This window comes from Empidonax traillii, unplaced genomic scaffold (assembly GCF_003031625.1).
Source record: "Empidonax traillii isolate 1590-97213 ecotype Southwest subspecies unplaced genomic scaffold, ASM303162v1 scaffold422:size936756, whole genome shotgun sequence".
NCBI lineage: Eukaryota > Metazoa > Chordata > Aves > Passeriformes > Tyrannidae > Empidonax > Empidonax traillii.
In genome coordinates this window covers 146001-290179 of record NW_020955615.1, presented here as the reverse complement: position 1 = coordinate 290179, position 144179 = coordinate 146001, and the positions used below count along the sequence as shown (strand labels likewise).

The following is a 144179-nucleotide window of genomic DNA, read 5'->3' as shown; positions in this document are numbered from 1 at the left end:
TGAACTGCAGTGGAAGTTCTGCAGTACTTGCCTACCTATTGCAGGCTCTCCTTTGGGTCTGATGCAGGAAAATAAAATGTGCCATGTCTTCATCATGGAGAGCTTGTCCTACCTTTAAGAATTTCCATGTTTCTCCAGTGAATTTATGGTTATGAGTCAAGACCTTTGTATTGCTCACACAGTCTTGACATTGCCCCTCATAAGGAAAGAATTCTGGGTGGCCTCTCCTAAGCAGTGAGCAGGTTTTTCACATTGTAGATTTTACTGCAACTTACAGTAAAATGTGCAAGCTCGCCATGGTGACCCAGATGTGACTTCTGTGCCATCACACTACCCATGGCAGGAGTAAAAAGTTACTGTTTAAGTTATTTTTACTACTTCAGGCTGTTCAGAGTGGAAAGAAAGCTGGAGCGTTACATAATGTTGTAATGTAATAATGTAATGTCCCCATTCTCTACTTCTTGCAAGAATTTGGCCGAAGTGGGAATGGAGGAGGGACAGACAGGACAAGTTTCTGCCTTGCCTTTCTGCTGCATATCCTCATCTTTTGAGAAGAGGCACAGGGACTTCTTCCCTGACTTCAGCTGTGAGAGGAGAGTTGGGAGCAGCAGTGAAGAATGAGTGGTAGGCTTGACCAGCCATCCCTCAGCAACTTGGCTGAAAAGCAGAGCTTTGTCCTTCTCTTCACAGTAATTTTTCTGTGTTCACTGTGAAGAGCTGCAGCTCAGATGGTGCAAGTCACCGTCCTCCTCATAGTTGTAGGCTCATCTGGAGGCACAAGAAAGAGCCACCAAAGGACCTCTTCTGAACTCAGGAGAAGGTGCTGCCTGTTCCCCAGGCTCCTGGTGGGGAGCTCTCTGTCATTTGTCCAGCTTCAGTGTTTCTCCTCATTTCCTTATTATTCTGGGAGAAAGAGTGAGGACACAACTTTGAATTTGAACATGGGTCCCCTTTATGCATAGAGAAACAATTGTGTCTTGGACTTTCTAAGTCTTTCTCAGATATTTCTGATTGAAGATGATCAGATGGCTTGTCATCACTGCAGTTACTATGTTTGATATGTTTCCATCTGGGCCAGAAAGCAATCATTACTCTCATTTTGACACTTGTCTTTCTCATATTCATTTTCCGATTTTTAAATCTGATGTCTTCTTGTCAAAACTGGAAATTTTTGTCCTCCCCTGATAGTTTTTGAGACCTGCCAACGTTGGTAGACCTGAAAGTTGTGGCTCTATCATCTCCAGCAAAACTAGATGGAGTTTATCTTGACTATTTGGTTTTGGAGTGAGGAGATGGGGGAGGGGAAGACAGCTTAATTTTTTGATAGAATTTAAATTTTTAGCCGTAGGCAATTCTGGTCACTAGAGCATACTTAGACAAAGATCTGTATGTTTTTGAAGAAACCCAGGCTTTATTTTTTAAAATGTGCTTATATAAGCACACGTTTTCTGCTAAATGTGCACGGGTATATACAATTAGTTTTTGAAACTCAGTGCAAAGTGAAAGCTGGTTTGAACTCAACTCCAGGAGCTTTTAATGTGCTTTTTGTTTGTTTGTTTGTTTTTTGGTTTTGGGGGGTTTTTTGAGTCTTACATGGGATATAAAAATGTTAATATTTCAATAAAGTGGATTTTTTCATGTTGACCAGGTCACTAGAACTACTGTAAGCAGTAGGGCTGTTGCAGGAAGCTTTTATATCTCAAGATAAAGATCCTCTTTGTAATTAGTTATTTTGATATTTTGTAGCTTTCCTTCTTGGAACTCAGAATATACAAATATTCAGCCTTACAAACTTGTTTACTAGAGGAAAAGAAAAAAAAACAACTTTGTGAATGAGGGGGAGCTTAAAAAGCAAATTGACTTTGAGACCTCTTTNCCTTCCCCCCAAACCAGAGAGGGAAGAAAAATGTTGACTTTGGAAAGTAAGACCTCTCTGCACAGGAGAGGCACTGATGTGCGGTTGGCTGCTTTGGATTCTTTGCTGGGGTTTTTGTGGGTCTTTCCCCACCCCCCCCCCTCCACCAGCAAAAGGCAATTCATTAGGAAAACATTAGAACAGTCTGTAGAACATGAGTGAACTGCAGTGGAAGTTCTGCAGTACCTATTGCAGGCTCTCCTTTGGGTCTGATGCAGGAAAATAAAATGTGCTATGTCTTCATCATGGAGAGCTTGTCCTACCTTTAAGAATTTCCATGTTTCTCCAGTGAATTTATGGTTATGAGTCAAGACCTTTGTATTGCTCACACAGTCTTGACATTGCCCCTCATAAGGAAAAGAATTCTGGGTGGCCTCTCCTAAGCAGTGAGCAGGTTTTTCACATTGTAGATTTTACTGCAACTTACAGTAAAATGTGCAAGCTCGCCATGGTGACCCAGATGTGACTTCTGTGCCATCACACTACCCATGGCAGGAGTAAAAAGTTACTGTTTAAGTTATTTTTACTACTTCAGGCTGTTCAGAGTGGAAAGAAAGCTGGAGCGTTACATAATGTTGTAATGTAATAATGTAATGTCCCCATTCTCTACTTCTTGCAAAAATTTGGCCGAAGTGGGAATGGAGGAGGGACAGACAGGACAAGTTTCTGCCTTGCCTTTCTGCTGCATATCCTCATCTTTTGAGAAGAGGCACAGGGACTTCTTCCCTGACTTCAGCTGTGAGAGGAGAGTTGGGAGCAGCAGTGAAGAATGAGTGGTAGGCTTGACCAGCCACCCCTCAGCAACTTGGCTGAAAAGCAGAGCTTTGTCCTTCTCTTCACAGTAATTTTTCTGTGTTCACTGTGAAGAGCTGCAGCTCAGATGGTGCAAGTCACCGTCCTCCTCATAGTTGTAGGCTCATCTGGAGGCACAAGAAAGAGCCACCAAAGGACCTCTTCTAAACTCAGGAGAAGGTGCTGCCCGTTCCCCAGGCTCCTGGTGGGGAGCTCTCTGTCATTTGTCCAGCTTCAGTGTTTCTCCTCATTTCCTTATTATTCTGGGAGAAAGAGTGAGGACACAACTTTGAATTTGAACATGGGTCCCCTTTATGCATAGAGAAACAATTGTGTCTTGGACTTTCTAAGTCTTTCTCAGATATTTCTGATTGAAGATGATCAGATGGCTTGTCATCACTGCAGTAACTATGTTTGATATGTTTCCATCTGGGCCAGAAAGCAATCATTACTCTCATTTTGACACTTGTCTTTCTCATATTCATTTTCCGATTTTTAAATCTGATGTCTTCTTGTCAAAACTGGAAATTTTTGTCCTCCCCTGATAGTTTTTGAGACCTGCCAACGTTGGTAGACCTGAAAGTTGTGGCTCTATCATCTCCAGCAAAACTAGATGGAGTTTATCTTGACTATTTGGTTTTGGAGTGAGGAGATGGGGGAGGGGAAGACAGCTAATTTTTTGATAGAATTTAAATTTTTAGCCGTAGGCAATTCTGGTCACTAGAGCATACTTAGACAAAGATCTGTATGTTTTTGAAGAAGCCCAGGCTTTATTTTTTAAAATGTGCTTATATAAGCACACGTTTTCTGCTAAATGTGCACGGGTATATACAATTAGTTTTTGAAACTCAGTACAAAGTGAAAGCTGGTTTGAACTCAACTCCAGGAGCTTTTAATGTGCTTTTTGTTTGTTTGTTTGTTTTTTGGTTTTGGGGGTTTTTTTGAGTCTTACATGGGATATAAAAATGTTAATATTTCAATAAAGTGGATTTTTTCATGTTGACCAGGTCACTAGAGGATGACATTCGTCATCCCGACAACGTCCTTCGAAAATATAGAGTTCTATTTCTAGGAGAAACATTAATCAATAAAACTATAAAACATCGAAAGGAAGAACCTTGAGTCTTATATGTTTATAAGTCGGAATGTTTGAACAAATGATCTCCTTTTCTTTTTTTTTGTTGAAACACTTACTCCCCCTCGAATTTTTCGTTTATGACTTTGAGACCTCTTTTGTTTTTACAGTCCCTAGGAACTCAGCTAATTACCTCTGTACCAGTTGGACTTCAGTGTTCATTCCCTCTGTCTTTACCCCGACCTGAGCACAAACATCAACATCCTCCATTAAATTAGACATCTGATAAAGCAGCAGCCTAAAATGCAAGTGCCTATTCATCCTTGTCCAGGCTGCATTGGAATGCTACTTCTTGGTTTTTTTTGGTTTTTTTTTTTTTTTTTTTTTTTTTTTTTTTAATTTCCACCAAAGTAAAGTAAATTACATAGAAGCAGCAGTTACTAAATAACAGTGCATGTCAAATAAACCCATCTGAAAAAACAGTATTGAAAGCTCAAGTTTGCAAATCGTTAGGTTAAAGAACAAGGTCCCAGGAAAATAGATTGTTAGCAAAGCAATATTGATCTTCAATGAAAAATGCATTTAGAAACTAGGAGAGGTGTTTAACCTTTTTTTTTGTCTTCCTTCATCAATGCAGCATGTGGTTACCCAAATTTATGATTGAAGGGTTGCTTTGTTCTTTCAGTTAGAGACTAATGTTTTGACTGAATAAGGTAAATGGAACTTGTCTTGTGTAACTGAAAAAAATAAATAAATCTGAACCTAAAATGATTTTTTTGATTATACTTTAACAAGACAGTTTCAGAGCCTGTTCACACTAGATGATTTCACTTGCTGCATCTTTTAAATATTCATGAAACTTGAAACAGAAATGAAAGCAGGTCTCACTTTTCTGACTATATACCTCATAAAATTCCACTGAAAAACATTGTTAAAGGATTTATTGAGCTTTCAAAAATAAGAAGGCTTAAAATTATGGTAGTGTGTGTGTGCTTGACTAGCCTACATCCCATTATCCCCTTCATGTTCACCTCATGTCCTAAACCTTTAAAGTAATATGGATCTCCCACGCATCTCTGCAAATTTCTTTTCCTATGGGTTCCTTGATCCAGTCACTGCACAGAGCAAACCTGTGCTGGGTGTAAATCTGTGCTCTCCACTGAGGGAAGCAGTGTTTTCTTAGATCACATTTTTGAGGATGCCAGAATGTGTTTAGAGAATGAGTCAGGAGACTGCAGAAGGAAAAATTTCAGGGTTTAAGACAGGTGAATGATGCCCTAGAGTGCTGACTTTTTGTGCAGTACTAGGCAATTTGTTTAAAATCCAGGTTCTTATGAGTGAGTTCCTGTTTTTATGACTGCTGGAGTCCTTATCTTATTTACTGAATGCTTCCAGAGATCAATGGGCACTCTTTTGAATATGGAAAGTATTATATAATAAGAAAAATTCTCAGAAATAGTCTCAGTTTTCTCATACTGTACCTTTCAAATTAGTAGATAGATTTGACCTGACACTCTTTGTCTTAGCTCTCTCTTCCTTAAGGAAGTTTTATTCAAATAAATATTTCTGAAGCTTTCAGATACTATGGTGATGAATGTTAAAAGCTCCCAGAAAGTAAAGGAACAGACTGGAGAATTTCCATAGCTTGCAGTTAAGAAATTTTAGTGCTAAATATACTGAAGAAAATGCAGCAGCTCATTCAAAAGCATTTGTAGGCAGCAGCCATTCTGTTTGCCAAATGAGATAGGACCCTGCAGTGAAATACTGTGTGGCCACTCCATTGAGCTTCATGCTGTGCAATGGAAGAAAGAGTGAAGTAAAATTGGAGTTTTGAATTAAAGATCTTGTGGGTTTTTGTTTATTTGCAGGCTTTAATTTTTTTCTTCCCCATTCCTAATGCTTTCATTATTCAGGTGAACTAGTAATTCAGAGGGATTGGATTTCTGGCTGCCTCTGGCCATAATAGGGTCATGTGTCTTAGCCCAAGGTTGAAATGTGCCAGTGCTCTGTTGGGTGGATGCTTTGGCACAGTTCTCCCTACTCTCATGCCCTTGACTCATCTTAGAAGTCTTTTCCCTGGCTCATATTTTCTAGTCTTTGTTTGTGGTCCTCAGCCTGTTCTCACCATTAAGGAGTTCCTGGGTCTCGTGTTTTTTTGAAGATCCCAGTCTACATGTCCCTACTCCTCCCAGTTGTACCACACTGGCTCCCCATCTCTTTTGCTCCATTGGTTTCTACTGTGACGTGACTGATCCCAACTCCATGTCTCCTGGACAAGGGCGAATGGTTTCAAAATGAGAGAGAGCAGGTTTAGATTGGATATTAGGAAGAAATTCTTTACTGTGAGGGTGGTGAGGCACTGGCACAGGTTGACCAGAGAAGTTCTGGATGCCCCATCCCTGTTCAAGGCCGGGTTGGATGGAGCTCTGAGCAACCTGGTGTAGTGGGAGGTGTCCCTGTGCGTGGCAGGGGAGTTGGAACCGAGTGATCTTTTAGGTCCCTTCCAAACCAGGCAGTTCTATGATCCTATAATTATATGGTTCTGTTCTTGCCAAATCTTACCGTGAATCCCTAACTCCCCAATGCCTCTTTTGTTGTTACTGCAGGCTTCTTCCCAGGAGTGTCCCCGCCTGTCCCCTCCAGTTCCTCATGACCTTATCACTTTGCAGTCACTTGGGGTGGATGTAGCATGACTGGAGCTGAGCCACTCAGGCTTTTTTCTTGGCAAAGACTCTCAGCTTTCACAGCAGAAGACAATGGGACTTTTTACCCCTCTATTTCCTTATTTTACCAAGGAGATAAGGCTGTTTAGTCTCCTTCTCAAATGTATTTTAAAAATCAGTGAAGAAGCAGTTCAGCAGTCTGTAAGCACAAAGCAGCACTGTTAATGAATGAAATGAGATAAAGCTGGAGTTGGTGATAGTAGATTGAGCCAAATGCCTGGGCAGTTTTCCTCCGAGATGCAGGAAACCTTTCAAGCCATTGTAGTGCTGAGCATCGCTGCAGAAATCTAGCAGTTATTTTCTTTGAAGTGTTGGTCCCCAAAAATAAACAGCAGAGGCTTTGAGGAAGTCAGATCAGCCTCAGTTTAGTGTCTCCCAACATTTGTTTTCCTCGCTGGAAGATGCAGGACTGTGAGTTCCCAGCTCTGCAGAACCTGTGTGCGGTGCCATCTGCCTCTGCTGCCATCTGCTCCCCTGAGCTGGCTGCAGCCGGAGACTGTGCCTGCCCTTCCCGGCAGCAACAGGAAGGTCAGTTGTCCTGATACCAGGGAGGCATTTCTCTGGAGGAGCAGGGGGAGGGTGGAGGTTTGCTGGATTTAGCCTAGTTGTATGCCTGTTGGCACTCGCAGTGTTTGAGGGCAAGCTTCCTGCAGCTTGGCTGCCTTGCACGCCGCGTGGAAAAGGCCTTGTGGCAGAGACAGCAGGTGCTGCATGAGCAAGGTGATTCTTGCTTTTTCTTACTGGCATACCTTAAATTCAACAGGTCTTCTTTTTCCAGTGGATCAGAGAGATTACTTGACATCCAGCTATGTAACCCCCCTTGATTACATAGCAGCAATTCTTCAGAAGAAAGAAGAAATTTTTTACAGAGAGGGTAACCAGGCATTGGAATGGGCTGCCCAGAGAGGTGATGGATTCTCCGTCCCTGGAGGTATTTAAGAAGAGACTGGATGTCTAGTAGCTGTGGTAGTAGTGGATCAAGGGTTGGACTTGATGATCTCAGAGGTCCTTTCCAACTCATCTGATTCTGATTCTATGAAAAGAGGTGGGGTTTTTACTTTGCGCACAGACCTATATGATGTCACACCCCTTTTTTCTCCAGGTCTTTATTTTTACCTTGATAAATAATATATAAATAGACTTTGGAGGTAAACAGGCAAGAGTGCGTACCCACAATTTCTTAGGGTTATCATTTGCTTATTATGTGTGGGTTCCTGTATATATATATGAATATATATATCTGCTTTATATATATATATCCTTCACCTACATACTGTGAAATCCTTGAAGAATTCTCTTCAAAAACAGTGCTAGGCAGTTCTTGGTGCAAGAGTTAAACATTTGAAGAGTAAAGTCCCATGCATGGTTCTCATGGGCCTATTTTTAGTTTCTCTTACGGGAAGAATGGCAAAAAATAGACCAGGACCGTGACTTTGGATTTAGTGCACACAGTGTTTATAGGTTGGTTGACAGGAGCGTGTGCGTGTGTCTGTGCCACAGGACTTCAGTACTACACTTCCTGTACATTCATTAACAGGACTCCCAGCAGAGCTACTGGAGTTTCAACACTCATAACACTAATTTTAACGCGCCGCTATAAAGTGCGTCACAGCTCTGAAGTGCTATTTTCAGCCTTGATTAGGGATTACTGACCTGAAAGATCTATGTTTCTCCAGTGAGAGGCTTTCTTGGATTCATAAATGTTCCTCTGGATTTTGCTTTGCTTTGCTCCTCCACCTCTCTCCCTTCCTACAGAAGCTGCGGATGGGGAGGATGCACAGGGGTTTGTTGCGCTTACGCAGATGGTGCATTTATAGTCTGTAAGTGTCAGTGCTGCATCTTTCAGATGTGCATCATTTTGAACAGAGAATATTTAAAAAGGTTCAGATGCTTTACTTCTTTGGTTATTGCTTTCACTTCTTGATGATTTCCACTGCCCTTGGTGATTTTCTAAGTGTTGTTTGGTGTGTGTTGCACAGTCTGGAAGGCCAGTATTTCGAAAGTGTGAAGTGCAGTTCTCCTGTGGCTATGTGACTCCAAGGCTCTTAAACCAGACTATATTCTGATAGGCATTTTCAAATCATGACTGCGTAGGAATCAGGTAAGAGACAGGGACATAGACGTCTGATGTCTTTGGTCTGAAAAAAACCCCCCAAACTAACACCGAAAACATTTAAACTTTTAAAATTTTAACAAAATAACTCTTGTAGCTTTTAAACTTTCCATGGAAATACCTGCCTCATATTTTCCAAGTCACTTTCCATGTCAGCTGTTTCCTTACTAAAAAAAAGGTTCTGCCTCGTAAGTGACTTCTTAGAGTTTAAAACAAAACAAAACCCAACAAGAAAAGGAAAAGGTGAGCATTTGAGTGAGCAAACTTTGTCTTCCTGTGGACTTCACACTTGTGCAGTGTTTGAAACCTTTAAAAGGATGGGTTAATACTGAAGTAAAAAGCTTCCTATCCCCTGAGACTGACAGAAAGGAAAACAAAAGCCCCGAGTTCCCCAAAGTGGAGCAAGAATTGAAAACTGTTCAAGAGTGTCCCCTCCCCTTTCCGTTTGGCACCTACAGAATACCTGCACTTAAAACCAAAAATTAAAATATTGATTTGACTGGAAATTAGCATTAAAAGCTCTGGCCTTTGCTGACTACTTATTGGGCAATTGCATGGCAACTTAGTTGCATACAGTGCACAAATTTGTTGGCGTGGCTCTGAATTGGGTGTGCAGGACCAAATTGTTCAACGAGCAGTTCACTGGCCATTAAATGAGCGAATTATTCCAGTAGCAAAAGGAGCAAATTTTTACCTTGCCCTTCTTTTTCTACCCATCTCTGTCATTCTCTGTTTATGTGAAAGGGAGTGAAGAGGAAATGCAAATATTTCCCTGCCTCCAGGACTGCAGGCTGTTGGAAGAGACGCTCTGGTCACTCCAGTCACAGCTCCAGATTTGGTCCTTTGCCTTTTTAGATTTCACTGTAGTGTGTGTATCTCTCCTTCGTGGTCCCAGTACCATAATAACGTACAGATTTGAAAGGCCATTTTCCCTACAATTAGTGGATACTGATTCAAAACCAAAACAAAAACACTGTAGAGAGCCAGATCAGGGTGATAAATTGTGAGGGTGGGGTAGCAGTTTTTCTTTTGAAAAGCTGACTTCATCAGGCAGCCAGCTCCATTTCTGCTCAGACGAATGCTCACACACGCTGCACGTCACGTGTGGCACACCTTTCCATTTGCATTTTATAAATGCACTTATATATTCCAAATAGGTTACAAAAATTGACAGCTGACCTCTTAGAACTGCAGTGAATAATGAGGCGCGGAACAAGAGCAGGGGGAATAAAATCTTTCAGCAGCCTTCACCAAAATATGCGTATTTAATTTCCACTCTTCTCCTAAGTGTAAAAACAGCAGGAATGTCCCCCAGCCCCCTGGAGCAGAAAGGCCAGCTTTCGGCGTGCTGGGGAGGAGATGAAATCACAGAGCTCCAAGCCTGATGTGCTGTTTCCCCTCGCCCTCCCTCCCCTCCCCTCCACCAGCCCACATTTCTTGGCTCCCGCCAGCTCCAAGGCTGTTGGGGTTGTGACGTAAATGACTCACAGCGAGTGACCCCCGTGGCAAACCTGTAAAACATTATACAGCGTGAATAAGAAGCCTCTTATTAGGTTTGCAGCTGGCGAGATGCAGACATATGGCAGCAAGGATGTTTTGGAAGAAAGGCACGGCTTGACAAAGAACCCAGTCTCCCGATAAAGGTTTATACTGGCACTTTCCTGTGTTTATAATACCATATGCCAGGGCCGTGGCCTCTTTTTTCATCATATTGTTGTTTAAATTTTTTTCTAAACCTAATCAGCCCTTAGGTTGAGGAGTCGAAGAAGCAGAAACTTGATATCGATATTATTTTTTCCTTGGAGTTCTTTGACTGGAGTTACCCTGTTGTAACTGCCTAAGCTCAAATCTGCTCCATATATAAAGTGAAATGAGTTTGTCAGGACCAATTGTTTCCATTATGAGAAGAAAGCTTTATTTTTGAGAAATTCTCAGAGTAGATTCAGTATCACCCACTTTTTTTGGGTGGTTTTTGTTTCCCATGTAGATATTCAAGCTTGTTTGCTTGCTTGTTTTTCCCCTGTGTTAGTTTATTATTACAGGATAGTATAAGCATGGCTGTTTTGCTATTTGCGTGTGTTTTTAAAACCTCTTTCCCTTGCAGCCTCACAATAATAAGCTTTTCTTAGATCTAGGCATCTGGTCTCTGGCTTAAGAGCTGCACAGTCATGCTATTCCTCTATCAGTTACTGTGATAACTGGTACTTTAAATGACTATCCTTGACCCTTATTAGTCTTTCAGGCTGACTGATTAGTTAAATCCTATTTACAATGGTAGCCAGAAAGGTTTTTATTCAAGTATAACTACTGCTTTGTGGTTCTGTTATTCACAGGACAGTAGCTGTACCACTTCCAGTTGCAGATCCAGCCTCATTGTTCTAGAAGCTGCCTAGAACCAGGACAGAAAGACACTTTCTTCTGCCCCAGAAAACTTTCAGTCAAACTGAGTTTTGGCTGGAGGAAAGTTTTACCTTGAACAGTTTCAATACCACCTGTCCCCACCCTGTGATATCCAGAATATAAGAGCATAGGCCTTGTGTTGGGGAATTCACATTCTAAAATGCAGTGAGTTGTTTTTCTGGCTCTTTGCAACTGCATTTAGTGACAAAGCAACTCTGCTGAAGGCTGAATTGTTGGACCTGTACTGACTGTGTCCTCTTAGGGCTATAAAAATTCTGACTGTTTAGCAGTCAGAAGTTTGTTGGGCAATGCACTGTGTGAGGTAAATAATGAAAATAAATAGTTATATATATATATATATAGGACATAAGCTAATAAAATTAAAAACCAACAAGAACTAAAAAGAAGTCTAGGTTTTTCTTTTTCACTTTTTTCCTTGATGACTGAAGATAGGAGTTAACCTTTTGTCTCATGCCTCATCCATATCTTAGGATCCCGAGGTTAAATCTACATTTGTCTGAAATACATACAAAACGTTTGTGTGCAGAAAAATCCTTGGCAGTAAAAAAAAAAAAAAAAAAATTAAAAAAAATCTTTTTTTTTTTTGTTTTCTTAGCTTTATCTGCCCTGTGGTAGAAACAGCCTGCATACTGATAAAGGACTTAATAATACTTCTCAAGTTGCATTAAAACTACTTTGTTCTTCTGTGCTTGCTGATGAAATTTCTGAGTTATTGTGGATATTCTTCAAATCCTGGTGACGTGCAAGGTGCTTCTTATCTTTGTTTTAACGAAGGAAGTAGGGCACCCTGTGCCAGCAGTTGGAGCAGTGAAGCACCAGAGTTAAAGGAAGAACAGCTGGGTGGGCGATGCCTCACGCTGCCCATGAGCTGAACTGTACTGCTGAATCACTGTGCAGTTGTTTCGTGGCATTTTTCAGAACAGAGTCATTTTTACGTCATTGAGTTAAGGAGCCATTACTGTTTCGAACCTGGTTTCTGTCCTGTCAGCAGGACAGGCTTTTCCTTCAGGTTTTGGCCAGAACCTGACAAAAATCATGAATTAGCTCCACCCTGGTAAAGCTACTCCTGGGGCCTGTTCTCCTCTACACTGAAGTTACTGCTTTCTGTTGTTCCCACAGGAACTTGGAGACAATTAGACTGGATTGGTGAAGAAGATTGGTGCAGCTAAATTGGCCAATTCATCACTGTCTCTCACTTGCTTGATTTAGGGATGGGTTTAGCATCCCTTGGTAGCAGAGTGGCCTTTATAAAAACCCAAAACAATGAACACTTTTCTGTTCACTGAGCATTTAGGCACATCAGCTAGACAAAATGGTAAGCTGTATGTCCTACCTTTCCTCGTATTTACTTGACTTCTTTGGAGCAAAAGTTAAAGGTTTACCATGGCCTGGAATACTCAGTATTATCGCAGTTGGATCACGGAGATTTGGTTGAGCCTGAGCTTTTCCCTAAGTATTACTTAGTAGCCATCTCTTTCTGCAGCAATGCCCTCCATGGTAAAATTGGTTCCATAAGAAACGCATGAATAGTCTGAGAGTCAGAAGATTCTCTACGCTCTTCTCAAGAGCTGAAGAGGGAACGTTTCCTCCCTGGTGAGTCTGCCTCCCTGCCCAAATACTTCATCCCACTGCCCCACCTTAGTCAGAGAGAGAGTCTGTGCTTTTATGTTGGACAAGCCTTTACAACACAGCACTGGTCTGTGTGTGCTAGAGCTGATGATTTGCCCAACCAGGCACAGTGGGCACAGCTGCACAGGGTGGGCTGGCACTGAGCACAGCACCCAGGGTGTCAGTAGCATGCAATGTGCACAGGATGTGTTTGGCTCCAAGGCAATACATAGGCAGCATTAGAAAGGCTTTCTGCTGATATCTGTAAAAGTGAAATTCCTCCCTTGTATGGAATCCTGGACCTATGACTCCCCCACACGCAGCAAAACAAAAACAGCCATCTGCTTGCCGCGTTCTTAGCACATTTCTGCTTTGGATTTGTTGTTTGGTTGGAATTTTTTCCCCTTCTTTCTTCCAAGAAAGTTGACATCCTGCTTCCAACCTCCTCCTACTAGGAAATTAACTCAGACGCTAATGAAAATTGAAGGTTCCTCCAGGAATAAACACAGCTATATTCTGCCCCATCCCAGCTGTGAAGAAGAAAGGGAAGGAAACTATTTTAGACCTGGATTACCCAAGCAGAGGGTGAGTCTGTGCACAGGAGGATGTGCAGCTGGTGCTGTCCTGGCAGAGCCATTTTGCACCACGTCATTGCTGTGTGACCAGCAGTGCCAGCCAGAGAGCTGAAGCGCTTATGCTGTGGTTCAGAGTGGTTTAAATTTGTCGCCTGCTCTAGCCTGGTGATAAGCGCAGATTTCTTGGTGGTTGAGGATATTCCTTCTTCTCCCTCTGCCTCCCATTCAATAACAGGATTGCAGCAAATTGTTGGCCTAGATTGCTGTGCTCCCGGGGTTGTAGATCAGGCTCTGTGACCTCATTTTGTCTTTGCTCTCTGACGTTTACATCCTGTGAAATCCCCTGGGTCCTTCGTCTCTACGGCTTTGCTCTTTAGAACTGTTTCTTTACTGTTCTGCACCCAGGGAGCCGTTTTGCTGGGCAGGAGCAGTGGCATAAGCACAGCTCTCAAGCAGCTGGAAGGGAGCTTGAATTGCTCCTGTGCACCAGGCCACCAGGATGTCTGGACTACTCTGGGGTGATCCAGACCTGAAAGGAGGAAGAGGAAGGAAACCAGGCTTCAGTGTTGTGAGTTTTCCTAGAGCACAGTGTTTGCAGGCTTGTGGGACATCCCCTAGTGGGGCATCAGGCTACCTGGTGAGCTGCTGTCAGCTCCTGCTCCTGAGCCTCTCCTGGCTGCCTCTCCCTGGCCTTCTCCCATCTGTGCATCTTGTGTCTCTTGACCAGACTAACTGGCCTATAAGTTCTGAAAATTTGGCCACTCTTTCTAAATCAAGAGCTACCCAGCAAACAGAGTTACAGCCTAGCGACCAGATTTGCAGGGAGGACTGTGGAGGCATTTCAGGAAATACAGCCTGAATATTTTGAGAAACTCTGTGAATGAAGTTTCTGTATGACATCAGCATAAAAGCTCATTTGAGTCAGTAAATCCTTTACAGCTTGAAGCAATTGTGGGAACTTTTTCTCTGGGTTCTGGGGCTTTTTTCCTTTCAAATTTTAATTTCAACACTCTGGAGTAAAAGCTGAAATGCTGTTGACTTTAGGAACTGAAAAAGAGGCCTTGGTGTCTCATAAATACTCTCTTTCTCCCTTCCAGTACTTGCATCCAAAGCAAAATCTTTAGCTAATTCAATATGTAAAGCATTTTAGTCTTGAAGAAACCCACTTTTAATTCTTGTGATCAAGTCAACTGGTTGTGTTATTTGCTTATGTGCAGGTGCTCTTTGCAGTCTGGGGACAAGGAATTACTCTGTACCTCAACAAGACACTTCATATTAATTGCAAAGCATTTTTTAATTAAGTAATCAGAAGGCTATTGCCATTAAAAAAAAAAAAACAACCAAAAATCTTGTGTATTAGTATGTGAAGGACATTAAAGTGTGGAATCCCCATAGTGCATTTCTAACTCATGCTCTTCACTAAAGACTTGGTGTATATTTCTGCAGTAAGACAGTAGGCATTTTCATGCTATTCTGTGCTGTTGCAATAGCAGATATTTAGGCAGTGGATAAGCTACTGGGTAAATTTTCAGATGCTTTCTGACCTTTCTGATGCTGGCATTGCCTAGTCTTCTCAAGTAGCAACTGAGATAATTTGGCCCTTGAGATAAAGAAGGAGAGATAAAGTTATTTTTAGCACTAGCTTGCTTTAGCTCTGGCATTTTTTTCTGTCCTGCCCATCCTCCCTACAGAGTGGAAGGATGCAGCTTGTGTATTATGTTTTACCATATCTACTGTTCTGGCTTTTGATACAAGGCAGAGCTGAGGTTTACCTTTCATCAGGTTTCCCACTAGTGTTGGTGGGGAAGCCCTTTGTGTTCTGGAGATCACAGATCAGCCATGAATCCTCAGTTTTCAATCCTTGTATTTATTTTTTTTTTCTCCCCTTCGCAGTCCTGGTAGTTGAAAACCTCCTTTGTCTCTCAGAGGAAATGTATTTTCTTTTTAATTAAAAAAAAAAAATTAAAATTTTATTTTATTTTTCTGCAATTCAGACTCCAGGAAGTGAAATTTCTTAGCAAACTTGAAATGTGAGAAATATTGTCGCTTCAGATATAATCTTTACAGCTGCAGAAAATTACCAGGTGTGCCTTCTGTAAGTTACAATGAGTGTATTTAGTGCTGTCATCTTAAGAGATTCCAAATATTTCGAGCTCATCAGTACTTCTGTGTGTGGGCACTGCCTGTATTTCCACAGACTCTCTTCTTGATTTGTGTATTTAATGTTGTGGAAAATGTTGGTAGCATTATGCATGTGGAGGCTGAACCCCACGTTTTTAGTCACAGGGCCGACGAAATGTGGCCCGACAGGCAATAGGGAACCCCTGTTCCCCTTGTTGATCATCTCTTTCTCAACCTCACACTCCAGGCTGCCACTGAGAAGTCTCCACCGCGAATACTGGCTTTTGTGTGGCTCCTTGGTGAGAGCTGAATGTCCTCCCATCAGACTGGCTGCACTCAGGCAGCTCCTTGATCCACCCTGAACTTCCTGATTTCTCGTTAACCGGTGCGGGTGTTTGAACACAAACTGTCTTTCCCTGAAAACAAATGAAAATGCTGGTTCCAGGACCACACTCTGTGTGCTGGGGGGAGCAGGGCGGATGTGTGGGAAGAAAAGTATTAGGGGAGGAAAACTATTTAGGATATATACATTTTTATTTATGTTCTATATTTGGATATGAGAAGGTAAGTTGTTTTTTTTCCTCTTCTGTAGTTCTGTCAAGCTCATAAAGGATCTGTTTCTCAGCCTCTGTTGCCCTTGCCTGAACTGAGGTTGTTGGTGGCCCTGGTTCCCCTTCAAGGAGGCTTTGTCCTAATAAAGGGACCCATTGAGAGGGCCAACGACACACAGGCATAGACACCTGTGTTCAGAATCCAGCTGCTTATCTCCTGGCAACAGACTTGTGGAATATGGGTCTTGGTATTAATAAAATAGGTAAATTGCCATTACTTATGATTTCTCTTTCTGAAAAAAAACCCAACAAAACTCTATGGAAAAATGCGAAGCGAAGGAGAGAAAATACTCTCCTCTTCATGGAACTCTTGTGATGAACACTTTCATGTCAGAGATACCTCATGCACCTCAGTAATAATAAATCAGAAAGCTTTGTGAGAATGCTTTTTCTACTGGCATTTTGGCTCCTTATCCGCTCCTCTCACTGCTCATCTCTGCATCCGTGTGCAGAGCTGAAGTGGACTCAATGTATTTAAAACCTGGGGGGAGGTTCAGCCCAGGTCTGGGGCACAGCTCTTAGTCTTTCACTTTGTTCAAGGCATCTTGTCTAGCTGAAGATCTTCTAACTGAGGAAAGAGGATTGTAGGATGCCACAGATATAGGGGAAAAACTTTGCCTGTTTTTTATCCTTTGAGTTTTTCTATTTTTCCTGTTTCACTTTAGCACTTTCTTGAAAAGGGAGGTTGTTGGTATGTGAAGCCTGTCCTCTTTCTGATATTTAGAGGGCTGAACAGTTCATTTTCTGAAAGAGTGATAAGATCTCCTGGCAGCCAAAACCAAGAATAATTCTGTTCCCTGGTGTATGCCCTCAACTTCCCCAAAAAAGAACTTGGACATAAATAGTTGAAGAAAACAAAGCCTATGGTCTGATCACATGAACTGAAGATATTTAGTTTCTATTCCCAGTTTTGCCGTACTGTGCTGGGTAAATGCCTCACCTATCCATCTGTGAAATGGAGATAAATCAATTTTTTTTTTTCTCAGAAAGGTTCTGTCTAACAATTTTGTATGGTGGCCTGGAAGTAAGTGCTTTAGAGGTGATTGCTACTAAGATTTCTCTGATTTGCACCTGGTAGATAATAGGAGGGAGAGACTCAAAACCATACCACAAAGACTCAGACTAAATGTGTTTAAGTGTCTGTCCCAGAAGACCAGGCTGGCTCCCAGGCATAATAAGGAGAACAAAGGACAACATCCAGCTTGAACTGATGAAAATGTTGTTAGCACTGGGGGCTCAAGATTGAATCTGTAATCAACACAGGTCTGGAGATCTCCTTTTTCATAGTCAGAAAGCCAGAACCGTACAGACAGCTAGCACTTAGCAGTGTCTTTTTTTATTATTATTTCCTCTTTTTGTTGGTTTGTTTATTTTGGTATTTAGAAATATAAGCACTTTTCAATTTGGACCCCCCTGTTTAGGGTAAAGGGATGTATTTCTAGCATCTACTAAAACAGCATTTCTGCTGAACCAAAATAGCATTTTTGCTCAAGTTGAAAATAAGATGAAAGAAAAAGTATTTGGGACACAGGAAAAAGGAACTTAAATTACTTTTTCAGAAAAAAAAAAGTAAGGAACTGAAGACATTGTAATGAAATTAATAGAAGGGTAAGCTGTTATTTCTGATGGAGTGCTGAATAGCTTGTCAAGAAGAGGAAATATTGCACTTTTTTGATCAAATTTACTTTAGAAGTATATTTCAGCAGCATGCAAAGTTAGATCATGCAAGGCATAAAATTCTGGGGGAAAACAGGACCAGCGGTGGAGGGGGAAGTACTTGTTCATATAAAAGAAAGCAAATTTCTGAATTTTATAACAACTTTTTTCTTTTTTTTTTTTCTTTTTTAACCACGGAAATGCTACTTAATTTTATTGGAGCTGGTTTCTGAAAGGCAGATTAGTCCAAATGATATTTTCAATGGGATATTGTTCCACCAAAGAACATTTCAGCAGTTTTCATGTGACTCAATGTAACTGAACCAAAATTGGGGACTTAAAGCAGAGGGACTGGGGCAGCTCCTTCAAGGTCAGCCCTTCCAGAGAGGGCTCTTTTCCCTTCTGTCCTGCTCTGCCTTTCTCCTTCTCACTCCAAAATGCCTCCTGGTATATCCATTTGCACCGTGACGCCCCTGAATAGCATATATTTTGTGCATCCTTTACACCATGGTAGAGACTTGCACATTTTGTGGGCTCTGGTTTTGCTGTTAGCAGTGCCGTGACACTATGGAAATATGACTTGGGTGACCACGTGGAATTAAACGTTGGCAGACAGTGTTGCAGGGGAATGTATTTTATGATATCCCTCTAAGACAACATGCGTGGTTTTATTACTTTAAAAATAAAATCTGAGATGCAAAGCTTATAAAGAGTCAGGCTGGTTTGTAAGGCAGGATTTCAAATCATGGAAGGACCTGCAGCCATCATGAAAAATCTGTCTTTACTCTGACTTCCAGAAACCTCCACTGAAATCACTTCTGTTAGGGTGGTGAAGGTGACTGACGATTTCCCCCCCGTACAGCACAAGCCCAGTATTCATCTTCCTGGCTTTTGCCTGCTTATATCCAGCATCCCTGCTGGATGGGGAATCCAGATGGGGAAAAGCACATGTGACAGCATGTGTGTGTGATTTGGAGCAGCAGATGGGTGCGAATGACAAACTGTTGCCTGTGTAGGCACCTATCTAGAGATTACTCAGAGTCCTGCCCCTGTGTGTGCTGTTGTGCTGTTCCCCTGATCCTTTGTGGAAAAGGGAACTGTCCTGTGTCTGAAGCTTTACCTGACTTGACAGGGATCCTGTGCAGACATCCAGATTTCTGTACCTTTCAGTACTGATGTCTGTTTGTGATGTGCCTCCTGTCTAAGAAAGCACAGATCATATTAAAAATCATATATGGAGAAAAGCAAGGTGGGATTGACTTTATTCTCAAACTCCCTGGCAAAGGGAGATCTTGCTTTGATGTCTTTTTTGTTTCCCAAGTGGGGCTGTCACCTGGCATTTCTTGCTCTATTTGAGTTGCCTTTGCCTTTTCTGCTCTTGCTCTGAATGTGTTCTGTAAAAAAGAGCAGAGAGATGGAAAATGAAGTGCATGGAAAGAGCGGAGGTTGGTGTTTTCGTTGTGGTCCTACACCCAGAGCTTTCAGTATTCTCACTGCAGAGGCTCGATGTGATCAGCTGGTACAGAGTGTCATGCCATGTCTGACAGCATGACCGCAAGGACATTGATGCCATTTCCAGCAATGGGAAAATTCATGGCCCAAATGTATTTTTGCATGCAATTCAGCTGGTGCAGTGGCTAAACAACAGCGTTGTCAACGCTGAGATCTGGGTTCGATTCCCAGTTAGGACACTCCCCGGGCAGATGGAGCTCGCTAGCCCTGTAAGGCAATCCATCTACGTCCTGAGGACCTCGCTGCCACCGTCCAAGCTCGCTTGGCCCCGGCAGATGAACCTCAGGATTAAAGGGTGGGCTCAGTTCCGCGCACACTGTGTCTCACCTAAAAAAATCCAATGCGCAGGCTGGAAGGTGTAAAGACCTTCCCCGGTTCTTCGTTCGCGAAGAGACTGGCCATTTTCATTTCATCTAAAATTGCAGGACAGGGAAGCCTAAAATGCGTATGTAACTCGTTTCCTTGAACTAGGCCCTTTCAAGTCAGCAGGGTCACCAGTGCTGCAGCCCTGCACTCATATGTCCTTGCTAGGCTGGGAATGCTGTTAGCCCAAGGTTTTGTGTCTGACTCATGGCAGTGATTTAAAACCCACAGATTCTGCAGGTTCTCTGTGGGTTAGTCCTGACAGCTCTGCTCTAAGGCCTAACTGGGGTACCAAAAGAGAAGCCTTGCTCTGCAGAGAAAGCACTGAAGTTTGGTGCCTGTGGTCCCATAAATTTGAGGTAGGTAACCAAATCCTACTGCTGTCTGGCTGAAACACATATTCTGTGGCCAGGAATTCGCATGTAAATGTCAGTGTGAAATTACTGTTGTGCATTTTCTGTGACAGTTGGATTTTTCCTTAATTTTAAATCATGTGGTTACAAGGATGAGCAGAAAAGAGCTCTGGTTTGCTGCTGAATAGACATCTGAGCCCCATGTGAGCGCCCTGCCGAGGACAGTTGGAGGAGATGTGGGAAATGGGCTGCTTGGGGATGGGGTGGGTGAAATGTGTCATGCTGGAAGAAGATCACTGAACTGATTTAATTAGTTCTGTTTCAGAGGATTCATTTTTGCTCGGGTCACTGCTAGGTTCATCTATTTGCTTTTTTCCCCCCTCTTAGCAATAGACAAATGCAGGGTGATAATTAATTTGGCAGGTTGATTGAGATTGGGTGGCAGAGAGGGGAGTTTTCCTGGATGAGTGATGAAGCACTGCTGGTTGAGCTTAAAGTGAATAGTCTGAAATAGAAAGTAGTTAGTATAAAATCCCCCCAAGGGTGTGTTTAAACTGAGTGTACTTTGAGTTTTGACATTGAGGTTTTTTAGTGAGCTACCAGACTCTACAGTGCAATTTTAGGACATTTGCTAGCTGTGATCTAGCTGATGAAATGTCAGTTCTATTCTTCTGCATTGTGAAACCTCAAAACTGGGAAAATGGGGTGTTAATGGTAGAAGTAGCTTGTCTGTGTGAGTGTCAGGCTGAAATCAGCCTTGGCAGACCAGTGGTTTTTTTTCTTTTCCAGGCCAGCCCTGGAAGCTGAGGCTTCACCTGGCGAGGCTCAGTGCTGCTCTCACGGTGGGAGAGGGCCCTGTGGGTCAGTGGGATTTGTGCACTAGCTTGAGGGAGGCCAAATCCTCTGCATCTTAAAGTGTTCATTACCGAATATAGCTGTCCCTCAGTGTGCTACCAATAAAGGGAATGCATTTCAGGAAAATGAGCTGCTGAAACTATAAGAAATTAATTTCTGGCTCGCTATGTTTTAGCCTCACTAGGGGCCGATTCCTGTAATCACCGTGTTTTGTGTTTCACACCAGGTGGACATTAAGTTGCCATATTAAAACAAGCAAAGTTTGTTTTTTCCTCTTTAGTAAGTGCATGTGGTATCACAAGAGCTCTGATTTGTTCAAACTGTTGGACTCTGCTGCTTACAGAATTTCCAGTTTTGGGGGTTGGGGGGGGTGGCATGGCAACCTTTGACTTCTCTGACTGAGCAGTTGGTGTTGGGATGTTTTCTCTCTCACTCTCTACCCCCTTCCTTTTTTTAAGTGAACTCCTTGCACTGGTGAGAGGTTTTAAGTTGACAGCTATGACAACATGCCATCCTGTGTGCAGGGGGGAAGTACAATGAGGACACAGACAAGTCACACATGTCCTTACCCCCGTTGCCGTGGCTCAGTTCCTCTGCACAGGATCCACTTCTGAAGGTTAAATGTCGGTGAAACCTCCCTGCTTACTCAGTCCTAAGGGATTTTTTTGCTGAGACTGCCAGTAAGGATGTTAATTTGACAGTGTTTGGGGTTTTTGTTTATGTTGATGGGGTATTTTTTTGCTGTGAGGTAGGCACTTACCCACTGGGAATTGAATTGGGAAAGTCCTGTTTTTGTGCAGACTACCAGAGAGTGGACAGGTATTTGATTAATGCACTTACTAAACTGATTGGACTAAGTTGCTTTCCATATGACCTGTCATGCTCTGTCTTAATATTATGGTTGATTCACCTAAAATTGGAGCTTGACTGAAAAATCCCTTAAATGTTTACCTGCTTTTTCAGTAGGTTTTTAATTGCTGAAATGCAAAAAGTCATCCCCTGTATCTTCAAGGAACTAATTTCTTTGGAACCAGAGGTCCTGCTGAGTGCTGGTAACTAGCCCAAAAGAGAGGACATGGTCTTTGAGATTTGTGTTAACAATGTAGCAAATGGAACCTATATGAAACTACAGTCTCTGAAAAGATGGAAACGGAGAGAAAAACTATTCATTAAAGACAGAACAGTATTAGTAACATACGTTGCAGAGCAGATTGTTTTGTAGAAGTCTTTAGACTCCTTAAAAAAAAAAAAAAAAAAAAAGGCTTTAGATACCTAAATGAGCTCTCAGACTAAGCTGACTCTGCTGCAGTAGTCGGCTCATTTATCAAGCCTGTGCCAGGCTCGATATTATGACTGCGATTCTTAATGTATAGTTAATGATTCCCAGTGGAAAAAAAAGTAAATAAGCTTTCTGACTTTTTCTAGGAACTTAGTTGCACCAGAATGGACTTGACTGTGTAGCTTTGAAATCTAGGAACTTCATGTGTGTACTGTGAATAGCAAGAAAGGTTTAGATAGTAATTTTCTTCTTTATAGCAATCTTCTTTTGCTAGCTTGCTGTCATGTTTAAGAGTCTTGACATTGCTGTGTTGCCCTGGCATTCCCATACTTAGAAACCTGTAAACTACTGTCTGTAAATTATGGGCATGACTAAGGTGGGAGGTTATCAGAGTGGCTGTGCCCACATTTTTTATCTCACCAGTATGGGTATTCTTTTCTAGAGCTTTGGTTTTTATGAGTCTGCTCAGAATGGGAAAGTGAGTACATAGAAAATTTGGTAGAACACTTTTGCTTGTGAATTACTAGTCCACCAGAACAATATGGCTATTATTATTCCACGAGATCAGTTCAAGGGGATAAGAAATCTATTTATGATTGGTTTAATTGTTTTATTCATTTATTCTGAAAGTCCTTTAAATATCCAGATTAAAATAGGATTTTTAATTTAGGAAACCTTTGCTTAGAAAAGTCTGCTCCACATGTGCAAGTAGCTCTTCGTCTGTCATCCATCCTTGAGGATCACTGAAGAATAAGAATTGCTTACCAAAAAAAAAAAAAAAAAAAAAAAAAAAAAAAAAAAAAAAAAAAAAAAAAAAAAAAAAAAAAAAAAAAAAAAAAAAAAAAAAAAAAAGAAACTAAAAGAAAAAGAGCCAAAAAGCCCCACCATTATCATACCCTCCCCTACCCCCTTAGTCTAAAAAAAAAAAAAAAATTCAGGTCTTTTCTATATTTTACTACACCTCTGCCTCCCAAACCCATTGTTTAAAGTACTGTTTGATGTGTGAAAGATTAGTAGGGACCTGAGAAATTCAATGGTAGGAGTGAAAATAATAGAATTCTGTATGGATTTGTTTTACTACTGTCATCTGTTTAAGTAGTTGTGACAAAAAATTGTATAAAACCAGATACAGGGTGTGGAGGTGGATATTCCTGTGCCTTTTCTTTTTCCCACCTACAGGTTTTTTTCATTTCACAATACGTTCATATTATCTAAAGTTAAACCTGCTCATTTTAAGGGATGGTGTGGAGCAAGAACTGTTGCCATGAACCCACTGCTGCCAGTTTGCTGCATCATATGTCTTCGTGCCTCCTGCCCCTGTGCAAAGGAGCCAGGATCCCTGAAGAAGTCAGATGCAGTTTATTGTCTGGAAATATTCTAAAAGGTCATATGCTGCCATGAGAAAGTCCTCCAAAATGTAGTCTCTCTCTTGCTAGCTCACCCAGCGCCAGATATGATCTCATTCCTTTGGGGCTGAGTCCCTGGTTAAGTGCTTGGGACGGTTTCTTTGCTGTGCCTGCAGGACAGTCACTGCTGGTGCCTTTTGGGTTGTCCTCCTGTGCTGACATGACCATTTGCCTCCCCTTTAGCCTTACCAAGTGCCCTATTTTCTCCATTCTCTGCTGCCACAGGGAATGGAGACTCACTGTCCTGCTCGCTGTCTCAACAGAGCATCTTCCTCACATAAAAGTTTTTCCCCTGTTTAGTGCAGCTTCTGGCAGTGCTGTGGTTCATTGCTTGACCTGCCAGCCAGGTTCTGAGAGGGCTGGAGGGATCAAGGAGCAGCTCTCTCTGGGACTTCCAGTTTCCCCAGGGTACCAGCTTCAGAAGACTTTACTCAATCACTGCACAGGGCTCATGCAAGGAAGCCATTCAGTTCACTGCAGCTCCTCTCCAGACCCGTGACTGTACCTCACTGCCCCTGCCTCCAGTTCAAAGCAGTGCCAAGTTTCAAAGTGTTTCTACCTCTGCCTTGATTTAAAACTCTTATCTCTTCTTGCAGCTGTTGTCCAGCAGCCCAGAAACCTTTGAAACAACTTATTTGATTGGGAAGCAGCCGAACAGCTCTTGCACAATCACCCCCAGTTTATTCATTTAGTTATTTTATTGTGGTGGGTTATTTTGTTTGGTTGTTTTGAGTTTGTTTTTTTTAAAAACAGGCCTTGATGATTTGCAGGGCTCCAACACGTTGGGAGCATTTGGGTGGAGAGTTTCCTCCCCACTAATTGCACAGCCAGCATGCTGGTCACAGATCTGGCTGAGCAGCGTGGCTCTGACATCTCGTGCTTTGTGCTGACCCGGGGAGCTGGCGGAGGGTTGTAGAAAAGGGATTGTTTTTCCAAATACTGGAGCACTTTTCTATCTGTGTGTCATAGCCTACACTCGCCTGAGTATGCTCACTCTCATCACACAGCAAGGAAGATGTCTCTGACGTTTTGGATGCCCACAGGACAAGCTGTAGCTCTGCCATTTGGTGGAGAAGGTGGTCAGTGCAATCACGGAGTTGCTCCCCCATTATGTTACCAGGATCTGTCAGTGCTGAATCTCAGGAGCTCCAGCCTGCTTAGCTTCTCTTGCTGATGGTGTCCACACCAAAACTGCCCTTCCTAAGTCAATCAAGTCAGTAAATCATCTCATTTATCTTGATTGCCATGAAAATGGAGGGAACAGTCTATCGAATAGAAGGAATCCTACCCAAAATAGCATGTGCAAAAACACCCTGTTGATTTCTGCATGACCTGACTCCTGCATGTTTGTAAAAAAAAATGTTTCTTCTAATATGTAATCAAGGAAATGATTTGTGCTTTTTTTTGTTACCAAAAAAGGAACTTATCGGGAACATTTTGTGCCTACATGCTGGTAACAAACAGTTTCTTATTACCAGTGGAAATATGATCCTGACTGAAGCATGGCTAATGCCCATTCAGTCAGTCAGAGCATATCCATCATACTATGCCCCATTCAGCACAGGCTGTAAGGAGGCAGTGTCAAACACTGTCAAACAGTGAGACGCTGTTTCACATCCTCAACATGCCCATTCAACGAAATCTTTTCTAAGAGGGAAGATGTTCTACTCATGCAGAGCCAACACAGGCTCTGCTGTTTTGGTGAAGGCTGAAACCAGGTGCCAGCTAGATTGGATACCCCTATCTAGCTCTTCTGTGTGTTGATTCCCAAATATAAGCAACTGCTGGCTACCAACCAGCCAAAACTTCTCATAATTTCATTGGTGATGAAATTTTGCTGCTACTAAATGCTTTAAATCCTTGCAGGAGTGGAAAAAAAAGGCATTTCTGCAGGTCCTCAGCTGTTTGGGGAAACTCAGGCTGCTCTACTCATGTATTGCAGCCAGTTTAGCAGAGAATATTGCATGCTAAGTGTTTGGCTCCCAATCACAGATGGGGAAGAGGAGCAGTTTCACTCACATTCCTGTGCTTTGCTTTGTGTTCCCATTTTGTTCATTCACTAGAGAGACCAGGACTGTCTTATGTTCACTGTAATGGAAAAGAGATGTCCAACTACAGTCTGAAATCTTTAAGTCCAAGGGAAGGAGCCAGTGAGTTTGGACAAGGTCCTGACAAATGCATTTGGACTATGTGATCCTGCTGCAGTCTTTCTGAATCCCATTTATTAGCTTTGGTGGGTTTGGGCTGATTTAGCTCATTCTCTTCATCACCATCTAATTATTTTATAACTTTAAAAGTGTTGTGTATGTGTAAATAAGTATCTAAATAGCAATAGACTATAATCTGAATAGAATTAGAATAGACTTTGCATTGATTTAAAGTCTTCTATTAAACACTGAGAGTAACTATTTCATTAGTTCTCTAAAGTACTCACCATGAAAAGATCTGCTCATTCCCTCTAATGAAACTGTGCTGAGTGCTATATTTGCTAAAATAAAAAACCCATGTGGTTTCAAAATGCTGTTGCATTCTGCTGCTGAGGACTCCCTCCCTTTCCAAGGAATATACAAGGGACTGCTCACATTCCAAATAGTTGGGGGTTTTCCCAACCTGCGCCCAGTTGGAGAGGTCCTTATAATAAGATTATACCTTTTCTATTTCTGTGAGTGGTTTTGGGGCTTGGAGATTTTTTGATTGGTTTTTTTGGAGGTTTTTTTGTCTTGGGTTTGTTTTTTTTTTTTTTTCCTTCCAGCCGTTGCATAGTTAGCAGTACTGCTGGTCCAAGGGTGCCAAAATCAAAAACCTAGGACAGAAAAGATTATTTAAGGGGAAAACAGGGCTTAGAAACAGCTGAAAAGGTTTGAATTGTCATTCTTTACTTTCTGTCCTTTTTATTTATTTAGATCTTCTATGATATGTGTGGGTCACATTTTTCTGCAGTTCTCTAATAGTTCTCCTCTGAGGAGGCTTAGAATTATGGTTTATGAATTTTAATGAAAGTTGAGATTCTTATGTAATCATATGCTGGGACTTTAATTAAATAACCAAATAGGAGAAGAACTGCATTTAGAGGCGAGAGCTGAAGATGCTAATTTTTCAATATCTTTGTTCTACTTTAACATGGTATTTCAGATATCTAATGCAGAAAGTGCTTTATACCATTCCTTACTCCTTTGCAGGTATTGCTGCCTTACTGAACATTAGTTTTACAACCACAAAGCCTAGAAGCTTCATTATGTTTATAGCAAAAGCCTGGGTTTTAGAGCACAGGCTACCACCCTAAATGTTCAAAGTGAGTTAGCCCCCTTTCACCTCTTTATTTCTGTCTGTGACTGTGATTTTGGTATTGGTGTCTTTTCCATTCCCACTTCCTCGTCCACTGACAGGGCTCACACTCAGCTGGATGGGGGAGTCTGTTTTCCCTGGGAACCTGTAAGTCCTTTATTAGGGTAGCTTTAGTGAAGCCCATGTTTTTGTGCATTCGTGAATGTGCAGGAGTTGTTCTTCTTCCTAAAAGCTGTTTTCTCTTTAAATGTTAAAACTGTCAGAGCTGGGTTTCCAGGACAGTTTCAGATGAAATGTAAAGTAGCTCCTTTCCTTCTGAGAGAGACTGCACACATTTAATCTGTGTGGGAGTTTGATTTTGGTTTTATCCCTCCTTTTCTGCTGCTGGTACACTCAGTCTTAGTTGCCTGGTCAGTAAGAATGACAAATTTGATGCTGTGAGGCTGTTTGCCATCACTCTGGACCAGTGATTCCAGAAAATTTTTAGAGAAGGTGTTGGGGTCTGCTGCAAACTCTTCTATTAGTGATAAACATAAATCCCCCACTTCCAAACGTGGTTTTATGTCTGTACCTCTGTTTGCATGCATGCATCAATTAAACAGTATGTTATTTTCTTTTTTAGTTATTTCAAAAGGTTGACTCACACAAGTGGATTTATGCACACTATGTTTTTCTGAGTTTTTGTAGTTAGTTTGTTGTTTGGTCTGGGTTTGGGTTTTTTGGTTTGTTTGTTTTTAATACTGTTTTCTTCATCTCTTGATTTCTATAAAGCTTGTGAAAATCGTGATTACCAAGTAGCCTTACAGGTCAGGCTTTCTTGCTTTCCTTTTTTGTACTCCAGCGATTACTGTTTGTCCATTCAAAGAAAATCCCAGGTTCAGAAGTAATCAAGCACAGCGTGGCTTGTTGAGCTAAAGAGTGTCATACTGAGGCAATCATCCTTCTTCAGGATGTTGGCCTGGCAGAGGTTTTGTTACAACTGCTCTACCTGTTTGCTTTCTGTCTTAAAGCTTGAGGTCTTTTTCTAAGTGTGATATCCTTCTCATTTAATTTTTTCCCCTTTCACTCCTTTGTTACTGTGGACCACTGCAGATATGCCAAGAACATTCTAGCATGATATAAGCACTGTTTTCTAGATTGTGAGGCAGAAATGCATTTTAAAGCCAAGTAAGATTTTATAAAGATGGGAGGAAAAGGGTGGCTTCCTGGGTCGTGAATTTTACTGTCATGCTGGAAAACATCCTAAAATTGGCAAAGATCTCTTATCATCCTAGAACTTTTCCTTTGCTTCCTTGTGCTCATTGTTTCACCCTGTGACAGCTGTGACAGCCACAGGGTAACTCAGTAGAGCATCCTGGCACAGGGGAACAGAACGGTGGTGTGGAAATTGCACTAGGGAAAGTGGATCTCTCAGAAAAAGTATAAACATGGCTGATGCCACAAAGGCATGTTTGTAGAGATATTAAATCGAATGAGGGTTGCGTCATTTTCTATGAGGAGTTTGCTCATAAAACGGTGATACAATAAGAAAGGGGTCACTCTGTTGGTTCCAATGCATTAGTGACTTGGTGCTTCACTGGGGACTTCGGTAAGTGATGTTCATAGACACTGGGAAATGGAGCAAGGGTAAGTTGCTATAGCCTTCAGACTCCTTTTTCATTGTAACGTTGGCTGCTGCTGCTGCTGCAACACCCCGTCTGTGGAGCACCCCAGGACTGCCCACACCAGCTAGAGGAGCACAAATAGAGATAGGGAAACAAAAGGCACCTGCAAACTAGGGAGGAAGAGGAGCAGCAGATCAGAGCAGGAGCTGGCTATGGGGCTGAAAGCTCTCTGTAGAGATGTGAAGCACCAAGCAGGAACAGGGAATAGGGTGAACAAACCATGCCTGAAGAATGAATGTTTAAGAAGACTTGATTTGGGTTTGAGGATTGAGTGGTGACCATGGGTAACCACCCCAGGACCTGTCAGTATGGTTTCCTGGGACTGGCTGGACTGGGAGCATCCCTGCATTTGGTGTACCTTCTCTAATGGGAATAATAATTCCAAGCTTGACCCTTGACTGTACTGATTATTTTTGGTGGCAATAATAAAGCAGCCCTTCACTTTTCAGTGAACAATGGATTCAGTGAGGGAGGGCAGGAGCATGCAAAACCTGGCAGGGGGTTCTTATGCTACACTTGGTTTTGAAGGTGTGGTATGTGCTGCCAAATGTCTGTAGAGCCTGGAGAACCACAGTGATCACAGCCAGGCCTGTAACATTAATCCCTTTTTCTTAAGTGTGAAATAACAGGCATATTTTTTGTGCTAATTTCACTGGTAGGAAGCTGTAGGTAAAGATATCCTTTATCACGCTGAGAATCACAGGTGGTCAGACTCAAGCTAAATTAATTTTCCTTTAGCCAAGTAAATTAAGAAAGTGGGAGTTACTTCCTCACAAGGCATAGGGGATGGGTAGCAAAACTGAAGAAGCGTTCTTGGTCCAGAGTGGCAGGAGCCTTGGGGGAAGCACAGGTATGAGGGGTTTGGCTAAGACTCTGTGAAAATATAACCTTTGGTAGATGCATCTCTTTGTAGTTTTTGCATGCCAGTTATTTACTGAGAGGCCAGCTTCCATGAATGTCAGATCTTGATTTTGTACCAGTAGGAAGCAAACATAACAGTATAGAGGAGTAAACAGGGAATCCTGGCACAGCCAGTGTTTCCACCAACAGGATATGGAAAAGGAAATAATTACACTAAAACGAGAGGGCCAGTCATGAGGCTGTATCAGGTAAAAATATGGTGTGACGTTTCTGATCTTTGATACCTATCTGCGTGCATGGTTTGTCTCCAATTATGGAGGTAGATAGTTGTAAGTAATAACTTAAAATTTCCTTGGAAAAGGAAAGGGTAAGTAGGAACAGTTGATGGAGAAGATAAAGGAACCTCATCATATGAGATGCATGCAGCTTTCCTAATTTTTCAAAGTAGTTTTAATCTCTTGTCTTGGAATGAGTGTTTTGGAAACATGTTCTGCAATAAGCGTAGGTTGTAAATCTCCTCCTTTGACCGGGGAGAAGGCATTTTCTTTGGAAAAGAATGTTGTGACAAAAGAGCAAGAAAATAGTAATAACTATAAGCCGGTACATGTCACTTAACCCTCCTATCATTCATTCATATGTTTTTATATTTGCATGAAGCAATGCTTGTATGCATAGGAACAAACACTATTCAGAAGAGATCTCTGAGTAGCTGTAAAAAAAGGTCATAATTCAGTGGAGAAACAGATCTAAAACTGTCACTAACTATTGTGCTTGGTATAAAGCATACGTTGCTATTTAATCAGATGTCCCCCAGTTTTGGTAATTTCCTTATTGGTATATCAGCTGTCCTGCTGCCAGATCAGCATTAAACATCTGCCTAAAGTTTAATCTATGGGCAGTGGGAATTTTATTGGCGTGAGAAATGTTGTGATGCCAAATGTGTTTTGGCTCTGAATGTAAAGGTACACTGTGATAGTAACAACTCCCAAGTCTTCTCATCCTCATTCTGAAGCTAAAAGCTGTGTGAAATAAATGGTAAAAGCTAACCTGCTCTTTCAAAGAAAATGTGTCATGGGTATAAAAGCATGAATGTTTCAATTCAAGCTAATGAGTGCAATTTATCACTTACCTCTGCTTTTCTTTGGTTTTCAGCTCATGGGGCATTCTGAATGGGATCACAAACGAGGACCCAGAGGCTCACAGGTCAGTTACTCCACATCTTGTGTTTGATTTTGGTTTTTTGGTAAATTTGAGGCATTCCAGTAAGTTTTCCATCTGAGAATGGCAAAGTTGTTAATTTTGTTAATATTTGCAGGATTGAACCAACGGAACAAAGCATAAAACCATTACAGCTCCCATTAATACAATTTTTGATCTGTAATCCAAACAGATGATTCATACAGAGCAACAGAAAGTTCCTTTAAGTAGCAGAAAAATGGATTAGAATGTATTGAGAAAGCATTTCTTGCTCAGCTGTATCCATCAGGACATCAAAGAGATGCAATTTCAAATAATATGTGTATGTTTTATGTTTGCTGGAATTTTTTTAAACCTGACAAACTTGTAAAACTTGGATAGCCCTCTCACTACTAATCTGTTCATTACTGAACAAGGTGTTAGAACTGTGTGGGAAGGTGCAGGAAAGCCATGTGTAGCTACTGGTTTGTCCTTGACACATCATTGAAAGGAAATTATGCTAATAGTGTAAGTGGCATCACTTGATACATTTTTAAATTATCTATAGAATTACAATTGCTGCGAATGAGACATTGCTACCAATATTGGTGTTCAGAAATTTTCCTGCTTGGGTAAAGCAGTCTTTCCCATCTAGTGTTGAAATTATAAAAGTTAGAGCTTTGGTATTTTGGAATTGCTTTTACTTCAGGTGAAGGATTTTTATATGGATACCTTGTACAACAATCCAGACATGTCATAGAAATGTTAAAGGATCTGTAAGAAGGTAGGAAAAGAAATTCATAGAATCATCAAAGAGCAGTTTGGATTTGGAGGGCTCTTTAAAGATCATTTTGTTCCAAACTCCCTGCCATGGGCAGGGACACTTTTCACTAAACCAGGTTGCTCAGAGCCCCATCCAACCTGGCCTTGAACTCTTCCAGGGATGGGGCATGCACAGCTACTCTGGGCAACCTGATCCAGTGCCTCACAACCCTCACAATAAAGAATTTCTTCCTAACATCTAATTTAAACCTACCCTCTTTCAGTTTGAAGCCATTTCCCCTTGTCCTGTCACTACAGTTCCTGATAAAGAATCCCAAAATGACCCAAGCTCTCTGATTACTGTGTGCTATCTTAGTGCCCAGTCACAAGAAGCAAGGAATAAAAGTTTCATTAGAGGGAAGAAAATAAGCCTCAGTTATTCCACTGTAGCCTCAGATTATCACTTTTACATGGCTCTGAAAATTGTCTTGATAGAAAGAGTGTTAAACCTAATTTAAATAGTTCCCAGAAGGGTTTTAAGAAATTTAGGTTCTGATTTTTGCCCTTAATATAAAAGAGCTGTTTTATCTTTTTATGGTTCTGTTGCATTGTTGCCAGCTTGTGTCTTTAATCAAGGTACCCATTGTTAAAAAGGATCTTGCTTAAAAATGAAGGTGAGGGATGTGTTAGCTATACTTCTGCTTCAAACCTAAAGCATCAGGTGTTTAAAGGTGGAGCGGCAGTTACCTGCAGGTTCTGCCACAGGGTTGCTTATGGTGTTTCCCTAGGTCAGGAGGGCTTTCCATCAGCACAGAAATAGGGCTTGGGAGAAGAGGTCTCTCCTGGACAATGGTAGTGGAACCTGTGCTGGCCAGCAAGCAGTGAGGGGAGAGTAAGGAGCAGGTAGGGGTTTAAGGTTAGGGTTTTGGGAGGCAATTTATTAATCTTCTATGATCTTTTAATTCATGCGGGGTAATGAGAGGAAAGTGGGAAGATGGATCTTAGGAAGCCACCTGTGTTTGTGGATGTTAGAAACGTCACTTGTGAGAACAGAAGGTGCAACCTCTGGTTTACTATAATGCAAAACTAAAATCCACATATGAACCTGTAAAGTTATTCTTCCAAGGCTCATTAAAAAAGCTCTGATCCAGCGAAGATTTTTTTTAAGAGCAAGTAGGTTTTCTATGGCATGTGTTGAAACATGAGAGCAGACTACTACAGTGCATGTCATACTTCTTAATGACCCACTCGGAAAACGTGTTCCTTTCTGCACGTAGGAGTTAAATGCAAAGTGCTGTAGTTACAGGTAGCGATGGATGTCAGATGAAATACACCGAGGCTTGTGGGAATTTCTGTTTGCAGGAGTTTGTCTCGTGATAAGCATCTGCAATTCAATAGAATGTAAATGGGACAAGTAAAAAACTGTCTTTACAATATTTAACTTGCTCCTGGCTTCTACACCACCATTACACTTCCCTTTTTAATATATTGCGTGGCACACACACACACACACACGTGTGTATGTTATAGGATTCCTTTTCTTTCAGAATAATTATACTATTAAGGTTGCTGTAATTAGAGTGAATTATAGGTTACCTTACAAAGATCAATGAGTTCCTGGCTACCTACTTGGGGTTTTTTTTCCATCCCTTTTTTCTTCTCTGAAGACAACACTTCCTGCTGTAAGTGCTTCACGCAGAGAATTTACTCTATGGATTTGAAATCAAACAGAAAGGGCAAAGTGAATTTCATTATGCTCTGTCCTTAATTTGCAAACTTAATACAGGCTAGAATTTAGAATTCAGGCATGAAACTTCAAAATTGAATTCTAAATTAAAGAAATTCCTAAATGTCTAATCCACCTAAAGAAATCTCTCTCAAATATACACATGCAGTTCTGTAGAACCACATCATCTCACTCATGTGAGGGGAAAATTTCCCCTCCCATTTGTAATGTCAGCACATGCTACAAGAAAATGTGACTAGCAGAATTCATCCTTGGCATATTATTGCTCTGCAGAAAAATTATGCAAATCGTATTTTAATCGTTCTACTAAAACACAGTACTTGATGCTTCTAAGATGTTTCAGGTGGCACCCACGGCACGCTTTGTGCACACGTTTTTACGAGGGACCTTGAACGTGTGGGAGTAATTTGCTGCTCTGTCATCAGGACTTGTTTGGCTTGCTGGAGATGTAGGCGTAGCCCCAGGAGTCAGTGGAATCGAGCGATCGTTCCTCCAGCATTGTAAAAGAATGAGAGAGAAACACAGGTCCAGCGCTTTTAATTCTCTTTAAATATAAAAGCTCTCAATTATATATCTGAGGTGCTGCATTTTACCCCTCCAGTTCCTAAGCAACAGCTATTTTCAGATTGAGTGCGTCTGGTGTTGTCTACCTACTTCAGGCTTTTACGAGGTGGCTCGTCAGTGAAAGCTGGGCTGTTCTCTGTCTCCACTGGCTCCCTTTGTCGTGGCACTGTGAGGAGACAGATGCTTTAGAGAAACGGGAGAAGCTTGGGTGTAACCGGTCTCGACCTTGCAGCTCACAAAAAACTTGTGTACCTCGGGGAGCTCTGCCATCTACAATGAAGCACAGGAGTCAGAAATAAGGTTCTTGACACTGGTTTGGAAGAAGCCTTTTTCTCAAGTCCGGAAAAGCCTCTAGAGCCGATTCGAAACCATGAGCCGGAAATCTCTGTACTTGCTGAAGCGTAGGTGGGAGTCGATTCCCGCTGCTGACCAGGTACAGTGCTCTGGTGAACCTGTTGTGTCTCTGTCTACCCTTGCAGTGCCACTGCAAAGAGATTTATGTTGATTTAATGGGGGTGGTTGGGGTCCTCTGCATACAGAGAGAACCAGCTGGTTATTACTTGTCATTTCCATGATGAATACTGCAAAATATTCATAAAGCTGATTTTGCAGGAGCGTGTGCTTGTGAATGTGGAGATGCCATGACAGCCCACTAATGCAGACTTTTTTTAACCAACAGAATCCCACTGTCTCAAAAATGAGACTTTTCTAAAGGCTTTAGGAGTGCTTTAAACTGAGGGGCTGAGGAAAAGTGTAGTCTACTGTTGAAGGGTTTCTCAGTGCACATCCTTGGTGCATCCCATACCTTACACATATGTATATATGTATGAAACCACTGCTGCACTGGCAGAACCTCAGCGTTTTCAGGATCATCTTGGTTGATGCGTCATTGCAAGTATGTTAACAAGGATGGGAGTAAAGCAGATGTAAACAGAAAATATGTAAACATCTGCTGGGCAAAGCAGATGTAAAAATTGTGGGATGCTGTTTGGAACAAGCATTGTCACCATAAGTAGGGCTGAGATGAGATGAATGGGAGTACAATTAGTATATTTCCTGCTTCTTGATCCAGGCACTCCAGGGTTCTTTTATTTTTATTTTTTTTTTCAATATCTTGGTATGTAAAGACACTAAAAAAAATAATTCTCAAAATAATATTGAAAGTGGAGGTGTTTGCTTAATACATGTTTCAACTCAGTCTTCTGTTTATAAAACTTGACTGTGAAGAAGTGCCTTTATCAGTGATAAAGAGAAATTCAGGAGAAAATTCTTCAACAGAAAGAAGGATGGACATCAAAAATGCTTCCCAGTTTTTGAGAAGCATCCTCCTTATACTTTTTTATTGAGAGAGAGAAGGGCAGATTACATGCCATATTTTATAGAATTGTAGAATTTTAAAGCTAAATTAGACCACTGAGAACATCTAGGGATATCAGACCTATTACTAGTCAAAAAATACTATGTCACATCATAATTCACAATAAAATAATAAAGGCATAGTTGATGAATAACTTTTCATTGTATTGAAGTGGAATTGAATTGATCCATTTCAGTTAGACTCTCTAAAATCTCCTGGTAAAAGAGGGGTAAATAAATGCTCTCTTATGAAGTGAGTCATTTGTAATCTTGTTTCTATTAAGATGTAGAGACACTAAGGTTGTTTCAAAGGAAAGCTCTATTTCAGCCTCACTTTTCCAACGTTTCCTTTTCTTTTTAATCACTCTAACCTAATGTTGCAATGCATCATACTGTGTCACAGTACGATGTGTCCGAGAAAAAAATAAGTATTCCTTACCTAGGTGTGGGATGTGCTTGACTGCACTGAGCTGTGCATCCATTCCATCATCAGTCCCTCAACCCCTCTGAAGGGTTTTAAAAGAGGAAAGGAAATTTCCCTGACCCATCTACCACTTCAGGAGAGTGAGACTCAGTGAGTGATGCACACAGATGGGGTTGACTTGGGCGTAGGGTGAATCTGGATGGATTGACCCAAGGTAAACTAACAGGGGGAAGATGATGTTCAGCTTCAGACCCACAGATATTGCTGTTGGCATTGCTCCTTACACTGGCTGGCAGAAGTGGAGTGGGGCTGCTCTACTTGTTCTCCTCCTTCCTTGCTCAACAGTGCCTCGTAGGAAAATGCAGTTACTGTGCAAGATGACAACCCCAAAGAGGCAACTTCTCAAGTGTTTTGGGCTGATCCTGTTCATAAGTTATTGTATAAAAATAATACCTCTGTCTTTTGTTGCAAATTCAATTTTTAGTCCCTAAAGCACTAGCTTACTGTGTTCTAAGCTAACCTTGAGGAAATGATATTATATTTTGATAGACAAGTAGTAACATTGTAGATTACTTCTCTATTCAGAGTAGATAAAAGATATTTATGTTAACAAATGACAAAACCTCTCCAAACTGGCTTACTGTACTACCACTTTAAAAAAAATACTAAAGGGAGGAAACAAAGTCAAACTCTGAAAGTGGGATTTTTGGCTTGATCTTGTTTCTTGTTTAAAATAATAGAACAATCTGACTTTTAGAGCATGGGAGCTATAAGTCCATAGGGAAGTCTGATACTCTATTTGAACACACTTTCTGTCTTTTAAAAGTTATTGATTTGCTATTCCTCATCTTACATATTTTACATCAAATCAAATTATACGCAGAACCATTTAGGCCAGGGTGAGCAGGCTGAGAAATAAAGGTACTGGCAAAACTAGAGTAGTTATGATGTCTATAGAAAACATTGTCGAAGGTTGATGGGTTTTTGGAGGTATATTGTTATATAATTTTTTTTTTTGATCTTTTGAGCGTCTCTGATGCTCACAGACAGTACATCACAGAAGTTTCCATGGTTCCCAAGGTCTGGTATGACAAAGGAATGTTATGCTTGACGTTTTGCATTTTGTGTGTGTGAAAGGGTGAGGAAAGTGGATTTGAGTGTGAAACCTGAATTAGATTATTTAGTTTCAGTTGATGAGAAATGTCTGATCTAGCTATACTTTTTTATATGTGAAATAGTTTTATCCTGTGAGTGTTTTTCATGGGTAAATTTAGGCAAAATATTGATGAATTAAATGTTGTATATTAACATCTATTCAACAGACTGTAGTCTCTTAGTGCTTGAATCTTGAATGGCTTTCTCAGTAATTTCAGAAGGAATTACCTTTATAGATCTAAGGAAAGAATTTATGAATGCTTTACTTTCTTGTCCATCTAGCAGTTCAGATTGCCCGAAAATGTTCCCCAAAGTTTCAGTAAGATTTGGGGCAAAATTCTCTGTTGGTTTTATTTGGTGTATGTGCCTGAGGATCTTGTTGCTTGAACTGATCCTAGTTTTTTATCCCTGAGAGGTGTAACTAAGAATGATTTCACTGAATGAATATAGATTTTAAAATGTTATGGTAACCAGATGAGCCAGAGGTGTTAAATATTTGCTGCAACGCTGTTGAGTATTTCCCTCTGCCTGAAATTCCCTTCAGATTTCATGTGCTGTAGCCTTTGAGTGTAAGTTGTATTTGATACTGCTCCTAAGACAGGAAAAATTTTCACACATTATCCCGTGATGGAAAATGAATTTAAAAACAGCAACTAGATTTATACAGCAGTGTAAAAACCTCATAACCAATAATTGCTGTAGGGATTTATATAGCTGTAGATAGTTAAAAGGAATGTTCTATGCAGATAAATAAATGTAGTAAGCTAGAAATGGATGCTTATAGCAGTGTAAGCAGCGGTAATGGTTTCTGTCCCATTAAGTCACCAGTTTAGATTGGAATGGCTTAGTGTAAAGCCCAGCAAGTGATGCCTCTCTCACCTGCCAGTGATTTACAGCACAGCTATGCCTGAGGCAGTTTGCATGTACAGTGCAATATCTTGTTCCTAACCACTGATACGGTGGGTGGGAGAAACTCACAGAGCCTACAACCCATGCAGGGTGCTAAACAGCAGATAAACTGATCCTGATATGACTTGAGTCATAACTGTGAAATGATAAATCAAGGGATTTTCCGAGAGAGAGTTTGTTATCCCATTACATCATGCAGCTACCACATTTTCAGTGCATTTATGTATAAAGTAATTCTGATGGATTAAAGCTGCTGTAAAGAAATGGACAAGGTTCACTTTGTGAGGAATGGAAACTGTGGCTTTGCATATTTCTTTTTTTTTTCTTTATTGCCTTTTAATTTTTTTTTTACTAATGGCTCACTTCAGCCACAGACCTTTTCGCTCCTTGCATCTTGCCTTTCTGCCCCGAGTGGTCCTCACTTGTAACCCCTGCACACCCATGAGGATGGCTGCAGCATATCTGGTATTTTTAAGGCAGTGTTGGAGCTCCTGTGCTTTATTTTTCTCTCAGGTGTCATTCAGACTTTTTCTTGCTGAGGTTCAGCCAGAGCCAGCTTCACTGGGAACTTCCTGGTGAGGAAGCACAAGCCTCTGCAGGACAGCAGTCGTGGCACCCAGGCTTGAATGCACCAGTGGGGATGTTTGTTCAGGGGGGCCGTGGCAGAGCCTGGCTCACAGCAGGACATTATCAATGAACTGAGTGAGAACCTCAGCGCAGCAGGGGTTCGTGGTATGTGCCTCCTCTCTGTGCAAAGCTCAGGAAGCTCTTCATGGAGAAGGAGATGACGGAATGGTTATGGCGAGGAGGCCTCGGAGCAGTCAGTGTGGGACTGTGGGTGTCCCTGGCTCACAGCTTGCCTGTGGATTAGGAAAATGTGCAAAAGAGCCAGGGGCAGCAGGAGCCAAGAAGTTCCTTCTCCTTTCAAGTGGTGGGCTGTGCCTAGTTATTCTTTTTGCACAACCTGTCTCCCAGACAGGCACGTGGTGGGGCCATCCCGCCCATGGCATCACCACCACCGCAACACATGGTCTCTCGAGGAGGCTTCAGTGGCAGCAGAATAGCAATCATAGCCATGGAGAGGCAATGCAAGCCAACGTAGAGGTCATGGACTACCTTGTATCATTGTATTTACTTAGAAGAAGTGTGTGCCAACCATCAGTCAGAGGGGCCACAAGAGCAGCACTGTGAGTGGCCACAGGAGCTCCCAGCTGCCCTTGTACCTCCAGCTTATGCAAATCCACACACCCAGGAATTACACCCTTGTTAGTCATAGCTCACCTCTCCCCACACTTTCACATTAGAAAGGCCCATGGGGAATACATGCCTGAATCAGAATTCCTGTTGGGACACATCACAGCAGTGTTCCTTGTACCTAATTCAATCCCTCTTATTTTATTTTACCTAAAAGCAGTTTACCAAAAAAAAAAAAAAAAGTTTCCTGTTAAGAATGTTTTTGTGGTTTTCCACAGTTATTCATTGTTAATAAAACCTTACATTATCCTTTCATTCAGCAGACAAGATTTCAAAGCTTTAGTGGCAGAGCAGAGATTTGTGGAGTTTGGGATGTTATGAGAAAGAGGCCTCATGGGAAGGTTGTGGGTTGTCTGGAATATGGAGCTGTGGCTGGGGGAGGAGAGTTGCTTTTGCACAGCAGGAAAGGTGCAGAAAGCTGAGGCTTGGATTAAGAAATGATCTATGAAAAACTTCCTTGCTTTCTAATGAAGCAAGTGAATGATGTGGAGCAGAAAGCTATCTTAGGGAAATAACCTGATGCAGACTTGGCCTTGCTTCTCCTAGAAGGGAGGAGTTGAGCCACAGGAACTAAGCTGCAACTGTGGGACCATTTCTGTTTGTCCCACAGGCTTTCTACCCTGGTGCTCTGAGGAATGTGCAGGAGGGGAACAGGGTGGTAATGATACTTGAGAGAGATCCCTCTTGCTTGCCAGTGTATGGCCACCACTGCTTGGGATGTGACCAGAGAGGTTCCTTGGACAGTCAGGATTGTAAGAATGTGTACTTAGGCCACAGAACCAATGTTTCCAAAGTACAATAGAGAACAGTTCATTTCAGAAGGATCAGCACCAGCAATGTATTTGTCATCTGGCGTGGCTTTGGCCAGGCAAGAGCTGGGGTGGGGAGTCTCAGCACTGTACATCGCTCCGTGCTGGCAAATGGCAGTAAAATAACCATAGAGCTCCCAAGAGCCAGAAGGATGATAGAGAAATTGCAGTAAGTGTTGGTGGAGGGATTTGAGGGACCAGGAGGATAAAAGACAAGATTTGTCATACTGGCAGTTGTGACACAGGTATGGGCAAACCTCCTGCAACCCTCCATACCCATCATCTGTAGGATGGAGGAAAACCTTTAAAATGGTGCCAGATCCCCTGTGAATCCCCTTCTCTGTCAACTTCTCTATCTCAAAATGATTGACAGTGGGACAGGAGTGGACTGGAAGCTCGATAAGGACAGTCATTCTGTCATGTCAGTATTCTTGTAGGTAAGCAGGAGCTCAATACAGATTTCTAGAAATGTTGCCTTTCTTCTTGAATACCTTTGTCCACCGTTAATCTTCCCACGTTTGTCATGCAAGTCCTGGTGATAGGCACGCAGTCCAGTTGTGTGACATAGAACAGAACCCTGCTGACAATACTCAAATTGTATTTTACTTTATTCAGTGAGCAAGTTCCAGTTCAGGAAAGCTGCAATTTGTAGGATCATAGCCACGCTGCAGATGAGTGTAGTTTGGAAAAGGAATCAGCATTGAAATGCAAACAGCAGTCTGAAATCATATCCTGGTGAAATGAGTCCTTGAAGCAGCATGGTAAGAAAATAAGCAGTTAGGCATGGTGCTATTTGACACTCAGTATTTTGAAAAGCAGAGACAGTGGAAGAAGCTGATACACTGGTTTTGGTTTGTTGGGCTTTTTTTGCCAAGCTTTGCCTTAGACAGGAGAGTGCATGGCCACTTGGGTGGTGCAGATATAGATTGACTAAGGCAATTGAACTAAGATGAGATCGTGAACTGTCATCTTATGGAGCAGAGAAAGCAAATATTTTTCTTCCCTAGGGTAATCAGACTCCTGAAATACCCTTTAATCTCCCTGCATTTCTCACGTCACAACAGTGTATCTGGCAGTTTTCATAATTTCATTTTAATAACTTTGTTTGTTTGTTTGTTTTCAGATCCCTGTTTCTTATACAATACAAATTTCCTGGCTACAGCTTATATTTTTCAATTGCTTCTTTATAAATTTAGAGGCTTATGGTCTTCAGGTTAAGAGATTTTGTTCATGTGCCTTTTTTTTTTCTCTGTAGTTTTCCAGTTGCAAACTGTTAAGAAAAATGCTTAGGTCATCAGTTATGCTTGTTTGTTGGATTTAAGGGGATTTGAAATTTATTGGCATCTGACAGTTAAGTTGCTGGTTACCTTTAAGACCCATAAAGAAACTTTCAGACTTTCAGAGCATTTAATCTGCTGAAATCCAAGTCCTCAAGCTAGAACTCTCTGCAGGTTTTCAGACTGTAAATTCCTCAAATGGCCAAAATACAGGCATCTGTATGTCAATCTCTGAAGCAAAAGCTACACTGACAATATTCTGAGACCAGAGTGGTGCGTCTCTAAGAGTTTAATAGTTAATAATGAGTAAAACAGTGTCCCTTTAGTCTCCTGGAAATGGCTGTGCTGGGTAAAATTTTCCTAATACGGACTAACTGCTGCAAGGAGAAACATCAGTGCAAATGTTTAAAGTTTTGAAAAAGTATCAAGCAACTGAAAACAGGGTCCTATGAAGGGAAGCAATGACCTACATAATAATGAACAATACAGCCAGCTTGCTTGTAATGGAAAAAAACCCACCCCACATTAAAACTGTGTAGCACTGGAGCTTTTGTGATGGTAGATTTTTGCTCCTGACAACTCTTAAAGGCTGAGGGTCGTGCCACAAGGTGTTCTTTTCATTTCCAATAACACCTTAGATTTCACTTACTGCATACATGTGTTTCAGGTGTTTGTCACCTTCCCAAACAAATTTTTGAACATAATCATTGCAAAATTTTAGCTTCCTGTGTTCAGCGATGAACCCAATTATGGAACGAACATGATTAATGTACTTAATTTTTTACTGAGCAGGGATTATGCCTAACCTTCAGCCAGTATGCTTCCACTTGTATATTAATAGTGGCATTGCTAGAGGATGTGAGCTCCCCTAACCTGCCTTACAGAGTTTCCACAATGCCACTGATGTTGGAAGATGCCTTTGTTAACGAGGACAAAATGAAACTGTGATTTCACTCTATAATGGAAACTTCATTTTGAAAACATTTTTATTAATAGTTTTGGTTTGGTTTGGTTTTTCCCTGTGCTTCGTGTCCATGCTGGGGAAGATATGTATGCTATAATTGCTGTTCTCTGGGACAGTTTTAAAGAATAAATAAGTGAAAGTATTTCCTATTGTTCCCTCCTTACAAGAACACATGCTGAATTCTCTAGTAGCTCATTTTATGAGTTTCCCAGTGGAAAAGCTCACAGCTGATCAGCTCTGCTCTCAACAGCAGATGTTCTTTTTCTTGACTTTAGTAGTAAACCATAAATTTGTTCTGTGTCTGATGGATCAGCATTAAAAATTTCAAAATGAATTATTGGAGCAGCCTCCTGAGATTTTTGAATAAGCTAGAGCTGGAATAAATCTTAAAGTCAAGTCATAAAAAATAAAATTTCATGTTAGGTAGGATTTTGCAGATCAAGGTTCATTGTATAATGGGTCTGCGTTGCTCCATTTTCAATTCCTGAATAACCTTGAATGTTACAAGAGAAGTATGAATTCTTACAGTTCATAAAGGAAGTCTGGAGGTTACCAGGTCTTGAATCTAGAGTTCATAATTATTGAGTTGTTGGCCTTTATGCAGGACTAAAAAAAGCTACTTTTTATGGTGAATGGTCAAGCCCTTAGAGGAGAGATAGAGGCATCAGTTACTGAACTGCAAAAATGGAAAGAAAAAAAAATTAGCTTGAAAACATTAATAACCGGGATGATGGAAATAGTGCGCCCTTGGCAAATTTGCAGATGATACAGAACTGGGAGGAGGGGCTGCTACTGCAAGTTGTTGTGTTGCTGTGTCAGAGGGTCCTTGACAGGTTGGAGAATTGAGCCCACCCACAGGAATCTCAGTAAGTTCAGCAGCAGGAGATGCAAAGTCCTCCCACACCTGGGAGAAATAACTGCAGACACCAGTACAGACAAGGGACAGTGACTGGGGAACAGCTTGGCACAGAAGGACTTTAAGGGTCCAAGCTGAGTATGAGCCAGCAACATGTCCTTATGGCAAAGAAAGCCAACAGCATCCTGGACTGCACTGGGCACTGCTGACAGACTGAGGGTGGTGACCCTTCTACTCATCTCAGCGCTGGTGAGACACACCTGCAGTGCTGGGGACAGGTCTGTGCTCCCCAGTGCAGGAGAGACTCAGAAATATTGGAGTGTGTCCAACAAAGGACCACAGAAGTGATTAAAGGACTGGAGCATCTGTCAGGTGGGAAGGGACAGAGGGAGCTGGGACTATTCAGCCTTGAAAAGAGGAGACTCAAGAGGATCTTATCAATGTGTATAAATACCTGATGTGAGAGAGTGAAGGAGATGGAGCCAGGCTCTTCTCAGGGGTGTCCTGTCACTGGACAAGAGGCAATAGTTACAAACTGAAATTCAGGAATTCTCATTTAAAAATAAGAAGGAACTTGTTTACTCTGAGGGTGACCAAGCGCTGGAACAGGTTACCCAGAGAGGTAGTGGAGCCTTCATCCTTGGAGATACCTTTTGTTTTCCCTACACCTCCTGCCACAAGCACAGAAAATTCATGATGAGGGAAAAAAAAGAGGAGCCAGGAAAAAAATCTTTCCAAACTGAGCTGGAGCAATATTTAAAACCAGCTACCAAGATAGTGATTTAAAACATGTAATCCCTTTTCAGACTACATGGATAGTGTTTTGGTAGAAACCCAGATAACCTTTCTTTCTGTTTCCAGCAACTTTGCATCTGAAGCACAAGAGCTTACTTCTCTAGAAATGAGAAAATATCATTGTTAATACTGGTATTCTTCTGGTATCTGACAAACAATTTGAAATTTTCCATCCTGTATGGTTTTGAAAGTTCACATGCTACTCTCACGTGTGCCTTTGGTTTCAGAATAAGCCTGACACATACAGCATTTTCACTTTTCACGTTCAGGATGGGGGAACCTGAATCTTCAAAGTTAGGTGATGGATATGATAGAAATGGGGAATGGCAATATGCTTTAGTGTCATATTATCATGGACCAATTTTTTTAGGTGTCTAAAAATAATAACTCTGTGCATACAGAGACTGTGTTTTAGGACTCCTGGAGGGGTTTATATGCTTGCTCCTTTCAAATTAACAGTTGGAGTTGAGTAAACAATCTGCAAATGATTATTTTATATTAAGTTCTTCATTAAGATGCAGAAAAGGAGGGGGACTTTGCTAACAAGAGAAACTGCAGTACTGCTTTCTATTCCTTACAACTCTGTGGGATGTGAAAGTGATGCATAGCTGAAGTCAGTGATTAGGATCTTAAAGGATCAATGTTGCCTTTGAGACAGCGCTGCCTCAGAATGGTGATTGTTGCTGGGATTTTGATGTGGTTGCATTCCCATCACAGAAACAGCCCCTGGACAAAATCATGCTGTAGATTTTGACTCATTTCTGTCCAGATAGGAGTTGTGAAAATGTATGATTGTACATGTGGTTTTTCTCTGTGGAGCTGCCACCTCCTGTCTTACAGACACTACCTTTGGTGTTTGAGCTACTGCGTAGCATCGATGGTGGATACACCTTGATGTTGGTGGAGGAGCAACACAAGCACCGTGTCTCCTCCATGGAAGGACACAGTGCAGCTGGACAGTGGTACATCAGCAGCTCAGTTGTGATACCCCCCCTCCCCCCCATGCTTAGGCTCATGCTGTGCAGTGTACATTTTTTACTGAAGAGCAAGTAGAGCATGGGAGAGGAGGAAACATAGAAACTGAAATGGAAGTTCCTTAAGAGGAATCTGTGAGGCACGCTGTCTTGTCCTGTACCAGACACATTTTCTGGAGTGAATCTCGAAGCCTCTTGATGTGGCATAGCCCTTTGTCTTTGGGACTGCATAGACAGCACCTTTCTTTCGAGACTGTGATGCTGCTTCTCCATCCCCCCAACACAGAGTCTTAAGGGTGGAAGAAGAAGCTGCAAAAGTTATACAACTGGGTGGTAGATTCCTGAGATTCTCGAGGTCCCAGGGATGTGCTATTTTTGTTGCTGCAGGCATTTAAAAAATGTACTTCCAACGTCTTGTTTTGGAATTATTGCTGGAGTTCCGAAGTCCAGGAATTTTTAGCAAGTCCTCACCATAGGAGCAGAAAGAAACAAATCCAAGATATTTTAATATGGCACACGTAGTTCTGTTTTTGCCAAAGGGAAGTGCTCTACTTAAACGTCAAGACAATGTTAACAACAACTGACCCAAGAGAAATGATCTGGTGATCCCAGTCTGGTTTCTAATGGTCTTGTATCTTTCACTCAAAACTCTACCTCAGTTTTTCAATGCTTGGGAGGTGTTTATTGTGTAATGGATATGGAATCTGCACTCTCCTTGTTGCTTCAAGTCAGACTTTTTGGAGTCCTTGTAGTAGGGTAGATGAATCCCCCTTTGTCAGCATCTCTTGTGTGCTCTGGAAGGAACCCCTTGAGGCAGCAATCACGTAAAGGAACAGAAAAATTTCTGGAGCAGAATTTTCTTATGGTGGTATTCCAAAGTGCACTCTTATTTCTCTTCAATCAGTAATTGGTGTCTGTTGATATCAGCTGCCTTTACTGGGGAGATAAATAAGTGGTACTATTTTAACTGATAAGGTTCTTCCCGTCATGGCACTTCATCTCGTTTGGAGGACTGTTCTCTGTGTTTCTCTCATTTGCCTGATCATCCCTCCCAGTATGAAGCTAACTACTTAAAATCTGTCCTATTCATATTCCCTGCTGTGTTAGAGTAATACTGATGATGTAAAAGGACCTTCTTGGCCGTTACACTGAAACTGGAACTTAGTAATTTCTATAAGTTTCTCATGCTGCCATAAAATTTTCTAGGCATATTGACCATGGGGCTGTTTTAAATGCCATTTTTTGGGCTCAGGAATATGATTCATATTTTTCCAGATATTACTTCAGGGTCCCCAGCTTGACTGCTTACTCCCATTCAGCTGTAATGCCTGCTCATTCCTTACTGGTTATTGCTGTGTACTACATCCAGACTGGCATCCCAGACATGTTTTCAGCTGACCAGAGTGCATGTCAGCACTTACTAACTTATCTTCACCTCCACATTTGATGCTGCTCTTCTGTATAATGGCCTGTATCCCTTCTTTATCCCTCAAAAAAGTTCAAATGCCTCTTTATCTTTTAATCATCTGAAGCATAGCATAGGGTACAATGCTTCCTCCTAATTCCTTTCTAGATTCCTCTCAGGCCTCCTTTGTATCATCATTGGCTCTGTGTAGGTCCTTGAATCCAACCTTTTTACTTCCTTTTGCAACATTTCTGATATGGAACTTTTCCCATCCACAAAATGTGGTCCATGTTCTCTGTATTTAAACCTTAATCCCTGCAACACCCTCTGTACAAAAAAATGCCTTTTTCAGTTCCGGAAAAAAAAATCTTCAAATTGTCCTTCTTTTTCTAGTCTATCTGTTAGTACTTTTAATAATTTGATCTGCTCTGATCAGAGCCTATCTATACCTTTCAGATTTCATCCTGTATCTAAACCCAGCTCTTTTGCTGTGCCGTTTGATGGTATTATAACCTAGTGATGCTCTCTAAACCAAGAAAATAAAGCAAGAGATGAGTCTCTTAAACTTTTTTATAATTTCATTTTGATGCTGATCATCTTTTAGTATTTGTTGTGTTTTATTTTTCTTTTCAGAACATTTTTCCATTTCTGTTGCTATCATATTTTATAAGACAAATCCTGTGGCCTTTATTATACCACAAAACATGTTACTTTACATGAGAATATTGATAATTTACAAACCAAAAACTGGGCCTCATAGTGCTATATACTGATTATGACTGGTTTTTACTCAGGTGACAGCAAATGTTCATCTCTGCAAGAGTACTTTCACAGAAACATCAGAACAGATGATGTGACCATATTTTTATTGTTTTCCATGGTTTTTTTGGCTTCCCACCCAGAGAACATAGTGAATTTGGCATTGCTATTCCAGTTAATAAAAATATAGTCTTTACCACTTTCATTCTTAACACTTCATTTTATTTGTCTTCTTTCCATTAAAATGTCACCAATCCGTGAATTTTTATTTTATTACATTACGATTCATTAATGAGAACGAGTGATTTAAAAGTAGTCAGTGGAGGGGGATTCAATTATAAAAGGAGTAGGAGGTTAAAACCGTGAAAATCTGAGGTAGGATAGCCACTGTGCCTAGGGGGATGAAATAGGCTTCCCTGTGTATAATCCCTGGATGCCTTAGCAGAGTATAACTTGATTTCAAAGTTCCTGGCACCTGGAAATACTGCTCAGTGAGTATTGCCATGCAGATGATGCCTTAATTTATGATTTCTGTGTGAGGATATTATATTAACATCAAGTGAGATTTTTGCATAATGGGCAAGAAAATTGATTCACTGACTTCCACTTTTTGTCAGTATCTAGAATACGGTTGGTACCAAGGTATCCAGATTTCTTTTGTGCACTGAGGGGTTGGGAATGGTACTGGAGGGTAGCAGCCCAGTTTGTGGGTTTCTGCTGCCACCATAGTAGCAGAAACTCAGTTGTCAAGGGGACACCTGTCTTGTGCTGTGGCAGTGAATTCATCTCTTCAGCTGTTACACAGGTTCACCTTCTGGGCTCAGTAACTGTCAGAAGACTTTTCAGCTATTTAACCTGGATGAACATGTTTCGAGACCTTGATGTCACCATTTGCCTGATGTTGTTCACTTCATGACTCTGTGTTTTAAGTTTTGAGGCCACACACAAAACTCTTTATGGTTTTCTCCTGTAGGAACTTTCCTGCTGCCAGAAACAAGTGCATGTTTGATGCACTGTAGAAGGAAGAAATAGATGGGAATTGGCAGTTTTTATTTTTTTAGTTTATGAGCAAGGACACTTCCAGTGCTACCTTCTGCTAGTGAAAGAGCATATGAAATCCTTTCATAAACCTAATCCAATCTTTATCTTACTGTAACTTTGCTTTATTTTTCCTCTCCCCAAATTCTCCTCTAGTAGTAATTTCCTGCTTATATTTATGTCCATCCCATTTTTAACAGTCCAACGTTATCCTGTAGCATAAACAAGCCTGCTCTCTAGGGTATTTTAAAGAGCAGTCATACCCCCTCTCAGCCATCAGTCTGCTACATTAGATAGAGTTTGCTTTTTCTAGTCTATAGGTTATTTTCTTCCTTTATCTAAAAGCTCTTTCCTGAATTTATTGCAGTTAAGTAGAATTCAACTTTCTGCATAAACTGAATATAAATTAGAGTCTGCTTAGGTATCTGATTAAAGAAAAGGCAATAAATCAAGTATAAAACTTATTTTTAATCCTCTGCTTGTAAAGCAGAAGCCATTTAGATTCATAGAATCGCAGAATCATTTACATTGGAAAAGACCTCTAAGGTCGTCGAGCCAAACTGTCAACTTGCACTGCCAAGCCCACCATCAAACCATGTTCCTAATTGCCACACTCCCTGACACACAGGGCTACCCCACTGCCTCTCATCCTTTTCCTGTCCCTTCTGAAGAGTTTTTCTGCTGCACAATGGCATCCAGCTCCTCCTGTTTGTTGTACGTGCCAAGTTCATTGGCGAAGGTGAGCTTCAGTCAAGCTATTGATCCCACCATCTTTTGCAGGGAAGAAGCTTCAATTCCTGCGTGGCCATTTTCAGGCACTTTCACAGTTTCCATCCCTTCAATAAGCCTTGTGGTTTTGCTGCTGCATTGATCTCCATCCCCTGACTCTACCAGGACTGCACATGGAAAGACCTCACTAGTACACCACCCCTCAAACGCTGGTGTACTGTCTCCATTCTTATCTCCAGGGAGCCTGGTTTTATCTTTCCCCATTCAAATGTAGTTTAAAGCTCTTTCAATGATCCTTGCTAACTCTTGTTATAAGATCCTTTTTCCCCTTTAAGATAGGTGTACCCCATCTCTTACTAGCAGGCCTGGTGTTGTGTAAATGAACCTGTGACCAAAAACCCAAAATCCTGCCAGTGACACAAGGCTCGGGGCCAGGTATTGATCTGCTGGCTCTTCCTGTTACTTTCCTCTTCATTCCCTGCAACTGGAAGGATACAGGAAAACACTTCTTGTGCTCCTCAACCCTAAACCACTTGCCCCAAGGCCCTGAAGTTTTTCTTGATTGTCCTGAGACTTCTTGTTCCAACTTCATCACTGCCTGCCTGCAAGATCAACAACAGGTCTGAGGGCTTTACCAGGAGAGGAAGCTTTCTCTCCTCATCTTTAAGTGTCTGGGGCCTTCAGTTCCTTCTCCTCTGACAGTGACCCACCCTTCTTCTTTATGAAAGCAATTTTGATGCAGGGCATGGGCCAACTTAACCTTGGCAATGTCTCCAAGCTAGATGAACCATCATTCTTGTTGCACCTGTATCAGTGCCTTGTGTTTGTTCAGGAATTGATTAGTAAACATGGTCCTGACCATCTGAAATGGAGAATCTTTGAATTTGCCCTGGCTCCTATTGCTAGTCCCCAGAAGTAAAACCTTTAGTTCAGTACTGCATTTTATGCATTTCTATCACTCCACCCCTCATCCAGTATTTTTGTTATGATATCCCAGTAGTCTTTTCTGTGGGCAGTGTCTTTGAACACTGTCATCAGCACATGTCATTTGCTGACTGTGCTTCTTGTGACGTGTTCCTGATAGGAATATTAATTATGGTCTTTTCTAAGACTGACCTGGCCTTTGAGAAACTCAAAAAATGATCCCTGCACAGACACATCCTCGTGCTACACACGTATATAGATTATAATTAGCAAATAGAAAAGGGGTAAAAGTTGGCAAAGCTGTTGTGGTTTATGATTTAATTTCAGAGAAAAAGGGAGCAGGAAGAATTCCAGTCTTAGAGAACAAGAACAGAGTTTTCATTACCTTTTTCCTCCCTAAAGTTGTATTTCAATTAGCTATGTGAAAAGTAGCTGAAGAAAAAGGTAGGAGGAATATTTTATCTTGCACAAGAGATCAGGAAAACAGAAGCCTTCTCCAGAGCAAATAGTGTCAGGATGTGGAATAAATTGCCAGTCATCTGTCTCTCCTCCCTATATTACCTGATGTATTGGAGCAGTTAAAGAGGAATGTACTGCTCAAATGCAGTCAAGAATTGGATTCTATTACTTTTATTTTTCATATTACAACTTTGGTGTCGGACTTGTAATCAGGAGCTTACCCCCATGTTTTGCTGAGATGTGCTTTCCTCTCTCTGTCTAGTGTTTAAGGGGAAGGCAAGTAACACTTCCAAGTCTCAGCTGGTGAATGGCACAAATGATGATTGAAGTCAAATAATTGTAGTGCCTTGTAACCCAGAACAAGTTGGGAACCTGCGTTAGGAAGTGTTTCCCACCAAGCTGTGCGTGCTGATTTGGGAGTGCTGGTGATGTCAGATACAAAGTGCTCCTTTTGGCTCCACTCTCCAAGGCATTTCTGGCAAAAGCTCAGTAGGAGAGTGTCAGCATTTGAGGCTTCTGATGTGGGATGACTTAATATTGTAACAGCCCATAACATATACTTTAGGAAAGGATGTGAGATCCCATCCCTTTCTCAGCTGCAAGGGTTATCACATATTGTGGGACAAATCTAGCAGCTAGGTGCAGGGGTTTTTTTTGTTTGTTTGTTTGTTTGTTTTTGTTGGTTTGGTTTTGGTTTTTTGATTGTTTTGTTTTGTTTGGGGTTTTTTCGTTGTTTTTTTGGTGCTCTGCTGTCAAGCTGGAGTTTCTTCAGACTTGCAGTTTTCATGAATAATGTTTAAATAATATATTTTTCATAGGTGCATGGATAGACGATATTTGTAGGCATGTGGGAGGGACGTAGGTGTCTGCTGCATTTAAAAAGCCCTCTTATGTAATGCAAAAAAATACTTTAAAACCTAAGGAAATGTGTCATGTCTATGTTACAAAAATTTTATTTCTGTTGTTTGTTATTTGGATCTGATGTATCAGACAAACCTGCTGTGGAAAACCAGTTACAGCTTTGGTGTGTGTTATGCTGGGCTGTTTGGTTCCAGGATGGGCCATGGAGAAAGCAGAAGCACCATCTCTGCAGAGCCTGTATTTTCAGCTCTGGAAAAAAACTTCCTGACCACAAAACGCATCTGCACTGTTGGATTTTAAAACCAATTCTTATTTGTTGTTTGCTGCCTGATAATCAGTCCTGTGGAGAAGTGCAGAAAGATCTGCAGTTCCAGGTCTTCTGGCTCTCCAGTGAAACACAACACTCCTTTCTTAGTTTGAGGAGTTTTCTGAGGAGCAATGGCTTTTTTTTTTTTTTTTTTAAGTGATTCATTTTCTGTTGATTGAATCATTTTATCATCTTTCAAAAGTACTAATCCTTTTGGAGCACCAAGTAAGTACTGCTGAAGGAGATCAGCTAGGCAGCATTCCTAGTGTAAAAGTAATCATTTAGGTTTCAATGGCTTGCAATTACAGCTTAACCTAAATGGCTTTCTCTACAGGCAGAAAATCTAATTAAACCTAACGAGTCAGTAATTTATGTTTCACATCCTATATACACCCCAATTCCCTAATCCCTATCACTACTGTAAATCCACTAGGAGTCCACTGGACAACCAAGGGTAGGGGTGGGCTGGCCAGGCCAGGTAACCACTGACCTTCAAATTGAAGCCTTTCCCTCTCTGCTTCAGAGGTCATACCAAGGATTACTCCCCATGAAATCTAATGGTCATTGCCGGATTTGAAATACATTTGGCTTTCATTTTGCTGTAAGAGTTAGTTGAGGGTGGCCAAGAGGTTTCAGCTGTTTCAGGAGAAGGCTTCTGAGGGATGGACAGGAAGAGGGGTACTACATTATTAACTTTATTTCAGTAAAATGCTGCCAATGCGTGGACAGAGAATGGGATATGCCAGATATTTTCTATCTACTAGGCTGTCATAAATAACTGGTATTTCCACCCAAGAATACTTAGTTGAGACTAGAGCATTTCTTAGCCTGTTTGAGTAAATTTTTTGGCTGCTGTAGGTTGGAGTTTGTTGACATAGTAGGAGCATATAGTACTTCCAGGAGAGCTCATTAGCTATGGTTTAGCACGTATCTGTAATTATTGTCCTGATTACTTCCCTGATTAAATGTAAAATAAGTAAGAGTCATGGTAGAATTTATGTAAAATACACAAATTAGAGATTTAGGCCTTTCAGAAGAAGTTTTGCACTTCCCAGCAGGAGGACGACTGAAAGAATACATTTCTTTGATACAGACACATCATTAGTTGCTGTTACAGCAGATACAAATTTCCTTTGACATTCCTACTGAAATTAAATCACCTTCCCTTCCTCTGTTTTCTGGTAGAATTAATAAAATTACATCAACATTAAAAAGAATAAAAGGAACATATGACCACAGGAAGGAGGAAAAACAGATTTCAAAGCAGATACCATCTTTTGTGCTGCTTCAATGCTGTGAACCCAGTATTAGATACAGTATATGTCTTCTTATCTAAATTATTTTATTAGAAATAGAAGTGAAATATTTTTAAACTGTTTTCAAAGAGAAGTTGTGATCTGACAGAAGTTAGGAATACTTTAACAACAATCCACTGTTGTTATGAGGGATATTGGTTTTGGGGGGAGGCGGCAGAGCACATTCTATTTCCTGCATAGAATAGATGTGGTACAGAAGAATCTGTTCCTCTGCCTCAGTTTGGATCTCCCCCACCTCTGATTTGCTTAGTCTACCTACAAATAACAGTGCCTAGTGACTGCTTGAGTTTTGAGGTGGGGATTTGTGGTGTTTTGGGTTGTTTTTTTGTCAAAGACTTCCAAACAGTGTAATATTTTGTGGTGAATACAACTAAAGAAAGAGTATAGGCAGAGGGTGAAAAACAAATATCTTTGAATCCAGCTGGCACACTAGTAATTTTAAGATTAAAGGGTTCTTTCTAGTGTGGTGTCTTTGTTTCCTTCCTAACTTACCAAACTCAATCTGTTTTGGGAAGAGTATTGATTTTGGCAGTACACTGATGTACAGACATAAGCAGATTAGTTTCAGTACTGAGAACAGTTCAGCCTATACTGAATCAGGCAGATATCCTCAATAGCACATCCAATTTCTTAGCTCACCTGGCTTGTCTGCTTCCAGGAATGGAGAGACCTTTCTTGGTTAGCTCTGGTATCTCTGTACCCCACTGCATCACTCTGTAAGCATCACCATTACCCCACCCACCATCTGTGTTTTATGGCAAGTGTCAGTGGCCTTGACTATCTGTATCTGCTCAACTATTTGCTTGCCTTTTGTGTTTTCATTTTTTCCCCTTCAGCTTTAGGACAATTGGGAAAAGGTTACTAAACTACAACTCTTTACATGTGAGGAAGACACAGGGTGCAGTGGATATAGTTCATAGAAGATAGAGCAAATTTTGTCCCAAAAGCAAACAAAACCCCCACCCCAACACAGCTAAAATCAAAAAAGTAGCACGGTATGGCAGGGTAAGTGCAAGTTACAGAGAGGTGAGGCTGTATCTGCCATGGCAGATCAAGAACTAAGAACTCGTGGGAGCTCCAGGGAGACAAGGTGAGGTGGCAGCATCTACTCAGGTGAGAAAACCAGAGACAGCTCAGACACGGTGTTGGGTCGCAGCGCAAACTCCATCCTCATGCTGATTGACAAACACTTCCCCTTCTTGCTTGAGATCAGAGTGTCTTGTCTTCGTGCTGTAATGAAATAGTTGGGTACTGTACGATGTGGAAACTCCACGCCCCTAAACATCCCGTGCAGAAAATTGCACCAGGCAGTTGCTTCCCTGCTCACCTGCGTTGTCACCTCCTGCCTCAGCACTGGCTGAGTGTGCAGCTCAGGGCACGGCACTGACAGCTACTTGAAAAGTGGTCCTGACCCAACAGGTCTGCCTTCCCCTTCTGATTTCTCTCATATGGATACAAAAAAATCTTCTGGACGAGTCAACCGCTTTTAATCCTGCCTGTAAACTGTTACCAGCACTGCCCCTGTAGCCAGCTGCAGGGTGTTTATCACCAATGAAGCTGTGGGAGCAGAAAGAAGGTTGCCTTTGATTTACCAGTCTCAGATGACGTAAGCAAAGATGTCAGGAAAATCATTTAAGGATCTGCTAACTGACCGGAGTTACTGAGTTTGTAGCAAACTAGGAACGGTATGATGTCGTTTTGGCACTGCTTCTTTTCCCGTGGTAGATGTGTTGTAACCCTCTTTGGAAAGTGTCTGTGTTTGGCATGTCAATGCGCTAATCAAGTTTTAGGTAAACTAAGACACAAAAGACTTAGTCATTGCTTCAGTACTTTTCTCAAAAAGCTCAGTTCCAGCTGCATGCACAAATACTTTTCTTGTATATAAATCCTCTTTCTGTAACAGAATTTGTGAAGTACAAAATAATTTTCCTTAGGTTGTTTGGATTATTTTTCTTGCTGCATTATTTCAGAGGGGGAGAAATGCCAAAGAGTTTGTGTGCTTGGATGTGTATGAGTCAGTGACTGAAAGCATGTTTTATTCATCTCCTCATTTTCAGACTGGAGATATTGTGGCCCCCAGCAGGCATGACTCAGGTGAATCTGTGCCACTGTCGAAGTACTCTGGTTTTTCATACCAAACCCTTTGCTCCATATGACTGCACTCCTCTCTGAAGTTACTGTGTAGCTTGGTTTTTAAAACATTTGCGCTATTTGCAGACCTTCCCGCCACTCTTCCAAAAAAAAAAAAAAAAAATCCAAATAAAACCTGAATTAGAAAGTAAAGGAACCAAGACTAAGAAGGAGATAATGTTGAGAGAGGGCACACTGTTTTTCAGAGGAGCCTGTATAGAAGTGGAAGAGGAAAATTTAGAAAAGACAGGGTCTCCCTGTCTCATCTTCCTGCCAGTTCAGGATTCATCTATGTGGGTTTTCCTGAGCTACTCTCCAGTAAGACAGCAGTGGAAATGAGCAGTGTAGGTGTCAGATGCCTTCTACCCTCTTCTTATTCTCTTAGCTTGAATTTAAATACTTTGAAGGTTAATACACTTAGATTTTAACAAAAACTCAAGTTTGTGGGTTTCAGTGTAAATCATTAGAGTGCCAAATAACTGAGGTTAAATTTTTGAATGGTTGTTTATGCCAACAATTTATAAGAGTGGAGGAAATAAACCTTTTCTGAACAGCTTTCCTAACAGAAAGTGTGACTTAAGCCAACAGAAATGTGCAAATACATAACTTAGTGCCAAAACTGCCTTTCATGAATTAGATTTATTATACACTAGACAGAAAGAAATCCAAACATTCGCTTCAGCCCTTGTTCTGTGTTGAGATTTGAGGTGGGGGTTGGGGGGAGGAATTTTGTGCAATCTGTGTGAGATAAACTGCTTGGGAAATTAAACTTTGGAAGAACCCCCCCAGCCATGACATTTTTTGCAGTCAGGCTCATGTGATCTCCTGTCATTAGAGTGTGGGTGAACTTCCTGAACCCTGACATTGCAACTCTGCTCAGTGTCACAGCTACAGTATGTCAAGCTCATAACAAAATAAACCTCCCACCGGAAACAACTTCACTTTGAAGTTCACAAACTTGCTCTAGTCTTGGTTTTAAAAGAGCAGTATCATATATCAAATACACTGAAAAGTTATTTCAAGCTACTTTTCTATGATAAAGCACTACGGTTTGGCCACTGCTGTAAGTGCAGATGTATTCATTGCATTCCAGCCTTTGCCAGTGCTTTATTATTTTTATGGCCTGCTCCCTTCTTTTTTTTTTTTTTTTTTTTTTTTTTTTTTTTTTTTTTTTTTTTTTTTTTTTTTTTATTCTTAATAAGTGTGGGTAAAATCTGTCACATTGCTCCACGCTAAAGAGTTCAACACAGCGGTAAATTAAATTTAAAACTCTCCCCAATGATATATGTGTTAGATTGGCTTGCACAGCAGAGAATGCAGGGGTTAGCAAAAAGGCAAGTTCACAAATGTGAATCAGCTACCCTATGTCAGGAATAATTTTCTCCTGATGAAATTGGAAAGTGAAAGCAGTAATGGCAAAGCTTAGCTACAAGTACCAAGTTTCTACATAAGCTAAGACTGGATGCACTGACAGAGCTCCTGCCTGCAGTGGCCCTGATTTGGTGAAATACTTGGCCTTAAGCACAGTTATAGTTTGAAGTCTGCATGTGGCTTCCTGGTGGTTCCCCATTTAACCTTGAAATCCTTTCTCTCTTGCTGTGGTGATAATAAAAATGCAGTTAAACCAAACTTTTAGTTACTTCTCTTAATGAGAGAAGTAACTAAAGCCACTATCACCAGTCTCAAATAATGTTGTCTCAAATAATTAGAATTATACACACCTCTGCATAGGTTCTGAAGGCTGTTATAAAGATATTAAAGGACCTTAGAACGAGAACCAAATTTGGTAATATCATTATGAAGTAACTCAGTAAGCTGCTTAACTTGCTAGATGGGAACCTGTGTTTTTAATTTTTTTTCTCTTTGGCATCTTTTTGGAGCAGGTAAGATCATACTCTCTCAGCGATCCACAACTTTGCATGGCTATTATGTCAGTAAGGTATTTGAATGACCTGTAATTTCTTACCATTGTTAATCCTAGTACAAAGATTTTATCTGGAGCCTGTGTTATTTTTGTTCTTCACATGATATGAACGTTTTTGCACTTTTAGCCGAGTGGAAATATTTGATTAGCTTGTTTGCTAATGGCCTGTAAAAATGTGAGCGTAACACCTGCATTGGAAATCTTTGGTTGAGCTTCTTGTGATTTATAGCATTGTTGTAAAATTCAGTGAAACTGTCCCTGGATGAGGATGCACAGCCTTCAGAGGAAGCCAGTGAGGATTCCAGGGGACCCTTTCACACAGTTGATAAGCAGAGTGCTCTCAGCTTCATGAGGGTGAAAAAAGGGCACCTTGCAGGCAGTTTAGCCCTCAGTGCACGAGGCCAGGATTTCCATATTTTACCTTCCCTCACTGGGTCTGCAGTGGCTGCCCACATTGTGTCAAGGCCACATTCTTTCCACTGCCAGAGGTGTTTACGGTGCTGTCAGCTGTAAAGTGGGAGACACTGAGCTCCCAGCAAGGGGCTGGCACACAAACAGCGAGGGAGGAATCATCTCAACTGGCGTGACCACAGGGATGTCCTTGCGTTTATATTAATTATTTGATTAACAACTCGATACTGAATTCAAGAGTCTGAAGCATTTTTAAAAGCCCTCCAGTTTTGCTTAACTTCAGTTAAGGTAATGACTTTGAGTTTGCAGGGATCAGACTAATGCAGGTTAAACCAGACCTGACCCCCCACCACCTCATGCACATAGGGGAGCTGTGTAAGAAATGAAAGCAATTAATGCAGAATTGAGTCTGTGTTTGGACTTGATGATCTTAGAGGTCTTGCCCATCCTAAATGATTCTGTGCCTTTGTATTACTGCCCACGAGACCTCCTGGCTTAGAAAAGTCCTTTAGGGCAACCAGTCACCTGTCAGCCTGCCGTGCTGGATTTATTCCAGTGATGGCCGGATTGAAAGTTCCCAGCCCAGGTTGGGCCTCTGTGAGTTTTAGCTGGCTCAGCTCGAGTCTCAGCTGAAATACAGAAGGATCCTGAAGAAAGAGAGGAGGGCAGCAAAGGGGCAAGTGCCTTCCCTGAGCCCTGAGTGTTTATTCACGTAGGAAGTCCACGAGTTCTGCTTCTTGTGGTAGGTGGAACAGTAGGTGAATTGTCCCAAATAGACTTTCAGGTGTGCCTGGCAGGGGAAGATACAACACTGATTAGAGAGAGAGAGAGAGAGAGAGAGAGAGAGAGAGAGAGAGAGAGAGAGAGATGACTTGCTTGGAGAGCAGAACAATGCAACTAGAAAACAGAAAATAGCAATAGGAAATTCTATCTGTACAAGAACAAACAAATATTTGTAGAGGAGAATCTACAAGTGGCACCACTTTCCTCCCACACTATGTACTGTTGCCAAAGTGACAGGCTCCCTCTGAATAAGTCACATTTAATGTATGCATAGTGAATGTCAGTGTCTGAATAATCCTCACAAACCTTGGAAATGAGAATCATTTCAGAATCCTGGATTTTAGCTGTCTCTCTGGACATTATGTTATCTAGAATATGAAAGTTCGTTCAAGTGGAGCCTCTGAGAGTCTCCTGGGAATGTAGCAATAACCGTTTCTTGTCTTAGCTGAGGAGCTCCAGGGTCTGCAACAGCTTCAGGGGGTGAAACTCTCTCACACATTTGTCATACAGACAACAGGGAGGCTGTGTTTCTTTTGAGTGACATTTTGGAATGAAAGGAGAGGCATCTTGATGTTTTTAAAGATAACGCAGTCCTCAGGATGACCATTTAGAAATAAGGGTTGTAGTTATTGCAAGTTCATTGAAATGCTACTCTGGGACCAATGAAAGAAGGCATGGAGATTTCTTATTTATTGCTGTACATAAGCTTTACTGGAGAATGCTCTGAACAGAATCACTGAGTGGGATTTAGTCGTGAACTCTGAAAATTTTTTACATTTAAAACAGATCTGACGGGATGCAGACCTGAGAGACAGGAGGAGAATTCAGAAAATCTCTGCCTTGTCTGTCACCTTTGTAGCTTTAAGTTTATTCTCCTGTAGCTTCAAGTGGAGGCTTAATACCTATAAAATTATGGAAGGATTGTTTTGTTGTTTATGTATTTTAAGAAGTCAATAAACAAATGTTAAGCAGAAGTGGTTATACCTGAAACGGCGTCAAGGAATCTCTTCTCCAGCCTCTGATTCATTCCTATGTCAGGATTTACAACTGACTCAATTAAATGCACACTTTCCTCATAATTGCCCATGTGCTAGCAGAAGGGAGTCAGTTGTCAGAGTCTTTGTTCATTTCTGGATTGGCTGCCTGAGAACATAAGGATTTGGGGAGAAACTGTGGAATTACCCATAAATTTTCTTAATTGAATTGAGCATAAGCTTTCAGGCTTAAGATGTGAGCAAGTAAAACTTTCCAGTTTCCAGGCAGAGCTGTCTCCTTGCAGTTATTTACACAGTGCTGCTTTGACTTGCTGTTAAAAAATTGCACTGAGGCAGAGATTAGGAATTCAAAGAGCAGTTTTGTAAGCAAAAATGCCTCGGTTTCATTCAGTAAGAGGGGATGTGAAGGAGGGGGGAGGGAGAGGGGGAGTGAACAGGGGAAAGAAAAGGGACTATTACTTCAGGCAGGTTTGCATACGTCAGTCAGTGAGACCTTGAGCCTGCAGAGCCTTAAGAATGTGCTTTGTGTTGCACCACTTCAGTGAAACAACTTAGAGCATGTAACATTTGTGGTCTTAGATGGCAGGTCAGCCTCTCCCCTCCATCCCTCCTTCCTCATTGTCACCCATCCTGTGTGGTTCTGGTTCCCAAGTGTTTGAGAAATAGTATTAAGGGATCTCATCCCTAATTAAAAATTACTCACAAGCTCCTTTCTTTGGGGCTTGAATGTCTCATGGAGGACACATCCACCCTTTTAATGTTTGTTTCAAAGCAGTGCATTTTGATGTGAAAGAGATGCCTGCTTCATTTGCATGCACACATGTTCATTAATATTATTTTAGCTCATCACAGAAAACTTAACTTACATTGTGGATTTAGAATGTTGGCATTTTACAGGAAAATTTGGCAATTTTTCTGTGCCAGGTGTCACGTAATACTTAGAAGCAATATTGTGCCTTCTATTAAATATAACTTAAATAAGTACCTGCAGCTTATAATATGATTCCTGCAGGATTTGAACATCTTTCTTACAGCATCTTAGGTCATTTATGTCTTGTCATAATTAAATGTTTGTGTGATATTTCACTCCAAATAGTACAGAGTTTCTTATGACTGTGTTTCAGATCAGTGTGCAAGAAATATGGTCAAAGTGGCCAAATGAGTGGTGCATCTTCCATCCCCTGCAAAGTTACTGGTGTATTGCTGGAAATTTTGAATCTTCCCCTATGGTCTATACTGAGAGATTTGTTCCTCAGGTACAAACTTTCAGCAACCTGACAGTGACAAGGCGAGATAAGAGAGAGGATATAGTGCATGTTGTTTGATGCTTGGTAGCAGTCTCTGAATTCAGGGCACCAGGGAACCCACGGCTGCTCAGCAGTATGAGATAGAGGCAAGGGGTTACAGTGGCCCTTTGTGTGTGCTTTGGGACTTGTCGATGGAGAGAGAGCACCACAAGGTGACAGAGCCCTGCCTTCTGCCAGATCAGAGATTAGATGCACAGTGTTCTTCACTGACGCTGTGTGCTCGCAGCAGCTCCCCTCCCCTGAGAGAACTGAAAACTTCGGAGAGCCTTAAGCAGTTGCTCTGAAAACCTTCAGTAGCGTAAGGGAGAGCAAGAAACACTCCTTTTTCTCAAGGAGGTTTGCACGGCAAGAGCAGGGGAAGGCAGTGCTTGCCACAGATTTTTGGGTCTCTGGGCTCACAGCGCTGCTGCAGGTTTTTAGGAACACCAGCCCGAAGTGCACCCGCACCATGGAAGTCTGCATTCCTCCCCCTCCCGCCCAAGGCTTTCGCTTTTTTGGGGGAGGTAGTGGTTGTTTTTCTGCGCCTGCTGACGTCAACAAAATTGCCAGATGGCATTTCAATGCTTTGCAAAGAGACAGGAGCCTTTTATTGCCGGGGTCACGTGGATCCCATTCATTTGCATTCCCAGAAGTGGTCTAAAGCTTTTGCTCACTGTACAGGCAAAGAGTGATCTGCACCTTCCAACAATCCACAGGGCCTTCTGTGGGATATTGTTACCTTAAGTGAATCCTATAAGGGGCATGCAGAGATGAACATTTTACTTCACATTCATTTGGCTAATGTTGAAATTCTGAAAGTCTCTAGACAGTTGTGTTCTGCAGAGGTTTTGTGGGTTTTTTTTTAAGATGATGAATACTTTTGTGAATTTAGGGTAATAAACAGACTAACAGGTAAGCTCTAAGAGGGTTACTTACCGTCTCTCAGATCCAGGTTACTCAGTAAACTGTGGAACAAACATACAAGTCCAATACTGTGAAAAATATTAGTAGAGAAGAGCTATCAGGGATTAGATAGAGCTTTCGAGCTCTATCACTGGAGCTGGACTGTGACATGATCAATGAAATGGAACAGAGTCCCTTTATACCCTGAACAGATGACTGGGAACTCAGTACCAGATGCACAAGATTAAACCAATTTACTTGGCTGTGCTCGAGCCATCTCAAGAGCAGCTGGGCAGGGGACATGGCAATGCTTGAAGGCCAGAACAATCTCTCACTGATGTGGTGACTCCAGTACTAGCCCTTGTCTGGCAGCTAACTCAGAAGAGGGAGAGTTGATCGTTAGATTTTCAGTAGACTGAGACCTTGGAGAAATGAACCTGGAGGAACCTGCAAGGCTCACAAGGGAACACATAAATGCTGGAGAATGAAAAGCCAGGCTTGATTTGGGGGAGCCTATGGTAATCTGGGCTCACAATCCAAGTTTTAATTACTATTTTATCTTCTACCCATTTCAGCTTTCAGATGTGCCCCTGTGGTGTCTTCTTGCTCAGTGTACACTGCAGTGACAGAGATGTGTGTAAGTTACCAAGGGCCATCTGTCTGGAAAAAGAAAAAAAAAAGGGGGGGGGCAACATAACCCTATGATCTTTCCAAGTGTGAATATTTTATGACTTAACAAAGTGCTATTGAAAGGCACTTTGAAACAAACAGCATCACGTACTCCCCTTTCCTGCTTGATAAGCCATGTGTTAATATTGCTTACCCTTGTCTTACCAATTTCCCAGCTGTATGACATGCACTAAGTTCTGGTGATTTATCATGGTACTCTGTGTTAAGCATTGCTGCAATTCACATGGTGTTAAGTGGTTACAGAAGAACACACAAATAAATATAATGAATTACTGGACTCTTTTAAATTCGGTACCACTGTATTCATGACTAGGAAGCAGGGAAAACTGAGCTGGCTCAGAGTACATTGGTTGATGTTGCGGAGTACAAGGAATAATAACCAACTCGACCCTGCTTTCACAACTCCATTCTTCAGCTGGGGGAAGAAAGGGTACAGTTTCTCTAGGGCTGGCGTCTCAGGGAAACTTATTGCTCACACTGTGCTCCGATACCTAATTTAATTTCACAGGGGAGTAGCGATTGGCGTTCACGTCGTGATTCACAGATCATGGAACAGGAAACAGCCTGTCAACTTCTAGGGAGCTGAAAGGGGGGAGGGTTGCTTAGAGAAAAACAAAAATCTGTTTTCTGAGGGAATTCGGCTCATGAGCACAGCAGGCAAACTTCAGTTCTGCTGTGACTCCTGCTGAAGTCAGAGGAGTCACTCTGCTGATTAATTTGCCCCTCAGTATATCAATTTGTAAGGTCTTGAGTGCAGACAAGTCTTTGGGTGAATTAAACACAAAACAAAACAAAAAGAAATAACACCCTCATCTAAGATCAGAGGTTTTTGAGACTTCAGTATGAATGTGCTTACTCTGTACTTCCATCCCAAATTAGCTGTATTCTGGATTTACTTCCACAGCCTCTGTAGTTTGTACCCAATTGCAAATGTCCATATGTGAATACTTTGCATCTTTTGCAAATCACGTCAACAAACTGAAAGTGTGCTTACACTAACATGTATGTGTATGCTGATGTCTCATTATTAGCATTTTTTTAATATGCTTCCATTTTCTCTCGTCTATTATTATGTGGATACTCTCAAGAACTTCTTTTTTTTTTTTTTTTTTTAAGAAAGAAGTACAATAATCTTAAACCAAATTTAGGAAATATTTTCATACTAAACACTGCACAATTATAGGTGGATTTTAGTGTCTTTAACAGCTCTGCTAGCAGATAGAAATAAAACGTGGAGAAGAGAGGCCATGTATATGTTATCCTTACATGTTTGACTTTTTTTCTCTGCAAGAAATTCTGCTTTCTTAATACAGTTGTCAAGCATTTCATGTATTGCTGGGGAGTTTTATGTTCCTAGAGAAACGTCTGTAATCCTTCTACTGTGGAATATTTTAGTATAAGGGTCAGTTCAAAATGTTATGAGATTCCCTCCACCTCCCCCAGATACAGTAATTTCTTTGTTGTTTGTACAAGATTTTCAAGATCATTGGAAGGAATGTGAGCAGCGAGAGACTACTGGCCTAATATATAAAAAACGTGGATTAAGATCTTTTTTTCCCTCCCAAATCGATGATAGCATTTCATGTGCACAGCAGAGATACAGCCTTAATTTGAAGGAAGAATAGTGCCATCTGGTGATTGCCGGGAAAGGCTTTTCTGCACCTTAAGCTGCAGGATCATAATGCCCTGTGAGAAAAAGTTCTGCCCAGTTGTGCCGTGGCTGTTGCGTTATACCCTTTCCTGAAGCAGACTCACTGCAGGCAGGCTGTTATCTAGCATGAGGTGTCCTAGGTAGTGTGCTCATTTAGGGGAGTATTTGTGCTCTAGCCTTGGATATGGATTCGAACCAGGTCTTCTGTAGTTTTCTCACTGTTATCCCCACCACTAAGTTGTCATCCCCTTTTCCCGCTGTGATTTTCACCTCTGCAGCTGGATGTCCTCATGGATGTGCTGCATAACCCTGTCTCCTGCTCTCTCCCCTTTTACTGTGCTGTTGACCCCATGAGACACTAGTGGACCATCTGGGAGGCAGTAACCCTTAGATGAGTGACATTTTGGGCTTCCTTGCTCCGTCCTCCTGGGAACTCCCGGTCTGCATTGCTTGGCTTATAAGCGAGGCTGTGGCTCAGTTCCAGCAGAAGACCTGCTCTCTGATCTCCTTTCTCGTTATGTTCTCATCAGTAATGAAGGGCTGGCGTCCAGATCATCACCAGTGCTGCTGCTGCCCGAGGGCAAACAGAGTTCAGCCTGCTGCTCTGGAACCGTGTGGGGTTTTCCATGGCTGTCAGCTTGGTGCGGGGAGAAAAGGCTGTGTTATGTTAAAGGTGGATTCATAAATTGTTTATACAGAGCTAAATGAACGTCATTTTACGAGCAAAAATAGTTACTGTGTGTGGTTCGTAGTCTGCCAATGGACAGGTTTTATTTAAAATAATTTATTCTGTGCACTTGGTGAAATGTCCTTTAATTGGTTCACATTTAGACTGATCACGTAAGCAAGCCCTTAAAGTAGAGTAGAAACCCCTAAATTTTACATCGTCAGAACATCGTTTTTTCTTTTTTGACTGGTTACTAAGTACACCCAAATCCACACAAACCAGGCTTCAGAGTTAAATATAAAATCTTGTTTGTAACTTGTCTTTTCTGCTTGTTTTTATTTGGCACAGGCTCATATGGTTGTTCTTATGCACAAAAGATAAACTAGCCTTTAGAGACAGCTTTGGACTTGCGTTTTGTTCTCTGTTTAAAAAAAAAAAAGTCCAACTTTAAGGTAATTCCTTTCTTTCCAGTTATTTCCCCTCCCTGCATTTAAACTGAGCCGTTAACGTGTGTAAGTGTGAGGTATGTTACTATGGCTCTGTATAGAATTGGATCATTATACAGTTAGTCATGGCTTTAAGGCATATTTATATCACGTCAGAAAAATGCCATCCTAATTGAAGGCATCTTTCCTAAAAAGCAGAACAAAGTGGGACCTCATCACATTGCTGTCTTGTGCCACCTTGATTTATTGACAGGAAACCAAACACTTTTCTTTGATCAGTGAAGAATAAAGGGGCAGGTGGATAAAAGCGTTGTGCGTATTTAATTTGGTCTTTCATTTTGCTGTAACATCATACAGAACGCTTCAGCATTACTCTCCACGGCAATTGTAGCTTGCATTAAAAGAGGAAATGGATACAAATAAATTTTTACTTAGATTAAGGACAGGCTTCACATTCCTGGCAAAATGCCAATATGTTGAGCGAGCATTACTGATATGCATTTTCTGTTCTGTGTTAGCATCTTGCTAAGGATGACAGTAATTAAAAGAAGAAATAATTTAAGTGAAGTGATTCTTCTTTCTAGAGAAGGCTGTTTCCTAATGGTATTGCCAAAAATCTCACCAAATGCATTAGGAGCAGAAGGGCGTACAGAGGGAATTGATCAGCAATTTCTGTATTTATTTTACTTTAATAGGATAAATAGGATATCTGGGGCCACTTGTAACACTCAGATTAAAGCAGTCAGAGAGATAATACAGAATTAGGAAGACTGAATCCATATGCTTCATCAGCTGATCTGTCAGAGCACCGTATGGCAAACAATTTTGCTTGTGGTCTGTTTCAACTTGTTAACAAATATGTTTACATAAAGCTTTGTGATGAGAGATATTCATCGAGGTCAGTGGTATGAAGTAAAGTGTTTTCTTGTGATTAAACTGGTCTTTTATCTTAGTTGTTCTGAGTTTAACCTCTCACAGTTAAACTGACTATGGGGAGAGACCTTTAACTTCAGCACCCTGCATTAGGTCACTAGTGTTAACAAACCTGACTATTGAAGTAATCTCCAGGATCTAATCTATTATGGATCCCATTTAATTCAACAATGAGCCTCTGACCACAAGAGACACATTAAGCCTCTGCAGAAGTCTAATGCAGCAAAAAATGCAAATGGGGGCACCAGGCTGTTCTGCAGGACAAGAAACCATGAGCTTTTTGGGGGGAACAAAAAAGAAAAAAGAAAAAAAGAAAAAAAAAAAAGAGGAATTTTGTTTCATCATTTTCAAAGCAAAAATTAAACTTTTACAAAGTTTATGTGAATTCTTTTTCCCATCTTTTAATACAACTGCCTTAAAATTGCTGGAGCAAAGCCAAAACAAGCCCTCTCCTTTACCAGAAATTCCAAACCCAGTAATTTTTCTGTCAGAGTACAAAATGGGTTTTGTGTTTTTTTTCTAAAGTTGTCAATACAGTGAGAATCCTTGAGCTGCCTAGTTTGAACTGCCATTTCTTGTTTGTGAAGATGCCACTGTTCTCTGTGTAAGAGAGCTCTGTGGCAGAATCTCATGATTAGAATTGAAGTGTCACCAGAAAATAGTTCAATACTGATTATTAGGATTACTCCTGAGCTGAAATATCAGGGCTTTGTACTGATGCATCTTTCAAAGTTGTTGATTTTCAGTGGTAAAAGAGAGATTTGTATGCTGAGGCATCTTTTTTATACCTCCTTTAAGAAATCACAGAAGACTTTTAACCTATCTGCTGGGACCTGTGAACAGGACCCTGGTAGCACTTTGGGCATTTGATTTTAAAGGTTCAGGGAGTCAGTACTGCTGCTGCTGTCGGATGGTTTGTGTGCTGAGAATGAGGTGCAAATTTAGGTGGGCTGCATTTACTCTTTCTCTTTTAAATCTGATTTCAGTGTTTCTCTTGTGGCAGCTCACTAACAGTCCTAATGATAGAGTTTCAGTGGATCATCTTGTCCTTTCAGGTTCAATCTACCTACTCCACTCAGTAAATGCTTCCATTGCACTGACTGGTGCATCATCACTGATTTCTTACAGGAGTAGATGGAGATGAACCACTTAAGTTCAGCCTCACAAGGGGATTTAACATATATAAAAAAAGAGTTTATTTTTTTTGTTGTTAATACCCACATCCAAGCATAAACATAACTCACTGCAGAGAGTTATCATTGTCTAGTTGGGTTGCCAGCATAAGCACCAGAGCTTCATGATCTGTGTCTGTTTTTTGGTCTCTATGGTTCTGTTGCCTTTGTAAATGAGAAGCCGGTGCTGTTAAATTTAGATGTGAGTTTCAATCCAGGCTTTCCAAAAACACAGAAATGTTTGGCTCTCATAAAAAAGTGCAGACCCTGAGTCAGACAGTCAAAGTTCAGTATGGTGAGATATTCCTGATGCAGAAGTACAGATTGAATCAATCTCTAATTAGAATTGAGAAGCAATCAGGATGTCATAATTAGGAATATTATATGCATTTCATTTTTTTTTCTGAAATGCAAATAAAGAACTTCTCATAACCTAAAAGACAGGAGTTGAAAGTAAGACTATTCTTAGGTTAAAACTGCGCAAGACAAATCAGTCACCAGCTTCATGGAGGAAATCAGAGATTGCTGAGATGACTTTGAAAACCCTAGAGCCTTTAACATCCAGTTTGTAGATTATAGAGCATAACAGTGTGGCTGAAAATGGCCATCTGATGCAGGCACTGACCTGTTGTTGTGATCAGCTGTGTACCTGATATCTCAGCAGGCAAATGTGTTTTTTTCTCATTCGTGACAACAAAGGCAAAATAAACCCATGTGATAAACTAACCTAGTGTGTCTTTAAGTTGGTCCTTGCAGGTCAAGGATGAAGTAGGTTGAAAGCAGTCCTCGGGGCTTGCTGCTCTGTCAGTTTGTATCTGTGCTAAGTGAAAAAAATCATTTTAATATCACAGAAGACATGTAGAGGATAGTGTTTTATTTTTCTTGTATATGAATTACTGTTTCTCTCTGTTCTGATTTTCATTGAAGTGCCTGCCTATAAATAATCTAGGAAAGGTGGGGGATTTCCACATGTTGTGCATGCTTAGTGTGCCTTTTGCACGTCCTGGCTTTAGATGTTGAAGTAGCTTGTTCTTCAGAGAAATTACAGTTCTGCAGCAGCTATGATGAAGGATTTAGGGGCTGCAAGTCCCTAAGGCTACAGTTGCTTTTCTTAAATGAGTCAGAAGAATCCAAAGCCAATTGTTAAAGAAAAAATGATTCTTTTCATAGAGGAGTTCATTAGTGACATAAAGTCACGAGAAAGAGGAGGAGGCATCTGTAACATGAGATGGCTATTAACTGGTATTAGTGTGAGTGCTTAAAATCAGAAGAACTAAAATAATGCAAACCACAAGGTCTGATGGAGAAGAAAACAAAAGTTAAATTTTGGCCAATTTGGTTGAAGTGAGGCTATTGCTTGACTTTGATGTGCACAAGATTTATCCTTTTCAAGAGGTGCTGAATATCTCTGCCGGCCTTTGGCTTCAGTGAAAGCGAATTTTTAAAAATGGACCACTAAATATCATTAGTGTTCTTGGTTGCCTGGAGAATTTCATGAGGTCTTTGTGCTCTGTTGCCAGGGCATATGCAAAACATGGCCCAGGATATACATCTGGCTCCTGCTGTCATTTCCAAATCCCTGCCATAATTTTAGTAAGAACAGACTGAATCTTAAAAACACTTTATCTACAACTTCACTGATGATTATTTCCTAGTTTCTAATTTTCTATTTATTCTGGCTTTCAACACTCAAAACCTTCTTAAAACCTCCCCGAGTTTGCTCTTTTCAGTTCACTCTCCTGATGGAAACTCCTTTTTAGCAATTGAAAAAAATGTTTGACACCCTCTGTAGAAATTCTTCCCTCCCCACCTCCAATCTTTGGTCTTAATTTAGAGGCTGAATTTATTTGTATTATTAATTTAATGATATTTAGTAATGCTCTTCTTAATACTGTTAAAGAGTTAGTGAAGGACTGAAATGGATGTGAATCTTTAGCTGGGGATATTTTCACACATATTTTGCTGCTAACTGTGATGTCACTTCTCAAGTTGCTTCCCAAAAGAGTCTGAAATACTTTGAAAGGGAGAAAATATGGCATTATATGGCTCTTTTGGCTTTATTCTAGTGTAACTGAGACTGTCGAGTTGAAAATGTGGGAGGATTAGTTAGTAGGCAGGAGGCAGAACGGTGATTATTGCTTTCAATGGATCTTTTTTTAACTCATGCTGTGTATTTGGCTGCTCTGTTTTAGTTCACCGTAGAATTAAAATAGCCTCTCATGCTAAGCAGGGATATTGGAGCTGTAAACTCAAACGGGTAAGATCACCAGGTATTAATAGATGGCACATCCTCTGCTGTGTGTGCACCCAGTGCCCCGCTCCTGCTGGGTCCCAGCTGGTGTTACTTGCAGCTCAAGTTGAGGCTGAAGACAGTTGTCACTGTTTGCTTCACATGAACACAAAGTGTCAGCTTCAAGCTACCAATTTGTGACCATCTGATGTACAAATTGAAGAACAATAATGTCAGACAATTGAGGACAGTCTCAGAAGTACAGAATTGTTTTCCTCACTCTGTTATTCAAAGCAGATTTGAGCCCCGCTTAGAATTTAATTTTTCCCATCTGCTGTGTTTTAATGAGAAGCAATAATTTTTAAAGTTCCTAGTTTGGCTGGAGTGGTGTCTACTTTTTAAATAATAAACCCTGACTGTTTGTGACTGGCTGTGATCCGCTCTACGTCGTCAAGTAGTTCTTCGGGCTGGGGTAGTCGTGATAGTTTAATGTTTTTAGGCAGCCAAATAGCACGGAAAGTCCCTTGGAATTGGGTGACTGAGTCCCCAAGGCTCTGCTGAGAACATCAAACATAGCGTCAGAGTTTCCACAAGGTTTGCAAGCTGTGACCAGCGGCTCTTAGCCAGGAAGTTCAGCCTGTGCTGTTGCCTCCTTCCAGGAGCTGCTTTCCCTGGATCCCTCTTGTGGCATGCCTTATGCAGAAAGTCATCACAACTCCCTGAGTGTCTTCACTTGAGCTGGGATTTCCCCAAGAGCCCAAGGCAGAGCATATGTCCAGCTGGTTACAGAATGCCCCTTTCTACCCATGGCACCTGCTCTGGGGATGACCCTCTGCCCCTTTCTCCTACACTTCCTAGGGTTTTCCAGCTATGCTCTACTGTGGTAGGAGGCAATGTGGAAAATTAGGTACTACTTTATGTTGGTACCAGTGGAGTTAGTTAATTGGAGGTCCTCTGTCAGATATAAATGACAGGGAATTAAGTTGCATTGGTTTGTGACCAGAATTTGCATCCACTCAGGTGCAGACTTTCCTAGTCTGTAGGCCTTGAATCTTACCAAATCTAATCCTCCCATTCCTTCATATTATTTCTGCATCATTTTTTTTTACTGTTGGCTGCCAGTGTCCACAAAGATATTTTCTTTTGGCACGTGTAACAAGTCTGGAAAAGCTTGCTGGGTGACCTGAAAGTAACAACTGATAGTCTTCCTGGAAAGTTACAAATGGCACCGAAACTGCGTAGAACTCAAATGTGTTCTCTGTTTCTCTGTCTTAACAGGTCAGTTTGTCTGTTGAGTATGATGGGCCAAATAACCTCTTTTTTTAAAATTTAATGTAGATGTCTTTGCTAAAGCAGTGAGACTGTGGTCCATCCAGAGAGGTGCTCAACCGAGCCTGGTGGTATCAGTGCAAGCAGTTACCGTGACATCATCACTCAGCAAGAGTAAAGAATAACCATGGTGTAACTCTTGCGTTGCAGACTGACAGTACAGTTTGGATAAATGTGATCCTTTGGCCCTTGGAACGTTGAGCACAGTGCTCAAGGACCCACGTGCAGTGTGTGGAGGTGTGCACACTTAGGGCAGGCAGCATCCTCGGGCAGTTTGGTGGCTGATTCCTGACAACCCACAGAGGTCATGCAAGGCTAGCTCTGGTTCTGTTTTTCCCAGAGACTGCATAACCAAATCTGGACATATCAGGACAGGGAAAGTAAAAGGCCTTGCTGTACCTTCAGTGCCTGCTGCAGATTAAATGGTATCAGTTTACTAAGAATTTTTAGCATGGATAAAATACTCCAACAGTCTTCTTGTAAATGTCTGAACAATTTTTCTCAAACGCTGAAATAATTCACCCCAGACAAACACCTGGCAGTATATGTTTCAGTCTGAGCTCTTTGGCTGACAAAGCTGTCACGAACTGAAAGGCCCTGTAATGGAAGAAAGTTAGTCAGCTGTAACTGTGAGCTTTCTGAACAGTGTCACCTAAGGTAGAGGTGCAGGATGTGGGGATGGCAACTGCTGCCCCAGACAAAGCGTGCTATAGACAGTGATACATTCCATGGGTTTTATAAGAAAGGAAAAAAGTCTTTCCTTCTCAAACCAGTGTCTCTTTCTTAAAGAATGCATTGTTTTCATTCTGGCTTTCCAAAGAAAGTGATCTTACATGGTCATCCTGCTCTCTTGACAGTTTCAAGCAAGTGTGGCAGATGGGAAGAAGTTTCAGAGGTTATTACCTTCCTAGAAATTTTATGTCAGCCTATGGTGGGATACCAGAGGAAGGTCCAAATCAATGGCCTTGCTCGGTAGTGGTTGACTGGCAGTTTAACACAGTGTGAGACTAGAGAGAACCCTGTATAAAGCTGCTGCACAGCATGCACACGTAGCCCCAGGCACGGCTGCCTCCTTCTGACTGTGTGGCCTCAGGGCTGTTGCTGAGGAAAGGGGTCTTTGCAATACAGTGACTGTTGAGGGGACAAAAAGTGTAACTCCTTAGTGAGACCCATCTCCTTAGATCCTGTGTTTGCAGAACTACTTTAAAAATTTTCCCCTGGCTGCTCTGTGATCCTTGGACTCTGGTGTCTTGCACGCAGGCTACAGACACACTCCATGTGGCAGTCGTGGCATTTTCTGCTCTGCAAATCAATGTAATTGTTATCAGGAAGGTCTGCTCTTATTATGGTGGTACCATTCCAAACATCTTATAGTTGTTATGGCTCACACAAGATCTAGAGTCTTCCCTCATTATGGGATCATCTTTTGAGCTTATCTGGCTCTGGGTGCTTTGAAGACTCAATAGCAAAGCCAGTGATTACACTGATGCTTAGGAGAGGTTTTCTTTGATCAATGTGATGAGACAACAGGAAGATGCTATTTTCAGCCCTAGCAAAGAGCGTGCCTTACAGAGCCTGTGGCTGGTTCACCTCCAGAGAGCAGTAGGAATGCTGTGCCTCAATAAGCCAGAGAAGAGATTCTCATAAACATCTTGTTTGCTCACCAGAGAAGAGAAAACCTGAAATCTTGTGTTAGTACAAAATAAGAGAGAAATAAAAATAAAAAAGACTTGTGCAGTTTTTAATACAGAAAAGTGAAATGTCAAAGAATTGTATGCACGCTTCTCTTTCTCCTTAGTCATTCAGTGGAAGGTGGAGTAGTTAAGTCTGTGGCGCCTTTAAAATGATTCATTATTTCCATAGAAGCCAATTCGTGTTTATCCTTCAAATTGCTCTGCGGACATTAAAATAATGGAGAATTATATTTGCTTTTAATTTTGTTTCCAGACATCTTGGCCTGAACATTTATGATGTGACTTGGAAACTATATCAAACGTTGATTTATAGTTGCTTGTAATTGTGTGAAGATTGAAGATACGCTGGACGCTGCTTATTTTAATTCTTTTTTTTTCCTCCTCTCCTCCCCCATCCTTTTGCTTACAGAGTGTTCTTGAGTGTAACGTGGTGAAAGGCCAGCATCTCTGCCTACAGTGCTTTCCCTTACAAAAGCCACATCAAATAAATATTTTATTTTTTCCTAACATGAGGATGTGTGAAATGAATTGTGGTTTGTGTTTGGTAATTGGTTTGGTTTTGGGTTTTTTTCATGCTGAAGTTTTGACTGGTTTTGTGTTGCCATGATAATCGTCCTTTTTGTAGGGTGAAAGAACAGTATTTTTTAGTTAGGCTGTCTAAGTTCAATCTTATGAGAATCATATACAAAATATTAGTGGGGACGGGAAAGACTTTTATGTGCATTAAGGTATCTATTAAGTGTGTGGATGTCAAATCTGCTTCGCGGGTGAGTCAACAGGAACAATTCATAACCTAGATTTATCTATCAGGTCTTATGAGTAAAGGAATTTGTTATTCCTATTTTCCTAAATTCATTTCTCCTACACAGTTCTATCTGTTTTCCCCCTTAGCCAGTAAATAGCTATTCTTAGAGTTTTATGCATAATATAATTTAACAAAAGAAAATTAATGGGATTTTGTGAAATGCAATAGAAGAGCCCAACGAAGGTTGCACAGGTTTATTTTCTAGTCATGTAACACAATCCAAAACAAACTATTCAAAAATTCTAAGTGTTCATTAAAATTTGCTAGAATATTGTTTTCATAGGGCATTTAAGAGTATTGCTTGCAGATAAGTCTCCTGCCCTGACAGAAATTGTCTGTGTGATAGTGGGACACGCTGCTCGTGGTTTGACCCTGCACATGAAGCAGTAGGTGTGCTTCTTGGCACATCAACGTTTTCTTGCAAATTCCCAGTGATCCCCCACCAATGCAAACTTAGATGATTGCACAGTTAGCACTGTGAGCTATCCATGTCTGTCCTCAGTCTCTGATGCATCCTGCTGTGATCTGGCCATCTTCTTTTTATATGCATTCTTTCAGAGAAAACCCTTTTTATTTATTTCTGTACATGAAAAGAAGCCACAAAACATGTTGCAAGTGCATTTGGACCCAGTTAGGAATTCCAGGTCATACTGTGGCCAAAACCACTGTTTTTCAGCATTGTAAGGAATTAGTTTTTCTCCTTAAAAGTGAGCATGCTTAGTTGATCTGGTTTTGTTGTTGTTGTTTGGTTGGTTTTTTTCCCCAGCCTATTTGCTTTCTCATTCTCCTGCCCTAGAGCATTTCAGTTTTAGTCACTGCATGACATTGCTTAAATCAGGGCTGGAATGAAGTCACAACTGCACAGTCTTCTCCAAAATTCATGGGAGGGAACTGGATTCACAGTTATTGGCATAGATGAGTAAATGAATACTGACCAATGTGCAATTAAATTCACCTTAGGTTAGCTCTTTGTTGTTTGGTTTTATCAAATTAGTTGTTTGTTAGCGTTGATTGCAAATGTCTTATTCATGCCACTATTTCCAAGTATCTGGCCTTTGAGTTGCAATGAGTAAAGTGGTTTGGAAAGAATACAAATCAGTTCATGCAGAGGCTGTGCACGTAAGAAGGAAACTACTTACAAAGTCCAAATATGGATTTTAGATGCACTTTTACCCTGACAAAAAAGACACTGTGCATATACATGTGTGCAGATGTGTGCATGTGCATATATACTATCACATCAATCCAAATTTTTCACCAGTTTACTGTCTTGCTTTCACATCATCATATGTCTTTTAATGTAAATTCCAGGTTTTCTTGCCCTTTAGGGAAAGGCATTTTTGTTTACTTTCTGAATAATGGTTTCCAAAGTATATGCAGTTCTCTACAGTTTTGTAGTAGTGATTCTGAAAAATGAAATATTTTAAAATGTTTTCATTCATGCAATTTGTAACTTTTTTGGAAAATAATACTTTAAATACCTGTAATTTTATCTAGTCTGACTGTGCTCTAAATTGACCCTGAAATAGATGAAATATTCAAACTGTTTGGAAAAGAAGGTGCTTTCCTGTATACAAGTACTGTGCAATTAAATTACAACTTATAAACCTTTCCAATTTAGGATGTGTGTAAATGTACTGAAATTGGTGGATTAGAGCAGTGCTTACCCTCTTGTGCTTCTTTCTTCAAGAGGAATTTAAGCTTGGTCTGTTGTTCTTTTACACATGCCCTCATTCTAAGGATTTTAAGAATTATAAGTAGGTCAGACAATACTGTAACTTTCATATACTGACAATTAAAGCAGCTCAGTACAATAGAGTGATGACTTTGAACTGTGTAAAATGTTTTCACAGTCTTATGCAATGCAGGATGTCACTGTGCACATGTTTGTGGTGACCCTGGCCAGGCTGTACTGATGGAGCACACATCTCATTTTCATAGTGGGGGAAAATCAATGTGGATCTCCTCACAGGCATGGTGCTGACCTCACTGGGTGTACTCTGTGCAGGCAGGATTGATGGGTGGATGGCTGCATGGGTTTTACCATGCGCTTGATCCTGGCATAACTCATCACAGCCTGGGGTTTTGATTCAGGCAGATCTGCTGGGTCCCAGAGTCAAGGTGGGGTCACCAAGACATCTGACAAGGCATCCTCACGTGTTAGAGGCCATGTGGCAGAAAATTCACCATTGAGAAGAGAAGGGCTCTCCTTCTCCCCACTTGGTGCTAATCATGGAGAACAATGCTGGCTGCTTTGCAAAATATTAGTACTGCTGTACAAAATCTGGGCCTCTGCTTATAGCCCGCTGAGTCAGACTTGTTTACTTCATTGAAGTATTAATCTCTGTCTCTGATTGGCAGTCAACAACTCCAGGCTCCAGGCTTAATAGAATCTCAAACTGTAGATTATGCAGTTTTGCTGAAAATATGAGGCTTCTATTGCGTTTTGAATGACATATTGTCCCTCACTCTCCTTTGGTCTGTTTTTCAGGGCTGAGGTTAAGATAGATAATTAATTCCTCCCATCCCAAGCCTTGTCTTTTAATTTAAGAATTTTCTTTAGCATCTGCCAGAATCTTCTGCATGCACTCCTGAGAGGCTAAGCAATGAAAGAGCCATTAAATTAAGTTCAGACATTAATTTTTTTCAGTAGGATGAAATAGCACTTCAGTATATCAAGCGACTTCTGGTTCATGTTATTTCATAGCGTGGCAAAGAAATATGGGAAGAAGAAGCTGTTTCTCTGGTTTCATGAGAGGGTGGTGAGTTAGGAGGTGTCTCTTCTGGTTCTGCAGTTTACTTCTGTGTTAGCAAGAGGTAGGACACAAGGAGGGGATCCTGTGATAGCGAGAAGTAGAACACAAGGAGTGGATCAGTGGAGTGAAACTTCTATTTGCCAAGGGCCTGATGTCCACGCTACACAAATGGGGAGGAGTTTCGCTCACTCAGCTCATATATCACTTTCCTCAGAAATACTTTTCTGTTGCCTGTAAGGCCTTTTGTGAGAACGAAGCAGTGTCAAGCTGGGCTACACTGTTCTTTGTGTTTTGAGGTCCATAAACACTGTCACTGGTGAGTCATTCCTGGATGGGGCTCTGATCACTCTCCTGCTAAGTCTGACCAATTCTCCATATTGTGTCTTTGCCACTTCAAAAACCTCATCTGTTCTTCTCACAAACATAACTTCACCATTTATAAAACCCTATATTTTAATATTGTCTAATAAATACCTGAAAGTAAATTAGTACAAAATCTACTGGAGTGATCTCTCTGGCACAAACTGCATGTACACATGCTGTAAGTCCCGAACAGTAGCAGCAGGCTTAAGCTTATGTATCAGAAACACAGCAGAGGAAAAATGGTCACTCTTGGAGTGCCTTGAATTAGCAATTTCATGCAGAATTTATGGCAGGTTTTTGTACACCAGCTAGTGAGGCTGAAATGTCACTGCTGCATTGAATCTCCATATGCTTCCTTCCTTTCTAGTTGTTCTACTTCTATGTGCATTCAGTCTCACTGTTCTTGTAGTAGATTTTAAAGATCCTCAATCTTTTGCAATTGTATCATATGTCATGTGTCAATTCACAGACTTGACAACTTCCCTGCTTTTGGCAATATACTGTTTCCTTTATTGCCAATACAGTGCCCTACTGGTTTTCGAGACAGGTGGTAGTTGAAGCTGCTGATTGTGGGGAAGGTTCTGGAGAAACTCAAAGATGCATTAATGGATCAACTCTGTTGTGCATGCACTGAAAGCCCAGTGCTATAGCTGTGTGAAATTACCTGTGCCTGTGATAAATGGACTGCACATATGAGGACAGTTTGCCTGGGCCACACTTGGTTTGCGTTGCATCATTTGCCCATCAATTATATCCATGGTTAGGCTGCGTAAGATCTGCCAGTGATAGGACCTGGTCCCTGATATTGCTTCTGCTTACACATCACTTCAGTTAATAATTCTTCCTAAATGATATATGTAAAGTAGGTATATATTTCAAACCCAAGAGAAAGTAAGGACCATCTGAATTGGTCATACAAGTTTGTGGAGTAGCTATTCTCATCACTTCCATGTGAATAAAATAAGGTTTGAAAAATCCACTTTTTACTCCATCTCAGATTTGTTATAGCTGCCCAATATGCAATTTCTTGGAGAAGAATGTTGCTGCCACCATACCAGAATACTGTAGTTTATTTGCATGGTGATATTTTAAAGATCTCAGTATATTCCTGGGATTAATTTCATTCATCCAAGTGTAAGCATTGAATAGTTGTTCTAGATGCCTCTGTAGTCAGTAGACAGGCATCTCTCAAGAGAGACTCCTCCCATCCCATGCAAAGCTATGTCTCCAAAATTATTTGTGCAAATAGCTCTGGCCATTGACTATGTCTCTGTAGGGAGCCTGAACAATTCATTTGGATGGGTTGTCAGCTGCAGATGGTGAAAACGATGAAATCAGATATGATGGAATCCCAAAGTCTTTGCAGAATGTGAGCATTACACCTGATGATCAATCTATTCAGCAGCATTCTCCTTATTTAAAGAATTATTTCATGTTATTATTTTTCCACTCTGTGGGTAACCACTTTAACAAAAATTGTGAAGAGAGTTCACCACAGCTTTAGATACTGCTCAGCAGGTTGTTCACTTCTGTTGTTTTTCTCTTCTTTAGTCCTCTGGTACCAGTATCACAGTGGATATCGCTGTCATGGGAGAAGCACATGGGCTCATCACAGACCTTTTGGCCGATCCTTCACTGCCCCCCAACGTGTGCACATCGCTGAGAACAGTGAGCAACCTGCTTAATACGCAGTTAACCTTCCAGGCCATCCACAAGCCAAGGGTGAATCCTTTGGTGTCCTTCAGTGAGAACTACACTTGCTCCGACTCGGAGGAATGTCCAGAAAAAGGAGAGAAACTGGCCATTCCCAAGGTGAGTACTGGAGCCTGTCTGTCATCTTGTAACTTGGCTCTCCCTAAAGGTACATCACTGGGCCATCGAGAGGCATCACTGGGATTTTTGCTTGTTTGCTTCAGATTAACATCCTGTGCACCAGCGACACTCTATTGTAAAGGACAGCTAATCCATGGTTGGTTTCATAGTAACACAGTTCCTGTGTATCCCTCAACTCACGGCCAGGTTTTCTTTGATTCAGGCATGTTTAGAAGATGGTGTTTGACACACAGTAGATCACACAGATGGTGTGCATATTTTCTTGCAGCTGTTGGTTGGAGCTTGAGAGAAGAAATGACAGGGAGAAGAGCAAGCAGAAGCCTTTTATCATTCAGACTCACAGGTCTGCCCCATCGCTTCTTACACAGAAATTCTCCTCCCACTCAAAAGATTTGAGCCACTGTGTGCGGGGTGACTATCCTAGACAATGAGCATTGGGGAAATAAGCAGTAATATGAGGGACCTTTTTGCTCACTTTAAAGGTTGGAATTTAAAATTCTGTATGAATTTCAGTCTCTTCTTCCTTCCCTTAGCCAGAAGTTGACAACCTGTAGTAGGCAATGAAGAACTCCCTATTGATGACCTCCAAGTCTTTGGGTCAAGTTTAAAATGCTGCATACCAAACAAACAAACAAAAAGTTTATCACAATCATTAGTATGACAACTACAGTGAACTTGTGAGAAGTGGTCTTGAAAAGAAAAAAAAGACTGAACCAAAAAAAAATCTATCTATTACTGCTTTGACAGATGGCTTTATAAATGCTCAGGAATCTGACAAGAAATAACCAGTGTTAGCTACCCACGTTTAGTACGTGAACAGCTAGAGAGAGCTTAGAGTTAATTTGAGTTGTAGGTTTGTGGCTAATTAGCTGTCCTGCAAGGCTTACATTTTACTTTTGAAAGGAAACCAAAATGCTTTTGTACTGCAGTCTCCCTTCTAAAATTAAATACAGGCAAAGTACGTTGCACAGGCAAATGCTTTTATGTTTTTACAGTTTAAATGGCACAGCCAGCATTCATTCCAGCATTTCCAGGCATTCAAATTGCAACACTTGTGATTCTTGTTTTTGTTATATTTTGGTGTGATGGTAATTATTACCCTATTTGCCTATGTAGCAGCTGTATGTACGAAATGGATGTTCACGGGTTTTTAAGCACATTTCCCAATTTATTTTAGTGAACATGTCTCTCATGGCTGTACTCTGGGCTCTGAGGGGAAAAGTTAAGTGGAAGAACACTGCCATCACATGAGCAAACACAGGGAGCAGATACCACTTTGTTGTTGCATAATACCTAGTGAGGAGAGGCGAAATGAAGGATGAAGAAATGAGTTAATGCTACAGAGATCTAATTTGACAGGAGTTCACTGACCTTTAAATGTATTATGGTTCATAAAACTAATAATTTGCAGTCCTTTATTTACTTATATAAATATAGATTTAGAGTCTTTGCCTTAAGCATCTGACACTATTTTTGGGTAAAGAGATGGTATGGTAACATATTTTTCTTCAAGTTTGAGCTTCAGAACCACAGGTGTCTTCCATCTCATATTTCTTAACCCTCTGGCAAAGTCCAAGATCTCCACTGCAGAGATATATTTATTTTAGTTCTTAACTATAAACATTTCATGAGAACTACAAGAGAAACATCATACAAAATTATAGCATCTCTAACAGCAAATCTGGATCCAAAAAGACTCTTTATCATCATCCCTTATTATATCTGTCTTCAAAAATAAAAAAAAAAACCTATGTGAGTTCTGTTAGTGGAGGAAAAGAAGATTTAGGTGAAAGAAAAATGCAGGGTGGTCAAGAAAAATCTACTGTAAATAGTGATGCTTTTTCTAAGCTTATCAAGAGACATCATATCCCAGAGAATGAGTTTTATTTCAGTGGGTGACCTTTGGATTGATAGATACAGCAAGGAAAAAATTGGAGCTCCTGTCCCTTTCATACAGCCTTTCTTGCCTTGAATTTCTGATTCTGAGAATTCGTTACAGTTTAAATCATAGAATAGTTGAGGTTGAAAGTGCACCTGGAGATTGTCTAGTCCAGTCCCTCATGTAGAAGGTTTTTCTAGGCTCAACCTAGATCAGATTGCTCAGGAGGATGTCCAGTTGGGTTTTGAGTATCTCCATGAATTTAAACTTCACAGCCTCTTTGGACAACCTCCTTCAATATTCCGTCATCCTCACAGTAAAAAATACTTTCCTAGCTTTAAATGAAATTTCTTGTATTTCAATTTTTGCCCTATTGCCTCTTGTCCTTTCACTGGGAACCACTGAAAAGAGCCTGACTCCATCTTCTTTGCACCCTCCCTTCAGGTATCTGTATATGTTAGTAAGATCTACCCTGGGCCATCTCTTCTTCCAGCTGAGGAATTCCAGCTCTCTCAGCCTTTCATTGTATGACAGATGTTCCAGTCCACCTTTGTGGCCCTGCTAATTTGTTTAAATGCCTTTGGCCATATCAGATGTTGAACTTCTGTGGCTATGGGGCTGTGGGTGTAGACCTTTTTTAAAACTTGAAACAGAGAGGATGATCCAGACCCTCCAAGCATTTGAAGCGTGTGTTGATTCGAGTAGAATGAAGACACCACAGTACCTGGGAGAATCCAGATTTGAGCTACCTCACTAGCTCTTGTCAGGCAGAATTAATCAAATGGAAATGGTTTATCACATTTGAATGGTTTGTAAGCTGGTATAAACTCTAAGCAACTGATTTCTCCTCAGCGCTTACGGAGAAGTTTGCCTCCAGGACTGCTGAGACGAGTGTCCTCAACCTGGACCACAACAACATCAGCCACAGGATTACCTACACTGGAGCCAGCTCCAGTGAGAAGGGATCGCAGTGCCAGCATCAAACCCCATGAGTCATCTTCATCCAGGTTACAAATTACCTCCTCTCTCTTTTATGTTTCTCTTTGGGTAGATGTCTTTGGTTCTGTGTGATGGTCTCTCATTCAAAAATGCTGGCTGTGAAGTGTGTTAAAACTACTTCTTCACGTTTCTTTAAGTTGGGTTGCCAAAGAAGCAACATTCCTAAGTTTAGTCAGACTGTGCCAAAATTATTTGTATTATTGGGAAGTAAAATAAGTTTTAGAAAATCTATTTATGCTAACAAAGTGCAGAAGTGCACAATAAAATTGGAAGAAAGGCAAAATACCTGGTTGAATTCTTCTTGATAAGCAGCAGTTCCCTGCATGGGTATTGCCCAGCCAAGAAAAAATTCTAACAAGTAACCCAGCCATTTCTAAGAACACACCTAGTGTTGATGTGGTTCTGTTATTAAACCAGTTCATAAAGCACTTCTCCATTCTTCTTTCTTCTCAGGGCCTGATCCCAGAACCAGTATCATAAAATACATGGTCCTCACATGAAATGGAGAAGAAGTTGTGTATGCTCAGCTGCTTACAGCCAGCAGATGACTTATTTAGGGCATTTGCAGAGGTCTGAGGGCTTTCAGACTTATGCGCCTCACATTTTGGGATTTCCATGCTGCCATAAAGCCTGAGTTGAGCTGTTTTTAACCCTCCACAGGGTCTGTGGCAGATAATCTGGTCACAGCCAGTGAAGCCTTGTGCAAAGAGCTCTTGTCTGTGACAAGAAAGGCTTAGCTCCCAGGCAGTGTTAACTGTGATCATGTTGTGTAGCTATTTCAACAGGATTTCCTCCTTTCTGGCTCCATGAGTATTCTTCTGTTCTAGTCAGAGAGTGGCAGAGCCTTCAAAAGTAGGGTGGAGGGCAGTCAGTTGTGGTGCCACCCTGAGAGAATAAAGTTCAGGTCCCCTCCCCAGCCTGAGCAAGAGTTATCATCTTGGAGCTGGAGGAGAGAATGTAGAGACATGCTTTGCTCTGGGGAAAAGAAAGATCAGAACCAAAGCACCAAATTCAAGAAGAGAATTTAGAGTCATGTTATCAGAAGACTCACATACTTTTCTAAAATTCAAAATTCGATGCTGGTAGCAGAGAAAAATATAGGACCTGAGAGGGCCTGGCATCACCAGTGCTGGCTGTTAAATAGCTTGTGTGAACACAGCCCCAGAGAGCTGCATTCTTCCCAGGTCAGCCTTTCCTCCAGATACATAAACCTTTCCCACAGAGGAGACCCTCATGCAGGGCATCAAGGTGCTCAAGGCAGCCTGCAAAGTACACTGCGAGAAAAATACGTGGTTGGCCAAAATTCCCTTTGTGAGGAGTCCCAGCTATCTCAGTAAAAGCTAGAACCAAATGGAAATGCTCTTCACTTGCCGACCTGTGGTTCCCAGGGTGTATTTGATTTATGCTGTTGATCCCAGTCTCACGTAGTATGTAAGCATCCCAAGATGGGAATCAGAGGGAGAAGGAGAGCAATTAAATATTATTGTTGGTCCTTTCCTACGGTTCTTACATAACTCTGCACGATGAGCCAACTAAGCAGGCTATCAATTCTTCCTATGTTTAATGTCGCCAATTGTGTAATTATAGCTCTGTCAAGCCTCCCAGCCTACTGTTTGTAGTACTTCTCTTACAGTAGGAGAAACAATGTGTATTCCAGAAAGGGAAAAAATGGATCCTATAAGTCTAGCTTTAAAAGTTTTGGCAGACCAAGAGAGATTTTCTTTCAAGGAGAAGAATTTTGAACTGAGAGAGAAAAAGTCTTGATTATCTGCCACTTCCCCTGTACCAAACCAAATTCAAGCACTCCACAGGTCACAGAGAAAGAAATGTTTCATGGGTTGAAGAGTAGGAGAGACACTGACACTGGGATTTCCCTGCGGCAGATGCCACAGTTACAAAATCTGCAACTTGTTCCTCAGAGCCTGGGACATCATCTCTAGATTTCCGCAGTCACAAATTTGCAAAAATCCCCCTTAAATTTCTGTTTGAGATCAGTAATATTGTATTCTTCAAACCCTCTGTCAATAAACTGGTAAGACATGGTCCTCTTACAGCTTCTAATGGTACAGAAAAAATAATAGAGCTTCCACATTCTCTCCCTTAGTCACTTCTATATCCAGTGGTTCTCCCTTAAGAAGTCAAAGAATTTGGGGATTTTTGGTTTGTTTTGTTGGGTTTTTTTTTTGAACTTTACGGTGGCCAGCGTGTGATATTCTTTGTGTCAGTTGAAAAACAAAATAAAACCATAAAACAAAATTTAAAAAAAAAAAAAAGAAGAAAAATTTTTAAAATCTGAATTCTTTCTTTGTCTCATCACAGATTATAGGAATTTGGGCCAGTGGAAATATCCAGCAAATATTTTTGTAGGTAGTACTTCTCTTCCAAAACAATATGTTTGCAGAGGTGTAACACAGTGTTACAAGATCTTTTCTTTCAGTGTTTTGTTTTGTTTTGTTTTTTAACTTTCCTCTTTTTTTTCAAGTTCAGCCAGAGCTAGGCTACTTTAAAAATCTGTCTTCTGGCTTAAGTGTCACCTCAACACTTGCATGTGAGGCTGTGAGGGGGAACATGGAGCCTGAGATGCCTGGTGGATCTGTCCAGAGGGCTCACAGGCCTTGCCTCATAAGAGCCAGTGCTGCATCCCTGCAAGCAGCTGAAACTTGATGAGTGGCACTTGAGAACAATCATAAATACAGTTTTCTTGCTGTACAGAAGAATTTGGCCTCTTCTGGTGGAGAGTTCTAGGCTGAAGGCTGAAAGCGTGGGCCCATGCTGTTATGGGGGACAAGCCTTTGTTCCACATGCCCCATTTTTTCCCTCATTATGTTTCTCTTGGACCAGTGTCTTCAGGGTCTGTCAGTAGGATTTTTTTGGGGGGATGCAGCATGCATTTCAGCTGGCTAGAGCATGAAGAGGCACACCAGGAGCCATGGCCATGCAGGGTGCTTCTGGACCCCTCTGGTCTCTTGAGGAGCTCCTCTGCTGCCCTAAGGGTTGGTGGGTATCTGCTGTGGCACCAGCAGCAGAGGAGACTGGGCTTTTAGTTACACTGAGAACTTGTTTCATTTCTGGTTCTTTTAGGGAGGTGTTAAAAGAGAATATAAATTTAACTTATTTCAGGTCAACTCTTGAGCCTCTGCGTACTGTCAGAACAATATAATGAAGGCATCTGTATAAATAAAGCGAATAGGCCTGAGCAGCAAAGGAAGCCCAGCTTTTGGAGTGTCCACATTGTAAATATTTTTGCTGAACACAGTACTGAATGCCTCACAAACTGCAGTTCAGCCAGCCCATAGATGTTGTTCTCCTTGTCAGATTTTGTGCTATCCCAGTATCACGTATTTCTTGCTGCAGCTCTCCTAACCTCTTAAGATCTGCCACTGAGGCTTCTTCCTGTGTCAAATGGTGCTTGTCTGTGCTCTGGTTTTGCAGCCCTGACTCCTGGAACAGCTCAATTCTGATGACAATCTCAAAGAGCAGGTCCTTCTCCACCTCCTATGCCATGTCTTCTACCAATCACCTGAATGCCAAAAGGCAGAGCCGGCAAGGTGAGTGGGCATCCGTGGCTCTGTCAGGCTCACGTAGCTGCTCCCCATGACTAGCAAGTGCAACTGCTTTTGTTCTCTATCCAGTCTGCCTCTTTTCTTATTTTTCCATCAATATGATGTAGTTATTTCCTGGATTTAAGAAAAAACAACACAGTGTCTTAAAATGCTATAGCTCATAGTGATGCCATTGTAAATGTTTTGGCTTTTCACTCTGCTTTTTGAGATTCAAAAAAAACCTCCCATTACTCCTGTTTTAACTAGGGAAAGAAACTGAGAAGGTGACTTTGGAATTGATAATGAAATGTTTGATATGACATCCATGAAGCAGCCTTAATCCACAGTAATGTGGTTCTCCTCCCTGTAAAAATGCAGGATCATATAATGTTTACTCATGCTTTAACTTGCAATTCAAAATTATCACAAGGCCTCCCTTTTTTATATCAGCCCGGGTTTTTTCCAAACATGGAATAATGTTGAGATAATGTTACTCAGAGATACTGGCCACCTACCTATCAGGTGGAAATTGATATGTGCCTGAGGCCTGACATTGAAAAAGCCAGAGAATCCCAACTTAGAGATGGGTTTGAAGATATGGCTGCACAATTATTTTGTGTATCTAACACTGTCACATCTCATCTCCTTTTCAAACTGAGGAGAACTGTACAACATCTCCTCTTGTACAGAAGCTGCTTTGTGTTATCACAAGGAAGACTAAGTGACACAGTATTATCTTAAAAGGTAATAGGCACATAGGCAACTGAATAAATTAAACCTGGAAAATAATGGAGATACTGTACCAAGAATCCAGGAAATTGTTTTAAAACACAACAAATATTACACTTAGACTTGTAATTTTCGGAGATTACCAAGTGAATTCAAAGGGAAAGGGGTGGGGTGTATAATATTTTGTATTTGGAAAACAACACTTACCAACCTCATCAGTCAGTTTTATATATAGTAAAATCCGCTTTCAGAAAGTGTTAATAGCCATCTCTATTGACCAGGTATGTGAGCTCCCACATGATGAAGGGGGATCTCCATTCCATCACAAGCAGTTCCTAGGGGTATTGATGGAGAGGAATAAAAGTTTTGTGTCAGGATTTTATGTAGGAGATTGATATTTCAATGTTTTAGGCTGTTTATAATCATGCATTTTTAGTTACGATTTGTTTTCATGTTCCAACTAAATAATTATTTCAATTTGCAATAGTTAATTGCAAATAGACTTTTATATGTTAGCCCCATTTGCAAGATACAATAATTATTAGTAGAAGTTCATCTAGCTAAATCTGTAAATCTGTTAATTTATAAAATGTGTCTTTAATTATGCATGAAAACAGCTGCTAGTTATATCTATTTTCACCAAAAAAAAAAATCAAGTGTTTTCATGTGTCATTTCACATCACATTGAAGTCACTGTTTTATATCTTCCACACTGCACATATGAAGTTCTGGAGTACCTAAGCAGATGGATGTACTTAAAAATTTCTCTTTGTATTTTTATTCTTCTCTTATCTTGACTGTTCAAAATTCCTTGCTGTAGCAAGACACTTTTACTCTTACGTTTGCCAGTAATGGTTAAATGTTAGATTATTGAAAATAGGTTTGCATTTTTCTTGTAAATTTATTTATTTATGGTCACCTACTCTGGAAAATTACTCTTTAAACAACAACAAAAAAAGAAAACCAAAAACACACACAACAAAAAAATATGTCAGGAGACAGGAGCCCAGAGAAGCAGTAGAAAGGCAGCTGTGATTAGAAACATTATTGTGAGAAATGCTGTTTAAATTCCCAGGACTTGTTTTAACTGTTGAAAGATGACCATATGTATTGTATCTTCTGAATTGTATCCTCTAAGAGCCATGAATATTACCTGGTAACATGTAGCTCAAAACCAGATAATAATAATAATACTCCATCTCCTGCACATCTAACAGATTGCAAAATGTAGAGACGTATTTTTGTTGGATGGAAAGCCAATATCTCAATGAATTCATAAATGAGAAACAGAGGTTTTCCGTATTTTAAAGCAATTTCCCTGTGTCACGGCCATCTGATAACATTTTAATTGCTCTGAAGGCTGTAGTTTTCTGATCTCAAGACAAGCATAATATCCTACTTTCAGTCACTGAATTAAGACAGTAATACATACCACATGTTTGCTGAAGAAATACCTAATCAAAACTGAGGAGATGTTGGATGTCTCCAAATTACAGCTCCAAAACTGTCAGAACTTTTTTTTTTAACTCTTGGATTATCAAAAATAAATCATATTTTAGCCTCATATCACAGAAATTTTCTATCAGGAAAAAACACTGGAACTGTATACACATATCCTGCAAGGTTAGCATTTCATAAACTTAGAATAAGCCAACATATTGCCTTATTGTAAGATAATTTTTGTGTCTGGAATACATTTAGATAGTGGGCACAATTCAAACATAAACCAGTTTCAAGTTCCTAAGGTCTTTCTATCATTTGGCTTTGAAGATGAATGTGGTAAATTAACTGGGGCTGAGTTCCTACAAACTTTAGAACAGGAGGTAACTCAATTTATGCGCATTTCCTTTCAAGATAGATTAAGTTTGCCCCTCTACGCTTTGACCGGAATTTTGTCTGAGACTAGAAAAATGTAAAGTGGATTAAAAAAAAAAAGGCAGCACTTTGTTTCAAGCTCTGGACCAGCTGATGCATTTCATCTTGGCAGTGGTGCTTAGACAGAATAAGGGAGAGAGAGAATTACATCTCACTGGTGCTCACACATGTGGATATTGGCAGTTCATGATACACTAGCTCAGGAGTACAGTACCACGTGGTACAGGTAATGGTTGCAAGTTCCCTCAGTGAGCAACAGATATTGAAAACTAAACTCAAACTGCACAAGATCCAGGCCAAAATCTATAAGGAGTGCAGAAATGGCACCAGAAGTGCAGTATTTTATATAATGGGTGACCACTAAAAATTGGTTTTTTGGTTTATTCTTAGTCTTCAAAAATCTGGATTTTCTGGGAATGTGTGTAAGCTGTTCTTGTCCCAGCTTTACAGATGGAGAGAGCAAAACAAAGATGGATCTGGCATCTGCAGATGGGGCTGGGAACTGCTTATTTGGAGTTTGGTGGTGTCTCTGTCAGTAAAACATGTTGATACCAGTAGTCACACCACTAACACGTGCCTTTCATTTCATGCCTGTCAGTTAGTGCATCCTGCTCAAGGGAAAATATGCTTTGTATTTTGAGCCAGATCTTCAGCAGGTAGAAGTGGCTGATACTGATGGAATTTCATCTGCCTGTAACAGCCCTGGACTTGGCTCAGAGTGGAGCAGGGTGTTCTCTTATTTTTCTTTTTGGAAGTTATGATGGTACTTGTGCATCTCAAGAGGAGTATTTCTGCGCAGTGAACTAATGCAACCATTTGCCACTTCTGTTAATTGATAAGACTCTTCTTTTCTCTTGCCAGGTATCCCACCAAATATTTCACCTCTCACCTCCCCATGTCATTCACCAATTCAGGGGACCCCTGCCACAAGTCCTACTGGAAAAACATCTTCTGTATCATTTCCAGACTCTACAGATACTGACACCAAGCAGGGTTTAAAGCCACACAAAGTCTTAACATCTTCTCAGAGTGCACCTCCCCTGTCAGATCCTGTTATCAGCCCCTCTGTCATCTGCAGCAGGTAAGATTGTAATTTGACATGAGTAGATTAATTTCACATTGTTCTCAGGAACATGCTCTTTCGGCCCACATACAAGATTTTGTGATTTACTGCAGTATTGTGTATTGACATTTCAAGTTTGTAGTATTTGACTTATTGTGTAGATCGGTGCTACAAAATACTTTTTAAGTGGAAGAGCGTTAGCTACATTTATTGCTTTTACTGATGTCAGATGGACATTCTGATTCATAAATAAATTCTTTGCCAATGATTTGCAGATCCCAAAGTTGGATTTCATGGTAACAATCTGTGTTTTTTACGCCATGCCCCCTAATATGAATAGTCAGCTTCAGGTCACAGGCCGAGTCTTCCACAGCAGGCACCTGATGTTTGATAGAAAAATCTGCCTGCGAGGGTTTAAAAGATTCTGGCCTGTAGGCTTCTGGTAAAGATGTGCCAACAATTCCTGAAGGCTTCATAATTTTGAGCATTCTCTCAAGAGGAGTGGATCCTGTGTTCCCTAGGCAGAGTCAGATTAAATGCAGTCAGGATTTTTTTTCAGAAATCAACTGCAGATAAATTCTTTCAAATACTAAGAGTAACACAGTTTAATTTCACACTTTAGTAGCCCTTTATTAGATAACACAGGCTGATCCTGCTTTGCAAAATCAGCATTTTGGAAAGAAAGTTGTTCTGCTTATCTTCTCAGAAAGGATTCAGTTGCTAAATTGTATTAGTGGAGTTTGCAATATGTGTCCAGTCCAGAACAGTGGAAAACACAGCTATTTCTAAACCTTTTCCAGTGCAGTTTCAGGGTTACCTTACTCACTAGATGTCACTTTTTGACATAGCAGTGATTTGTGATTAATGGCCAGATAGTGGACAGCATGTCATCTGAGGCTGGGTTAACTGATATCAAGTTTGACTATCTTTGGAAATGATTTTTCCTTTCTGGCTTCAGTCACGTGGCTGTGGATGTGTCTCAGGACACTGAGTGCAGGACAAGGGAGGGGGTGTGAGAAAGTCAAACTGAGACTGCAAGTTTGCTCAAGGGAATCATCTTCATTGTACTTCAGACTAGGATCCTAACAGGCTTTTAAGTTGGATTTAGATGACTAAATAGAAATTTTAAGTGCTTTTAAAAGTTTTCCAAAGTCATAGCAAAACTGGGACTTGGGCTGAATAATTTGAAATGAAAGCTGTATTACACAACATAAATATAACCTAAAGGTGCTACTGTCTTATTAAGCTGTACCTTTATTACTACTTCAACAAAATATTATTACTTTCACAAGTAACAATTATGTCTGGAAGCCTTCTATTAAAGAGAATGGTTAACAGTTGCATTAAAAATGTAAAAAAAATCAATGTAAGGTTGTTGTAGGTAGTGATGAAATATATGTTCTTCATATGTGCAAACTTTGATTTCATTGTAATTACTGGTAAAATGGCCATTAACTTTAGTGTGGGTGCTGTCTTATTGGATCTATGTAGGTTATACAGCATAATTGAGGGTTCAGTTTGCTTATTTTCAAAAGCTTAGACTGTGTAAGCATTGCAAATAGTTACATTGCTGACCCAGACTTTGTTGTTGATTATTTGAAAAAAAAAATATTATTTAAAATATTATGGTGTAATTTGCTAATAGAATTGTCATTCACTGGTGCTAATAGTCGCTCTTCCTTTAAGTCACTGCTGAAAAATTACAAGCACTGTCACATTTCTAACCATTAGTATATAGAAGTGTCAAATCCACAGATAAAAACTGAACTAACAGCATGCAAATAATGCACCCATTAGTAGTGTAGACACAATTAAAAAGCAAAATCAAAACAAAAAAATCTCAGATACAAAGAAATTAAACGGTTAACAAGTTGTGAGAATTAAATTAACACACTGGAAGTAAATTTTCAATTTCTGAGCTCTTGCACAGTAGATTGCTAGTCTTCATGGCGTACAACCTGCTATGTTTACTGCCAAAACACCTGCCTTGCAGGGGAGTAATGCCAAGTCAGCAAACCTCTGCCACCAGCAAACCATTCTCACTCCCTACAACAGAAAAGGAAATGAACTCTTGATGGGTTCAGTGTTTTAAGTCAGATCCACCCAGGCAGTGGCATCAACATGGCAGTTTTACTGTACTTCTTTTTTACTAACAAGGTGAAATGTGGTAGGACAGCACAGTTTGAAAACCACAGTAAACAAGAACATACACCAGGCAATGCCAGTAAAATAACTTGTAAGTAATCATGTATTAATTCTGCTTAGTGCATGAGGCAGGAATCCTGTGCAAAAACTATTAAACAATCCTGAAGTTAAGAGGGTATTATAATGCCTGTGCATGAAGGGATTGAGTTAAAGTTGCATGGGCACGTTTACTTCCAACACAGAGGATTTCAAGTGTGCTGCTGGCTAGCTCAGTAATTTTTTTTATTTCAAGAGAGTGTTTTGTGGACCATACATATTAAATCAGTGTGAGTTTGCATATGTTCAGGAAATAAAGAGATGCACTCAAAGTGATGCAAAAAACATTGTGGCATTACACCCAATCAAAGGCTCTCTATCACTGATCTTATGGAAATCACAAGGAATGCAGGACAGAGAAATGAATACTTTCTTTTCATCTTGTTTAGCAACCTGAGTGATACATGATTTATTTGCTTGGCTATGCACTACAGGTATCATTGAATACAGATTTGCATTTTTATTTAAAAGTCTTTCAGGGGTTCATTTTGTTTGCAGAGCGTATCAAGCTCCAGGATATGTTCTGGATGACTCAGTCAAAACCCCTCTGGCACAGGATTTCAGCCATTTTTACATGTTGAACTTACAATGGTACAAAGTTTCTAGTACAAAGTTTGACCAATGAAAATAATTTTATAATAGTTGCTTTTCAAAGGCTGTTACATATGAGCTATGTCACAAAATACTGACTCAAACCAGAGAAAGACATGTAAAGTGTCAGTTTTTTGGGGACAGATTTGATATAATACTGCTAAATGAGGCTTCAGATTTGTTATGTTCTGTCATGTTTTCATGATATACCATTGTTTCTTCAGGTCCTAGACTGAATCATATTGGGACATTATAATTTGAAACATTCCAGCTGGTATTGAATTCACAATTAGGGCTTAAAGGGAATCACACACAAGGAATAAAGCTTTTTACTGGAAGAGAAGAGCCAGACATTTGAAAGGGCCATGATATTATGGTCCCTCCCAGAACGTATTTCTGTTCTGGGTATGGTGAAGCAAACTCTGTTTAGTTATTTCACTGGTAAATGTCTGGATGTCAGATCACTCACCTCATGTTCTGTCCAAAATGCCCTCTTTGTTCTTATGTACTTGGTATGTTGTCACTTCCATAAGGCAGCTGTAGTACAGAAACGGGATATTTTTTAATTTTCTGTTTTAACTGATAAATTTAGAGAGTAAGAAATTCACTTAAAAAGAAAATCACATATTACAGGTTTACTCTTGGCAACACAAATTTAATGGTGATGGCCAGTTAATCCAAGGTCTTTTTGTATTTTTCTCCTTTTATTTTCCTGAGTTCCAATAAAATTTCAGGTCTCTCTTGTAATTTTGTCTGGAGAATGCACCCTGGACCATGGTTCATATTGTATGACATAATCTTGCGCTGTCAGCAGGAAATCATTTTACATAATACTGTCTGATTGTGCAAATTTCTTGATGTATTTCAGCTGTGGCAGACCCTATAACCAAATAGAAGCTGGTGATGGGACACTAAACAGAAATGATGCTACCACACACACCCTGAACAGAACAGGTAATTCTTTGTCTGTCAAAAACACCTTATTCCTTCAAATGCAGTAATGAAAGGACAGACATGCTTGTCTGTCATAAAGGGAGAACATATGTAGGTGATACCATACAAATTGTCTTTGAGGCTTCTTGCCATTTTGTATGTATAACATGTACAAAATGCTAACAAAAAATAGAGTTAAAATATAAAAGAAATATGGTTTCCCTCATTTGACTTAATCAGCACAAACAGTAATCCTCAAAATCTTTTTACTCTTCAGTTCCTGGTCCCATTTTTTTACACTCTGCAGGGTATATGCCTTAATGCCTTGGGGACAGATTGTCCAGCCTCTGACCCAGCCAAGCAGCACATATGTATTATGAGTCAGAGATCCTGTTGCTGTTATTCGGAAGGTCACAGGGTGCCTTTCATGGAGTTGTTGCTGTTCACACACCGAGCTCTGTGGTTTGTGTTGCAGATGATCCCGCGCAAGCCACTTCTGACTACGAGACCAACAACAGCGACAGCAGCGACATCGTGCAGAACGACGACGAGACAGATTGCTCCAAGGAGCAGACACGGAAGGGATCTGTCTGTAGGTCCTACACGCCCGAGACCATCATCCTGCATCCCTTGATACCACCTGAGGTAGCTTGTCTAAATCCCACTCGCACAATAGACCGAGTGTATGCTGATACAGAGTGGGAAAAAGACCAAACCAAAATTGAAATCTATCAAACCCTCCCACAAAGAAAAAACAAACAAACAAACAAACAAACAAAAACCAAAACAAACAAAAAAACCAAACCAAAACAAAAAAAAACCACCAAAAAACACAGCACCCTGGGGCTGTCTAAAGGTTATAATCATGGTTTTAGCAACAATTGCAGAAGGAGGATTAACTTTCAAGAATTGAAAGGAACCATTGAAATGTGTCAGGGCAGCTAAGCACTGGCCACTTATGAAACACTAACCATCTATTTTGGTGGATAAAAGTTTATGGATCTAGCATTAGGCATTTCTGAAATTTTTGGCCTCTGTGTTAGTTTCCTTTAAAGGGAATAGATTGGAAGGAAGAGAAATGATCTTCTCAGGCTGGCAGCATGATATATAGTGTTACTGTTCAGCCACTTCAGCTTCTCAATGGGCTTGCAATCTTCACTAATATATACTGTGGCCCATATTTTAAAATAAATGAACACTGGTCTGAGGGTGCTGCAAGATTTTCTTATTGGTACATGTCTTAAACATAAGAACATTGCAGTATAGTGAATAAGTGCTGATACAGCTGCTGTGTTCAGCTGTAAGTTTAGTTGAGATGCAGAAGAAAGGCTTTGTTTAGTTTCATTTTTCACAGTTTGTTGTACAACTGAATTAATAAATTCAAGTTGGCATGAGCTCTTTGAAAAATTTGCTGCAATCTGTTGGAGTTGGACATGCTGAGAAAAGGCATTTTGCTTGAAACATTTTGTCATTTATTCATCTACAGTTTCTTAGTAAAATGTAATTCTAGGAAGTATGCAGGGAGAAATGTGAAAGGAGGGGCACAATCCATCTTTTATTTGCAGACCTTGGAAAACAGGTAGGTTTCAGTTTAAGGAGCAAAAGTCTTCACTTGGACTGAGCTTCATTAGCCTTGTTGGATTGTAATGAATGGGTCCTGAGAAGTAGAAACTGAGAGCTTTTCCCTCTGCACTGCAGCAAATTTTACAATGAAGACAGATTCCCTTGGAAATGAATGGATGATTCCTATGAGTGAATGAATGAATGTGTCTCATGGATAAGTTCAGACACTGATGTTTCATATACAGAATTTTCAATTCATTCAAGTGAAACACATTATAAAGGAGATTGACTTGCTGCAGGGCTGGTAGAAATGAGGACATCTCCACTGAGCTGAGTAAAGTACCATCGACTTACAGATGATGCTAATGTGATAAGAGCATAATTTTTTGCATGAGACGCTTCACTGAACTAATGCTCCTCTTTACTCTGATTTCTGGCACAGGACAAGCCTGTACTTGCTCCTGAGCCTCTGGTTATGGACAACCTCGATCCCCTGATGGAGCAGCTAAATAGTTGGAACTTCCCAATCTTTGATTTGGTGGAAAAAATTGGAAAGAAATGTGGTCGGATTCTCAGTCAGGTGAGAGGTATATCTTGTCTGCAGTGTCTGGGTTGGAATATTGACAGATTTAGACATAGTGTTAAGACCCACTGTCCTTACAAGCTGGTCATCCAGTGAATCGTGATCCCTGTCACCTAATTCAGAGCTGACAATATGAACTCCATCTCACTACATTCCTTACTTTTAAATGTCTATGTTTTCTAATTTAAAACTGTGAAAGGGTAAACCACACACCTATTTTGCCTGCTGCCCTCTGGCAATGAGTTTACATGAACCTTTCTGAATAATCTCTTCTATCTGCAGGAGGTGCTGCCGCCCCTTACTGAGTTCTGTGTGGAAGGATTTCTCATAGGGTACAGCATGGGAGGGCTAAACAGTAAATATGTGCAAACTGGTACAGGATATACAGAGCTTTAGAGAGCAGGGTTTGAGAAAGTGGGAGGAAAAATAGTCCTTGCTATATTCCTCAATTTTTAAACAGTCAGAACTTTGATAGAAAATTCATATAATTATTACATAGGGAAGACTAATTTGCTGTGAATTAGGATGGGAGAGCTTGCTGGTCTTTCTTTCAGCTATCAGAACTATCAGAGTTTTATTCCTTCCTGGGAGTTGAATCCAGTTACTGACACAGCCTGTCTCTACCCAGCAGGATTAGTGTCACTTCCATAATCACTTTCCTGGCTGAACTTTCTGCTTTGTTATGCCCCTTTTCCTGGCACACTGACAAATTAGCCATTTTTTCTCATGGAAGTATTGAAGATTATTAAACAAGAAAGGCAAATAATTTTTATTATTATTTAGGGATGGAAGGAAAACGAGCCCAAGAGAATCTGAGCGAACTAGTACCACTTTACAAGGCATTATGTAGTGATGAGTGCTGGAGAGAAGAGATAAAGTTAATTGGTACAATAAGAGACAATTAACACCCCCCCACAAACACAGAGGTTAGTGTGTCAGGCAGATCTCAGTGTAATGAGCTCCAGAGAATGCTGTATCAAATCACAGTCCCTTGGTGATTACCTATTATTCAGCTCGATTCAATTATCCGATGGTCAACAAGGAAAACCATGGCATGAATTCAAATATATTCAGTTGTCTGCCTTTTAGTGTTCTGGAGCTTGGCAAGCAACATCTGTGTTTGACCAGCCTGCCAAGTCTCTGGGTTAGTGTTAGAGAAATAGGCAAAGTGTGGCTGGATGTGGATATTGATATAAATTCAGTTGTGGTTATTGAGACGCTTTTGCACTGGACAGTGAGTGTGTGTTAAAAATACTCTTCTGGATCATATGGGTCAGGGTTTTTTCTGATACCACAGAATAATAATAGAATGATAAATTAAACATAAGGCCAGAACTTTCTGGAACTTTCTTTTGGATCTTTCTTATCCAAAATTTTTTCTGGTTTTGCATTGGGTATCTCTATAGGTTTTAAGCACTTTATTAAATTACATGGAGTTCTGTTCCTCTGGGGACAATTCCCCTGTGCCTCCCTCAATTTGCACTAAAGCTCCACACTCTCCCAAAATCTGCTTTTTGCGCAGCTTCTGAGGATGTGCACAGCACTTCACAGTGCCACAAAATGAGGCCTGTAAAATAAAATAGAGAAGCTGTAAGAAATAATATTTGTGATCAAAATTCAACATTTTCTGTAACAGCTGTTTATAATAACTCCCACTCCCTAATGGCAGAATGTAGCAAGTTCAGCCTTGTTCATAAAATAAAGATAGATCTTTTAGTTCTTTCCCCCACCTACTCAGATATTTCTTATAAAATTATTTTCAGAAATAAGGGAACAAAGATAAATAAATCTTTTTCTCCAGCCAAAAGTACTTTCTTTCCTTGTATATTTTTTAAATCCTGAGATATTCTAAACAAAGGAAAAAAAAGGTCTAATGATTTATTCTCTGTATTTTGCTGTAAAATGGACTCATCCATTAAAAAAAAAAAAGTAAATTAACAAGCTGAATTAACTATGTTTGTCTTGCTAAGTTAAATTTATGGGATGGAACAAAGCAGAGTTGACACGTGCCTCTAGGGATGCATTCAGTTTAGAAAGCAAATGCTGGCTTAGCATCTTTAAAGCTGCTTGAGATGTCTGTTTCTCCTTTTTGGAATGTTAAATTGATTTAGACATATAAAAAGACCCTGAACCAGTCAGTGACCACAAAAGCATCTGTGCAAAGTACAGTGGCAAGCACTCTAAATGTGGCAGTAACAACGATGCATGATAGGGTTTAGAGAGCAATGTACATCCAGTCTCACTTCAGTCACACTTAACACTCTTCTCACAGCTCCTGTAAAACTAAAACCTGTGGCAAATTAACTTATTTGGCTCGGAAAGCAAATAACATGAAAAAAGTACAGGCTGAAGTCAAGGTTTAGCTTTTATTCCTGGGCCCATAGAGATGAGAAGTGGAGGTGCTGCTATGCTGGCAGTACAGGAGCCGTGGCAGGGGCAGGGTGGCATCATTGCAGGGTCTGGGTGGTGCCAAGAGGATTGTGTGCTCACCTCATTGTCACACATGGCTTCTGCAGAGAGACTGCAGATGTGAAGGAGCACGGGAAACCAATCCTTGGGGGATGGGATATTCCTGGGATCACCACAGCAGCCCTTGGGAGGAGCTGTGTTTGCCAGAGCCAGAGCGGGGTGCCAACCACTTCAAAAAAACACATCTGAAGAAAGCAAATACAGGAGACAAAAAAAAGTAGTGCAAGAGCTTTGCCTGCAAACAATGAGAAGGGAATTGCTAATCTAATCTTTGCATGTGCTCAAACGAGAGCCATCCCTGTGCTCCTGCAAAACCCAGGAGATGGGCTACATGTGAATAACAACCCCTGTGTCCAAACCAGGTTCCATTACAAATCATGCAGAAGAGCTTGTCCTTCTTCAGGCAGCACTGCCAGAAATATCTGAGCTATAAATGATTCATTTAAGCATTAGCAGTCGTGGCAGGGACAAGCAGCAAATGGAGGCTGGAGGGAAGGGGCAGTGTGGGGCACCCACTGCCAAGCACCTGGCAGACATGGGAGCTTCTCTGGGCTTGTCCCTGGAACAGGGATCACACCTCGGCCCTTGGGATCCTAACTCCCGGAGAGCTCATGAAAGAGGATGAGGGTTGGGAAGAACAGATTTAAAAAGACAGAAGCATTTTAAAATGTTTAATCCAGAGCAATGAATAAACAAAGTTTACACAGGTGTTTTTTTTTTTTGTTTTTTTTAATGAAAGAAGTTAGGTAATTGACTTTGCGGAAGACATCAATGCCCTTTTTTCCTCCTTTTGACTTGCCCTTACCTCTGCCTTCTCTCCATTTTCTAAGAGAAAGACATAAAAATCCCCAAGATGTCCAGATGAGTTTCTTGGGTGTGGAAGAGCTGTCATTCATAGCCATCACAGTCAACTTTGCTTCTTTTCAATTGTGAAATTGCCCACCTCTCAAGATCCAAGGAAAGGAAAAATATGCTTTTATGACAAGCTTTATTTAAGATACTTGTCCAGTACTGCTAGTACAGACCAGTAAGGTTTGGTGATGCAGAATAATATTTCTATATGCTTCCTCTTTTTATACAGAAATATTCTGATGGAAATAAGAAGCTTACATTTCACTGATATAAAACTAAAATGTAAGATTCCTCATCTCTCTGTAGGTGAAATACTTAAGCTATGATTCCAGATAGATAAAAATTGTTCTTTGCACATTCTAATCCAAATTATATGTAAGGTCTCTTTCTTCACTCTGCTGCAGTACAGGAGGCTCCCATTGGGTTTTCAGAGAGTAAAGTTTTGCCTTCTATAGGCCCTATCTTTTATTCTAAGCTCATGAACAGAAGTAAGAGCTGGGGCTACCAGCAGAACCCCAACTGTCAGATATATTGGTCATTAGAGGGTCATCATAGATGGGGTCTGACATCACACTCAGCCTGGCTCTGCATCATCACTGCCTGTTGTAACATTTTGCCAGAGTTAGTTCACATGCAGGTTTTTCCTGGTGGGGAATGACTGTGAGGAAAGGCATGGGAAGATCATTAATGCTGCAAATTCATATCCTTTTTCCTATTCTTACTGTAAAATTCCACAGTGGAGGGGCATTTGAAGTTTACATTCATTAAACTTTAGGGGCAGCTCACGGGTCCCAATTTATATACACAGTATGCAGAAAGATTCGTGGATAGATGTTTGATTTACACTCAGATGTAAACCATAAAAGGTAATTTGAACCATTTCTTATCATATAGCACTCATCAGTCCAGATGTGCTTCAAACTGCTTGGCTCTAGGCAGTTCATTACCAGACAGAGGGCATCAAAAGGACAGAACTTAGCTAACAGCAGTAAGTAAATAAAGGAGCTGAAAAGCTTTAGGGTCCAATTTGTGAAAGAAGTGAGAAGGTCAGGTAGTGATTTTATTGTGCCCCATTGTTTTATATGTCAGGTTCAAACTTGTCTTCAAAAGTGCCCATTTTGCAGCAGCTGCTGTCTACATTTCTGAGCATTCGTCTTTCCTGAACATCTCCTCACTGATCTATCCCATCCTCCCTTTCCAATATATCCTCTCCTGGATGTTTGCAGTCATCTTTCCATACAGGAACACTTGAGGCAGCTCTGCTTCCTAAGCCACTTGCTGCCTCTATAATCCCATTTAAGTCATTTTTTCCGTTTCACTTCCAAAATGAGAGATAAAAGGAAAGGAGATAATGCATAGAATCCAAATAGTTACTCCTTTTGTCATTCCTTTACTTGTTTCCCCCTTTTCTGGGAATTAACTCGAGGATGCTCCTTGGAGAAGTTTGTGGGGAAACTTCTGAACATCTTTATGTTTCTAGGTTTCTGAGGTGCTTGTGAAATTTCAGAGAGGGCATATTCCTGAAAGGAAGAGAAGAAAATCTGGAAGGGTGTAATAAAGGAATGAGGAGGAATGGTTGATAGTAATAGCTTTTCTATCTGGCTATGTAGCCACATTCCTGTGGAAGTGCAAATAGCTGCAGCTATAGCTGGATCAGGTGAACTTCAGAAAATACTACTAGGAAAGCAGGTTTTCATGGCGTTATTTGACCTAAGGAGTTTTATATCTAATTTCTAGAGGTTTTCTGATTTATTTAGCAACATGGGGTTTTTTGATTGTTTATTTGTTTGTTTTTCCAGGTATCATACAGGCTTTTTGAAGACATGGGACTGTTTGAAACCTTTAAAATACCAGTGAAGGAATTTATGAATTACTTTCATGCCTTGGAATGCGGATACCGAGAGATACCTTGTAAGTAAAAATTCCCAGCCCATAATGATGCTTCCTTAAATTTTTGAGTATTTTCCACACACTTTGGTATTGAAGCCTTCCTTCTCTCATTATAGCAGCTACTTTTTTTTTCTTCTGCTACATCACAACCAAATGGATGGTTCTCTAGTAAGAGTCTGTTGCGGAACTGCAGCCTCTCATGGTTTGGGGTTTTTTTCATGCATTTTATGTTTCATGTTGTTTCATAACAATTCACGGCAAATTCTCTCCAAGCCATAAACCACATAAAGCCATCAGGTAAAGGACTGTTTACTGATGATGCAAGTGTAGCACAGTGTCCCAGCTGGAGTTTCTTGAAACATTTACCCCTCAAAAACACCTTGGACTTTTACACAGTAGTAGAGCTGTGCTACCACAGGAGATGAATTTTTTAAAGCAGACAAAGTATGCCAAGTACATGAGTGCATTCTGTTCTTCTGCAACTACATATTGATATTTTTTTCAGTGGGAACCATTTATTCACTGAGAATCCTGCTTTCCGTGATCCATAAATTATTTACTAATTAAAATCCAATTTACCAGACTGCTTCAACTGGAAAAGCCAGTTGTTTTCCAAGGGAAAAGAGGGAGTTTTTACTTCCTGTTTTAGCTGGCAGGTAACCTCAGTGTTGAGGAACACAGGACATGCTGTTTTCTCTACCATCACAGAAAAATACATGAAACATCATTCTAAGAAGTCATATAGTCTCTCTGTCAAAATATTAAATACCAATTGGAACAGTTACAGTGAGAGGTATTTAAGGAAAGCTCCTTGAAATGCCTCCCAGGCAGGTGCTTTGGTCTCTCTTCTGGAAAAGCAAGTGAGTCCAGTTTCAAATCTTTCCTTATGTTTGAACCAGATCAAGGACTTGAAGCAGCAGATTATAGCCTGGGCATATTATAGGTAGAAGTCCCACTGTCTATCTGTCCTACTGGAGCCATTCCTTTTTGTTTAAAATATTCAAGTTATTCATGGTCTCTGGAATTTTTGTGAATCTAGCTCTTTGTTTCCTTGTTTTCCTTAGGTGTGTTTTGTTCTTAGTAGAGAGGAATATTTTGGCTAGTGCAAAATTAATTTACCTTCCAGTTTTTCATGTCTGCGAAGAGGTAAAAAACCCAAAACAACTGTCACGCTCGTGATGAAAGTTTGTTTTGCCTCTGCTCGCTCGGCTGGCACGAGATGCCCACTAGATGGTGCTGATATCCCTCTGTCGGAAACATCCTCCCTGTTCAACAGCGGGGTCGTTTTCTTTGTGTCGCAGATCACAACCGAATCCATGCAACTGATGTTCTGCACGCCGTGTGGTACCTTACAACTCAGCCCATCCCGGGACTCCCAACCGTGATCAATGACCATGGGTCAGCAAGCGATTCAGGTATATCTGTATGTGCAGGGTGTCTGTGTTGTGCTCTTAAAGTTTCTGCCACAAAGTTTGCTGCAAGAACGCCAAGAATTCAGGATTGCATGCAGTACTTGTTATTGTATAGACTTTTTAGTCCAGTAGCGGCACGGATGTTGAAGGTGTTTGAGTATGTTTGTGTAGCTTTGGTGAGAATGGGATTTGGTCCTCCAAAACTTAACAAATTACATTTAATGATGTGGGAATGCAAGCCTTTGTGGTCACCTATAATGGCAGACCTTCCTCAACATTCGGGGTTTTTTTCTAGGCAAACTTGTTTTAATAGTGCTTTTCAATGCTACTTCAGAAGACTTTTAAAACCTTAACCCCTGCATTGTCTTGCTATTACAAAATCGCTGGGGCATACAGGTAGTGCCTGCACTTGCTGCTGCTTGGCCGTAGAGAAGAGTTTTTGCCTTTCCTCACTGCCTCCAAAGATGTGTGTTACCATTTGGCAACCAGCTTGCACGACCAATCTTCTGCTGGTTTATGAGTGCTTTATTATGGGAAGCTGTTCTTTTTGCATCTTTATGTTAACTTCTCCAGGTTCCGCTGTAGCAACAGCAACAACTGTCTGTGTTTTATGCAAGTTCTCAGAGAGTTACTATAAAAGCAGGAGTTTATTTCTGCAGAAACCACTTCCATTTCTTCTCTTTTGTTATTGTTGTTGTTTGTTTATTTCTTTGGTTGGTTGGTTTTAGTGTTTGTATGGCACACATAATTTGTGCAACTCTTCATGATGTTTCAGTGGGAAACGTTTTTATTCCTGGAAAAGTTTGTTTGCAGGGGTTGTTGAGATCTTTGTAGGTGAGGTGAAATAGGTGGAATAACAGGGGGCTTTTTGGTGCTTGTTATTTGAAAGACATTGTTAGACTTCATGCAAGATCTATTCAAGCAGATTACATTAGCAAAGCATCTCGGTATATGTGTCTGATAGGTGTATTCAAGCTGCTTCAAAAACAGGCTGATAAGAGGATTACCAGCAGAGATTCAAAGTTTAGAACTTTTTACTGGAAAACATGCACTGTAATTTAATTAATAAATTCTAGTCCATTGCTTTAAGGACTGTTAGTGTCTCATAGACTAGTTTACATGGTGAAAAAAATTAGAGGAAGAAGTGGGAAGATCAAGTTATCCACAAAGCTCCAGCATGGCTATGAATCCATGTCTTAATGCTTGTATCTTACATAGTTTGAGAACAAGTTCTGCTGGATAGCTGGAAGATTCCCAGGTGGGATCAGAAATTGTTCCTTTCCAATTGTGTGCCTTATTGCACTCACTGGGTCACGCGCACTGTATCAGAAAGCCTTGAGGCCAGGGTGTTTTCACTCTGCTGTTATGTATTGTAAATTTGCTGCTTCTACCAGTTTCAGTATGTCACTGAAAAGTGATAAGGATGTTTTTATTGTTTTAATTTATTTATTTCTGCTCAGATTCTGACAGTGGGATCACTCATGGCCACATGGGTTATGTGTTTTCGAAGACGTACACGCCTACAGATGACAGCTATGGATGCCTGGCTGGCAACATCCCTGCCCTTGAACTGATGGCTCTTTATGTAGCTGCAGCCATGCATGATTATGATCACCCAGGAAGGACCAATGCCTTTTTGGTAGCAACGAGTGCTCCTCAGGTAAATAGATCTCAACCGGTGTTGCTGTTAAGTTTGGAAGGTCTAGATAACTGCTTTTTCTTGCCAGTGGTGCCTGTGGCTTCCATTAAGAACAAGTCTGCCAAATATTTTGAAACAGCTTGTCAAAGTGACAGAAATAATCACTTCACTTGGGGATTGCTGGTGAGAGTCTTCTTATACACTCTCAGTTAGCAGAGCTGTTAAGAAAGGTACTGATAAACTGTGTTAGGAGAAGCTAAAGCTCTGCTGACTGATACAGAAACTGGAACTGTGAAATAAGGGAAGAATTATTCTACCCTATAAGACACAGGAAGATTAAAATAAAATTTAAAAAACCACTTGTATAATTAACTGCACCTTGCAAGTTAGTCTGTGCATGATCATGACGTATTTTCTGTTATTTCCATCGAACATGAGCAGCTGTCATCTTTTATGGAAGTATTTTTTCACTATACATCTAGCAGGGAGGAGGGGAGTATGGAAAATAATCTGTTTTATGAATGTAGAACTGAGGCTTGCCTAGGGTTACACAGAGAATGCTGCCAATGCTGGGAGTTGAATTCAGCAATTCTGAGTCACTCTTTATTAATGATGAGATCATCTTTCCTTACTTTACATAGGTGACCTGCCTGGCTTCATCATTCTGGGCTGAAAAATACTTCTATGGACAAGGAAAGAGAAAAGGATAGTTTAATGATGACAATTAAGTAGGGATGCCGAAATTCTAGATTTACTCCCCAACTGGCATCCGAACTTGCTCTGTATGAGTTTCTGTCTATAAACTGATGGTAATACTTCTCATCCTTGCAAAAGTATTTTCTGTGATAGAGAATATCACAATACTCAGGCCAGGTAAATAAATTGATAGAAGACATGTGCTATCCTTAAATCTAATTGTAAGAAATGAGTGCTATAGCTTTGTAGTTGTGAAAATAAGAAATAAATAAATAAATAAATAAATAAATAAATAAATAAAGGAAGTTAGATGAGTAGCTTTAAATTATGTCTCTAGTCTGAAAATAAATTTATAGGAAAAAATCAAATTCTTCCTGTTATTTTTTGGGGGTTTTTGTTTGTTGGTTTCTTTGGGCTTTTTAAAATCTGAAATTTGAAGAACCTGTATTTGGCATCTAGGTTTTTTTCTTCTTTTACATGACAAGCAGTATCAACTTCCAGTAGTTGATACTGTGTTACTGTGTTAAAAATCTGCCTTTGGGATTCTGGGTAGCAGAGTATCTCAAATCCTTACTGTTCAGTTGGGCAAGATGGTCTGTGAAGTTGAATTTCTTCAGCAACATGTACTCTGGGATAAAGAACAGATTCTATATTTCAGGATAGAATTCAATTCTTTTGTCTCTAGATGACATAAAAATATAATTGAAATGAAAAACCATTGGAATGTATGTGTGCATTTCTGTAAAAAGTTAAAAAACTTGTATCTGTCTTACATGGAAGCATATTTCTGAAAGCTTTTCTTTCTATAAATCAAACTGTCAAATGACTGAATGCTGCTGAGGTGGAGAGATTTCCTGAATGATTGTTGTCCCCTAAGGTCCATTTTCTAAATCCTTCTTTAGCTACTGGATGACATTCCCTGCTTTATGAGAGTTATGCAACTTGTTTTAGTAAAGATTTACCAGTTTTGGATTTTGGCATTGAGAGATCTGTCAGTCTGAGTGTGTGTTGTCAGACTGCAAACTGGAATTTCACTTCTTTTCTGTGTTTGGAATTGATCTGACATGGACACAATTGTCAGGTGCAATTACCAAAGACAATAAATAATCCCTGTTAACTGAGGTTAGCTCTAAGAAACAGAGAAGCACACAAACCTGTGTTATATTAGTCATTAATCTGTGGCCTGAAACAGAATAATCTGTTGTCATGTGCTACAGTTCAGTCAGGAACCAAAAACTCTGGAGCATGAAAGACCCAGAGTTTTCAAATCAATCTTCCAATAAATCATAACCATCACAACAATTCCCATGTCTACTGTTAGTCCTGCCAAAATCACATCCTCAGACCTTGAGAAATTCTTAAAAAAAAATAAAAAATCAACCTCAACAAACAAATCAACCAAACCTGTACCTCCCTCAAGCATCCACCCCCATGTCAATCCCATTTCTGCACTGCTGTGATTTTGCTAAAATGTTTCTCAGCTTTCCATTGCCATCCTTGCTTCCACAGGCAGTGCTGTACAACGACCGCTCCGTCCTGGAGAACCACCACGCCGCTGCTGCCTGGAACCTTTTCATGTCCAGGCCAGAGTACAACTTCCTGGTCAACCTCGACCACGTGGAGTTCAAGCATTTTCGCTTCCTCGTCATTGAGGCAATTTTGGCCACTGACCTGAAGAAACACTTTGATTTTGTCGCCAAATTCAATGCCAAGGTAAGGTTCAGGTTCGGGTTTCTATTGGATGATCAGAAAAGGTTGCAGTTTTGGCCACATCACAGCGAAAACTCTAGAAAGGCTCCTGTGTTGCTATTTCCTGTGATTGTCCTTTTGACTGCTGTAAAACATTCTGTTGAATAGTAATTTGGCCTTTCTGTTGTTTTTCTTCTTATATATGTTCAGTGTTTTCAGAAAGTGGTTAAAGCTAAAGATATTACAGACTGTTTGAATGTAAATCCCACTTACATCCTACTTTTCAACATACTTTTCTTGTTCATTAGCACTTAAGACCTATTAGCAAAATACTCAGGGGAAAATAGTCAGACTTGTTACGAAGTTTTCGTAATGGCTAGATACTTCCACGGAAGTTGCATTGATTTAATCACACTGCTATATTATCAAGGCATAGAGATCATAACAACTGTGAAATTCTAATTTCAAATGCAGGGAAGCATGGTCTTTCTTTCCCACTTTGTTTCAAATGGGTAAACCCCAGAGAAAGGTCACAAAAGTTCTTTCCTGCACACTCCGTTCAGTGAGTATAAAATCACAACCCCGGGAGAAACTTTTCTTAAAATTGATTCAGAGTTTCAACCTAACTTATTGGAAACCACCTCCTATGAAATTACTTTAATAAACTTCATCACCCATCAAAGCTGTTGGCATGTTAACTAGGTACCTGCCTTCAGAGCTGGTACTGCCCTCTTGTTCCTTGTGAGAAACACACCAAGATCACTGTGTTTCTTATCCAGGACTAGGACCTGCTACCTGATCTGGTGACATAAATAAAATATTTTCTTTGTGGTATCACTTAGGATGGACCGGTAGGCAGAAACTTTGAAGCCTCCAGATGTACAACTGGTTTTCTTTTCTATTTCCCTGTAACATCTCTCTCTTTGTTAGGCTTTAAGAAGCTGTAAAGAAAGGCCTTAAATTACGGTCAAGGGTAGACAGAGAACTGATCTCTGGATCTGTAAAAGTCTGAGCTCCTTCTGCACCCTTGCTAGTCATTTCCCAAAACATCCAATAATGCCAGGGGGGTTCTTTAGGTCTTAATTTTGAACTCTGGGATCATTTTCATTATCCTTATTTCCTAATAAAGTATTAAATAATATTGCCAGATTATTGTCTGCCAGGACTACAATGACAATAAAGGAATTCAGGCTATCTGAATGCATTCTTTGAATTTGGCAGCTTGGACCAAAACCATCACTTCTGTGAACATGAGTAAGGAATGAAAAAAGACAGGCTAAACCAGTGATTACTGTGGTTTTGTCACTAAGATTAAACGTCTTAGCTGTGGAAGAGGACAAGCTTGACCAAAGTACTAGGTGTAAACTGTAGATATTGAAAAATAAACTTGTCTTAAATCAATCAGTCTGCACAGCACTAGGTGTAAACCACTGTTGTAACCAACCAAGGTGATGCCTGAGACTGCAGATAAATAGGAGAACAGCCACATCCTGCCAGCTCACTATAGATTTGAAAGGACATTTATTAATCTCCTCATTACTTGAATAGTCAAATGGGCATGCACGGACTAAAAGTGGAAGAGAAGGTGCACATATTAACCAGTGCTGGTGGCTGAGTCTGGTTTTCCAGCACTAATCACTGCCTTAAAAAGAGATTATTTATGTTTGGTTGGCCAAAACTCTTTTGTACCAACATGGACTCAGAGCAGACCTGAGATGCTCGTATATGGGGTGAAAGTGCTGTAACTGGCAAAATTAGCTCTGCGTGATCACACATTATCAATCGGGTTGCTGAACTGTACTTTAGTATATTGAATCTGCGGTCAGAGTGACACTTCTGTACCAAAGTCAGTGGAAACCTGTGCAGCGTAATCATTCTCACATTAGAAAACATGCAGTCTGGAAAGCACCACCACGAAATAGTGAAGGAAGCTCACTGTCTGACACTTAGATGATAATGATGCCTTGGAACACTCACTGCTCTCTGACTGTAATTCTATTGCACCGTGTACACCAAAATCAAAGCCCTGATTGTGTGGACTCACCGTTCTGTGGGGCAGGGGACCTGCTGACAGAGGATGTGGAAGTTTCGTCCAGTCACAGCACTACTTCCTATCCATTTTCAACTTTTGCAAGCTTGACAATTAGAGCTTGTGTTTCAAGGAGGGAGTTGAGCTTTGGAAATTAAGTGGACAGTAGAAGTTTGCCCCTATCACACTAGAAGATATTCTAGGAATAATGTCCGAGATAGGAAAATGTGGCTAATGGCAGTGAAAGTTGTATTGCAGACCTTTTGAAAATGTAAAAGGCTGAAGTGCTCAGTGCTTTTGCAGGCTCAGTCCATGTGGTTAAGACTTGGCTCTGTGAATTCCAGGTCCCTGGGGTGTGAGAGAAAGTCTGGATTGGTGAAGACTTATTCTAAATTAATGACATTGGTTAAGAGGCACTTAAGCAAACTGGACATAGACAAGTCCATGGCACCTGATGGGATGCGGCCATGTGTGTAATTACCTGATAGGGAGAGTAAAGCCAGTGGGGCCACTCTTCTCATTAGTATTTGGTGACAGGACAAGAGACAATGGGCACAAGCTGGAATACAGGAATTCCCACTTAAAAACAAGAAAATACGTGTTTCCTCTTATGGGGATTGTACACTGGAAGAGGTTGCCCAGAGAAGTTGTGGAGTTTTCCTTCTTGAAGATATTCAGAATTAAATTGGATCTGATGCTGAGCAGCTTGCTCTAGCTGGGCCTGCCTTGAACTGGGGGGTTGGACTAGAGTGTCTCCAAAGGTGCCTTCAAACCTTAATTTCCTGTGATGCTTTGATTTTATCATGAGAGGTATGGGAAAAATTGAGAGAAGGAAAAAGATAGGAAATAATTTCAACCATACTGGATTAAACAGGGAATTAAGTTTGTTACATGCGTTTTCACACTGCAGTTAAATCAGTGTGACATTTGATGGTAGTTTATCTTTGTACACCAATTAGGTATTAACTTCTTGGAAAATGTCATGGAAAGATTGCATTTTTTTTTTTGTCCTAGCAAATACTTTCTAACACGTGCATAATTTGCTAAATACTGATCTTCCATTATTCATCTCAATGCTCTTATGCTCTTATGTTTTCACTTTTTTTTTTTTTTTTTACATATTGCCCTACAGCTAATGGCTAATTTTAGCCTGGGGTCATCTCACCTGCTTATACTTGTGATTTTGTTCAAAAGCCAAATATATTGTGCAATGTCCCAGGGCTGAACTTCCTCTGTGGATGCACCCTTTTGCCCAGGATTGCTGTCATGGTTTTCTTTTCTCTGTCCACTAGGTGAACGATGATGTTGGAATTGACTGGACTAACGAGAATGACCGCTTGCTGGTTTGCCAAATGTGCATCAAGCTGGCTGACATAAACGGGCCTGCAAAATGCAAGGATTTGCATCTGCAGTGGACAGAAGGCATCGTCAATGAGTTTTATGAACAGGTAAATAAATGCGTGTCCAAAGTGGTATCTGTTGGTTGCACGTCTGGTGTTAAACAGCCCTGGAGCATGATAGGGCTGGTGATGAGTAAAAATCACAGAGAATAGGGGACAAAAGGATGGCTAGAGTTACATTAATCCATCCTTTTGCTGGACCAGTAGAAGTCCATTTGTCACTGAAGCTTCTGGTGTGTTCTCAGAGACCTCTGATGATGCTCTTTACAGGCTTTCCTATTTAAGTGTATCCATATAGTGGTAATGGTGAACAAGTGCTCCATTCCTCTTTTTTTTTTTTTTTTTTTTTCCCCAGTCATCATGTCTCCCTTTCAGTGTTCTTTCATGCAGACTATCTTCTCATCCTTCCCTCTAAGTCCTTTCAAGATATCAGCTGGTATTCATGGCTCTCTTCTGCAGTCACTCCAGGTGTCTCACACTGACTTTCAGTTTATCACAAACTCACTACATGTTGATCCTGACTCGTGCTTTTTTTCCAAGACAACACTTCCAGCTTTCAGAGGGTTTGTCAGTACAACTGCACTAATTATGCAAGGCTCTGCTGATGGTAGCACAAGGAAGGAGAACAGCCCACAGATTGATTTACAAAGACCTGGGAGTACAGCCAGGCACTGGTCCTCTCTTTCTAGGTGTAAGGGAGCCCTTAATTGAACCTTTTCTCATTATAACCTATTTAGCCCTGCTGAGTGCAAGGGTCAGGGCTGTTCCCACACTCTTCCTCTGTTTCCTGAGTGGGAACATATTTTGAATGGGCTAGTTAGATTAAACTCCACATCCTGTGTTTTCCAGATGAAGCAAACAGGCAAAACCACTGAACCAGACATCCCACAGACTTCATGGGGAGGCTGTGCAGTAACTTGAAGTCACAGACTAATTCCTTTTAAAGCCTTTTCAGCTTCCTTTAAATTTCCTGCACTTACAGGTTGGAAAAAAATAAAACAGGATTTACTGCTGTTTTTCTTTTTCGTTACAACTGTCCAAATGAATTGTACTTCACAATTCTGGTGATGATCATAGCTTATGTGGGTGACTGACAAAACCTGTTAATCAGATAAAATAATATGACTTTCCTTTGATCCAACATAAATAGTGTCAGAGGGAAGTAACTGTTCCAATACATTAATATTGTCCAAGTGTTGGATAGTGAATTAAGCTTGGGAGGATTACATGTGTGGGAAGATACCATATTATCTGTTCCACATTAGGAATCTGGGTTATTTTCCATCATTCAGAAATGGGACTCAGGACATTTTCTTTTTAGGACTCACTTTTGGCATTAAGGATAAATTAGGTTCTCAATTCCTTCTAACCTAGGTTAAAATCTGTTTTTCTTTCATGTGATATGCTACGAGAAGTGTATCCAACCACGTTCACCATGCTTTTGACCATCAGATTTTTTTCTGAGAAGGGAAAAGTCTTCATATTCTCATTTCTAAAAGGGACAATGTTGTGGAAAGTTTGAATTTCCATGGAATTATTATCAAAAAGCATACATACGTAAATTCAACCTATGCTGTGAAAATCATAAAATATCTTTCTTTTAATAAACTCAAATTCCTTTGAAGAATTTCACTCCCATATAAATAAAACTCTACTAAAAATGTGTTGTATGGAAATATCCAAAATCCAGTGTCATATTGTTACAGGAGGTTTCCTTCTCTTCCCTTCATGTGCTCAGCATATTTATTCGAAGACAGATTAGACATATTAAATAGAAGCAAAAAACACACTGCAAGACTTTTTGCATAATAAATCGTGTTTTAACAGAATATGGAAAAAGAACTTGTAAACATTTCAACAGTCAGCTTTCTTCCCACTACTGACAACTCACAAACAGGAAATCTCAGATATGTTGCTGTAAAGAAGAGCAAGCTGCCACCTCTTCTTAATTTGTTTGCTATTTCAAGAATGGATGACATGTTTCAGTGTTTTGTCAACAATAGTATTTTTTGTCTAATGACCGAACATAACATTTAGGGGTGGGTTATTAAAAAAGCAAAAAACAAAACACAAGGAAATGAGCCATTTGCTGTACATGCTCCAAAACATAGCTCTCATTCTTAGGCCTTCACCAGATACAGATGCAGACACAATGTTGACCAGATACAATGTCCATGACTTTTGGAAAATTTACTTTACAAGGAGATAAATATGGGCAATCTGTAAAGTGATGGAAACTGACAATGTATCTCCAAATTCTAAACTATATTCTCAAATATAGAACTGGGTATTGTATTAAAGCATTAATTTATACATCAAGCTTGATTAGGTAAATTAGATTTTTTTTTCTTGGGGAGATGACATCTGGTCTTGTCATGTCTACTCTGCTGAAAACTCAGTGATGTCACCAGAAGCTTTGCTGTGATAGGGAAGTGAGTATATCAGATTAGGTTCTGCAATAAAGTTTTGCTTTATTTTACATTATGAGAGGAGAAAGAAAAAAGTCTTCCTCTACCTTCCTTCTACCCTTTCTCTCCAAGAAAAGCTAGCAAAAAGCTTCATGGGAAAGATTTATTGCTTTTGAGCGATCCTTGCTTTCGTAGGGAGCATTCTAATAGTCCCAGGAAACTAATACTTATGACCCAAAACCCAAATCTCCATTAGTATGAAAACTAGCTCAGTGAGATAGCCTTTGCTTGGAGAAGTTCAGTCTTGTTCTGTGTAAACAAGTGGCTGACTACAAGCTTATTGGGAACTAAAAATCACAAAATCAGAAGGGACTTTTTAAAAAATAATGTGAAGAAAGAAATAAAATAAAAATTTTTAAATTTTCACACTCACAATGACAGGAGGACAAGGGCAATGGGTAACATTCTGCACAGTCATCAATTCATTCTTGATCGAAAACATCCTTGATCAATTCACACTATCAGTAGTGGGTCCTGTCATAAGAAAAGAGCTGTAACTTTGATTAGCCATTTGACATGATGGCACTGTAGCAATGTCATGCTGGCGTGCTACGGAAGTGGCATTGGAGTTTAATTGTTTTTCTTTCATCATTTCTAATTGGTTTGATGTGCTTTACCTTTTTGTGACACAGTTTTGTTTCATTTACTTCAGAGAAGTTACTGCTATTTTCCATCTCCAGGGTGATGAAGAGGCCAGCCTGGGCTTGCCAATCAGTCCTTTCATGGACCGCTCTGCTCCTCAGCTGGCACACCTCCAGGAATCGTTCATCACTCACATTGTGGGACCACTATGTAACTCCTATGACTCAGCGGGGCTGATGCCAGGAAAGTGGATAGAAGATAGTGATGAATCAGGAGACACTGATGAGCAAGAAGAGGAAGAAATAGCAGAAATGGAAAGTTGTGAAAATGCTGAATCCCGTAAGTTGTTCACGCTTATATTTTTCAGCAGAACGAGTTCCCTATTGTGACCAAATAACTAAGCGGAGACTGTGAGCTGGTCAGGTTCAACATGGGCTTCTCCAGAGTGACAGTGAGTCTGGGCTGTCCTTGGAGAAGTTGCCATGTAGCCAATTATGTTGGTAAGAGCTGCTTCATGGTTTCAGGACTGGTGCAGTTCATATCAGCTAATCTCTGCCTTCAGTTGTGGTTTCCGGTGGTGGATCACCGATCTCTGCATGAGGGCTTTTTAGACTCTTTCAGGACTGGCTTAGTAGACTGCAACAATTTCAGTTGAATAAAGGATGATTTGGAGAAGACTTTTGAAGGAGAACACTCATCATTTCCATGAATCACTATGAAATGAGGGTCTGAGGTGCTGGTGCAGTAAGAGGTTTTAACAGTGGAAGTATTTGAATGCAAACCTCTCCAAGGTAATGTTGTGGAGAAGAGTGACTAGAGAATTGGCTCTGAGCATGGCTGTGTTGTGTGCTAGGAGCTTGGCCCTTCTGGCTAATCAGTAACTAAAGCTGATAGTTTCCTCCCCCCTCTTCCAGAAGGAATTCGGTGCCAGTACTTGTCATACTAAGAGGAAAGCTTTGTATTTTAAAGGGAGATTCCAGGCACTCATGGGAAGTGATCTTTAAGAGAAAGACTGCAACTGTAGACCTATTTCTTTCACCAGTTTAATGCTGCATGCTTTACCTTTTTATTTCTTTCATGATCTTTCCACCTCTGAATTTTCTACTACAGTTCTTTTATTTCCTTCCTCTGAGTCATCTTTATCTCTCTCCCTTTATAGGAAGCACCAGCCTTAAGTGTGCTAGTGAAATATCAATAAAGAGCTTTTTCTTTGAACAACCTCACTTTTTCTGGTCTTTCCCACACATTTTCATGCCCTCCGTACCTGAGTATCTTCCCTGTTTTCTGCTGAGGAAACTGAGAAGCAGAAAGATTTGATGATAGCAATAAGTCACTTGTGGAACTAAAGCCTATGTCTCCTGATGTACAGAATTAACCTTTTATATCTAGTAAGATCCAGAGGTATATAGTTTGTATTGAAGAAATCACTGCTGTTGTTCATACACACACATTTGCATGTATTTTAGATTTAGCAGGTTCCCATGCACAAAAAATGTTGTTGAGAACAGCAAACATTAAGTACACACACACACACAGGCTGATTTTAGCACCTTATGATCTCTCAGTTCTGTAATAGCAGGCAGAGCCACATGTTTGTGGCAGATTGGCCTTTATGGAATTGCCTACCAGGAGGAAAGTGTGTGTGATAGGTAACCAACACAGACTCCAAAGCCTGAAATGTTTACTGTTGTATTAAGGGGAAAGATGAAGGATGTTCTCATATATCCACTGGACTGTCTTACCTTTAAAATCCCCAGTTTCCTTTCATCTCATATCTCTCTATACTTATCCTCTGTATCACCAGTAGCAGAGTCCAACAATGCTTTTTTCAGGTTAAAAGCACTGACCTTTATTAACCGTTGTCCCATTGAAAACTGACCATTTTTAATTGTTTTCTGTTTTCCTTTCTATTTTTTTTTCCTGTTTTCTTTTTCACATTCTACTCTGCTATAGAACTTTACTAGTCAGCCTGGTGTTTTTAGGCTATGGTTTTCAAAACTTTAAAAATGAATGTATCAGAAGTTGTGAAATATCCAACAAATTCTTCCTTCTTACCAAATGTGGGGTGCTAATCTTCATAATCGTGCCAGTGTGTTACAAACTGTTTTCTTCAGGTTCCCTGAATTTTCTGTGACTTTGGATCTGAATCAGGAATCTGCAACATATTTTGTGTCAATATAGGGGATTTACAGGTATATCAGTGTATAAATATCAATGTTTACAGTATATCAATGATCAACACAATTTTGGATGTTTTAAACTTTCTCAGTGAAACAAACTAAAAGGTTGAGATGTCAGATGCATAGATACGAAGAGTTGTATAAGTATTAGTAAAGATCTTTTTCTTGATGTAAATGCCTTTCAGGCAGATAGAAATATAATTGTGGCAGAAAACACTTCATCTAGGTCCTGATAATTCACTGAAGCTGTTGAGATAAATTTAAGAGTTATAAAACCTTAAGGTAGCTTGAAATAATAATTTTTACTGCACAGGAGCACGTACTTTCACTGAAGGTCTGATGCAAGTATAAGAATTAAACAGTCTCGGTCTTCAGTGATTCAGACAAATTTTAACACCACAGCAAGTGCTCACTGGTGTCTGCAGAGAGCAACAAGTTGTGGGGTCACCCAGGAAACCCAGCAGAGAATGTCCTGCTTGCGGCACTGGCAGGGTAGGGGCTTCTTATTAGTGCTAAACCTGAAGGTTTCCTACAGGGAACCAAGGGCTTTCTAATGAAGGATTGAGTTGGATTTGGTCTGTGCTCAGTGAAAAGCTCTTTGTTTCCAGTTCAAAAGCTTCAAGGGCTAAACGTTTTGGATCCTGACACAGACATACTGCAGGCAACCTGAAAATACTAATCCACGCAAATTTATTTGGTACAAAACATTCCTCTACGTCACATTCTTTAAAAAATAAATCAGCAGTTGTCTTTGGAGAGGTTGTTATTTCACTTCTGTGACTGCCAGTGGCACTGCTAATGACCAGGGAAAATTTTCAAGCTTTGTACTGTTAAGGAGTTAACAATCTGTGTTGGACAGACTATATTGACAGAACAAAACACCCTTCAGACAGCAAAACACTTGTAGTGCAGCTGTGTCAGGAACCATGAGAACCACCAGTGACAAAAAACACTTTATAGGTTAACAGCAGGGGACTGATGCTTCAAAATAAGACAAGTGAGCTCCCTGATAGTATTTGGCTGTATGAATACTTCTTCAGGCGTGAGACTGCTGCCAAAGCAGCGTTCCTGCCAAAGCTTCAAGGTCACCTCCACTGCAGTGATGGAACACTGACTTTGAAAACAGAACACAGAAATGGGTTCCCTCCTTTGACCACTAATGCTTCATTAGTAACCCTTCATTTATTATCTTTCTACAGCTCAGCTCAGAGGTAAAATGTGGAGAAAACAATTCAAGATGTTTTCCCTCAGACAATCAGCAGGGATCCATTGGATGTGGGGAGGGCACAGAATTTAATAATGTGTGTTATGAACAAGGCTGATCAGTGTCTTTAAGTACTTGATATAAATTGAGCAGAAACAGCTGAACAACATGCTTTATGCATAACCATTCAAGCACTAGATGCCTCTGTGAGCAGCATAGTCAGGTGCAACATGCAGCCTGGGATAGGATGAAGCTGGGGCTTAAACTGTCCAGGAAACCAGTTTACTTTCCCAGAGGTCTGGAGAGGTGTAACTTTCTGAATTTTAAGACTGTTTAAATTTGTGGTTTTAAAATCCTGTTGGTCAACTTCCTATATGTCACAGTACACCCTGTCTACCTCCTACACCTTCGGTCCCTTTTCCTTCTCTCACAGAAACTGGTACATTAATGTCACCTGGTGTTTTACAGGAAAGAAGAAGTTCAAGAGGAGGAAAATCTACTGTCAGATCACTCAGCACCTGCTTCAGAACCATAAAATGTGGAAGAAAGTAATTGAGGACGAGGAGAGGTTAGCTGGGTCAGAGAAGCAAGGTGCAGAGCAATCCCCGCTGCACCAATCTTCAGAACAAATCCAGGCCATCAGGGAAGAGGAGGAGGAGAAAGGGAAGCCCAAGAAGGATGAAGAGGAGAACACGACTGTAGAACCAAACCAATGACAATATTTACAGCAGTATTTTAAGACAGATTGACTTGTGCACAGACTCTTTCTCAAGCCAGCACAGCATTTAGACACAACACTGTAGAAGTATGGGATAATGCGCCTACAGCTGTTTAATTTGTTTCTCTTTCCTTTTTATGGTGAGGTACATTGTTTAAACTCCTATGCTCGAGGAAGCTTTCACACTGCAACACCGGCTTTTACAGACTTTCTTTAAAAGAGATTTGGGGGTGGGTGGAGTTATATAAATATATATATATATATATATAGCCAGGGTTATTGGCTGCACACTTCAGCAAAATACATTTAGTGATATATTATGGTCACTGTGATATTTACAGAAGAAAGTTACCTAAGGAAATGCTGCTTCTGAAGAACATTTGCAGTTAACAGTAAGGTACCAGTTAAGTAGCTTTTGCTCTTAATGCTGAGGGATAAAAGTTCCAAAGCTTTATATGAATGCTGATATATCCTGCCAACACGTATGTGTGTGTGAGGGGGTGTTTGCAAGTGTGAGTGGATGTCAGGAAATACAGCATAGTTTGAGTTCTTACTACACTAGCTGTAGCACATGTCCCAATACATGACAACAAACAGAAGGCCCGAATTTTAGAGAATTAGTGCCCACCGGGGAAGTGGAGCCCATTTTGAGGAGCTCTGCATTCCCCAAAGGCCTCCAAGTCCCAGTCCAGCTGCAGGCAGCAGCCTTTCAGCAGAGGCTGGCCCAGGTTGTCAGCCTGGCCCTGTCTGGCTGTGCAGGCTCCTCCTCCTCCTCCTCTTCCTCAGCACTTCCCACACTGCTGGCGAAAGGGATGTGCCAGGAAGGCTATTTTCCAAAGGGGTCCCGGGGGACTGTGTGACACACTGCTCTTTCCCTGGAGAGGACCTGGCCCTCTGTGTGAATGGCCGTGTGGGGCAGCGTGTGTGTGTGTTTGGGCAGGAGGGAACAGAGAGCAGACGTGTCCTTGGAAGCGAGAGGTGCATTGTCAGCTCCCACCACAGCCTAACGCCTCCGTGCATCAATGACCAAATACATCACAGAATCGTAGAATCAGCCGGGTTGGACTGGACCTCTGAGATCATCACGTCCAGCCCTTGAGAACAAAGCTAAACTGCATCTTGGGAGAGCAGAAGAAGGGGAGTGTGGGGGCCGTGGCCTCCTCAGAGCAGTGCAGGCAGTGCATTAGGAGCAGCATGGGGGACAGGTGCCAGTCCTGCGTCCACTGGACACTCGTGTGTCTCAGCAACCACTCACATGACCTTCAGACAACTCTCTTTTTCAGTGTGAGGTGCTGGATGTGAGCAGTTTGTTGCTGGCATTCTGCTTAGAGGCAGCATGTTTGATCCCACCAATATACTTCTTTTTCTCCTTTTTTTTCTTTTTTTTTTTTTTTTTCTTTTTAGAGAAGAAAAAAGATCAGGCCTGTAAGAAGAGCAGATCTTTTTTTGTTTGTTTGTTCTGTTCATTTGTTTTCTCTGTTGTTTATGCTGTGAGCCAAATGTCTATTTAAAAAGTTGGATATTCACTTTCAATATTTTATTTCACGATATTATATTTGTCAATGATTAGCTATCTAGATGTAAATATGGAAAATTTTTATGGGTTCCTGTAGATAATGATATCTTTAAGAAAAAAAGAAAAAAGAAAAAGAAAAAAAGGGAAAAGTTGTTTTGTAAAGATAATTTTTTAAAAAATAAATACAAAAACATTTTTATACAGTGTAGCCATTTCAAAACCCCACAAAGTCTTGAATAATTTGTATAGACCCTTATGGGAAGCCAGTGGTCTATAGAATGAAGGCTTCAAAATCGTAATGCTCTTGGGGCTGGCCACACCAACCAGTACCACACAGTTTAGAGACTTGTTCCCACAGAAAGAATTATATACATAAAGCTCAGTATTTCTCAAAAATTATTTGACTATATATACTTTTTATACTTTGATCCTGCAGCCCTTTACTAAGAAGAGGATTGCTTGTGAAAGGCAGAGTTTGTAGAAGTCCTTTCTATATTAAATTTCTGACATTACACTCATCACTTTTTGCCATTGTTACACATTCACCAAATTTCATGATCCTGTTTATACCTCCCCAAAAATGTTGGACAGCATTCTCTGTCAAAGCCAATCAACATGTGTGTTATCACTTCAGGGGTTCTTTTAGCTCTGCATTTCTGTCAGAGTGAAGTTTCACTCAAAACAGGATTTGGGGTTTTTACTGGTTGCATTTGCCCGATATCATCCCATTTTACTCTTACCAGTAGAGACATGTTTGCCTTTCAGGAGAGTGACTAGAGCATAGTTCTGAATGCTCTTATTGGCAGAACTATTTAGTAAGTGTTTTCCAATGAAATCAGAAAAGCAAATTGCACTGTTATTTTAAAAGCAAAGGACATAGCGGAATTCACTCAAGAGAAAAAAGGATGTCTCCAAGACCTCAGCCAGTCTCCAACAGTTCCAGCTTGCACTGTTTTCACACCTCTTTAGTCACTTTGATTGATCATTTTATTTGGGTTTTTCTTGTACAAGTGATATGCATACCTTATCATATGGGAAGGATTTATTATTATGCCTCATTCTGTCCTTTAAAAATTAAACTTAAAGAGATGCTTTAAAATGTCACATCTCCAAGCACTTTTTTCTTCATTTTCAGTACATGATCATTGTAACTGGATCTTAATATTGGGTTTTGTATTGCCTTTGCTAGAAGAAGAAAAAATTATATTGCAGCAAGTGTTAATGCGTGCCCAGTTGGTAAAATTACAAAGAGGTGTTCAAGAATGAGGCAAAATCCTGTAAGTGGAGTTCCACATATTCCTCTGAGCTGGAATACACAGGGTTCAACTAAGAAAAAATATCCTGAAAATGTGCTGAAGTGGAATCATTATATTTTTGTAGCCATGATTTCTGGTTGCCATTAAGTAAAATTAGTGCCAGCTTCTAATTTAAGTTCTCTTTCTATATTGCCAATGCAGCTGTCAGAAATTGATACTCTTTTGCTACCCAGGCCTGTTTGTGGCTACAGTCTGATTAACTCAGGTCTTTAGAGTGAAAAAATTGCTGACAGGCTTACAATGAGAATGATCATTGATTTTATCCAAAGGAATACCAGTGTATCAGTGAAGTAGCTGCGATTGTTTAACTTGGTATGAGGTGACCTTTTTCTGCTCTCCAAATAGTTACTAATCAGATCTAATTTCTGCTGGTGTCCACTTCTTATGAATCTGATTTTCAGTCTTTGAAGTGCATGTCTGGCAGGCAATGATGAGAAAATTTCCACATCGTCTTACATATAACAAAAAGAAAATAACAGAGAGATTTTATGTCAAGACTGTGAAAAACAATTTTATTTTTTCTTTTTGCTTTGGGTTAGTAGATAATAAAGCAGGCAATTTTAGGGGGGTTTATTAATATTTTCTAGGCCAAAGGAGGCAAAACTTTTGACCTGCAGTTACAGAAACCTTTTTGAGGCTAGATCTTGATAGTTTTCTGCTTTGTGTAGTCCTTTGGTGTTGCAAACCCCAAACAAGCCCGTGAAATAGTTTGGGGGGGGGGGGAGGGGAGAATAAAACTAATTGTATCCAATCAGCAAAGTGCTCAGGATTTAGATGGGATGTTTGTAACATTGATATGGGCTTATGGTACCTAGTGTATGTAAAGCAGTGTGTTAGATACTAAAGAAAACAACCCCCATTTTAAACAGTATTTTGCTAACAAAAAAAAAAAAAAAAAGGTATTTTAGTTTTGAATTCTTTAAAAAGAGGAGGAGAAAGATTAAATTGTTATTTCCTCTTGGATATTTTTTTTTCTCCACTGTTATGTCACTCAGTGACTGATCCTGTTCTAGTCTAGGAGGAGTTTGCTGTTCCCTGAAATTAAAGGCTTTTTGCAGTGCTGGCAGCTCCCAGTGCAGTGCCAAAGGCACTCTGCCCCTCACATGCAATCATGTAGAAACACTTTTGTCCCTGTATGAGAGTTTCCTGCATAGCCATATGCTGTTTACTGTGGAATATAATGTGTCTCATTACACTTGTGTTGCAGATGGAAAACATGCACGGAGACTGTGAAGGGCCCAAACTATTTAATTACCTTTTCTTTTAGGAGGAGTCTGAGACTTTAGCTTCCAAGAACCCCAAAAATGCTGTCTCTAGAACAATGTCCAAAGGACCACAGTTTATTATTTATGCTCTAATCCTAGAATCTGGTGTTTCTTGATTTGTTTTTAGCTGATGTACAGAGCATGTTGACACCCATCTCTGAAAATCATCACTTCCTCCAGTAGAGAGATGATCTTTGATATGATGTTGCAAGCCATGCATTAGAAATTAGTTGCAAGAAGTAGGGAAAAGGTATTTTACTGTTCTCTTGGCAGTATTTTGGATTGCCTTCCTCTGTGACTGAAATTCTTTTCAGAAGGCTGGGGAACTCCTGTCACATTGTGCAGGGTGCTGGCTCCAACGGCAAATGATGGTCCCATTCTGGCAGTAAATGGTTCCCAGGGCAGGTGTAATTTGAGAATGCATTTATTATCAATGTAAGGATAGTTGTTAATAATTTTTTACCCTGACATCACGTGTAAACTTTTCTCTGCATCATCAGCAATCTAAAATCCAAGACTGCAACTGCTCAATACCTTTTGAGTGGATACATTTGGGTCTTTTACCTTTAGTGTTCTGCTGTTAGTTCTTAAGATCCTGATGGTCTGATTTTGGAAAGGAAGTTAAGTCTGAGAAGGTTCAAATATATGCTTCTAAAAGTAAGAGTTAGCATCTAGGCAAATTCAGTTCCCAGCCCCCTTTCTATGTATTCCATGCTGGACGTGAAGTTCATTTGTTTTCTTTAGTAAGTTGTAAATTCATGTATGCTTTTTAGATATAATTTATTTTTTTTCCTGAAATTCTGGTGCCATCTTTCTTCAGAAATGCCCCTGAAAGTAGAATGCAGTGTGGAGAAGCAAAGGCTTTTGCCAAATTGAGCATCACTCAGTGCTCATGACACCTGCCCAGACTGTGCCTCAGTCTGGGTGCATTCCCACCCAGTGCTGTGCCCATGCTGCTTTTGAAAATTTTGCCATAAGTACAATGCAGCAAAAGGTTTGTGGTTGGTCCCAGTTGTTAATGAAATACGTGTGCTTAGTCTTTTTAATTATCCTGCTTGGTCTATGTGGTGTGACACAGGGTTAGGGCTTTGCTGTTGATGAAGATGGTTGCAAGTTTTAGTCCACTCTCACTGACTTTCAAAGGCTGGATGTGCCAGTCAGTGTGAGCCTGGGCAGCCCAGCAAACCCGGGTACACCTGAGATTGTGATCCAGAGAAGACACAAGGTGCTTGACCAGCAAATACCCCAGGCAGCTGTAGCAGGTGATTGAAGTGAGGGAGAGGCAATGCAGATGCACTAGGGTTTGTTCCAGGGCTGATCCCTCTGACAGACAGTGTCCAGTGGGTTGGAAGGACAACAATGACAGTCTGTGGCTGTTTTTTTCCCTGAAGAAGAGGGTTTTGACTGTTGGAAAACCTCTAATTCATAAAAACAGCATACAATATTTGCTATCACTTTTGCAAGTATTGTTATGATTGAAGTGTACGATGTTTAAGGAAGAAGGGTTTATATTTAACAATGAGTATAAGAATTTGTTGAGCATCCCATGGTCTCATGGACAAGAGATTAAATCTAGGCAAGTGCCCAGAGCAGAGAACACACCATCACAGATGGGAGGCAGGCACAAAGAGTTGCTTGCTCTTTCCAGTCTCCAACTTAAGGCTTAAGAACTTGAGTATTCCTCAGCTGGCAGCACAGGGCTGGTGTAATTAGTCCTGGAGCTGATGGGGTTGTACACATATAAGAAACAAGTCAAAGTGGCATTTTGTGGGAAAGAGAAAAGGAAATTGTAGTCCAGTATGAAACACACTTTATGCCACAAACTTTATTTTCCTTTTCTTTCAAAATCAAATGTAATCCCGCTTAAATTATGTAACCATAGATTTTCTGGGAATTTAATTACTATTTGATGTTGCAGCATTAGTCAAAATTGTGGCAGCATTAAAGACAATTTAAGTATTCCCATTACCTAGAGTGGGGGAGTCTTTTAATTTTTTTTTTCATATTTTTAGGTGAATCAACAAATAAGAATGTCCAGGGCTCCTGGAGAAAAATTGTGTCAAGGGGTTTTGAACAGATGGGGAAATAATTGAAATCAGATGACAGCTCTCTTAGGCGACCACTGGAAGAACTAGCAAAAATATTGATTATTGGAGTCAAGTTTTAAATTAGAGCAAAATAGCACCAGTACTTTTGAGAACAACTTAATATGCCCAATCTTTTTTTGAATTTCATCACTTTCTTTTAGAAAAACAACATTCCTCTGGCGGTAAATCAAAGCAGGGTTTAGCCCCTGCTGTGGTAGTTATTGAATCCTATTGTTGGAGGGAGCAGTGTGAGTTATCCACCGTTTACATCCTAATTATGATTTGTTCAGAGGCCAGTAGTGGGATTTTCGTGGCAGGCAGATGTTCTTTTGGTGAAAAATAACATCACACCTTCTCAGTAGGAGGCAGATGCTGCCTGCATGAGCACCCACCTGAATTCTGAGGACTATACAAACCTCCAGAGCCTGGTGGCAGAAGAGTAGGTGTATTTCCAGAGAGTCTTCTTGCAATGACAAAAGGGGTCAAAAGCTTGAACTAGATAACAATACTTCTTTGATAAAACTGAAATGATAAGCATTGTGCAGTTTGAAACCTTGCCAGTGTTACTTGCGGTGTATGCAAAGATTCCCCCGAGTGCTTGCACTCGTAAAACTGCTTCTTCTGGGAGGTGATGAGTTTGGGTAAAGCCAACTGGCCTTGGCTGTGGTCTGCCAACCTCGAGGATAATGGTAAACCAAGAAGAATTTTTGACTGAAGTTGTTTAATTCTCCCACATTAAGGAAAACTTTGCTTCGTGCTAGGGGAGGAAGAAAAAGAGCATTTTCATTTAATTTGAGCTTCTCAGGTTGCTGGTCTGTGCTAGTTGTTTCTTACTTCCAGAGCCCTGCCTGTAGTATGTCCAAGGTGTGGGAACGGGGCAACAGATCAGACTTGTTCTGCCATGGATGGTATGTGGGATCTGTGTGCACCAAGGAGCACCACTGAAATCTGCAGGTATGGGAAGGGATGTATCCCAGCAACAAACTAGATGGAGAAACCCAAATAATTCTGCGTGGAAGCGTAAGAGTGGATATAAAGGCCTTTGGCACAGCTGCAGACCATGTGTCCTTTTGTGATTGAATGCTCTACTCCTGATTCAAAACCATAGGAATCAGATCAAATAAGCAAAACAGAGTATGCTGCAGGCCTGGGGAGGCAGATGTGTGTTAGATGGCTTCTCCTTGGGTTTGCAGAGGGAGCTGTGCTTGCACTGCTGGCTTGCAAATGGGGTGAGTTCCCAGATGGAATGGGGCAGCCCGGCACGGGGGGAGGAACTGAGGGCAGGTAAAGAACAATGCTGAATTTCGGAGGGTTGTTGTCAAAATAGGTGGAGAAATACCTTAGAGAAATGTAATCCATCTCTATACCCACCTTGCCATGGTTTGCTCACAGTCACAGCCCTCAGGCTTGGATGCTCTGCTTTTCAACTGGTCTTCCTTTTCCTCAGCGAACACTTAGAAACAGTTAATTTGAATCAGCAATTGTTCTTTGCTTTTAAGTGTTTATTTAAAGGAGACTGAGTTTTGGGGGTTTTGGTGGTGGTGGATTTTTTCTCCCCTGACACTAATCATTTTGCCCCATGTTTTCACAAAGAAAGAAACAAAAAGGCTCTGTGATCTGATCAGAGAGAGAACAGTGAGGCGTCTGCCATGTGTGTACATACTGCTTTAGGTAGAAAGCCTGCCGTCTGTTAAAGCTGTCTTTCCTTTTCAAAATTCCTGCCTGATCCTGACACACAATGAAAATCTGTATTTGAATGCAAAATGTTGATTTCTTTAGGTGTTTGTAAACCTTGATACAGTACTGCAGATGGTATCCCAAAAGATCAAAGACAACGTTAGTAACTGCTATGTCGTGTGGATGATGTTTTTAATATTTCAATCAAGTCAGCGTACATTTGGTCATTACTTTACTAAAGTTAAGTTTTCTTTTCTTGAGTAATCAATATAAGACGTTTGCATGATGGAAAGTAATTTAAGTTCACTTTTAAAAAAGCCGTGATTCATTCTGTAGGTTATGTTGGTTTAACAGATTAACATTTTCACTGATGGGTGGCAGTTTTTTTTTTTCTTTTTAGTGCTTTTTATTAAAGAACATCTAGGACATTTTCCAACAGAAACACACTTTGCCTCCAGTTGTGGAAGAAATACCTTAAAAAGTAATTGTTTTCCAATACAGTTTGGCCATCTGGGTAAAAATATGAAGTATGTGTATCATGTAGGAGATGTGATAAAAAAAAAAAATTCAAAATCCCATTTTGGTAAAATAATCAAGAAATTAACCTAGCAAGATTAAAACCCTTTTTGAATGAAAATTTTTGTTGTGCCAATATAATTGAAGCACTTGACCCCCACCAGATTTTAGGTCCAAATTATACAAATTTTGTAGTTTAAAATTGGAAACAGGCCAGCCAAAGTTTTTTTACTTCGGAAAACACTGAGGAATTTGGTCACCTTACATCCTAGCCTGTGAGGTTTGACTCCTAGCCTGGGCACCGCACCTCAGACAAAATTATTTTGATGATACTTGTTCAGACTGAGTTCTAGTAGAAAGTTTCGACAAATCATTCATGTACTTCAAATTTAATCCCTCCTTGATTTTTTTTTTTTTTTCACTTCAAAAGGTGAGAAAATGGTGGGGGGAGTATAATTTTATATGGCTCTATTTGAAAAGGGGTTTTGTGTACCTTTATAATTCTTTTGAAGCAATATTTTAAAAAATAACTGCCAGCCAAAGTGGCAATGCAGAAAAGTGCCATCTTGTTTAGGATTTGTACACACAAGTTTTTAACACAGTGTTCTTTTCACTAAGTACTACATACGTTAATTTATATTTATATATTGTCAATATTGTTGTAACCAAGCTTCTCCTTTCTAAACACTTCAGGAACAAGGCCTTGTATTTTTAGGTGATTTTCATAAACAGAATAATTCTTTTCCTTTCACTAGTATCTTGCACTCGATACATGTAGCAATACTTAATATATTCTCTTCACAAGTATTTGTTAAGTGATTTAGTTAATGGCTGATAAATGTTTTGTACAAAATAGATTCTGTACAGGAAAAAAATCTTTTAGACAAACATTATTTATTTTTACTGTTTTGTAAGTTAGACACTATAATGAAGCTCCTTTTTGCCAGAATTACTGGAAGTGCCTCTTGGTAAAATGTATTATACAGTAAATATGTATTCGAAATTGTTAGAAATACTTGTCACAAAATGAACAATGTGGATGTTGCAATGTGAAGACAAATGTACAACATAAATATAATTCTGTGGTATCCTGTTGCTGTGTTTCTTTTCCTTTATTGAACAATTTTGCTTTCGATGCCCAGCTTTCAGTTTACGCACCAGACTGAAAATGACCTTTACCCTCCTCAGATTCTGACTGAAATCCAGTAAAGCTCACATATATTGAATTACCAGTTTAGCTGCCAGCCCTGCTTGGTGCATGTTAGTGACCCAGTTTATTGGTATCTGACTCCCTGCAACATTTACCTGCAGAATTCTGCACTTTAGTTCAGATCACTGATAAATTCCACATTAAATGCTTTGTGTCTCAGCCGATCTGTGGAAGGCCTTGTTATAAACATCTTCCTTTAATGATGACTGATATTTCAGCACCCATTATCTGTGTCCTATTCAATCCAATTAATATGGACCATGCTGATTGAATGTGGTCTATATTACATGGCAGCATTCAGCCACAGTAGTGCAGAGTGACTAATGCTTTCAAAGGAAATGAAAATTAACAGTTTCCCATATTAATCACAGAAGTAATCTGTTAAAGTGAGACATCAGCAAGTGAAATCATCTTTCGTGTGATTTTAATTGTAAGTATGCTGTCATTCTTCAGTGAAAAACTTTGCTAGTCTTTTATGTGGGCTAGAATTGACATCTGACTATTGTCTTTGTTCACTGTTTAGAATTCCAAAAATTTATCTTACAACTGTCAAAAATTTTCCCCATTTTTGAAGTTTTATTACCTACTTTCACCGAAGGCCTGGAGAGCTCTTCAGCCAACTGATTTGAAATGGCTGCATAAAAATTATCTGGATCAACCATGTATTCAAAGCCTCTTTTCCTGTAACTTAACCAATTTCAGAATCCAGAAAAGCATCAGACACATATCAGGCTGTCAGTTTTGAAGTCCCACCAGCTTATTTGTCCTCTGGCTAAAATTCTGAGTGGCAAAAATCCAAGTTAATTTGCACCAGGCAGTGATTAGGAAGGTATTACTCTTTGTCAGTACAAAATTAAAATTTGTTTATACCTATTCTAAGGGAACTGCTTATAAGTCTGCAGCTTGTCTGTCCTAAGCACTTAATAACTCGACAGCATGGAATTATTTGATCCTAAAATTCACAGAGAAGCATACGACTGGAGTTGCAAAGAAAAACTTTTTCCATCAATACTCCGCATCACAAAGAGTAGGGGCTACCAAGGTAAAGAATGCACTTGTCTTTGAAAATCACCAAACTCTCTCTGGAGCTCTTCAAACAGCAAGAGGTTCCCATGGGAAGAGATGAGCAATAAAACAGGGAGCAGAAGCAGTCAATCTGCTAATGAGACCACACATGAGCAGGCCTCTCCTGGGGTTCTGGTGAAACATAAAGCAGGCCAGTAGAGGCTCAATTAAATGTTGCATTTTCCAGGTGTTCAAATTACTCTCAATTGTTTGGGCAAATCCACTTGCCTAAAAGCCACTTAAAATGTTTCCCTAAAAATAGTGTTCTCAGAGAACTCTTGGTGCTTTGTTTAGCAATGCTTTCTTTAACATTTCTTTAATTATCTTACCAAAAACCTTTAGAAATCGACATCAGCCATTGTGCCACTGTGGTCTCCCTGGATATCATCAGTAATTCCCATAGGGACAGAAGACCAAATGACATGAAGTCAGGTGTGTAACTTGTAGGTGCCCCCCTGGCTGATGGGGTCTGTAGCTTTGGGGTAACCATCTCAGTCTAAAGGGAGAATTTTAACCACTCCACACTGGGTTCCCAAAAACCTGGCACGCTGAGGTGGAAGCTGTGAAAGCTAACTACTTTGCTGAACAGCTTCAGTGCCAGGAGGGGATGCTGACATTGCATTAATTCATGAGAAAACATTTTAAGTTTAAAGTTTTACTGGATGTTTTGCTGGTTTATGCCACAATCAAGGCAGACTGCTAGTTATAATCACTCAATAATCTGGGGTAGACTTGGGCATAGTGGTTTGGAAATGTGATACAGATAAAAGGTTGCTGCAACATCTGCTTTTCTGCAGCCAGGAAATACAAAGCAGAGGGTTCCTGTTTGATCTGCTCAATGGCTTGGTTTACAATGACTTTTGTTGGTGGTAAATTACTTCCCTTCACAATCCTTTGCACATGGTGATTGTTTATTACTGTGCTTGCCAAAGGCATCATATTCTACAAATTCAACACCTTCTGTGTAATCAACTCTTCCGTTCAATTTTTTTGCACTGTCTTTTTCCAGGTTTCTAGCGAAAACCTTTGTGTTTAAACTTAGTTCAAAGAATTTGTCTTCATTAAGAAAAGTGCTATGGGATTTTTTTAAGATTAATGGTATTCATTCCTAGTGGCTGGACAAGTTCCAGTTTCAGTTATTACATTTCAGTTATTACATTCTCCTGCATAGAAGTTCTCCCCAGAGCTCCAGTGGGTACAAATGCTTCCTGCCCCCAAGGGTTATGTCACGTCACCGGATCTCTCATTTGTCCTTTTCGTTATCCCTCATCAGAGATGAGTTTCACAAGGCCCACTGGGATCTTTGCAAAGTGTGGTGCTGTATAAAAATACCTGCTGTTTCTCCTCCTCTGAAAATTCTCGTTAAAGTGTGGGAGGTTTTTGGTTTTTTGTTTTAACTAATCATTCAGAAGGAAAACCTCTGAGCCATTGACTTTCTGCAAGTGCTTCCAGGGTAATGGAGAGCCATTGGCCAAGCTTCTCTATGTTCCCTCAGGCGTCCAGCACAGAGAGCACACATAGAAAAGGTAATCTGTGGTTGGAGTGCAGAAAACATATTTACTGCAACTGCTGGGGTTTTTGTTTGTTTGTTTGTTTGTTTGTTTTGGTTTGAGTTGTTTTGGTTTTGTGGGTTTTTTTAATTCTTCTTCCTTATATTTCATTCAAGGGGCTGAAAATATGAACATCAGGAATAATTTGATGAGCAGCTCAGGGTAAAGAGACTTCTCAGAAGGACCTCCGCATATCCTAATAACAAGTTAGATGGTCCAAAAAGATAATCCTCTTCTACTTCTTTTGCTGTCTTTTGATAAAAAAAGTGATCTTTAAGGCTATATCTGGAAGTTCTTAGGTGGACAAGAAAGTCCTCAAGCCTGAAATTCTCATGGCAATCCCAAAGAGCTTCTAGCAGCTGAAGTGTGTTGTCTCTGGTTCTTTGATGTGGAATGGGTATGCAAGGTTTGTTCTGGCAGGGGGCTTCCTACTCCTGTATGTTCCTACCAAGTATTTCCTTAGGACTGGCAATAAAAAGAGGAGGAAAATCAATGTCAAGAGATAATCCACAGTAATAGACTAGCATAGCTAAAGCAATTAAAATTATACAGGTAGTGAAACTGGATTGCCTAATTAGTTAACTGCAAATGTCTTCACTGTTTCTACCTGTCATTGACTCCAAGCTACACCTTTACCTAGGAATCACAGCTAGCAGAAACTATTTTTTTCATAAATTTTAACTGCTAAATTGCACTAAAATTTAGGTACTCGGAGATGTTTCTTTGAAAGAAACAGCTGCTTCCAAGCTGTTGTGCTTTCTAAGTTGCCTTTATTCTGGCAGCTGCATTTCCAGACTCAACAATGGCATGATGCCTTGAGCTTCCTGCTCTCTGGACAAGGATTCAAGAGAACTGGATCTGAGGAGACCTTTGCAGTAGAGCTCTGGGCCACAAGCAGTTGCTGCTGTGACTGGCTCTCCTGTGCGGGTCCATCCTGGGCAGCTCGGGGTTGGAGTATTTATGTGCTAGCATAAATAAAATGATAAAGGAGCGTTTGGCCAGGTGTCAATCTGAGTAGTTTGAGGACTTACTCTACCAACTGTTCATATGTAGCTTTGCTCTGCAGCACAGTATTAAGGTTTAGGAATGGACTAGGACTCGGGAACGGACTAAGGCTCTGTTGGACTACAGGAATCACATAAGTTCAGGTTTTAAGGTGATGTGGCATATCCCAATCCTAGTCATACGTTTTGAGTTTCTTTTTTAAAAAGTCAGTATTTTCCTTCTAGCAGATAAAGATGCATTTTGTTGGAATATGTTTTTTTTTTTGAAAAATGTCTTTTAGAAAGGAAAAAGTTTCATGCTTCCAAACACTGTGTTGGGGTTTAGGGGGGCTTTGTTTTTGGGGTTTTTTTTTGAGACTTAACATTAACATTTGGTCATGAAATGTGCCTGAAGAAGCAGCAGCTGGCTCCCTGGAGGTATGCCTCAGAGATCTGTGGTTGTTGGATGGTTTATAAGACTGGCCCACAAACCTCCCATGTTGTTAGTGTATTGGTGGGTCTGTGTGTCAAGATTACTCTTGTCACAGCTATTCATTCTGGCTAGACTAGGCTTTGTAAATGTAATTAATTTAACCTGTGCTTTAGAAATGAAGGTAGTCTGGCTTCTAATTTCCTGTAACTAATACAAAGTAGGAATGCAAAGAAAATAGACTGCAAGGAACAAGCTTTAGTCTGATTCTTTGTCCTGTAGCTGCTTTAATGGCTTTGTTTCAATTATAGAATAAGTATATATAAGTAAGCAATTTCTTTTAGGACTATGGGAAAGCAAAACCTTTCTTGACTGGTTGATTGTCTAGCAGGCTTCCAGTGGTTTTTGTGTCACTGTGCTTGGGAAGTGCTCTGCTGCAGGAGGCACTGAAAAGTGACACATAAGAGGTGTCATGTCCTGTATTGAAATTGGTAGTGATTTGTTTCCCATGTCTCAGTTCTCGATAGTGAATTGTAATAAATGATGTACTGCATAGACTTTCCATGTGATATCCATGGCCTTGAAGGCCTGGGAGACTAATAAATTCCTACCTGGATGAGACTTTTTTTTTTCTGCCAGATGAACTCAGTAAGTTATAGAGAGGATCTCGTGTTCATTTACTCTGAGCATCTTGAAAGTTTTGTAAGAATGAATGTTTCTGAGGAACTGCTATAATTAGTTCATACAGGAATGGTGACACTCTTCTGGAAGGTGTATGAAAACTTTCAGTAATGGAAAATATCTCCCTCATCTTGGTTTTATTTAAAGTTCCAGGTAAGATATTAGATACACTTATAAAGAAGTCAGAGAAGATTCTATACAGAAATTCCAGTAAAACCCCGACTGTGTTAGAAAGCTGATACCAAGATTTTACAATGAACCAAAAATCCAGGAAAGATGGGAAAACTGCATTAAATCTTGACGGCCTTGTTCTTCAAAGCACTGCTTCTTAAACTGCACAAAACCAGTCTTTCAGTATTTTTCTTGTAGTGTAGAGAACAATGCCTTGCTATTCATCAATAAGATTCGTAGCATAATGGGGTCATGGAGGATTATGTGAAAGGGATTTATATAACAAATTTATTAATCTGAAAATGAATCTCACCGATTTTAAGGGACAGTGTAGTGAAGTTTACCAGTGGCAGAATAACTGGAGTCTGTGTCAGAAATCATTGAAAGAGGCAAGGTCAGCAACGAAGATTAAAGGTCAGGCAAAACTAGTACAGATCCCCTATTGTGTAAACTCAGTTTTCCTAATAATTGAAGGAAATGGGCTGGAAGCTGTTCTCTGAAAGAAGCTGAAAGAACTCATAATCACTAATTCTCCTAATCACTAATGCCTCTGGACTATTAGGCACCCTGATATCTCTCAGAAAAGGGGAAAGTAGATTTCCAAGTTTCCAAACCAAATAAGGATATCAGACACTGAAAAGTACAAAATGTGAATTACATGTAGTGTAATAAAATTCCAGCTGCATTAAGAACCCAAAATGGAGATATAATGAAGGATTGGATAATGCTTTGTATTAAATCTAGGAGAGCAGAAGCCTACTCCAAGGTGGTGTGTGTGGCTGTGGGAGTGAGGGTTTAGCTGCCATGGGAACCTGCCATACTGCAGAGGGTGGGAGAGAGCAAGAAGGGAAAAGGAAGAAGAATTTATAACTTTAATACCTTTTCTCTCTGTATAATTAAAGCCTACAGGTTAGCAGAAGACAAGGTTTACAGCCTCTCTCTGCTCAAGAAACTATACTGGGAACTAGTCACATTTTTCACCTTTACCCAAACTTGCAAATAAATGCTGTTTCAGTAGCATTTCCTTGTGACAGGAGAAACACAGGGTGGGAATGAAGTCTGCAAAGTTTTCCTTTCATTGTGGCAAAGGGCTTGACTGACTCCCCCATGCAATTCTGTCCTCTCCTTTAATGGATCTTTTCATTCTGGTTTTACGTCATGTTCATAGGGACTTTGCCCTGCAGGTTTGGAGGAGCATACCAGGAGCATACTGGGCATACCAGGAACAACCAGGGACTGGACAGGAAATCTTTGTGAATTACCTGTTTACCCTGCAGCCTATCTTTTCCCACACACTCCCCCTTTTTTTTTCTTTTCTTTTTTTTTTTTTTTTTCTTCCCCTTCTAGTCCATTCCCCCTTGAAGTCTTTTGTTTCCTGGGACTGAGCAATTAAGAAGATCAGGGTTTTGGGCTTTTTCCTCTCCACAAAGCTTTGTCACGTGCCCCATCAAACTTACAGCAACTTGCAAAGAAAAATACCTCCTGGGAGCCATTTAGATACTCTTTATGATTTCCATCTAGGGCACCCGGCATCTTTGCTTTGCCGGTGTGCCCAGAGTCCTGGAATTCATAGGAGGGGATAGAGGAAGAAAAACTGAGGAGGTGGGGGAGGAGGATGGGGTGCAGACAAATAGCAAATGCTCAGGGAAAACAGGAGACAAAACGAGTTCCCCCACTCTTATGCTTTTTCCTTCCTCTACCTCCCGTATAAGATGTACATCCCTGGACAGGGTAAATTCTAAGAGGTGGTTTTCCCCTGCAATTTTGCCCCCTTCTAAGCTGGGACCAGTGCCCGTGCGTGCATGTATGTGTATGCATAAGCTATAGAGGAAGCTTACCTATGAAAACTAGTAGGCACCATCTCTGGGGATCCCTGCTGCCAGGTAAGATTTGGCTTTTCTTCTTCTCTTTGTTGATTCATCTTTCAGAGAGAATGTCCTTTAGCTGGGTTCATGGGTGAACAGTCTCTGTACCAGTCTTCTGTGTCCACCCATTGTAGCAAGTGCAGCTCCTGTGCCTGCGGGCTGACACGCAGTAAAGGCACGTCTAAGGAGGCTTACTGCGAAGTGGGGGAGTTTCCAGAGGGGGGAAGGACATTTTTCCATTGCCTGGAGTTCGAATGAGCGAAGGGAGACGCTTCAGGAACTGCCTAGAGGTGTCTTAGCCCGCTGCATGCATGTTCAGGGATGAGCCTGTCCTTGGACCTGCCCATGAGGCACGGCTCCACATGCCAGCTCCCGGGAGGGTGAGCGCCGCTGCCACTGGAGCTGTGTCACAGGTGAGTGACCGGGCGTGCTCTCCGTGGGATGGAAAGCACAGCCACCAGAGAGGGCTCCCACACCCCATCCAGCTGGAGCCAGGGATGCAAGGAGGGGTCAGAGCCCCAGCAGTGGTCCCAGGTGACAGCCAGGGAGAAGGTGTGAGCATGGCCAGCAAGCTGTCCTTCAGGCAGAGTGTCACCCACCTGAGCAGGTGCTGTAGGTGTGATGAAGCACAACTGCAGCGCTGCAATGGATGGCTATAAACTGATCAGAAGGGACAGGCAAGGAGGTAGAGGCAGTGAAGTAGTCCTGTATGTTACCAAGTGTTTTGATTGCTAGACCTTAATGATGGTGGTGATAAGGATGTGTGTTTATGGGTAAGAGTCAGTGGGAAGGACAACCAGATGGATGTCATGGTGGAAGTCAGCAGAGAGAAGTGGAGTTCTAGGAGGTCCAGACAGCCTAGGAGGTTTCTGGACTGTGTGGAAGATAACTTCCTAACAAACAGAGTTGGTGAGGGAGCCAATGAGGGGAGGTGGCCCATTGAACTTGTTGTGAACAGAGAAGGACTTGTGGGTGATGTGGTGGTTGGAGGCAGTCTTGGGCACAGTGATCATGAAATGAGAGAACTTTTGATTCTTGGAGTAGTACAGAGGCAGGTCAGCAGAACTACCACTTTGGATTTCTGGAGGGCAGAGTTTGGCCTGTTTAGGAGACTGGTTGACAGAGTCCCTTGGGAGGTGGTTGTAAGGGGCAAAAGGGTCAAGGAAGGCGGATGCTCTTCAAGAAAAAAAATCTTTAAGCTGCAGAAGCAGGCCAGTGGCATCATAGCTTGTGTCAGATATAGTGTGGCCAGAAGGACTAGGGAAGTGATCACCCCCTGAACTCTGCATTGGTGAGGCTGTACCTCAAGTCTTAGACCCCTCACTATGAGGACATTGAGGGGTTGGACCATGTCCAGAGAGGGGCAGTGAAGTTGGTGAAGGATCTGGAGCACAAGTGAGATGAGGAGCTGCTGAGGGAGATGGGGCTATTTACCTTGGAGAAAAGGAGGCTCAGGGGAGACCTTATCACCCTCTAAAACTGTCTGAAAGGAGGTAGTAGCTGGGTGGGTCTCTTCTCCTGAGTAGGACAAGAGAAAACAGGTTCAAGTTGTAGCAGGGGAGGTTTAGATTGGATATTAGGAAAAATTTCTTCCCTGAAAGCGTTGTCAAGTCCTGGAACAGGCTGCCAGTGAAATGGTTGAGTCACCACCCCAGAGGTATTTAAAAGACAGGTGGATGTGGCATTTAGGGACATAGTTTAGTGGTGGACTTGCCAGCTCAAAGGTTGGACTTGATGATCTTAGAGGACTTCTCCAACCCAAATGCTTCTGTGATTATGTTCTTCTGGCATTCCTGCCATGTTTGGAAAGGAAATGCTGGCGTGGGCTCTGTCCTCATGTTTCGTGTCACTGGAGAAATATGGTATCCAAGGGACAGCAAAAACCTAAGGCTGTCACTACACCCAAATCAGTAAGAGACCATCCTTACCAGCCAGGTATCTGCTTGTTTAAAACCAGAGCTGTCTTTGACTTCTCACTGCAGTTGACAGTGTATTATGAATACTCCCACCAAAAAGTATTTGAGTGGCATAGGGCAAATTTGTGATTACAGTGGAAAACTCCTATGTCTTCTGGTTGCAGAAAAGAGGAGGGATCAAAGCCACTAGTGTGACCAGCTGTGGTACCACTGGGCACACTTCTCTGCTCTCTGTCTTGTGTTAAGGGCTTCCATCAGAGGCACTGTCAGGGCAACCAAAGTGATGCTCTGAGATAAGTTGTTGCACGTAGCTCTGGGCCTGAACACTACCCACCTCCTTAAAGCCATGCCACAAGAGCAACTGGAGATGCATCAAAGCCTGTAAAACCTGTTTGGCTATCAGTCTTTCCTTGCACTCTTCCATTTTGGAAGATAATCAATGCCAATGATTTTTATACTGTAATATTTTTTATGCTGCTGGACATAAGTTTTGTTTAAGCTCTGCTGTCCATTTGAGATTGGTACCAACTCAGTGGGGCACAAACTTGCATGCAGCTGCCAAACATCAGTGTGTCATATTCCACCCCCACACCTCTATGGCATTTTTTTTTATTCTGACCAATCCTGCATACAAGGTACAGCAGAGGAGACTGTGCAGGCCCTCTGCACCTCTGCTGGACTTCTCTGGCTGGATGTTGCTTTGCTCAGACATAAGGACATATCACTTATCTGTGGTAAATATGTTTTCCTTTCCCAAGTTTTGTGCTTTTTTTTATTTTATTCTGAAATCGCTGTAAATATGGAGAGCATTTCAAACCTTGACCTAAAGGCTGTTTGATGTGTGTATGCAGCAGCACACCTTATGTGATTGTTGTGCCCATGCTCAAAAGTTTAAAGGAATTTATCCTCACACGAGTGCTGCGAGGGACATTGAGGTACATGCTCTTATTCTCCATTGGACAGAAATGGGGCAGAGAGAGACAATGTGACTTTTCCCAAGATCACAAGAAATTCAGAAGCAGAGAAGGAATAGGTGCAATAGGTGTGCAGCAAGCACAGACCATTCTGATTTTGTTATTGTTGTTAAAAAAAAAAATCTATACACTCATTAGTGTTGACAAGGATATCTATTACAGTCCCTGTCAGGGCAGTATCAAATAAAAATATTTCTCTTATATGTATTCAGGAGCTCTTGTTTCATGTGAAGAAGAGATTTCAGCAAAAATGTTGGTGCAGCAGTCATATATGAACGGAGGGTATTCAAATATTTGCACGAGTAAATCTTAGCATCTAGATATACTTTTGGGGTTTTTGCATTTCTGATAACACAAGTATCTATTGTACAGACCCTTGGAAAGCCATGAAAACACATGTATCCAGAGTATTACACATAGACATAAAACTGTATATATTTTTAACTTATGTAAGATCTATGTCTTTAGACAAACATAGAAGAATAGGAACTTCTCCTATTTATACTTTCAGGCAGCAGTTCTGTAAAATATAGTACTTCTTAAAAGTGAACACAGAAGCTGATTTCATAAATATTTTCAGATCTGATTTAGAGATTGAAGTTAAGAACAAAGTACTGCTGTATGTAACCAGAGATTTAAGAATTACTGATATCTTTCGTTCTCAAAGTTCAGCATTTAGGTTTTCTTTACTTCTTTGTATTTACCTGCAAAGAACTAAATTCACATTTTTCCTGAAACAATTGACCACTGAGCCCTAAGACTCTATGTAAAATGGTAAAGGGAACTAAACCTCTTTATTCTTGTGTAACTCATTAGCTAACGTCAGACGATTAGAGCTAATGTTTCCATCTAAAACAATTCAAGTCCCTCATTAACGGGGATAGATTTCCTTTGATCTAATTACTTAATGTCCCAGATATATGGGAAATTCAGAGATCAGCTCTGAGAAATCTCTGCAGACATGGTCACATCTAGAAACATGAACTTACATGTAGGCTCATGAAATGTTGTTTAAAATGTTAACAAGCCTTGTTTATTCTGCTGGTAGTGTTTGGTTAAATGTTAAATGAAATCACGTTGATGACAGCCAGAGAGTGAAGATGATGGCTGTTTGCTGAGAATGATTTAATCTCCATTGTTATAGGCAAGTGGATTGCATATTTCCATAATTAAACATCCAGTGCACTGGGCAGATTCTTTTGTAAAGTTTGATAATTGCTGTTGTAGGGAAAACAGTACAGCGGGGTGTTGCTGTCACATGACAAGCTTTTGAGGCTGAGCTAATAGGATGCCCTTTTAAAATGTTCTCCATGTTTTGTGCTTTAGAGACAGAGGATACCATCATGGAGATTTCATCAAAAGAAAATACTCGCTTTTTCTCAAACAACACAATCCTGCCTGTGGACCGATCTTCATTCAAATCGGAATCTTCTGCATCCAGGGAAAAACAGTCGTGTTGTGGAGGAATAAAGGTAGAGTAAGAGTTTTTGAATATTTAGAAAATATCTTTTTTTTTTTTTTTTTTTTTTTTTGGTGAAAGATTGCTTTTTGAGTTCTGATAATGTCTTGCTGAGTCAATATGAAACTACTGAAGATAGTCACAAAGAAAGTCTTCTTCAGATCTGTGTTTGCCTAACATTTGGCAATATTCAAGGTTGAGGCTTGTGTGTTAGGAGATCTTCAAGGTCATCTGGAAAAGTCACTCAGTCCTCCTTATTGCACCACCTGAAGTTAAGAGCACAGTTTTGGCAGACAGGTACCACGGGCAGCTGTCAGTACAAATTGCTCTTTTAAGATTGTAGCCGTGGTAGTCCTCTGGGCTTTCAAAAATCATATTTGTACTACGGTCCATATGTTTTGAGTGCTGTATCATTAAAGTATTATTGTAACATTCCTTGTTCAAGAGAACTCTGCATGAGAGGACTTTGAAATGAAACTGCAGAAGTGTCACCACTCTGTCTGCATTTATCTCACCCTAGAGAAGTTCTTGCTGGAGGTGATGGAAGCTCCCTGCTCTAAGCCTCGTCCTGTAGCTGTACCTCGGAGGAGCATTCTTCCCTGTATGGGACACTGAGGTACAGGAGGCAGCATGGTGCTTTGCCTACTGTCTCTGCCTGCTTTCCAAAGCCAGACTGTAAAATGCTGACACTCTCCTGGGTGAGGTCTCAAAAATCACCATACAACAATGGGATGAATTATTTGAGCTATACAGAAAATGGGTCTTTGGCCTTGCCCTGTTCTTTTCATCTTGCATAGTCTTCATTTCTGTTGTTTTTTTCTCTCTCAGACACATCTGCTTTCAGATATTAATCCAACTCCCAGTACAGCCAATGACATCAGTAAAAATTGCCCTGAGGACTATAAATTTGGGATCTTTTTGTTTTGAAATAGAAGATAGTTGTATTAATTAAATCTTGTAGCATAATATTAATTCTATCATTGTTCCTCCATTTGCTGCAATGATAATCTGATCCCCTCAATGAATAAACCTTCAGTCACAGATTAGCCAGTCAGGAATCAGCTTATTAGCTCCAAAAATAGAAAACCAATAATATTTCAGCTTAGTTTATTTCTGTCCGAAGAATTTGTGTCATCTGGGAACCCAAACAGATATAACCAACCTATTCCAGTAGGGACTTAGTTCACAATAAAAAAAAAAAGAGAGATTTTCTAAGTCTTTTTCAGTTCTGATCATGCATTTCAAGTCAGAATGAAATTATTAAATATATTTCTGTCATGAAAAAGTCTGCTTCAGGTCTGTATTTGCCTAATTTGCAAAACAACGTGCAGATTCAACAAGTTGTTTTTACCGATTATCAACCTTCCTGTGTGTTAAAACTGCCTTTATAAACCAGAAAGATGTGGTAAAATATTTACTTACAGCCACTGACAAACCACAGCAGAATTTGAAATCATGTGCACCTCTCTGTCCCAGCTCTAAATCAGGAGCACATCTGGGACAGTCACAACCCCAGTAAAAAAACTTGTGCCAAAGAGAGACAGAGACATTTCAAGTTCTGGTTTACCTATATGACTTTCCTGTAAAAAACCCCTATGTGCTTTCACATTACTATTCAGAATCCAAGGGCATAAACACACAGAAAATGTAAAATACTATGACGATATTTTTACTAGAGAGCTCTTTGAGAGCCGTCGATGTAGGAAATAAGAACCAGACAATGGTTGTGTATGTTTATTTGCCCACAACTGTTTCTGAAGGAGGAGTAACCAGCACTGGATAAAGTGTGCTGAAGGAGACACAGAGATGCATTTGAATCTTAACACAAGAATTTGCGTTCAGCAGTGCCACCAGTGTTATTACCACTCTGCCTTGTCAAATGAGGTGTTGTGAGGAGTTTTGCACTGGAGGTGAGTACATCACTTCAGAGCACCTGCTCACTGGAACCATGATTATTCAGAGAGGATTAAGGGGCAGGCCAAGGCTCTAGACCTCTATTGTTATGAAACATTACTGTGTCTTTTAATTTCTTGGTTAAGGTTTGGTGGTTTTTTCTTTTTTTTTTTTTCTTAAATGCCTTTTACAAAGAGCATCCATATTCATATTCAGTCAACAAAACCTGTGTCTGGAGGTAGAAAGCAATGTTGTGATTTCTATGATTGCATGATGTGTGAGTGTTCATGGAGCTCATAAACTCAGTAGGGCTGCATTCAGTGAAGGCCAATTAAGGCAGTAGCTCTGCAGGAGCAAAACAGTTGGTGCTAAGGACCCTGCACTCCCCATTTCAGAGATAGTTCAGACCAGCCCTCATCTTGTCCCCAAAACTGAAGAGCCATTGACTGTTGAAGTGAATGCAATGCCTGTCTGGAGCACATCATCCAGTTTAATTTTGTGTGGAAGGGTTTAGGTCTGCACATTTGCAGTATGTACCAAAGAACAGTGAAGGGGGTGGGAGTTTAATTCCCAAAGCCTGCTCCTGATTCAGAATAATGGGCTCAAACAGATATAGTGATAACTAAGAGAAAATAACTTTCCCTGAAAAACAAAAGGATGGGAGAAGGTTGTTCTCAGCAAAATGTTTTCTTTTTCTAAAGAAAACGTATGTGTTAGAGCTTGCAAGGGATTTGGTGAGCAAAGGATGAGCCTAGAAGGTAATTGCATGGCAGGTCACTGTTCATCTCATGGAGCCAGGTAACACAAAACAAAGATTTCTCCCCCCTGGTCACCCTGGGCTTGAGTGGGAACAGCTTAGAGGACTCTCAAATCCAGAGAGGTGCAAAAGCCTATGTTTAAAAATGCCCAAATAACTCACTTGCCCACCAAGCCACACTTAACATTTACCCTTATAGTTACTGTGTAAGATACTTCCTCCTTAGAACACCGCTAGGGTGATCTACATCTCTGTCTGTTGCAGCAGCATCATTGACACCTACCTGAAATTAGCAGTGTTCATAAGAAATTAACAAACCAGCAGTATAGCATTTAATAAAAATTAGGAGAAATATTGATGTGGTTATTTGGGAAAAGGAGAGGTGGGAATGTAAAAATTGCTTAAAAATAATTCACAAAGTAAAGTCTTCTGTACTGCCTTTTCTAATCACTGTCCATTTTTTTCACAGATATTTCTTGGTGCATTGTCTTTTGTTTATTTTGCTAAAGCACTGTCAGGAAGTTATCTAAAAAGTACTATCACACAAATAGAAAGAAGATTTGATATCCCTTCCTCTTTGGTTGGCGTTATTGATGGAAGTTTTGAAATTGGTATGTGCTGTAGAAACCTATTTTTATTTTCAGTAAAAAAGAGTGATGCAATTTGTTATGAAGAATGATTTTACACATCTCTTTGAGCCATTAAAACTGAGCAAGATTCCCCTAGCGAAATTCAGTGGGACTGTCAGTATGATTACATTGGAGAGCATAAGGTTGGTTGGTCATACAAGAAATTAGGCATAGTCTTAAATATTTTGTAATTTGATAAACTTAGTGTCTGGCTAATTAATACTAATAGAAATTTTGACTGTTAAATGACAATTTGCCTGCACAGATTTATACTTTCTCTCTGCTTTTGTCAGGAATCTGCCTCCCTTGCGAGTGTTTGCCTGTTGTAATTTATCACTCAGCAGGAGTACAAACCTCTAACTGTAACCTACATTTATTTTCCAGTCCATCTCCTTCCCTGTGTACTAAAGTTTCCAGCAAGACATTGTCTCTTACCATTTCAGATTAGTGAATTTATCTCGTTGGAGTGTGGTACTCATGGGAATGAAATCTTAGCCTAAGTATATAAAAATCTGTTCAATTCCCCCTTTTCCCACTCTTTTGGTGATTTGCTCTCTTCAGCTGTCACAGTCCTTCTCCTCTTTTCCAGCTGTTTATCCAAAAGTTTATGGTTTTCTTATCACAGAAGGCATTGGGTTCCTGTAGAATGCCTGGAAAGAGGGAGAAACACCAACCCCAGGCCATCAGCCTCTCTCTTTCCCAGAAAACGCTGCCTATACCACATACTAGGAGTGGTTGTTTTAGGGGATCTCTTATCAACAAGCAGTAAAACTCAGTTTTCCTTTTGTACTCTCGAAGGGAACCTCCTAATCATAATTCTTGTAAGCTACTTTGGAGCGAAGCTTCACAGGCCAAGAATAATTGGAGCAGGCTGCTTGATTATGTCAGCTGGAACATTCCTAATTGCGATGCCCCAGTTCTTCATGGGACGGTAAGTGCAAAGGGATCAGCATTTTACAGCTGGGCTGTGCACACTGAATGTCAGTTCACTAAAATATTCAGGCATTGATTATGAAGATCCCCACAGAAATAGGCATATGTGGATGTGGTTACTTAGTCTGGTATTTTTTCTGAAAGGACTTATTCCTGTGGAGCAAATAATTTAATGTATATACTATTCTCAGTTGCAATCAGCTTGTTGTTTTCTTAGTCTGTGATCTCGATTGGTCACATTTTGACATGGTTTAGGAATTGTTGAGGCATCTGTGAACAAGTGATGACTAAACTCAGGATGAAATTTGCACTTAAGCACTATAAGCCTACCTGTTAGTAACAGATACGATTGCTTTTTCTTACCAGTTCTTATAAGTAAATACAACTTCGTTTTTCAAACAGATATCGATATGAAAGTTTCCCTTCCACCATCAACTCAACTGTTAACATCTCTCCATGTCTGCAGGATAAAAGCCAAACTCCATTTACATCCTTGGAAAAATCTCAAGCAAAAATAAATGCAGGTGAGAGAGATCTCTGTTAAATATTGTGATAAGCAAGGCTCTAAAAGGCTCTATCACAAGGCTCTAAAAGGCTCATGCACTACTTAATTAAAATGCAAAAAAAAGAAAAAAAAAAAGAAAAAAAAAGAAATCAGATTAATCGTTCCTACAGAAAAGACAGATCTACTGGCTGAGGCAAGTTTATTATAAACAAATGTTCAACTGCCCAAGAGTTTTTTTCAGGCTGCAGCTTTTCCTCCAGCTTTACTATCTCCAGCAACTTTCTGCAGCTCTGTGTTTTGCAGAAACACCAATCTCCCATTGGAACTTTAGAAAGTCATGGGCTTATTCTGCTGGGAAATGAGTGCCTTTAGATCCTTAGCTTGCTGGAAAGAGCCACTTGGGTCTCCCAGCCTGCAGACCCTGCTTCTTGTTTCTCTCCCTGCCCATTGACCCTGTTTTGCACACCACAAAGCTGCGGTGCATTGTGTTCCTAGTGGGGAAGGAACCTTCCTGCCCTTTGCCTGGCCATGAATAAGCTGTGGATGAGCAAATCAGACCCTCTTTATGTCCCAAAATATGTGTATGTTTGCATCCCCACACTTGTGGATTAAATGCGGCTCGTAGTGCTCCCTGTCATCAATGTTTCCCAAATCGTTCCATCAGGGGATGCCAGTTTTGGTTAGAAGGAAGTGAAAAAGTTTTCTAAGATAGGATGTGGCGACAAATTTATAAAATCAGTGAACTAGTTCACTTTTGAGGCAGTTCATGCTAAAAATATATCCACCTTAAGCTGTTTAGGTTAAAGTTGCCACCTCTGCACCTCCCAGTTTTCCTTCTAGTTTTCCTACATTAGAAGTATTTTAGAAAACCTGTGCATTCAGTGTCAAACTCTTATGAAAAGCATATCATTGTTGTCTCTCTTGTTACGCATTCAGGATGTGAAAAGGAAGCAGGCTCTTCCATGTGGATCTACGTTTTACTTGGAAATCTTTTACGTGGAATAGGTGAAACCCCCATCCAGCCTCTGGGAATTACATACATTGATGATTATGCCATAGAAGAGAACGCTGCCTTATATATTGGTAAAATAAATATTGCTTATTTTCCTAATGGATTTTTGCCCAGAAGAAACTGAGTTATTCTGAATAATGGAATGAGTGTTATTGAATTGACTTGCCCTGATTCTTTTGTTTGCATAATTTCCAATATTAAAATATATTTAAGTCATGTACACTCAGGGGACCAAGTTCCCCTTTAATTATACCAGCAGTTCCATTATCTTAATTTGATGAAAGAATTTGACCTTAGGTTCCTGCTGTTCCCCTAATCTTCCTAATTCTTCTGGATGTGGACTGCTGAGCCTGTGTGCACATTCAGTTCTCTGGAAAGTGATAAAAAGAGGCTCTTTCAAGCACTTAAAATAGAATTTTAGAGGGCACTCAAAATATTGCCTCCAGATTCCAGGAGAATTATAAACAATAGTGCTGAGGCTTTAGAAAGTTGGTATCACTGCTTTCTTGTGTTCATTGTCTGACCTCTGCACATTCACCTGAAATATTACCAAAAAATTCCTTCCCCATCAGCATTTTGTCTTGACAAGTTTCCAGCCTGGTAACTGGCAAAAAGTCAAGTTCTCCCTGTAAAAGATTCAGTCTTCCCAGATGAATTTTGAAAATTCAAAATATTCAGAAAGTTTGACTGAGGGTGTAGGGAAATGGTATTATTGGATACCAAAATAATGGTATTTTTCAGCCTATTCAGGGCCCCACCTCACCTTAAAGAGATCAGTTAAATAATTGCCATGTGCTTCCCAATTACTTTAATGCAGTCAGCTAAAGAGTTTCTTGCATTTATAGATGTTATGCTCTGCTTTTAGGTGCAAAGAACCAGTGCTCTTTCTGACTCAGGTGTGTAACAGTCCCTTGTTTTTTATTCCAGGCTGCGTACAGACAGTGGCAATTATAGGGCCAATATTTGGCTTTCTTCTGGGATCCTTGTGTGCCAAACTTTACGTTGACATAGGCTTCGTAGATCTGGGTAAGTCAGAAAACTCATGTTTCAAAAATTCAGTTAGGCTCAAAAATGCCCATTTTAGGCCAAGAACTATCTGGTCATGCCTAAGGGGCTAACAGGAGTAGAACAGGCATGTGGTGTGACTCTTGGGGATGGTCCTGTGCAGGGCTAAGAGTTGGACTCGATGATCCTTGTGGGTCCCTTCCAACTCAGCATATTCTGTGATTAGGAAATAAAAGGATGACAGCAGTAGAGTGCTCTATGCAGAAAAGGCTGGCAAGAAGGATGTTTGTAGAAGAAGACCTGACTCTTCCTCAGTCCTAGCAGGTCTGCAGTGGGTGCCTCCAGGAGATGCCCTGGGGAGGAGGCTCTGAGGAGACAGCGGGTGCCAGGAGGAGGCAGGACTGAGGCTCAGGATTTATGTGTGAGCGTTTTTTAGTATCTTGTTGTTGCCTGGAAACATTGTTTGGCAGTGGGTACCAGGTCTCCTGATTGCCTTCTATCTGAGAAAACACTTTCCTGTTTTTCCCTGAGGCTTTTGTACAGCACAGCCTGACCAGGAGCAGGGGAGTGGCCACCTGGACTGCCCCATCTCCCACGCCTTGCAGCACCTCTGGGGATGTGCGAGTGGCACAGCAGTGTCAGGGCCAGGCTGCTGCTGGGTCACAGCAATCAGCAAGTCCTTTCTGCATCCACACAGCTGCTCCTGTAACACCCTTAGAGACCCACAGCTAAACCTGGTGGAGTGGGAACAGACTCCTGCAGAGAAGGTCCCTGAAAAACCACCTTGCTTGATATCAGCACTCTCAAAAAGCATCTGTTTGTTTCTTCTTTCTTCTGTCTTTCTCCAGACAGCATCACAATAACCCCCAAGGACGTGCAGTGGGTGGGAGCGTGGTGGCTGGGTTACTTGATAGCTGGTGTGATCAGCGTTCTGGCCGGCATCCCCTTCTGGTTCCTGCCGAAGCACCTCCCGAAACCAGAGAGCAGGAAGGACTCCAGCACCTCCTCCGAGCAGTCCAAGTTCATCATCGAGGATAACAGAGACCAACACAAACCCTACCAGCAACAAACGAAGATTGCTGAGATGGCAAAAGGCAAATCACTGGAGTTTCTTTCCTGATGGTTGTTTTTCTCTCAAAGGCTTTTATAATTTAAAATTTTGCACTTTCTAAGGACCTATTTTAACGGACTGAGAATTACTATTTTTCCCTCAGGTGCCACTCTCCACCTACATAACAGACACATAAAGGGTCTTTTCATTGTTTCCTGGATCTGCTCTTGCATGCAGGATTTCTTCATCTGGGATTTGTAAAATTATATTAGTGGGCCAGCAAATATCCTGAAACCCTGCAAAAAATTTTCATTTACAGATAGTGACTGTTGCAGAAGCGGTGGTAAAAAAAGACTTTTGTTTTTTGCTAAAACTTTTTCTGGAAGTTCGTTCATTAGAAAAACATGTGGAAAATCTTATCAGAATAAGGATGGGCACAGACTCACTACAGTATTGTAGGAGGCTGTCTGGAGTTAGACAGGAGCTGGTTTGCACAATTTCATTTCCTTGGCCTTACTTTGCCAAAAGCATTTTCACTCAGTACTTGAATCTATAACTCAATATGTCTGTGCTTGCTGTCAGCTGAGTTGAGCATTCTCTGTCCCAAATTAAGCTGAAAGGTGCTGTGGCAACAGAAACCAAATCAGTCCTGGTTTATGATCGAAAGAAGGAATAGAAAACAAAATATCTCTTCTGGGATATTGATGCTTAGTGTTTTGCTCCACTGTTCCCCCATCCAGAAATAGGAAAGCTCTTAGGAGCATCATGGAACTTCATGGATTCCTTCTGAAATGTTCTGCAATCCTTTTTTTTGGAAAATGCAAACATGTCACAAAGAATTATCCACAGCAGTTATTCTCTCTCTGGTCTGCTTGTCATTTCTGGTGTTTTGTCTTGCAGACTTCTTTCCATCACTGAAGAGCCTCTTCGGGAATCCAGTTTACATTCTGTATTTGTGTGCAAGTATCATTCAGTTCAATTCTTTAATTGGCATGGTGACATACAAGCCAAAGTATATTGAACAGCAGTACGGGCAAACGTCTTCAAAAACTAACTTTGTTATAGGTAATGCTATATCTGCTTCTTGATATCTTTAAAAGGGACATTTTAGGAGTGGCATGTACATACATATAGGGAAAATTGTATTTTTTTAGGATATGTTTATTTCTTCTCCTTCCTTGTCTGACTTTAAGTAGTTGCTTATAGCAGGTAAGTTCTTTCATTTCTTCCTTAGCACTAGCTAGCTCTGAGTTTATCTGTGCAAGAGTTACTGTGAAAGTTCACATTATTTGATACCTTAATTCCCACTTAACTGGAAATTTGAAAAATGCTATATATGTACAGCACAAGAAAGTAATTGAAAAGAGAATTAATTTTAAATTGCTTTATGTCAATTTGTCATCAGACAAATCTGTTTCCTTGCTGGCATCCCACTTATTTCAATGAAATGAAGATCATGTCAGTGAGTGCTAAAGGAC

At 40.5% G+C, this 144179-nt stretch overlaps 2 protein-coding genes across 2 annotated transcripts in view; both read left to right on the top strand.

Annotated features, from left to right (window-relative positions):
• Positions 1–33410: 33410 nt before the first annotated feature.
• Positions 33411–115267, top strand: PDE3A (phosphodiesterase 3A). Its single transcript, XM_027894238.1, has 15 exons — positions 33411–33870; positions 76728–76988; positions 79741–79895; positions 83320–83435; positions 86895–87114; positions 90797–90882; positions 91337–91506; positions 92867–93004; positions 98128–98239; positions 99520–99633; positions 101091–101290; positions 103475–103678; positions 106976–107131; positions 110232–110472; positions 113986–115267. Exons 1-15 carry the CDS (start codon positions 33808–33810, stop codon positions 114231–114233), a joined length of 2484 nt encoding a protein of 827 aa, XP_027750039.1. The 5' UTR covers positions 33411–33807; the 3' UTR covers positions 114234–115267.
• A 22822-nt stretch (positions 115268–138089) lies between these two features.
• The window catches only part of LOC114062607 (solute carrier organic anion transporter family member 1C1-like), a 15571-nt gene continuing 9481 nt past the window's right edge, over positions 138090–144179 (top strand). Inside the window, 7 exon segments of the mRNA XM_027894239.1 lie at positions 138090–138177; positions 138994–139126; positions 139531–139652; positions 140570–140716; positions 141573–141671; positions 142499–142744; positions 143602–143766. Of these exon segments, the coding sequence (XP_027750040.1) occupies positions 139077–139126; positions 139531–139652; positions 140570–140716; positions 141573–141671; positions 142499–142744; positions 143602–143766 (829 nt within the window). The 5' untranslated portion in view covers positions 138090–138177; positions 138994–139076.

Excerpts from the sequence above, each read along its gene's own strand:
- PDE3A (XM_027894238.1), top strand. The coding sequence starts at position 33,808 with ATGAGCCGGAAATCTCTGTACTTGCTGAAGCGTAGGTGGGAGTCGATT. Across the intron at positions 79,896-83,319 it reads CATGAGTCATCTTCATCCAG|CCCTGACTCCTGGAACAGCT; the intron begins GTTACAAATTAC and ends CTGGTTTTGCAG. Across the intron at positions 103,679-106,975 it reads TCGCCAAATTCAATGCCAAG|GTGAACGATGATGTTGGAAT; the intron begins GTAAGGTTCAGG and ends TCTGTCCACTAG.